The 117,146-nt window shown below is 42.7% G+C and overlaps 1 protein-coding gene across 7 annotated transcripts; it reads right to left on the bottom strand.

The window, feature by feature from the left end:
• Nucleotides 1–8,959: 8,959 nt before the first annotated feature.
• On the bottom strand, nt 8,960–95,474 carry AGPAT3 (1-acylglycerol-3-phosphate O-acyltransferase 3). 7 transcript variants are annotated; one of them, XM_085046320.1, is made up of 11 exons: nt 95,204–95,474; nt 67,582–67,653; nt 57,768–57,888; nt 27,896–28,122; nt 23,383–23,552; nt 23,020–23,181; nt 21,406–21,559; nt 20,831–20,933; nt 18,228–18,303; nt 15,904–16,102; nt 8,960–15,263 (listed from the first exon to the last, which is right to left on the bottom strand). In XM_085046320.1, exons 4-11 carry the CDS (start codon nt 28,071–28,073, stop codon nt 15,175–15,177), a joined length of 1,131 nt encoding a protein of 376 aa, XP_084902446.1. In that variant the 5' UTR covers nt 28,074–28,122; nt 57,768–57,888; nt 67,582–67,653; nt 95,204–95,474; the 3' UTR covers nt 8,960–15,174. The 7 variants fall into 7 exon arrangements, with proteins under 7 accessions (XP_084902446.1, XP_084902705.1, XP_084902540.1 ...); XM_085046579.1 differs by having other exon boundaries at nt 57,771–57,888; XM_085046414.1 differs by lacking the exon at nt 95,204–95,474 and adding an exon at nt 78,035–78,446.
• Nucleotides 95,475–117,146: the final 21,672 nt, after the last annotated feature.

Here is a 117,146-nt window from a genome sequence, read left to right as displayed (position 1 = left end):
TCCACCACACAGACCAGCTGGTCTCCAAAGAGAAGCCACCTTGGAAGCCAGAAATCTCCCTTTCTCTACCCTAATTTTTACTGGTAATCATGACCTTATGGCATTGTATTGTAGGATAAGGAAAAGCCCTTTGGCCACTTGGGGTCAGTTGGGCCAGCAAAGTCCTCTCACAATCTCTTGCCAACCCAACCTACTTGCTGGAGAAGTGTATCTAATTCCACTTGTTTTTACAATAATCTCATTTAACAGATTGGGTTGGTTTCCCTGAGAACACAGTGTAGGATTATGCCAGAGATAGTAATGAAATAATATCCAGATTTTGACATATTGTCACCACTACTTAAAACAGAGCCTGTAGGCAGATGGATAGTCCTGGGTGAAATGGTAGGACAGAATTTATGCATCTGGTTTTTTACCAAAAGTTTAAATTCTCTCTGACCTGAAAATGATTACAGAAGTGAAACTTCATGGGAAAAATGAATATCTGAATGTTCAACTTTATCTGGACAGTAGCAATATTTGGAAGGAAAAATGAAAATAATTTTTTCCAGTAACACTAAAATATATATTTTTGCTTGTAGGGATTGCTTACCTTTCTCTTTTATACTTTTGGTAAATTATATTTGGGGGAGAAATGGATCTTGAAGTCCATGGGTTTCCACTGAGTTGTCCTTCGCTCTATACACTGTTTGGGATTAAAAGAAATCTACTTATTAACTGTAATTAAGTTTTATAGAAGTACTGAAGGAAACTTCACCCTAGAGTTTCAAGGAGTCAGGAGAGAAGCAAATGTATAGTTTTATGTTTTCATTTGACCTGTGGCAGCGTCAGAAAACTGGCACCAAACACCATAGAAAGTTTAACAGAGGGAATTCTGGTTTTCATTAACTAAGTTCCTGAATTCACAGCCACCTGCAGAAACAGAAAAAAAATTGTCAAGATTTTTACATTTGGGAAAATAATTTCATAATATGGTAGAGTAAATTATTTTTTTAAATGAGTACTTTAAAAGCCACCTTGTCTTTTTAAAATGGTATGTCAGCCACAAATGATTAGTGGTAAATAATAATCAGAATTTTGGCTTTTTATTTCATATTGCTGGGAATGAATCATTGACTGAAATGTATTTAATACAACAAAACCAGCATGGGGAACCTATTTCCACAGCAGCTCTATTCAAGAGCATTTTTATTCCACACATAGATTTCTGTCTGTGTTTCTGCAGCAGAATCTGCTGTGTTTTGTGAACTGTTCTCCACCACCAGAGTTAGGAAAATATGGGAATACAGAGAAGGTGACAGTAACTGTGGAAGGGCTGTGTGTGTCCCTATTCTGAAACCCCTAAATAACCACCAGGACAAGCCAGGGGGACCAAGTTGGAATGTGGGACCAAAGACCCTCAAGAAGGGCTGGGAAAAGAGAACAGCCTGTAGAAGGGGAGAGGAAAACAAAGAGAAATCATAGAAATGCTGGTTTTGAATCCTCATTATATCACAGAAAACATTTATTAAAAGAGTCTACAGAAAAACTGGCCAGCAAGGCAGGACAGAGCAGCTGGAGCAAGGAGGGGAAGAGGCTACCTGGCCTGGAAGGGAGAATCAGTACCTTGCTATTTGTTCAGCATAGTCTTTACAATCTTTTCAACATCAGTCTTTGTTTTCTGGGACTCCAAGAAACCTCCTTTCCTGGCAGTGCCTCTCTTCCAGCACTCCTTGAGACAGACTTTCCTCCTCCCCCAAACAGTTTGCTTTGAATAGTTCTCTAAAATCCTACTCATCCACGGAGGATGCCACAAAAAGGCAGCGTGTTTGAGTTATCAGAGGCAGCTATACCTTGCAGACATGAGAAAGGCATTTGGACTCAGATCAAGTGCTGAGTTGTGTTACAAGCACGCCAACCCACCTCAGTAGAGAGGAACAAGTTCAAAGTGGGGAATTTTGAGTAGGAAAGTATAAACATCATTACCAGGATGTTAATGTTACATGTCTAGAGGTGCCAGCAACTGCTCTTGCTCCCCCTGTACCACATGAACAACATAAAAGAAAGAGGAAAAAGCAGATGTGACAGACCTTACTCCAAGCTTATTCTGAAGAGCAGAGGAATTCAATCTGCAGCTGAGCTGCCACTGTACTTCCCTCCTTTTCTTCTCCCCCGGCACGTCATTTAGATCCATTTCCAGAGTTACTCAAACTTACTGAGTAGCTAACGAGCAGTAGTGCAGTGATCTTGGAGCTTTCCACAGCTCCCTGCAATCCAAACAACTTTTCAACCAGTATGGGCAGAAAATAAGGTCGGGTGCCAGCAGGCAGAGAAGGCCCTCAAACCCCAGGAGTTCCTGTAGCTCTGGACTATTTTCAGGATGGAACTGAGCTGCAAAACAGAAACACTTCAGCTGCCAGCAGGGAGGCATGTGGGCTAATTAGCAGTCTTGAACAGCAAGATCCAGACTGAGAGCATCCAGCACTCCCCTCTCCAGTTATAATGGATGCTACTTCTCTGTATCACGTCCTCTGAAACTGCTCCCTGAGCATCCACCTTTTCCTTGCTATCCAGCCCTGCCGAGAATGGAGCTGTAATAGCTGTTGTGAGATAATCAGCTCTAACTGAGTGAAAATGGAAATCAATTCTCACTCAAGACAGAGGTTTATGTCAGGAGTTTCATTCTTATTTATGCCACAAACATGAGTGACAGACAGTCCAAGGCAGAGTCCCAGGACAGTCACACCCCAACATAATTCTGAAATTCCTTTTGAGACTGGAGACCTTCAAAGAGTTGTCTCAAATGTTATCCTATGCTGAGAAAGGGAGTTAGAAGCACAGAAAGACACACATTTGAACACTGGCTGTTCTTTGGAAAAGGGGGAGGTAAGACATCACCATGGGATGTTTCCAGGCACAACTTGAGTGCTGGGGCTTTGGTACAACCACCAGCAAGGTGATTTCATCACCAGAACAGGAAACCTGCTAGGGCCTACCATGGGAACTTGGAGAACACCATATTTATGATCTGTGCACAGCCAGCGTTCCCTGCTCCCAGCTCGTGAGGTGATTCACTCTTATCAGCTGTACTCTGCAGTCTGCACCTGGACTCTCTCAGCTGGGGACTGACAACCTTCTCCTCCAGCATATATTAATTTCAATTCATTTTCACTTAATACACTATTAGAAATACAGATGTCACATACAAATGTCAAATACAGTGGTCACTTTAAAATGCACATTACAAGAAACATTGATAAAATAAACCTTTACCAAGTAATTATGTTTTTGCACAAACATATCGTAGTAGTGCTGGGTTGTCACTTTATTTATCATCCTTCTTAGGAGTAGCTTCTGAAGAGTACTGAAGTTGGTAAGAACAAGAACATAAAATTTCTAATTCAATTTTCTAGACAATAAGGATCTATTCTAAGGGTCATCTAAGGATGATTGTTTTATCTCTGTCCATCACATCAGCCTGGGGAAGAGCTCACATGTGTCCAAAGAATAATATAAAACTGATGGGAATAAGGAAGGAGGGAATCTTATAGTGACTTATACCATTATTTAAATACTCTTCTCTAGTCATCAAGGGAAAGCTCAATTCCAAATTAGCATGTAAAATTATTAGTTGTTAAATTAAAATGCATTATTAATTAGAAATTAGATTCCCTTGCAAGCTTATCTTATGCAGGTCCTCCCTAGGTGGCAAAATTGAAGTACTACAAGAATAATGAAGTCTGAAGAAGAGGCCCAGAAAGCCATTCATAATAAATGTAGAAGTAAATATTCTGATGATAATCCTCCACTGCCATGACAGCAGGATGTTCACAGAGGGTTAAACTGACAGGGTTTGTGTGACTTCATGGAGAAGGACGAGGACTAAGCACCCAGAGACTCAACAGCACCATAAGTTTTGAGCTCACAAAGACATCCAGGCCACACAGGCTATTTCCACTACAGGTTTCTATTCCAGGCTTTGATCCTATTAGACCCTGGTGCTCTTAGTAATAAAGCTACTGAGAAAGCTGTAAAACAAAATATATCATTGGTGGGAGAGAAAGGACAATGAAATCTCTCATCAGTTCTTGCTCTGACCACCACTGCCCCCCAAATAATACAGCAGCAAGTATCTCTAACAGATGATGCTGCTTAGATCCAGAGTCCTGAAGCAGCACTGCAAACAACCCCTCACTTCTTTTAATACCCTGTCAGTGTTTCTCAGCTGTGCCTGAAGACACAAAGGCACTGAGAGCCTTGCCCTAAGCACCAAACAGAAGCTGAGTAAAACTAAGCTTGAGCCCTCCTCAGTGAGCTGTTGAGAAATGAGGTTTCCTCTTGCAAGTGGAATAGCAAAATTCTGATATTTCATTTTTGTAAAGGTGCTGTATGGCTGTGATGTTTTGTTTTGTATCATGAGTGGGAGCAAGTAGTGTTCTGTTACAGGTTGCACACCAAGTACAAGGCTATTTACTCCTTCTGATGGGTGGATTAGCAAATCTCCTTGTCTGGGGAACAGCCACAGAAGAAAATCTGGGTGTACTGATGGTTTGGGTGACACTTCTGAACCTGTGCTGAAATCTCTGAGAAGCCCAAGGGAATCAAACACTGACTCCCATCAGACTGAAAAGGAAGTCATGTGCCTAATCCTATTAGTGCCTGTAAAATTCCCAGACCTAACATTAGCTCCAGAGGTTACTCCACCAAGAGATCCCTCTGAGAGTAAGCAAAAACCCCATATTGCTCCCGTGCAATTTGTTCTCCCTAACCACGTTATTGCTTTGGAGTTAACAGCAATAATTTATGTTCCATTATGTGTGGTACTTAATTTAGATAGGCCAGCTGCCTTCTTGTATGGCTGCCAGCAAAGGAGTGCTCACTCTCAGGAAATAACAAGTTTGCAGGTTTCCCTTGCCTGCCTTTCTAATGTTAGTGGACTTCTGGGCTGTGGTACTGTGGATTTGTGGTTTCTTTGTTCCCATCTGACGGGGAACTGATCCTGGTGTGAGCAAGTTTCTCTCCCCAAAACTACAGAGTTCCAGTCTGCAGCTCAGGGTTGTGTCTTGTCCACACCTCACAGCTGCAGAATATTCAAAAGCCTTTTCATGAAAGCATTTCTTAGCAGTTTGAGAAGGTCTACTCCATCCTTTAGGGACCATTAGCATTAAATTATTCAGAAAATAAATATGGGACTCACTGGGTAAACCCTTTTATTGTGTTCAGTTAGAGAGTCTTGCTCTCCATCTGTCTGCTGGCGGAGAGAGAAAATAACCCCAGTAAATTCTCTGTACTGAAAACACTCAAATAATAGAAAAAAAATTAAAAATCTGACTTTTGGAAGAAGCAGCCTGTAAACACAGTGAAGTGGATTTGCATGGTGGAGGTCTACAATTAAAAGATGCAGCTTCCAGCTCTAATCTTGACTAGGCAACTTTGCTACAGCTGAATTAAAAAATGGAACAAAAGGGGAATCATAGCATTCTCCTACATTTGACAAGGAGCTCTGAGCTTGTAGGAAGCAAACAAGAAATAGCATTTTCCTGAAAATACTTGTAGAATTTGTATTTAATTGCAGCAAACATGGGAGGAGATTTGTATGTGTTCCTAAACTGACTATTTTCCTTATAAATGGAGCGACCACTAGCACTTAACTACTTGTAACTTCATTGGAGAAGTGAAGAGATGTCACAACTAGGCCAGCACTGAATTTGGCTTTTGCAAATGCTGCCTGACATCAGCAAGATGAAAAACAAAAGCAGTTCACACCACAAGTCAGAGCAAAGTAAAACAACCTGTCCTCAGCTGTGCCCTGCACTGCTCTGTGTATCCTGTCAGTCACACAGGCACTGACCACAGATGGCTCCTGCTTTTGGCACTCTGCTTTCTACCAAATACCTTGGGAAGCAATGTGCTTTGCCTTTCCAGCAGGGAGCAAAAATTCCTGCTCCAGCCCTGCTGCCTCAGGCAGCACAACTCCAGCCCCAGCAGCCTCATCATGGCAGTCCTGTCCCTTTGGCACAAACCTTTACCATGGCAGAATGTAATGATGTTGGCATTATAGGGGACTTCTATATGTGCATATATCTCATATAATATTGATATCATGTATGTTATTTTTGTGTGTGACCCAAAAGCCCCTAGCAGGGAAGAAGGCTCAGTGGAGATCAGTGAGGGTGGTGAGTGTGGGAAGCTCAGGGAATGAATAACAGAATCACAGAATTTTAGGATGTTGGAATAGTCCTTAAAGATGATCTAGTCCCAGCTTCCCCTCCCATGGGCAGGGACACCTCCCACCCAACCAGGTTGCTCAAGGCCTTATCCACCCTGCCAGGGATGGGGCAACCACAACCTTCCTGTTTGTGTCTCACCACCCTCACAGGGAAAAATTTCCTCCTACTGTCTAACCTAAATTTTCCCTGTTTCAATTTGTAACCATTCCCCCTTGTCCTGTCGCTTCAGATTCTGGAAGGTGCTGTGAGGTCTCCACACAACCTTCTCTTCTCCAGGCTGAACAGCCACATCTTTCCCAGCCTGTCTCCACAGGGGAAGTGCTCCAGTCCTCTTATCAACATTGTGGCCTCCTCTGCACTTGTTCCAACAATTCCCCATCCTTCCTGTGTTGGGGACACCAGAACTGGACACAGCACTGCAGGTTGGGTCTCACCAGAGCAAAGTAGAGGGGGAGAATCTCCTCCTTGGACCTGCTGCAATGGAGGCCAGGACAGGGTTGGTTTCTGGGCTGAGTGCTCACTGCTGGCTCACGTTGAGTTTTTCATCAGCCATCACCCCAAGTCTCTCTCAGCAGGGCTGCTCTCAATTCCTTCTCCTCCTAACCCATAGGTGTGTCTGGGATTGCCCCAGTGCAGCTGCAGGACTTTGTACTTAGTTTGGTTGAACTTCATGAGGTTCCCTTTGGCTCCTCTTCTCAGGCCTGCCAGGGCCCCTTGATGTGAGGTGTGACAGAGGCACAGCAAGTTGACTTCAGCACTGCACAGCAGGGAGCAGAGGGTGGCCTTGGCTCAGATCAACAGCCAAGTGGATCAGCTGGTGGTGTAAATACCTCACTGAGTTTGACAAGGAGAGGGGGAATTAAACATTATCCCCTCCATATGTGGGATGGATAACAGAACCTGTTCAGAGTGCACTGGACTCTGACATGTAATATAGGATGTGATGAAATCCAGAGAGCATTTCATTAACCCATAGCACAGCTATTAACCTTTTATCTACCTGCAAAATCTTGTTATACAAAGTTTGGTTTCACAGAGGCACTCTGTCAACCCTCTCAGGAACAGATTCCAGTTTTAGAAGCATGTATGAAGTGTTCAGCCTGTTCCTCACCCCAAAGCCCTCTGCCCAACATAGCAGCACTCAGGAGGGTGGCACATCTGAACCATGAACTCTCTCCCAGTGCAGCAGCTGATTGTATCTGGAGTTGAGAACACAGCATTGCTTTTATGGAATTCCAGGCTGTTTCCCCAAATATATTAATGCAGTATTGGAAGAGAAAGAGTGGAATTAGTGAGATGAAAGTACATGCAGAGAACGTCACCACCACAAGCAGCCTCCAACCTGTGTGCAATTTAAAGAGAGGGTGTGTAAGAAGCTCCCACAGCCTAAAGATCACTGTGATGTGGACTGCTTAGTACAGAAATAAACCACCTAACAACATTCCCTGTGCCTTCATCCAAGCAGCAAACGTGTTCTTCCATTTGCACAGCTCCCTGACCCAGTGCTGGCTGTCAAACACTGCAGTGACACAGTGCCCAACTGCCCTCCCCTTGTCCATAAACCCCACTGCCAGCTGCCCTGCCCCTCTGATGGGTGGAGTTGTGATGCCTGACACTGGTTGGTTCCAGATCAAAATCATCATCCTTTAAAACTGAATTATGGATCCCAGGAGATCCAGTGGAGGCACAGAGGTAAGAATGGCTGTGTTTGTGAGAATTCAAAAGTAAGACAAAAAAGTTTCTGCTTGCATACTCTTAGAATGGAAGCCCATCCTCTCCACAAAAAATAGGTCCTCCCACACAGTGACACAGTGACACATGACACCACTCATCTGTCATTTAAAGGCAGCTCAGCCCAACCTAGACTATTCAAAGGGGAACAGATCAGGAAAGGGAAAACCTACAGGAGAAACCAAGAGCCCAGTGCTTGCAGTGTAGCAAAAAGATGACCCAGGAATGTGATATTATCACACAAATGTCATTTGTTACAGGCTCACACAGGCTAAAGAAAAGCTGATGGCTCAGGGGTACAGAAGTACAGTGTATGATGATGATGGTGGACAGATGAGGAAGTGCCTTATCTTCTAGTGAAAAATAAAAACTTAAAAGATGTCAGATTTGACAAACTGGTTTAATCTATAGCATCTCTCCATACAGCCACCCTACCATGCTGCAGTCTCAAGTTCTTAGATCATACAGCTTTCAAGTTAGGTTGGAGGATTCTTCAGGAAAGGAAGATACCTCTCTCCCCATTCTGATCTTTTGGAGGAGCCATGCAAAACTTTCTATATTGCTGCTATAAAAGCCTTGGTCATGAGCCATCCCTCCGCAGCTCTCAAGGACTGGCTTGGTGCAGGGAATGCCCATAGAGTTAATCTTGTTTTTGCCTTCCAGCCCCCCAAAACAATCCACCCAGGTTATTGCTGCAGACATGCAGCCCTCACATGGATCACTTTGCAGGACTGAGACCAAAAAGCATAAATGGAAATAAAACCAACCAAAGCAAAAGAAAATAGCCCTTAGCGCATGTTGAGTTACAAAAACCAGAGTGGCAAGTAGGAAAAGGATGCAGATCTCCCAGTTACATTGCTGGCTGCTCAGTAAACACTGGGAAAAAAACCAAATGCTGGGCAGTCACCCTTTTTCATTCAAGCACAATTAAACCCCCTCTATTCCATCATTTTATGTACAAAATCACATACAGTTCAATAAGCAACTGAAAGCGGGAATGAGATTCTAATATACAGTACTTTCACACAGCCAAAGCTATTTTATTTTACAAGATGAGGCTTTTGCGTTCATCTTTTTTTCTGAAAGCCCAGTAAAAACAGCGTCAACTACTTAAGCAAAATTTAAGAGACAACTTACAAAGTAATATTTGCATAGCACTGTAAATCTGCGTATTTGTTTGGGCACAGTTCTCAGTAAAAACTACAGTAGGTGACAGAGTCAGGTTTTCTTAATAGCCTCTTGTTTTTCACCAGATTCAGACCCACCTCTTCTGAACGTCGTAAAATCAAGTGTAGGAAATAGCCGTAAAAATGTACAAAAATATATACACATGGACAGTAAATGCATACCCTGTATACAGTTTTATTACTCGTTAGATTTGGCTAATAATGATCATCTGGTGACTTAATCTTCCCTCCGAATGACAAGTTTGAAACGAATCAATCAGCTTAAGGATGGTGGATTTCCTCGGAGAGAAGGTTTTGATTAAAGCTACAGTACTTGCTGGTGATCTGAGGAGTGAGCGAGACGCCGGCTGGCAAATTCAGCATTCAGATGTCACAAGGGACAGCTGGGACACAGCTGAAGCAAAGGGACACGAAGGGACACAGCTTGGCTCTCTGCACAGCTGCACATGCAGGAATAAAGGAGGTACACAGAACCCACTCGTGCTGTGGGGAGTAAAGTTTAATTCCTGATTAGGCTCTGCTACCTACTCTCCTTCCTTTGCAAATTGTATTTTAGGAATTAGTAAATCGGCGTGTTTTCCTTAAGAATGCACGCTGGCCAAAATAAAAAAAGAGAAGTTGTGTGAGACTGAAAATTGGTAGTGGTAGCCCCCACACTAAAGAATACTTCTTATTTAAGTTTTAAAAGTACTATTATATTCTGGTTTCTTCTGAAGTGTCTAATTTTAAAATACATGTTTCTCCTAAAAAGATAAAATGCTGCTTCTGCTAGTGGTTTTTTAGAAATAGACAGTCATCTGCATTCAAGTGCAGTGAAAGTGCACAAATAATCTTTCTTTACAGTTTCAAAAACTGAGGAGTGGCTGGTAACTGCAGGTGCAACATTTTAAGAAATCCAGGCAGCTTTCTAAAAGCCTAGAGAGGCAAAGGATCAGAGAAATACAATATGTTTGCCTTAGATGTCAATCCCGTGTCTTCCCAATTCTGAAATATGAAATATTTTCATGACATTTTCTGGTGGCTAACACATGTGGCTAACACAGGTCCTGTAACACTGACTTGCAGAATGTCCTCACTCCAGACCACAGCAGGTAAATAACACAACACCAAGAGCCTGCAGGGATCTTGCTGCAGAGACAAAGAGATAAACTAGCCTTAAAGATAACAGGGGGAGGTGTGGCAGAATGAGAGTTCCCATCTGTAACAAGCCCTTCGGATGAATTCTGACCCAAATCACATGAACATGGCAAAGGTTATTCTGTAAGTTGTCACAGGGAGGTCTCACACCCACATTAGTCAGAGTTTGCCTCTCCCAAACTTATCTCTGCTTTGCAAATCTCCTGGTGATCACTCAGTTTTCTCAGAGCAAGAATCTGGCTGGACCTCTCGGTGTTCCTGTTCCTCTCAGTGATGCACCTTGCGCTGTTCCTTCTCCCTCACAGCTCCCAGCACAGCTGTCACCTGCTTCCAATCCCAGCTCCACTCAGCACCAGCAGCCCTGGAGCTGCCAGGGTTATGATCAGAAGGTTCACGAATACAGGAACAAGCAGCTGTGACACACTGGGTGGGAGGACAAATTCAGCATTCCCATCACAGGGATGAGCTGCGCAAAGCACAACGTGTAGCAATCGTCTGCTGGCAATCAGAACCTTCACACCAGGGGACAGAAGCACATGGCATGCAGGAGGTGCTGTGAGCTATCCTGCTGCATCCCATCTTCAAAGGAGATCAAGGAAAGGATCCTTCACTTTGATCTGTGTTGGCCTCCAGCATCTGCATGAAACACTTCGGCAAGGTCTGCCCAAGCATGGCTTTAGACTTCTTAGCACATACTTCTCCAAGATGCCAAAATACATCAGATTTTCTTTCTTCAATCCAAAACACTCTGTGTAGCATAAAGTCAGCATTATTAAAAGCCTCCAACACCACATTTCTTCAAAATGTATGAGAAGCAAAACCAGGTTTAGGGGCAGTCCCAAGACAGAAACAGTACTTTTAGCAAATATCCGATGTACAGTGACTCCCTTGCTTTCTCATTATTCCAACTCTTAGTAAAAACCTTATCCCAGCTCCCTTTCACCAGTGTCAGAGGGACTTGTTGCCAGGTAGGGATGGCCTTTATGAACAGGCCTGGGAAGGGCTTCTCTTCCCAGATAAAAGTTTTGCTTTGGAGCGGCGAAGTTGCATCATCACATAACACAAACACAACCATGTCACTTCAGACCTACAGAGCTGTCAACCAGCGCCAAAATTCAGGAAGACAAAATCCCAGCCATGTGAGACAATTGCTGTATGAGTGGCTGAACTGGAGAGCTCCAAGTTGCAGCTATGAGGTTGTAACCAAACCATCTGCAGAAGATACAGGTGAGCAAATATACAGACAACAGTGATGGAGACAAGCAGTACCAAGTGGAAGTGAGCAGACACACTCACTTTTCCTGTGAATTAGGAATTTCCAGGCAATTAGGACACAGGCAGCAGTCAGATTCATTGGTCAGCAATTAAGTGTAGAGCCCTTTGAGATAAGTTAAAGCAGAACAAAGGAACGTTGCCCATGCTCTTTGTGCCGGAGACAGAGATTTTGCTCAGTGACAAAAAGTCAACTGCAAGAGCACATTCAGCCCACAATGAGCAGAGAGAACTGTAATCCTATCGAGCCAAGGCCTCTGGATACCACATCCTTCTTCAGCATCAGCTCTTGGTGCCTTCCTAACGCAGAGATGCCACATGGCCAGCAGTCCCCGAGCTCTCTCACCAGATTCTCTGATGTAGCTCAGCATGATGCTACTTTGGAACTGCAAGTCCCACTTGGAGAGCAGCATCACTGCTGGTGGTGACAATGACAAGTGCTGCCAAGGCCAAGAGCACACATCTATCATCTGTCCATGCCATTCTGAGAACCATTCCTCCTCGGAGTCAGTGCTGAACTCCATGGCAGTCAGCTTGCAAGTCCATACTGGAAAGCTCTATTTACTCCAAACAATTAAGCAAGAAATGAAAATTCTGAAAGGTGGAGAGAAAAAACACTCCCACAGCTGTAAGTTTATTAAACCTAGCACGGTTGAAAAGCAAAAGACGAAAAACATGATATATTTTTGTTTATTATTGCTCTTAAAGGGCTTGGTAGTCAAATATACAAGCTATGTTCTATTAAACCAGAAGAAAATAAGATATAAAATCTATGCTCACTTTTCCAATCCAATTCACCTGCTAAATCTTCATTAGTGAGATTAACTTCAGCTATTTCCAGTCATTTCAATTTATACATACTTTGTGTACGTGTGCGCGCGCGTGTATAAAAACCCCTAGTTGAGGAGATAAAATCCAAAATGAAGAGATTCGTGTTGGTTTTGTATTGTTTTGTGCACTGCTGTAGGTTTCAGTTTTTCAAGTGGTTACTGATATGTCTGTTCAGAAGAGCAAAATTTAAGTATCTGATGATGTATTTATTATATTTTCAAAAAGAAAGCATGACCAATAAGTTATGATAAGAAAATATGAAATGTTGATTATTCTCCCCTTGATGTACATGCACTAATCCCATGATCCTGAATAGGGAGTTACATGCACTAAGAGGAGAAAAGGATCCTGTAAAGAGAAAGGCTATTAATTCCTTTCTCCTCTAAGCAACTCCCCTCTTCTCAGCATTAAGAAGGGATTTATTTTGTGAAATTCTTGTCATGCCCATTAATATACTGCTCAAAATGTAAGTATAAAACATAGTCAGTGGTCAGCCTGCTTTGCAAGCCTCTTCTGCTAAGCCAGTACAATTTATATATACTCAATATCATCTTCAGGAAGCAAGTATACAGCATTTGTAACATCTTTCTAGGAAGCAAGAATTATACCCATTACTGAATTACTTAAGAAAAAATAATAAAGAAAAAGAAAGAAACCCCCACTGTTCTCAGTTCTCCGGTTAAAAACAGGGAAAAGCCAGAGTTGACTTTATCAGCATTTGGATGTCTGACTGTATTTGAAGACAAAGTACAAAAACATCCAGCAAGGAGAACAGAGTTACGGCTAGGCTCTGCTCTCCTCAGTTCCCAAAGCATATTCCAAATTCCACTAACATTAGCAACAGTTTTGCACCCCCTCTCTTAGGGAAGGTTTATTGAGGGGACAGAGGTGACACACTAACGTTGGGGGTCTGGATACAAGGATTCAGTGAGGTGGAGTCTAACAGGAGACAGACAGAACGCAGGTCATCCTTCAAATGCTCTTGTTGAAAACGACCACAAATAAAAATCAAGTGCATGACAGAACAAGTGATTAATGACCCCAAGTAAAATATTTTTCTAAGTTACAAAATTGCTCTTCCAGTGTTTGAAAACAGAAAAACCTGTGGGAGAAGAGGTTACATTCCAACAGTTAAGAGTAAATACGGAAAGAAGGTAAATTATTACTCTCTTATCTTGGTTACTGGAGCAAAGATGAAAATAACAACCAGTGCTTTGATAAAATCTGCTCTTTACAAAAGTGAGATAAATATTCTAGTGGCAGCTGGGTTAAAGATACAGACCCTGAGGGTCAGCTTCTGCCCTCAGCTATAGAGCTGCAACTCATTTCACCCACTTCCGAGAGCAGCCAAATGCAGATTGTGACCTTCAGACTTGAACATACAGGTATAGGTACCATCTGTTTGCAAATAATTCTCCACCTATGCACACAGCAGCAACCTACAGAAATCTCTGAATGTGCGTTTGTAACAAAAGAAAAAGGAAAGAAAGAAAAAGGGGAAAAAAAAAAAAAGGAGAGACAGGTACAGACATGATTCTGAACTCTAATTTTCAGTGAAAAAGACCAAAATGTCAACAAGCAAAACTAAAGATACTTAAAATCCCTGAAGAGACCTTATACTCTTTCTAATGCTTAACAGCACAGCTCACCTTGCAAAAAACTTCACATGAACATCTAAAGCATGACCGAGTCAAAAGAGCAGCACACCCTATCCTGACACACCCAGGGTAAGGTCCTGGCCCCATCTGAATCGATGTTGAAACTCTCATTAGAAGTTCAAGAGATGCCAGCATTCAAAACCTGACTGCTACAGACCTCTCCTCTTCACATTTTTTGCAAAAGAAGACATTTTGAAAACTATTGTGCTGATTTCTAGTGTTGCCTCTCAGTTTACTGAGAGAGGTTGGCTGAACTGGACTTTGGTAATGAGAGATGCAAACAGAAATAAAAGGAAAATTGAAAAAGTTTCGTTCTTTGCACAACTCTAAGTCCCATGGTCAACCTCCACTAATTAAAAAAGAAAAAACCCAAACCAGCCCAAACAGATTCATATGAAACAGGGCAAACAGCACTCAAGACTGAAGTAGTATTTTGAAATTAAACAGCCTTGAGCAGTTAGCAGGAGATAGGATGAGAATTTTATGTTCTATGGGATGTGCTGATGGATAACACGCTGCTTCCAAACTCCACTATCCATTCTCCTGCATTACAGAAGTCTTAAGATGTTGCCTGAAAATAAAAAGTGTCAGTGTAACATACAAACAGGATTTCGTCTGCAGCCATGACAACACAGCCAAAAAGACTCTAACCCAATAAACACCTGTCAATTAATTTAAGAAGGGTGGTTTTTCCTGGCTCATTTGTAAGAGAAGGTGGGAATCAATAAATGTTACGTTGGCTTTAGCAAGAGGAAACATTCAATGGCTCCTGTTGTAAAAGTGAGTGTAGTGCTCTTGACAGAAACCAGTGTTTTCAGTCATCTGAAGATACACGTGGCCATGGCCAATGCTCTCTTTTCTCCCCCACCCCAAGTCCCCCAACAAAGCAAGAAAAATTAGTTTTTTCTTCCACCCCACCCCAGATTTTCTCCCACAGCTTGACTACAGTAATCCTTGAACAGGCAGAAGGTTGGTGCGTTCTCTTCAGCCGGTGCCTCCAACGTCTTCATTCTTGGCTCAAGTTTTATTCATTAATATTAGTCATCAGTTATTAAGAAAAAGATAGTTTCTAAGTGTTTGTTGCTGTTTTTTAACTGAAGTTAATCGGATACCACAGTCTGGTTATATGTGCTGAACTGCAGCCGTCAGTTATTCCTTTTTCTTGAATTCCTGGTTGCCATAGCTGGAGCCTTTTTCTATTTCAGTTACTCCTATCAGTCTACGAACTCCAAAGGAAGCTTTAAAATATAACAGAGAAATGAGAGGCATATTAAAATCAGTTCAAGCAGCTAGGAAGTTATATGTTAACACAGAAGCACAACCCATGTGAGTTCACCCAATCCCCAAGTCAGTAGAGACCAGCAGTGCACTGCACGAGGATCACAGGTCAAGTGACACTCAAAGAGGGGGACAATCCAGATTTAAAAATAGAATTACTGCTTCTGTTGGTCAACAGAACACGTAGCATGAACACTGAAGCATATCCCTTCCCCTACTTCCTTCCTTTTTATTGTTAGTGGTTTTTTGTTGGTGGGTACATAGTATTTATGTATTTTTTTGTTTGTTTGTGGTATTGTTTTGAGTTTTTTTTAAAGTCAGACAAGCTGTCCAGTAAAAGTATTTTTCCCTTCAGGCACCAGAATAATGGGCTACAAGACTCACCTGTAAAACTACAGTTTTTGCCCAAAATATGAAGGCAAGTTTGCCTGGATTAAAGCTTTTGAAACAACAAAAATGCTGTACAATAGACTACTGTGCAAGGTCCAAATATTTTCCTGCAAGCCCCATCCTTATTAATTAATACACAGAACTTATTGGAGGTAAAGGATCTTGTGAAATGTGTCACACTGGGCTTAGCATCTTCTCTGCTTTTATTACCTGCTCCAACAAGTCCCAGGAATGCAAGGATAAGGAGAGGTGATCCACTTGCAAAAACTCCAAAGCCAAATGTGAAGAGAGGAGAGAGGAGAACTGTGGCCCAAAAAAGAAAGTTTAGGAGGGTCCATGGTCTCCTAGGAGGTTTAAACTGCTTGCCAGGAAATATACCTTCTTGATTATACATCTCTTGCAAAGCATCCTGGGGGAAAGAGAAAAGAAAACAGGTTCATAATGTTTGCACCAAGCAGCCCAAGATTAGTCAGCTCCAGGACAACATCAAGGACAGTAGCTGTGGTACAAACTCATTGAGTGTGCACAGCATCCAAATCCATCTGCTGTCATTTATTTGGGCATTTCTGTTGACCACTCAAGTGACCTTTAAGCCCTTTGAAGGCAATTTTGGCACCATCAAGAACTGAAACGGTATAATCCTCTCCACTACCAAGTACCTTCATCTTATCTGTTAATTACTTAGGAATTTAGGGCAGCTTCAGGCCAGAGACCAGTTCAAGTACTCCCTTAACTGAGTGCTTTTCCTTCCCATTTTTACTTCCAGAGAGGTCAGCATGATTCAGCAAAGCACAGCAGAAAAATGCTGTATAAAGAGCCAGGAGAGGAGGGCAAAGCAAGAGCTGAAGAGCAGAAACAGCACCACAGCAGCCCTAATCCCAGCACTCCAACTGAGCTGAGCCTGCAGAGATGCCATCCTGGAACACATCACTCAAAGGAACAAGGTGCCCACAGTCCTCCCTCAGTCTGTAAGATTGTTCTTTAAGGTTTCCAAGCCATTACCAAAGATGGCTCAAGTTGGGCTATTTCTTATTTTACCTTATTTCTTATTTTTCAATTATTTCCCTTACAAAGGGCTGAGATGTGCAAGGGATTCCTTGCCAATAACAGCCTTTTGAGGACACATCGTCTGTGCAGGAAGAGGATTCCAGTGACAAAGGCATGGGAATAACTGGAATAAGAGGTTCCAGTTACAAAGTATTGCTAACACTGTAAGATCAATATGTATAATACCCGTGTATATAAGCAATACCTCCCTGGCAACATCTCACACCAAAGTTACACAGTGGTACAGCCAACATCAGGAAGGATGAGAGGAAATGATGTCACATTGCACCAGGGGAGGTTTAGATTGGATGTTAGGAAAAAATCTGTCATGACAAGGGTTGTACAGCAGTAAAAAAGGCTGTCCAGGGAACTGGTGGAGCCATCATCCCTAGAAGTGTTTGAAAAAAACATAGATTTGGCACTTGAGGACATGGTTTAGTGGTGAACACGGTGGTGGTGCTGGGTTGACAGTTGGACTCAGTGTTCTTATAAGTCTTTTTCAACCTCAAAGACTCTGTGGTTCCACAGACCTGCTAAGGGGAGCTGGGGGGAGATGATGAGCTACTGCTCTTGGGGAGATGACTTCTCTCTCCTTAACTGAATCAGAGTTCAGGTATCCAAACAAATTAGGTTGAAATAAATATAGTGAAACTCAGAACAATTTGCTGCCTACCTAGAGACTGAAAATAAGCCTGGAAATGCTGCAGCACAGGTCATCATAGCTGAGGAATGCCCAAGATACTTAAACTTTCTGTGCTCTTCTGTCTTCCCACAAAGGTAACACAGAAATCAAGATACACTTTTCAAGTTCAATAATCCACCAATTAGAGCTGGACAACATTAATTACAGTTCTCTCCTACTCCCCAGAGAACTGTTATATCTGTGGTCAAGAAAACAACCATCTAAGGTTAGAAAAAGAAATGGCACAAGGAAAAGCTCTGAGCCATTTGAAGGCACACTGGGCATGTGCTCTGTCAGTCTCTGGCAGCAGATCCCAGGAACTATCTGTCCCATGTCACACACCACTGCAGAAGAATTACCAGGAGGCAGAAGGGAAGTGACAGTGGAAGAAAAATGAAAGCAAAGAACAATTGCAGCTGGAAGCTGGGACTGGCTGTCCCTGACAGACAGTTATCACTCTTCTCGAGTGCCTAAAAACACCCACAGGGAAAATGGAGCTTTTACAAATGCATGACAGAGATCCAAGCACTGAAAAATGTAAAAAGACAGTGCATTGCTATTAGTCCTCCACAGCTCAGGCATATCTCTGAATTCCATTGTGCTTCCTGGCAATTTGAAACCTCACTCCCCAGCCCTCTGCTGCCAAGGGGCTCCTCTGTCCTGCTCCTTCCAGCACTTTGAGGGATGGCTGCCTAATTCATGTATAATATCCTCTCCATCCAGTGGAAGAGTATGTATTACTCACTGCCTTAACACACTCCCCTGTGCAAGTCCCAAAGACAGGAAAGAAAGCAAAGCTATTTACCTTTTCCTGGTAAAGCTTATGAAGCCAGTTTGCAGCTTCCTTTTCATCTTGAGGGATATCTTCCAGAGGAAATCTCCTAGTTTAGTAGAGAGATTAAAAAATTGAGAGAAGAAAAACAAAAGAGAGTTAAGGGAAAATCCAGGTATTTGGCTTCATCCCTCTGTCAGAGAAGATCTTCCATTCACTAAAGGGCATAAATCACAGGCAATACTGTCACTGATGGCAGAGGTCTTAAACACAGAGAACTGGGACTTAAGAATCTGAGCTTTTAGGCTGAGAACTGGATGCTTTTAAGACAAAAGAAACTGTACAAGCTCCGATCAGTTTCAGAGCACATCACTAAAAAAGCATTCAAACACTGTTCCTCCTTCACCACATCCACCACTGGTTTATTCCCAGTGAGCTCAGACTGAGGCACTCAGAGCTGGGAAAAGACAAGCAAGTGGAAAACCCAGGAATAACTGTTCATTACATTTTGGTAGTGAAAACCCCATTTTGGAAGTAATGGGAGAGGTGACCAAAAATTCACACCAGCTTTAAGGAAAACATCTTCTGCAGTGACTGCTCTTGTCCCTCTTTGCCTCTCCAGCCCCACAGACAGAGGGACACAGTTCTGGGGTGTGTGACAATGATGCCCAGTGCCAGCCCTTCTTCTTTTATCTTCTGAGACCCTTCCACCCCAAACCACTCTATAATTCTGTGAATATGTTCCAATACATTTCTAATGATTTTTGCATCCCATAAACAAACTGAACACCAGATCTGGCAGATTTGCTTACATGAGCTCTAACAAGAGAAACTGCTCAATTCATATAAATAACACTCAACAAAAGGTCAGTGAAAAGTCATTTGCTGAAAGCTCTCCAGTGAGGTTGCTGTGGTGTTGCTGTCACCACTAGAGGGGACTCATAGCAATAACATTTGGTAATTTCCTGATTATTTCCTCTGGAGGCAGTCAGGATAAAGACTGGATCCACTGCAGAGCTAAGCTGCTTACCTCTGCACAGGTAACTACGTCTGCATATACCAAGAACAAGAGCTTATGAGCTTCCCTTCTTTGAGCTACGATAAGTCTGTTGGCACAATAAGGACATGCTCCATTTTCAGAAAAAAATAATCTGTAAAAATAATCTCCTTACTCTCATAGCTTCTTCTCCAAAACAGAGAAAAAGCCTCAAGTGTAGAAAAGCACTTTGAGAATATTGATTCAGTCCACAAACACATTTTAAATCAAAATTATCTAAGCACATTTGTTTCTTTTTGTAGGGTACCATTAGCAATTTTACCTGGCAACATCATCCTCAACCGAATTTTACAAACCCAAACCTCTTCTAACATTATTGAAAACTACATTTCTCTTCTTTCTTCCCATTACCTCTCCAAGAACTAAAATAAAATTGCACCTCCATTAGCAAACCATAGGATATGTAACTGAAGGCTGCCACAGTTGGGTGTATAATTGCACAGATGTGCATCCATGCATGTGCAGCCCAGATCCAGCCAGACATCCTACATGAATCTGCCATGTGGAATTACAGGTGGAACTGCCTGACCAGCTGTTCTGCTGGCTGGCAAATTGTCTGCTCACTTTTCTCATCAGGAATGTGCTTAGCAAGTGCAAAAACAGTGAAAATGAAACCCCTTGCAAATGAACAAGTCCACCTCTCAGTGGTCACCCCACAGTTGTCTTTTCAGCTGAGAGACTGAAATATTGTAGACATTTCAGTTCTGTTCTCAGCACCTGAGAACAGAACTGGAACAACTGCCCTCCCCATGCACATTGAGGCTGCATTCTTCCTCCCCTTGGATAACATTTCCTCCTCAAAACTGTTGCTGCTGCCCCTCAACACACTGGATAATTACTGTGATTACCTACAAAGATTTTCACTGTTGGAGGCTCTGCCAAGACACACCTATTTCAATTATTAGATGGACAATGTGCAGAGCCTGTGCCATTCACTTGCAACACACAGACCCAAGGCAAGAGGGGAAAGGAGTGGAAGGATGTAGAAAGGCTTTTTTTAACTTTTAAAAACCAAGCATCAACCTCATCACGAGAATACAGCAATGTTTTCCAAAGTGTGGCTAAAGCCCCCAGAGAAGCAGAAGCAAACTGTCCAAAGAACTGTGGAAAGAACAACCAGGTCATTTGTCAGGTCCAAACATAAAAGGGAAGAGAATAAATTCGACAGGACTGGAAGTTTTTATGATCACAAAGAAGCCTTTGAAGCAGAAGGCAGCAAGGAGAAAGCAAGAAAGAGAAGGTGTGTGTGTGTGCATGCATATGTATAAGTGCTGCATGGGGTTAGGTGTTACTCTTTTAGGCAAGAGAACAGTGAGGAATGTGAGCAATATCCCACCTCATTCATAAGATGTCTGAATTTCAGCATTTTAAAATTTTTAATCTGCTGATTAAACCATCTGAGTGAGGGAGAGAAACTGGCATGTAAAGGAGCTTTACATTATTTCCTACAAGGGACCACTGAAGCTCAAAGACAAGGAAAAGTGGACTACAGGAAAGGAAATTACCCTGTAAAATCTGAATACACTTCAGCATGCCAAAGTATGCATCTTAGGGCTCACCTCCATCAGTATATGCTCACCTTACACACATATCTGCTTCATATTTCTTTCCATAAAGAATTCCTAATAAAGACGGGTTCTTGTTTCCTCTGAAATTTAGTGTTACATCATACACTGCTGAAACTGTTGAGAAAAAAAAAATTAAAAAAAACCAGGGCTGTTACAGCAGCAATTCCAGCAAGCACCTTCTGGCATCCTTGCCTGAGACAGAAACAGAGCCTTGTGCAAGCCTTGCATTAATGATCCAACAGAGTCCCTCACTATTTGTGTTTACACATCACATTTATCTGCACCAACCCCCTGGCATTCCCAGCGCTATAAAACACCAGATGACTTGATGAACTAAGCAACATGAAAGGTTTTTAGTGTTTTTTAAGAATGGTAGCTGACAGTCCTGTGGCAATATACAAATTAGCAACTGACACGCTGGATCCTCATTACTGCCAGCTCACTAATTGTAATGAACAACAGAGCAGACTACGGTGGGCTGCACGGAGTGTGCTAAATAACTACCAAAAAAAAATAAATATAAAATATAAAAAATAATAATAATAAATAAATACATAAATACAAGTGGTGCAAAGGTTGGCAGTACCTGTTCCCCTGAGACACTGGACAGCAGTGGTGAAACCTTTGGTTCTGGGCAACAGGTGGTATTTCAGTTTAGGCAACCCCTTGGATTCAGCTACTTCCATGCTGATGCGATGCTTGGTCTCAGTGAAACGAGTTCCTTCACAGTACAGGAGAAACTGTGCAAGACAAAAGCAACAGAACCCAAGGATATCTTGAGATACCAGAAGAAATCCAGCAGAATACTGAGAATTTGTGTAAGATAAGCATCCATGAGCACACACTTTAATTGTCTCATCTCTCACCAAGTATCAGGCATAAGCACCAACTCACAAGTCAAACTTACAATTACCTTTACATTTAACAACAGTTGCACCAAATCTGAGGTGACAAGAAGACAGCCCTAATTGTGGCATTTGGAATGCACAGAAATTAAGAAACTGATTCACTCAAGTCAATTTTAATCATGATTTCAATTACCAAGCAGGAAGTCTTGATTTAAATAATCAATGCTAACTGTATTTTGCACTTATATTTTCTAGTTGTTTTCCCTAGAGACCAGTCCTTGGTTTTCAGTTGTAGAATCATTAAAATGTATAGATTTGAAGCTTAAGGTCGGTTTTGAGATTTTCTAATTGGAAGGGTTTTTTCTGTTTTTTCTTTTTTGCCCCCACACTAATCAGGAAGATACATTCAATAAAATGCATATCCATATATCCATATATTCAAGCAATTAAGTAGCTTAAAATACATTCTCCAGATTCTCACCTTTTTCTATCTTTGTAATGGTAGAAAATTACAATGCATTCACAATGTTCTAGTTAAGGCCTAATGTTTCACTATTCCTTTTAACAAGCTGTACTGGGTAATACTGAAATCTCACTTAAAATGCATAAAAAGCCTTCTAATGTTTTACAAACCAAATAATTGTACATTACATGTGTGGTTATAAAAGCAAAACTGAGAATTTATCAAAACCTTTGCATAGAAAGCTCTAAGAAGGTTAATGAGTTGATTACACCATGGTGCTGCTGCAGTGAAGTCTAACAGCATTGCACACACTGAAACAGAGATGTTTTACCCTTGATTTTAAATAATGTCAAAATAAAAAGGAAAAATGTAACTGCAGAAGCAGATATAAGCTTGCCATATGTTCTCATAGAGACTTTCTGGGAAACTTGTAATTTCACGGATCAATGAACACACTAACAGGAACTTTCCATCAAAATCCATGGTCTGTGCAGTCGAACTCATTCACTTCTCCAAAAAAGATTCTTTGTGTGTCTTTTCAGCCTACCTCAGAAGATGTAGCTTAAGGTTACACAGATGTAATAATCAAATGTAGGTGCTTTTTTTTTTAAATAGGTAAAAATAAGTTTGGGCAAAATCATTAATTATCATACAAGCCTGATTTATAAATTATTCTCAAGCTTCTGAACTGTTTCCCAAACGTCTTCCCTTACCAACAGGCAAACAGCAGATTTTATCAGCATATCCCAAAAGACCTCCTGAAACAGAGCATGGCTTTTCCTTGACAACACTTGGAAAGGAGCAAACACCTTCTCCCGACACATAAGGCCACAGTCTGTCACCATTTCACTTCTGGCAGCCAACATGGGAGGAGGGACTCAACACTTACCCACATATACTCAGGATAATCAGACAAACGTTTCAATCCCTCAATAACTGTATCTCTGTCCTCTTCCCATTTCCTTTTGCAGAAAACGATCTCAAGGAAGTACCACGTCCAGCCAATTAGGGGCACATATAGCAGCTCTCTCTTAGCAAGAACTTTGGAACTCTTGGAGGAAAAAAAAAACCAAAAGTGACAATCCAAAAATGTCATTTGCTGATTTGTGCAACGAGGTCAAAAACATTAAAGGTAAGATGATGGAAAGTATGTGGAAGTGTCTGGAAACTTGAATGCAAAGAAATTGTTTATTCATGGGTTTTAAAGAGACCTGTCACCCTGCAGAGGAAGGAAAGCTCACGGCTCACGTACCCCCAGCACTCCAAAGCGCTCTGTCATCGTCCAGCCGCACAGGAAGTCGATCTCAAAGTTGTGGTTCAGGATGATGATGACATGTTCCTTCCCAAAGGTTTTCACCGTGGCCTCGTCTGAGAACAGGGTGCACTCTGTGCCTGACCACCATTCCAGCAGCATTACCAACTCTAGCAAACGTGATGGAGGTGGAGACAGGAGTTAGGGGTCCCCCTTGCAGAAAGCATTTAGTTTCATCCTCAGCCCCTTTCACTGCCCAGTCTCTCCTGACTGCCAGCACCATCACCTTCCCAAACCCACCCAGCAGAGATGAAACAAAAGCTTGGAAGGGTACAGACCAAACCACATTACCATCCCTAAGCAGTATTTAAGGCACCAGACATATGCATTATGGATAATTTAGCAGGTTTTTAACAGCGCCAAGTTTGGGCATTACATTACAAATGCAAAATTTCACCATCACTGGAAAAAAAAGCCCAAACACTTTTGTGCCTGAAGACAGACAGTGGAGCTGTTGATTGCTCCACTAAATGAGTACAGTTCCTCCCAGGTGGAATACAAATTATGCATAGATGCAGCCTAATGCTTTTACTCCACATGAAACAAGCCTTATGGAGGTAAACAGGCCAATAAAGGTCTTTTAAAGGGATGCAGTGACATAGATCTTCTGTGATAGATTTTAATATTACAACACAGGGCTCTAATTGCTCTGCATTATGATCATCAGCACAGAGCTAAAAACAGCAGAGAATTGAGCTAATTTATCAAAATACCTGGGCAAAGACAGGAATGGTAAATTGTGTCTTTCTTTCACTGCAAAAGAATTAGTGCTTTTCCCTCCATTTACTCCAACTTTAAAATATCAGAGCAACTCATTCCACCCTGAACATTTGTTACCCATTCCTATTTTCCACCTCCCCTTTTTTCATCATAAAACCTCCTTCCACTTAAATTAAGCATGCACTGACTGTAGTTGCTATGGTTAGCTTATTTCCCTCATTTCAGTACATCGAGGCAGATGGGAAGGCATTGCTTGCATCATGGGACAACTATAAAAAGTATGAGAATAGTTCATCCTCCCAGTAGGAAGATTTGCTTCCCTGCAAACTGTAGTCGTTGGTATTTTCTCATTTCAGTGAGATATGGATGAAATAAAAATTTGGTTGCACAAATGTGGCAGCTGAAAGGAGTCCAACTCTTCCTGCACTACTACACCTGCAGGGCTCCCCCTCTGCTCCCTCTGTCAGGCTCTGCCAGGAGATATTTCCACTTCCCATTGGGAGATCCTGGTTTTGCCAAACAGGGCAGCACCTTCCTGCACAAGGGCTTCTGATCAGTGGGATCAAACTTTTGGTCACCTTTTCTTGCTGCTAAACAGGAGTTTAGGATCCAGTTTTGCACCACACCAGAGAGAAGGCAAACACATTATTTAGGTGAAAAAGGGGAAAACCAGTCCTGGTCTGCTGAAGGTACAGAGCTAACCTAGCACTATTTTTTCACTCATTACCACTTACTCACCCACCAGGTCATTCCCCTGTATCACTTTCAGCACTTGCTCATTTGGAGGCATGATGAAATTATGCAGCTTGCTGAGTAAGAGAGCTTAACCCTGGTCAACTTGGAAATATGGCAGAGGAAAGACAGAATTGCCTTGCTTCTTTGCATCAAGTACAGGTTTCTATCATTGATTCCCTGCTTTGCATGCTTTGTGATCACTTACCTTCCTTTCTCTGGTTGTCCTGGCTCAGTAAAAGGGGAAAGAGGACAGCAAGAGTGTCCTCAGAGCACCTTCCAAGCAGGCGGCCAGGAGAATGGAGCAGTGGTACCAAACACAGCGTGGCACTCTGAGCAATTTTCCCTTTCCATCGCTGACTGTGTACCAAGGAGGAACATCTCCAGTACCTGCTACAGCTGCTGCATTTGCTTATAAAAATGATAATCAACTGGCTGTGTTCCTTCTTCAAAATCAGAAAAAAAAATCTGCAGAGGCCAGTGTGGATGGCTTTCTGCAGATCATTTCTTTCACCTTTCTCCCTAAAATAGTGGAGGATTTGCCAGAGTTCATACTGAGACAGGAGGGTTGATGAGCCAAAGAATCACCACAAGGAAACAGATTGTCCTTTACAAGTGTGCTGACAAATGATGTAATTATAACCAGGAGTGGGCTCATTTCCTTTTTTTGGTGTGTGGGTTACAGCTACTTTGCGTGGCACTGATCCTGCAAATGTACAGCAAGAACATCTCCTGAACAAAGGAATGGGAACGCTGGCACTGCCCAGGATGTTTCCTACAGGGAATAAGCAACACCTGGATTCAACCAACCCCTCTGGCTGGGTTTCCCACACACACCAAAGCAGGTGCATTTACAGCCTCACAAGCCAGCCAGTAACAAAGCAAACAAGGGGCACAGCACATCCCTGAGCTGAAAGTACCAACGTTTGAAAGATATTTTTGCAGCCAGACTAACCCAAACACGCTGCACTCTCCAAAGGTGTGACTCATGTGAAAGCAGCTGACGTGGGAGAGATGGAAGCACAGACTACCTGTCACGAATTTATTGGTTTATGTTGGGGCCAGAGCTCAACAGACCTTCTTCCCCAAATGTCTGTCAGGAACATTGGGTAGAGTCTCTCTCCCTCCCCTTGGGAAGCTGTGCTTTTTGTATTTGAAAGGAGATAGAATAAGAAGAGAGCCTAGTTTTCAGTACAGAGCCAGACACTGAATCACCTGTGTATCCATCCCTGCACACTGATCCTCTGCCAGGTGGGCAGAGCAGCTTCTCTCTTACAGACCCTCAGCCTAAAACCATGAACACCTTAGATTAAGTGAGAAAAATGTAGAATCCAGAGCAGAACACCAACCTACAGGTTCCTTGCCAAAAGGCTTCCCCATACTGAAATATATTTCATTATGAATGGCAACACTGGAACTGCTACATTTACACAGCTCTCCTAAATTGCTATAAATCCCAATTGAAGTGCATATTCTGTCAGCTCTTCCATTACAGGCCATCAGCTCTCTGCAATCCCACATAACATTTACATTAATTTTCACAGTTTAATTTCCCAGTGTGTTAATTTATAACAGGCTATACACTAGGGTTTATCCTAGGTACAACCCAATTATCTACTCAGCTTCTCCAACCCTCTTTGAACAATGGTGTGGATTATTTCTAGTGTTTAGAAGATAGCAGCATTTAAAATGTGACTTTGCTAACTAGAGGCTGAGCCTAGAGCCTTACAAGAGCAAGCAGTTCTCAATATTCTCAGAAAAGCCAAACTACTAATACAACAATAGTTTTCAGCGTGAGGTCAGATTCTAGATTATTAAAAGCACAAGGAAATTCTTACAAGCAAATAAAAAATAAAAACTCCTGTATATCCCCACTCTCATCCAACCTAACTAATTTTGAAGTTTCTACCAAGCTTTTCTATTACAATACCTTTTTTTCCTGACAATTTGCCTGCCACTCTATTTAATTGCCTTTCTCCTGTGCTTCTCAAGACAGGGACAACAAGCTTAAAAAGAGAGACCGAATCAAACACCTCAGAGAGTTTTTGTTGGTGGCACTTCACATGGATGATTTATGAAATGTGGGTGCCTGTCAGTGGACTGCTGAACTGTAATTTCAGTGCTCATTCTGGTGACTCATTTACCCCAAGTGGGAGTTGGATGCTGAGCTGAGCACTAAGGTAAGTGGCCGTGCAAACTGGGAGGGGATGGAGAATGGAAACCGATTAGATGATTCACTGCTGAAACAGGAGGTGACATTTGGGCTAAGGAGCTTTCTGAACACTCTAAACATTTTCAGAAATCTAGCTTACTGTTAAGTTTTGTGAGGAGAAAAAGAAGGCATCCACAGGGAGGAAGTTTTGCAAAGGCTTGAGAGAGGAGACCAAAAAAAGTTGCACTCATTGCAGAGCTGAACAACAGCAGAAGAAGAAAAGACTGACAAATTGCTCACAAGAGGAGATCCTGGTCTCAGAAATGGACACTGCAGGGTGTAAGAGGACTTTGAATTTGTCACAGGCTTCAGCTACAGACACATCTACATGAGCTACTTTAAGACAGAGCTCTCCATCTGCAGCCACACAACCAACTTAGGCTCCACATGGTCAATATTGCTCATATGTTCAGTACCTGAGCCAGCCCCAGAATTGTCCCTTAGCACAGCTGCTGGTGCTGGAGGAAGATGGCATTGAGACACAATTAACATCTCTCATCGGTCCAGATAAGGCTGGAGGTGCAGAGGAGCTTTACTTCCCACTTTTTTTAATGCCAGAGTGCAACACACATCAGACCCTTGACTTCTGCATGATTTCCCATTATTTCAGAAAAAAAGGACTGTTTTGACCTGCTCTGAAAGAATCTATGTCTCACTCATAATTTCTCTTGTCTCTGTGTGTATACAGACACATGTGCATATATATTTTTTTTTGCTAACAAAGGCAAAACCAAGAAAAACTCCTCCCCTCCCAGCCCCATCCCTCCCATCCCCTCCCAGCATACTCACGGCTCCAGAGGGAATAGGCAAGGCGACAGTTTACTCGGCGATAAAACTGCTTGTTTATGGGCCAGAGGACCAGCGTGCATAGTTGAATGAAGTTAATGATCAGTCCACTCACAACAAAGACGAACCCAATGAGGAGGTGAACTATGAACTGGGTCTTCAGGAAGGCAATGAAGCCCATGATAACCACTCAGAAGCGTTTGCAAGGGCCGTCACTCAGAATAACTGTCCTGGAAGAGGAGAGAAAACAACACAGTCAAAGGGAGAGTGGATTTACAAGCCTTGAAACAGTCCAGGCTCATTCATCAAGAGGAACCCAACCCAATAAACACTCTGCTCTCTGAGCCTGCCTCATGCACGTCTTCACAGTAAACTGGTGATGGTGTGAATCCCTTCCCAAAATAGGAAGGAATCATTATTTATAATTTACAGCCCACCAGGAAGATTATTGTTTGCTGAAGAGACTAATCTCACACCTCTCTTCAAACAAATACCACATAATTGGTAGTTAATGCTGGGAGGAACACAGAGCCCTGCACTCACAGTGAGCAGTGGAGCCCCAGTGAGCAAACAGGAGCTGGGCTGTACATTCAGGGTTGCTGTCCTGAACCCCAAGATGAGCCTCAGCCCTGCAAAGAGCAGGGCAGGTCACACACAGCATCAGACCAGCAAACACTAAGCCATGGAAATGGAAATCAGGTATTCCCACAACCAAAACCCAGGCTGGAGCAGATTTAATAACTTCTCACTTTGTCAAGCCACAGTTCCATGATCAAATATACCAGTTAGCGTGGGCAGAAAATATAAAATAATAAAAAAGCCTTAGGCTATGTAGCAGTACAAACTTGATCTGGAAAGGGCATTGGCTTTGAATCTTCTGAATTAGCCAGAGCACTTAACTCTCAGCATGTGCCATATTTGTACCAAGTGCAGAAACACTGGCAACGTCTGAACCAGCAGAATTCCACAGGAGTTCAGACAGACAAACCCGATCCACTACAAACCCTGTCAGCACAAAGTTAACCCAGCAAACTGTATTTACCAAGCCACCAAACTGAGCTTATTGCAAACCCCACATTATCCAGCATGGCCTGTTTCACCTGTTGGGTGCTCAAAGCCCTACAAGGCCAGCCAGGCTGTCAAACCACAGAGAGCCTCAATGTCTCTCCCAAAAAAAAAAAATTGAACCTGATTTTCTGCCACAGCCACAGCCTGCTGATGGTTTTCTTGCTCAGCTTTTACAAGTGTGGCAAATGACCAGATCAAGCAGTGGATGGTAACAAATACTTTTGACAAGTCAGGCATCCCAACGTGATGTGGACCTGCTGTCCGAAAATAAAGCCCCTGCCAGCTGTGAGGAATCAAACCATTTTCACTCACCACCTGCTTGCAGTGTGCTGCTATTTATAAACCTCTACAGCAATTTTATTGTGAAAGCTTGTTTTCTATTGTCTCTTCTACCAATCAGGTACTGCTTTTCAAGGCACGAAGTGTCTAGTTTTTGCACAATTGACACCCATTTGCATCATTAGTAAGCTTCCCACTTCAGAAGTACATTACAGAGGCAAAAAAAAAAAAAAAAATCCTGGTTCAACACAGCCAGTATTGTGCCTACCACAGAAAGCAAGACAAAGCAAGATGAATAATGTTCAAGCTTATGATAAATAATCTAAATTCTCCCATTGTTTTCCTGTAAGGATGAAAGAAACATTTCTTCCACGAAAAAATTACTGTAAGAACAGCTGTTGGGAAGCAGAGACTTCTGTTTAAAAAGCAACAAGTGGAGCCCTCCTTCCTCTTCCCTCCCCAAAAGGCTACAGCTGTCTTACCCAGCCAACACACCACCCCAGTGTTCACTCACTGCCATGTGGGAGGCAGCAGTGGCATCCAGTGACTCCCTAACACAGCACTGGGCTCCTCTGTCTTTTCCACTGGCATGCTCCAATAAATACTGCCAAACATTCAACACCAAGTTCTTCACTTCCAAGACCAGAGTAATTCTCTTCATCTGGTTTATCTCAACAGCCAGTTCAAACAAACAAACAAGAAAAGAACAATTCCCTAGCTATTTCTTGAGTTCTTGCCTGCCCTCTGGACAGCCATGTACAAGCAGCTTTGCTGATGACTGTGTCTAGTGTCAAACCATTCAGAGGCTGGACTTGAGGATCTTGGAAGCTTTTACAAGGTGCTTCTGTCTATCACAGTCATTAGATCAGCACTTAATTTCCTTTCTATGCACAGCTTGGCCCCTTTCAGCCAAGGGCACAAAGCACACACAAATGGCACAAGGAGAAATAGCAATGTCACGTATTATCCTCAAATGAAATGGTTTGGCTTCACTTCCACAGTCTCTGGGCTTTGAGCAGAGCCTGGAGCACTCTGGTATTTGCCCCTTACATTAAGGACATTGCTGTTTTACAGACCCCAAAGGACACATCCCTCCTTACATTGCAGCATGTTTTTTCTCCAGCTTTGTTACACATGGAAAACAGGATTGATCACTCCTGCCCCACATGCTGGGCACCAGAGAATCATTAAAGTTGGAAAAGACCTCCACGATCATCAAGTCCAACCTCTGACTTACCACCACCACCTTGTCAACCAGACCATGGCACTGAGTGCCACATCCAGCTGTTTCTTTCATCCAGCCACCCCATGTGTCTGCACAGCTGGTTCCTCTCCAGCTCTTTCCTAGCACAGCATTTCCCAACTGCCCCATAAAGCACAGCTGGTTTTGCACCTCCTTTCAAAACAGACAGTGATCAACTAAAAGATGGGTTAATCTCGTTGTCTGATCCTTCCAGTTTCACTGCTGGACACAGAACCTGCCAGTCTCTGTTTTGACAATTCCTCACTTAATTGTATTTGACTTTTAAGGTAATTAGAAGTTAACCTTAATCCAGGAATTCTTTAGTTTTCTGCATTCTTGCCCATGTAGGACATCCAGGCAATTCAGGGACAGGGCAACAGGCAAAAGGTGGTCAGCAGTTGTTCTGTTGTATCCCATTCTGTTGGTCAGGGTGGGGGGAGGAAGGGCAAATTTCAGCAAAAATCAGTATTTGCTGAAACGAGGAAAAACACCACTTCTGCATTTAGCATATGTATTAAGATCAGCTTAGTCAAGTATCTAGGAAGTAAACATCTGCCCTAGTCTAAGACAGCAAGTCTCAGCACTATTAATTTTTTTCTTTTTTTTTTTAAGTCTACCCATATAATCTGCATTTTTAAAGACCTGCTGGTAAAATCTTATTTCCGCCCTTGTTTTCCTAAAACACTTTGCAACTTCACAGCACTGGCCTTTCACCACAAAACCTTCATTTCCTCCTATACAGCCACAGTGAGAACTGTGGGGAATTTCAGTACTCTCCCTGCTTTCACATCATTGCCAAGGGCCTGCTTTTCACAGCCACGCTGCCAGACAGCACCAGGGGAAAACTCAGCTCAAACCAAAGAGGATTTCCAGTTCCTTTTAATGCCTCACATCATAGGGCTGTTAGACTTCCAGAGTCAGAGATGTCTCCTCAAAGTATTGATCACAGGATCATAGAATGGTTTGGGTAGGAAGAAACCTTAAATATCACCTAATTCCAAACCCACACCATGGGCAGCACCTCCCACTAGACCAGGCTGCTCAGAGCCCCATCCAGCCTGCTCTTGATCTTTTATGTGCTCTGATGAAACAGTTCTTCAATGATTTGCATCCTTCAGGGCTCTCTGCCCTATTTCTGTGCCTCTTAAGTAAAGGACAAGGAGATAAATGTCTTGGTGTGGTGGGCTGAGCCTGGCTGGAGGACTGGTGCCCACCAAGGCTGCTCTTTCACTCCCCTCCTCACCTGGACAGGGAAGAGACAATAATAAAAAGCTTGTGGGTAAAGATAAGGACACAGAGAGATCACTCACCAATTACCATCATGGGCAGAGCAGACTCAGCATGGTGAAATCAGCCCAGTTTATTAGCAATCAAAGCAGAGTAGAATAATGAGAAATAAAACCACATCTTAAAACACTTTCCCCCAACCCCTCCCTTTTTTCTTGGGCTCAACTTCCTGACTTTCTCCATTTCCTCTCAACCAGCAGTGCAGCGGGACAGGGAACAGGGCTGTGGTCAGTCCATCACTCATCTCTGCTCCTTAGAACTTCTCCCACCATTACCCCGTGCCAGTGTGGAGTCTCCCACAGAAGACAATCCTCCATGAACTTCTCCAGTGTGAGTCCTTCCCACAGAAAGCAGCTCTTCACCAGCTCCTCCTTACCCAGTTACCTTCCACAGGCTGCTGCAGTCCTTCAGGAACAGGCTGCTCCAGAGTGGGACCCTCACAGGCTCACAAGTCCTGACAGCAAACCTGCTCCAGCCTGGGCTTCCCACAAGTCACAGCCTTCTTCAGGCTCTCAGGTCAGCTCCTGCAGAGGCTGCAGATGGATCTCTGCATCCCCACAGAGCTCCATGGGCTGCATGGCACAGCTGCTTCCCACCAGGGTCTGTAGGGAACCACCCCAGTGCCAGGAGCACCTCCTCACCCTCCTGCACTGACCTTGGTGTCTCCAGGGCTTCTCCCTTATGTTCTCAACTCCTTCCTCTGGCTACAGCTGCTGCTGTGCAGTTCTTTCCCACCTTCCTTCTTAAGCACATCATCCCAGGGGTGGTGCCACCATCACTGATGGGCTCAGCCTTGGCCAGTGGGTCTGTCCTGGATTTGGGGACACAGCTGTGTCTCGAGGCTCCACGCTCTCATGGATTCTCTGGCACCCAAAAGATATTTTGTGCCTCTCAGTGGAAGTCAGAATACAACCCTTCTCCCTTACCCAGCTTTCTACATTCATGGAAGTCCTAATGATTAAACTTGCTGACAATTCCTACCTCTGCCAAATGTCACTGGAATGTGCCACCAAGTCCAAAAGCCATTAGAAGGGAGAATGACAGAGAGGTGTGACTGCATCAGCCCCATTTCATTAAGAAATCAGGTTAAAAAAAATCCAAATGTACAACAAGTACATTACAGCATTTCATTAAAAGCTATTTATGAACTCAAAATTAAAAATTAAGCCATTAATCATTCTGTGAGACAGTATATTCAGTTTGACCTCCAGATTTTAATTAATTTCTTGCTGTCATGTGTGTGCAATCCCTCCGAAGTTCATGATGTTTGCATGAATATGAAATTAGAAACTGGTCTGCTGATCCTAATGTTCCAACCCAGTGAAAATTAATGTGCTTGACAACAAAAATTCTGACAGGCAGTACTTACACCTCTAGACCTTTGCCTTCAGTTTTTCTGAGCATGCTTTTGCCATCCCTACTGTGCCATATTGACCTGCATTGATGAAATTACTACAGACATCTTTTGCCCTGAATGAAAACCTCATAACACTTTTGCTAGCTGAGGAATGAGTGAAGCTCTTAAAACACAGAATTCTACCTTTCACCATTATGTTCTAAAATACTGTATTTTTCAGATGCAGCTTTCTAAACCTCCTTGATGTCTGTATAAACTTGGCAAACCCTGTCTGTGAAGAAGCGTTAATGATGTTGCAAGTCAAAAGCAGTATACAAAAGGCATTTTGTTGCCCATCAAGAGTTTTCTAAAAAATTTTCAGAATTTTACAAACAATATTCATTGAAAACACACAAGGAAAATCAACACCTATTTTTTTATTCAAAGTGAGATCTACCTGTTCTGTGAGCTGCTTCATGAGCACAGGGACAGATAAAAGCAGCAGAAACCAGAAGCTCAAGAAAATGGCTCTTTTCTCAGGATACTTTCTACCCTCCAAACCTCTCCAATGACTCAACTCAGGCTACTTCTCTTTCAGAAGCAGGAAAATCATCAGCTTAAGTGTCTATTCCCTCACCTCTCCTGATGAAATCAGAAAACCCAAGAATACTAAGTAACTACCCAACAGTCAGAGAGAAAAAGAACAGAGATATGAAAGAAAGCTTCCAATGGCTCTGCCTATACCTCTCTGGCAGATAAATAAAAGCACAGCTCCCAGTCTGGTTATTCTGGCATCCCTCAGAGGTATCACATTGGCACAGGGATAGCAGGGTATTTTCCTGGACATTTCTGGGACATACCACACAAAAATATGTTGATCATCTTATGATCAATGCTTACCTCAGTTACCACTAAGAAATAATATTTCCTTGCAGAATGCACAATACTCTTCTAGCTGAAAGACAAAAGTGCAGTGGCTATCCAGCTTTTAAAAGCTAAATTTTATATCCATAGGAAACAACTCTGATAACAGGAAAATATTCAGGAAGGTGAATTGATGGAAGGAGTCCATTGATGGACTCCCATTTCCTGCACTGTACCACATCTCCTTCTGGGATGAGGAATTCGGGAGCCTGACCCCTGTGATGCAAAAACCACACAAAACCAGTGGAGAGAGTATTTACCTAGGGTTTTGCCCCAGACTGTAAAAAAGCATCCCAAGACTGCTGCCTGCTCTGCCATGGCACCACTGAAAGCACTCTCCCCTCAGGCCTCATTTATTTTAGAGCCACCACTGGCAACCACAGGTGTCTAAGTAGGCTGGAAAACAGAGCTTAGATCAACAGCAGTGAGTCAGTAGAGAGAATAAGCAAATAAGCAAATAAGGTATAACAACAGTTTTGGTATCCATTTGAACAGTCTGTACCAGGGATTCTCCAGATAAACTGTAAAAATAGACAGCTACTCAATTGCATCCCACACAGCATTACAAACTGTCTACTACAGACCCAGCCTTTTAAACCTAAGCATGACAGAAGGATTATCTTATTTTCTCACACAACACAGGTCTAATTTCCCTGAGCATGCCTCAGTGAGATGCAAGACTGATTCAGAGCTCATTAAAAATCTTGCTTGTCATGAATGTTTAAAATTGAAAGGTGTGGAAAAGAACCTTAAGCTAAACAGAGGTCACTGAGATGTAAATTAGTTTCTGAGTTGTAAGAACTAGGAATAAGATCTCCATAAAAAAAAGTTACCTGGTTACCATCATGAAATTAGACAAAAACTTACTCCTTAAAATTTTGTCCATCTTGGCCTCAAAACAGTACCACAGCCAGTTTCCAGAAAAGGTCAAGAGATAAAAGATTATCACCACTATCTGTCTGAAATACATTCCTTACTTTAGGCCTGATCTAAAGGCATTCAAACCACAGAAAGTTCCACTCATGTCAATAGGGTTGGCTCAATATCTGTAGAGATTTTTTCTAAGATTATTTCCATCAAATAAAAAGCCTTTGGTTTGACTCATCAACCTAATGAGATGCCAAAACTTTGAGATTAAAGAGAAAAAGAAAGAAAAAAAGCTGTGCACATTGCTCTGACATTCATGACCATTTCACAGGCATACAGAATGAGAGGTACTGAGAAGTTTTTACATTTTCTACTTATCATCAAGATCCAGATTACTTTAAGAAAAATTACCAAGATAACCTGTTTAACTTGTATTTTGTAGAGAAGACCACAGAATATAATAACAAAGCAAAGCAAAGCATTGAAACAACTCAGTGCAAGCAGAGGGGAAAAAACAGCTCTCAATACTACACATAGCTGCACTTAAAGGGTCGTTTTACCTCTTCCCTGCCCAAAATTCAGTGTTACTGGCATGACTGAGCCTCCTCCACAGCTGCAAAGAGCACTGTTCTTATGCCACCAGTAGGGATGAAATTATATTTTCTCTAAGTTGTTGCTACAATATTACAGCTGAAAACAGCAGCAATATTAAAATGGCTGTTTTCCAAATTTAATTTCAACCATTTCCTTGTATCCCACTTGGCACAAAAAAATAAGACAGAGCAAGTGTTCACAAATTCAATTTCTCCTCAGTGTACACCCTCAGTTAACTCTGCCTCTATTTGAACAAATGGATTGGATAACAAAAATGAATCCTGACTTGCTTAAAAATCTGCTGGCTGCAACACAACCCCCACAAGGAAGCAGAACCACTTGCAGAATTTCTCTCGCTGCGAGTACCTCTTTATTGACAAAGAAAATTATGATATTTTCATAAGGATTTTCTGTTCACAACAGGGAAACTAGAGAGATTCTGTCACCAGTTCACTGGGTAAAACCAGCCCAGACAACTGCAACATCTTGGCTGAGCATCACCAAACTGGGCTGACATCACTTTTCCCACAAAAGAAATACTTGCAAGACATCTCAGGGTTCTGCATTGAGCTTTCCAGGGAAGGCACCCCACAACTTCAGCACTTGGCTGTGCAACCAACTTGTTTTTATTTTGGGGAAGACAAACACTGTCTTATGTTTTAATAACCTTACAATAGCTTCTATCAATGTGTGTCACTGACAATTGCTGGTAGGTGTTTGTGTGCTGCTTCTCCCCTGGATACACACATTTGTCATCCCTCAGTCTGCAGTCTCATGTTTTTCTTGCAGTATGAGCGACACAAAATTAATCTTTCTTGAAACCATAATTACAAGACCTTAATTGCGTGTTAAATTTAGATTAGATAGTAATTGCAAATTTGGCAAGTTTGCCTCATTTCTCACAGGTTCCGATGGGTTTTGTGGGTGTATGTGTTTTTACAGATACTTGTGAGAGCTCTTGTAGAACTCAGCCTTAACAAGCCTTGTTCCAAACTTGAGTATTACTGATCACCAAGGTTTACCCAACTGCAAGCACTTGAGCTCAAGTTTTCTTTTACCTGCTTGCTATCAAGAGGAAAAATGAACATCCTGTAACTTATCTTGTTCTAGAAAGCATGCAATCATATAATTAGCCTAATTTTGAAAACCAAAATCAGGCAGACACACATTACTCCTGGTTTCATCTTTAGTGGAAGGTATAGAGACATGAACCATTGACCCAGGGCAAGGGGGATCCATCCTCCTGCAAGACAAAGCAGGATGGAGCAGCAGAAGATAAGCAAGACTGCAATTTCAAAGGAAAAAGGATTAAAACCAGGGGAAAATACCAGCCCACTGCAAGACATTTACGCTGAAATGCACGAGCTGGAACACTGTCATATTCTGTATATTTTAAGAAATAAATAGGAACAATTATTCAGCTTTGCAAATTCCTCCTGGCTCCAGACAGACAGCTAAGCGTGACTCACTGAGAAATGGTTGTCAAACACCTTCTGCCAGTCTTGTTCCTTCTCTTGGGAACTTTTAAACTTCTCCCTGGCCTTTTCTGTTTGCTTGGTGTCAGCTATTCTCCCCACTTTGCCCCTTAGGATCAAAACTCCTTTAAGCAAAAAGCAGGATGCTAATCCTTGCGAGCTCTCCAGTTCCCTATTCTTTCCCTCATGTCATACTCTCCTCTTTCTTTTATACACACCAACAGCTTCCCAGGCTCTGCAAGAGCCCTGCTTTGTGCCACAGAGGGTTTAATGCCATTCCATCACTGAGCACAGCACTGCAGGCACTGCCTGCCCAGCTGGTGTTCAGTTTGTGTGTCAACCCCAAGTTCTGAAAAACACTGTCAAGTTTCCAGCTTGCTCTGAGAGCAAAAGCAGTCTGGGAGAAGCTCTTGGAGAACTCAGCACACTCCAGCAGGTCTAGCAAATTCAATCTCAGTCCTTAAAGGACAGGCAAACATTGCCCTGCTAACTGCTCTCTGGAATCTCACTCTGAGTGCAGTGGCAGGGTGTCCTGCCTGAGTCTGACTCAGGAAGATTCTGGGCAATCCTGGGATGCAATCTCTGCCAAGCAGCACTGGGATGCTCCTGCTGTTCAACTCTCCCTTTTCCCACACAGGTTCACTCATCAGTGATGTCTAAGGACTTCACAGAATCACAGAATGGTTTGGGTTGGAAAAGACCTTAAAGATCATCCCATTGCACCCCTTGCCATGGGACACCTTCCACTATCCCAGGCTGCTCCAAGCCCCATCCAACCTGGCCTTGGACACTTCCAGGGATAGGCAGTCCACAGCCTCTCTGGGCAGCCTGTGCCAGGGCCTCCCCACCCTCACAGGGAAGAATTTCTTCTGTGTATCAAACCTAAATTTCCTCTCTTTCAGGCTGAAGCCATTCCCCTTGTCCTGTCCCTTCAGTTCCTCTCTGGCTTTCTTGCAGGCCTCTTCAGATTCTGGAATGGTCTGTGAGGTTTCCATAAAACTTTTTCTTCTCCAGGCTGAACAGCCCCAACTCTCTCATCCTGTCTCCACAGGAGAGCTGCTCCATTCCTCTTCTGAACTTCATGGCCTCCTCTGGATTCGCTACAACAGTTCCACATCCTCCTTATGCTGGGGGCACAAGAACTGTACACAGTATTGCAGGTGAAAATCTTGGCTGGAGCACCAGGCAGAGCACCCTTGGGACACAGGACACCCCTGTACACAAGGGGAGGGATCCTTAGGAGAGCCAGGAGCCAGCAGAGCCCAGCAGCAGCTCACACATCATTTACTGCTGCACTTGCAGTGAACAAAATCATCACCAGCACCACAAGGCGTTTAAGCAGTCTTGAATGCTCATCGTGGAAAACAAGCCAACAAATCTCCAAAAACCACAGTTCTGCATGCTTCTTACTCCCAAAGTTATCTTCTAGATATGGGAAATCCTTTCCTTAATGACAACACTTTAGGGTGTTGCAGATCTCAAACACATCCCCAGAGGGATCTGTTGATTGTCCACTTGCTTGTGCTCTCTGATGTGGCTCTAAGGTTTAAAAAACGAGGGAGCAGGAAGCAATGTTTCTCCCTGGATGAAGTAGGATGGAGGGAATGACCAATTTTAGCCAGATTTAGTGCTCACAATGTGGGTGCTCTGGGGGTTTTACAGATCCAGTAGGCAGCACTGACACACCAAAGAATTCCTCTCAGCCAAAAGCAGATCTCACTATTAGGACAGAACTCCCTGGATTTGAAAATCACTTTGCTTATATATAAATATACACACAGATACAAAAACATGCAGAGGTCCAGCAATTTCAATTTCCAGGATCGTAGTTGTGGGCCTGGAGGAACTTCATTTTAACCAAGTAACTATGCTGGTATTTGGTAAGAAATGGTCTGTAGAAAATCAGCATTGTAATCAGAGAAAGGGTGGGAAGTGGAAACCAGGAGAGCATGGATCTCATGACTGAAAATGCCACAAGGCTAGGATGGCATAATCAATGCCCTTCTCAAATCAGCTCATTATTTATTCCATCCCACTGCAGTTCAAATACCTATGCAAGTGATACATTGCATCAGCAATCTCACAAATCTGTGATAAAATCTGCATTTGTTCAGAAGCAAAATGTTTCTTTTTTTACAAGCAACGTGGAAAGGATATCGAATTTCTTCCCTCCCCAGAGAAGTGACTGCTGCCAGTTGAATTTTTGGTGTTAACACACAGATTAACCAATACAGAGCAATAAGAAAGTTAAGATGAACATTTGATACACATGCTTTTCAAAAAGGACAGACAAAAGAAAGCAATTCTTCCCAGTTCTTAACTGGCTTCAAACTGTTATTTCTGCACAAACACCTTGAATATTGTGAAACCCTGACCAGGCTGGGAGCTGACAAAATTCCCAGGTCTGAGACAGGCCAGGAAGAGCTATAACCTTCCCCCTCCACTTGGAGGTGGACAAAACCAGCAATATAAGTACATATTGTGAATCAAAAACACAACCCAGGATTTTAGTTTGATTAAAAAACAAAACAACAATACACACCAGACATTAAAAAAGTGAAGCAAACTCTAGCAGCTTAAAATTACGAAAGAGGACTGAGACCAAAACTTGCAAACATGTTATTTCACAGAAATAGTTGGAGCTGTAAGTTCCCTCTGCAAGTTTTTCTCACATGGCAGAAAAAAGGGCACTTCTATTATTTTGAAGAGCTCAGGACTTTTGCACCACCTGACTGGAAATCACATCAAGATTTAACCACCAGGAAATCACATTCTGCATCTAGCAGCTCTATTATTTTCAGCCTTTCCCATGGAGCAAATGCTGATATTGGCATTTTTCCCCTCAAATGTAAGCATTTTCCATTTTTCTCTTGCAAAGAAAGACTTTTTGCCTTAATTACTTCTGCTTTTGATAGAGCTAGCAGGTGTGGTGAGTATTTTCTTCATTTCAAGTAGTTCATTCAAAGTTGAAAACCCAACTGGGAGTTGGAAAAGGAAAGAGCCTCTTGCAACCTCTGAATAAAAACCAGGTGGGAGAAAATAAAGTCCCTGAATTTTAAAGGAGCCAGATTTTCCTTGGCATAAAGGTTCTGTTTTTTCCCCTTACATTCTGTCTGTGGCTACTCTTTAGTGAGAAGAATACTATCCAGAGTGGATTTTCACAGCAATTTAATATCTTTCCAAAGGCGTTCACTCTTTTTGAAATTAAGACACATAGTTTGACTGCACAGGTGAAAATGCATTTTTATGAGTACAAAAACCTGAAGTTACCACAATTACAACTGGCACCATAAAACAGGATTTGGTCAAATTTATGCCTAGACTCTGATATTGTCACTTTTTAAGCATTAAATGAACGCTGTGGGGAAATTACTAACAAATATTTAAAGAGTAATATGCTTAATATATCATCCCCTTGACTCCTCTTTTTCAACTTGAGATTAACATCTGCTTTGTAGCTGATAATTGAGTCTCTCATTATGTCCCAAATTCTGAAGTTTAATCAGGTTTAAAAAGTTTCCTTTGCTACAAGAAAACGAAGCAAGCCAACTAACCAAAAAACCAAACAAACCAGGTAGAAATACAACTATTTCAGGGAGAAACCAGCATTTCTAACTTTAGCATTTCTGTATTTCTACGCACAAATTTACAATTTGACAGTAGATTTGCTGAAGTGCCCTTTCCTGAGTCACCTGCTCTGTTTACAAAAAATTTCAGAGTTCCTCCACCCTCACTGAAGAGAAAGTTTCACTGATAGCAAGTGGCCGGAGCAGAGCCTGGAAAGTAACAAATTAATTAAGACACACTAAATTATATGGTCTTCCTTTACCTGAGTGCCCAAATAAACTTTGTAACACCACAAACCCATAATAATGGCTTTAAAGAAGTACAAGTTAAATATTGTATAGAAAGGCGTATTTTAGAAAATGTTGCCTGTTTCCAGATGAGTGTATGGCTTTACAAAGACCACAGTGCCCAGCTCCAGGGGTGCCCTGGAGTAGCTCCCCTGAATGGAGGAATAATTTCCAAACTGAGCCTCATGACTGTGAAACAGAAAAACAGATCCATGGGGCTAACACAACTAACATCAAGAGTGAGTTAAATCCAAGGAGTGCACAGGGAGAGCCAAAACTCCTGCAAAACAGCATTTCCCCACATCCCTGGGGAACAAGGGTCCCAAACCCGATTTACAATTGCTCAGGTAGATGCAAAAGGGGAAGATAAATGAACATAGCTTAAGAGCTGAGAAACTGAGGAGGAGTACAGACCATGCTCCGCCCTGAATCCATGACGTGAAAAAGTCTTCCATCCATCACTCTCCACCTCCATGCCAGAATATTTAGCATGTTATTTCCCTCCCCTCACTACATGCAACTACAGGAGTTATTTATATGCCAGAAGAAACCCTCATCATTTTATTTCCCCCCCTACTTGCTGAATCCATGGAGTAAAGTGACAATCTGGTGTCCTGACATCAATCTGATGCTAGGTACTCCCATGCCACAGAGACATGGTATTACATTAATAACCATAACCACTACAATACTTGGATTTAGCCAGGCAGGAGGAGCTTGCTAATTGCCAGAAAAAAACCCTCTGAACTGGGCTATTTGTTTCCTATCTCACTGGGCACAGAAGGAAGCTGCATCCAGCCACACACACATCACCCTGGTGCAGCTCTGCCCTGTATATCAGCTTCCTTCCACCAAATCTGCTCCCACTGGACTAGCAAAGCAAACACTGGCTAATCAAAAAATTTCTGAGACGTATCAAGAGGGTAGTAAACCTAAAATATCCTTGTTTCATCTCCTTCTCCACGTAAACATCTATTTTCAGAAGTGTAGCTTCTATTATTGATCTCTCGAGAACAAATGATTTGTTTTTAATTCTCCTCTCACCATGGCAATACGTGCACCAAGTAGAAAGACAGTCTATTTAGTAAAGTGCATTTGGTGCTATTTCTGAACTCAAGATACAAAACAGTATCCCTAATGGCTTGCAAGTTTTATTTTTACAGTAATTTCACAAGAACTCAAGTACCCATTAATTTTTCTGACATTACAAGCCACTTCCCCAGTTGTGTTTTCTGCTAAAGAAGTTTTGAACAAGGCTCTTATTTTTAAGAAAAACATTTTTTCCTTGACATTTCATTTCCTACCAAAATTTCTAGTTAGTTTTCTCTGCAAAGCTTCTCCCTTTCCTCTGGGTTAATTCATTCTTGATATCTACACCCTGATGGCATTTTTGTCATCCTACCTGCTTCCTTGTTCACAGCCAGTTAGTCTCCTCAATCCTTCCCTTCCAGGCAAAAAGGCCACCAAAGAAAGAAACCCCACAGGCTGCTTCTACATGTGAAATCAGTTTCAAAGTGTACCAAACTTCAGATGTTTGCTGTGCATTGTCACCCAGCCTCTCCCAAGCAGCCACCTCTGCAAAAAGGGACCCATAGCTCACTTCTGGGCACAGACCAGTAAGCATCTCATTAAAAAGATGACACCAATTTTTATTACTGCCAGCTGTGTTAGCAACACAGGAACCGTGATTCAACACTGCCACAAGTTGTCCAAAGAGGACAAGGAAACTCCATCCTTGGACAATTTCAAAATCCAAGTGGACAAAGCCCTGAGCAAACCAACATATTTCTGAACTAAGACTGGCTGAAAGCTGCCTCAAACTCAGATTACACCCACCCAACTATATTCTTTGTATTTTTTAATAATAAGCCCACAATGACATCCATAGAAATGTCAAAGCCCACAATCTCCATAGAAAAGAAGATGCTGAGATCTCTTATTTGACCATATGAAACCATTCTGAGACCCCTCTCCTTGAAATGCCATCAATGGGCTCTACAGGAAGGCAGACATTGCACATGGAGCAATAATATTTAAGTCCAAACTGCCTGAGTTTTCATTCCACTTCCCAGGTGGTTTTTTTGCAGCCTGCAGTGAGCTTTATGTTGTCATGACTACTCTTACAAGCATTTCACCCTCCTTTAAAACTAATCACATCACAGCTGCAGTACAGACACACCCTACCAGGTAACTCAGCCACAGATTCACTTTTTCCTCTACCTGTGCAAATCTAAGGTGTGACATGAAACACGTTCATCCCTAAGACAGATCCAAGTTTTAGTATTACTGACAACATGTGTTTCATCCTCTTAATCTCTTTGCTAGCATTGAAATGATGGGTCTCTCTCATGGTGTCTCCCGAATTTCAGAGTGCTAAGTCACATCTCTCCCACATCACAGTCTGACATCATTTGTTTGCAAAGGGCAACCAAATCAGCCACGGGGGATCAAATGCCTGGAGAACTGAGCTGCTGCACATCCTCAGTGGAATAGGAACTGCTCCTCTCCCACCAGAGCTCTGTGGCAGAGCAACCACTGCTCAGAGCACCATCAGCCAAGTCCCTGAGGTCAGCTTGGTTTGTGTGCAAGAGTGAAAAACAGCCTGTGCAGTGTCAACAGCTGCTCTTCCAGTCTTTCCCCCAGCCTGTAATATCTCATGTTTTATCTAAGCTCCAACTCAGACCCATATATAGGAATGTCTGTTTAGTTAATAACAATTGTTCTGGTGGCAGAGGAGAGCTTAAGTAGCTTAGAGAGCTGCCTGCCAAAGAAAGGAATTTAGCATGTAGTTCCAAAAGCCCGGCTCCTTATGAACTTGGATTTTAGTGTTGACAGTGCTCACATCCATGTAAAGACATGGATAACAGAGATCATCCAACTTTGTCAAAACAGGCTCTTAGCATGCCCTTTCTCCTCTCCCTGGCTACTTCCATGATACTTGGAGTATTCCCGTTATTTTGAAGACATCCTCATTGACACCTGCCAGCCAAGTGCATCTGGAAATTCCTCAATGGGTTCAAAACACATCACTGAGGAGAGACAGACAGATAAATGTATTTGAACAGGACAACACTACGTTTTATTTCCATAGCAAAGCAGGCTGAACAATCTGCCAAGCTCAACCTCTTCCTCTCATCCCATTTAAAGACACAGCAATTTCTATTTTAGCCCAGATAAACTCATGGTTTAGCCACATGGGCACAGTCACAAAATTCTTTGGGTAACGAGTTTTTAGACACTCAAGGTTTCCATATTTTCCACAAGCAGCAGCCACAGCACAGAAACAACCCCCCTGAAATCCACATTGCTCAAAGCTCCAACTTCTCAGCAAACCCCTGATTTAGAGGAATACTCTACGCTCCTCAAACTGCGTGGTTTGGTGCTACGGCTGTGCTAGGGAGACACAGGCTGTTCTAATCTCCAGGCACTTAGCTCAGAGACAACTCCTCAGTCAATGTAGGACACCTATCATCTCAGTGCTTCGCTCTAAGCTGCCTAAATAAAGCTGCAGAGCACACAGTGGCTTTTCCACAAACATGGTGATATTTCAAGCATAGCCCGCTAGATTATGGGCACGTTATCCACAGATAACACAAACCAAGTCCTGATGTGACAGGAACAGAGCTCAAAGCTCACGTTTCACCAGTTTAGTGTTTACACTGCACTTCCCAACCATTCCCAGGGTTTCCCACAGGAACAACCTGTCCCCATTGTCTGTGAATCACACTCCCAGCACGTGCAAATTAGGAACCTCCAGGTTATTGTGCTTGAAACAATAGATAATAGATTCAGTCCAAAAACACAATTATGGGAATTGCTAATAAAATCCAAGTGAAGATGGACATCCTTAGAGACCATGTGCTAAACTACTGCTTCAAACATTTGAAACAAAGAGAGCAAAGCATAATTTGAGTCAATAAGCAGATAAAATACATGGGCAGTGAAATCATGTAGTTCATTAAAACTGCAAGTCTGTCATAGGTCTCCCCTCTCAAAAAATGTTAAACTATTGCAGCACAAAGAACAAGAGTAGCCAAAACGCTGTGACCTGAATTATTTTGCTCTTAAGGTGCATTAATGAAATCAAAGCATTCACGGCAAGTTCAGGAATTTGGGCACATCACTCAAGCTGCAAGGCAGCTCTAGGAACATGGTAAAATCACTGTCAAATTACCTTCATTTCTAATACAAAGTACACCAATTAATCACACTAAATACTTGTTCATATTCCAGGCTCCTTTGGTGGCCAGAAGCTAAAACATAAGGCAGATTTGGCAGTAGGGGAAGAAGAAAGGAAAAGGTATTTGTTTCAAACATTCTGTAGCTTGGAAATGTCAATTAAAACCCACAAAAAATAATGCAGAGGATTCTTGTGAGTTTATCCTATATATTAAGTGACGATAAGCCTACACAGAGTGATCAATCCATTATTTCTGTGCTAAGTGATTTATTGATTGGTGAAAAAGGACAATTATTTTAGGGCCTCATGTTGTGGGGGAATTTCACCAAACTGTCTGGTATCAGAAGGAGCCTACAGGAGGAGATGTGGCTGGGTAATGGGGGAACCCTCTGGATTATTCCCTATACAGCTGCCCTACCTTTGGCACTCTGGGGGTTCCTCATCCCTTCTCTGCTATCTGAGCACCAGCCTTCACATATCTAAGAAATGCACATTTTATCTTTCTCTTTCTCTTTCTGGGGCTTTTTTGGGGGGGAAGTGGAAGGGACATGCTGATTTCTAAGGCTTGGGGTGACATTGCATCAGAAACGCAGCAAGAGAGCCCCAGGCCTGGAGGGTCCCAAAAATCCCAGAGGAACAAAGAATCTTCACTTCCTTAGATGAATTCCTTAGAGAGTACAAACTACATTTTGCCCACAGAGTGACCGAAATATGTCTGGTCCAGCAAGCTAATAAGGGTGCTCCAAGCCAGGAGAAGCAAAAGATCAGATGGAATTACAGAAAAAACCCCCCAGCCCCGAGTTAATCTCTCAATATGCAAAGTTGATTCCCTGCTGAACTGGTGATCTCTGATCTTAATCACCCCAGCTCTGTCTGAGGATATTCTAAGGGAATTGCAGCAGCCAAACTAACACATTTAAGAAGAAAAAGGAAATAATTAGTCTTTCTAGTTATTTCCTACAGGGCAGGCTTATGCTAAAAAATTAATAAACTAAAATATTTATCAAAGTCACCTTTCTTCAAGCAAAAACAAACTAAAGAGTTAAAAATATCCAAAGCAACAAAGCCAAAAAAGCACTCTGAGGCACTTGCATTAAGTATCCTCTACATCTAATCAAAGAGGTTTGAATGAGCTCTCTTTTCACAAACAAGTAGGTGATGTAATTAATTTTCTTCTGAACCTTGAGGTTGTCGAAGAAGAGGATCTGACCTAATACCAGCTAATTCCTGCTGTGTGCAGAATTGTAATCTCTCCTGCAAACCAGATTTGACCTGGATCCAAGTCAAGAATTTTAAGAGTGAACAAAATAAGGGGAAAAAGAGAATTATAAGACACGTGAACAAAAAAAGGGGGAAAAATAATTATAACAGACGTGTGCATGTTGTGCTCTGTGCATAATGCACAGAAATTTATGTTTGCATCAGTACAAAATCTAAATGATACCAGATGCACACACCACACCCCAATATTGAGTTAAGACATGAAGAATTAATTAAAAACAACACCATGTTCATGTATGTACTTACCACATAAACTTTCTTTTGTTACAAATATTTAGCAGGACAGCTGTAGATGTCCTTAAGCTCTAAATTTCCCGATTTTTAACATTAAAACTGCAAAGTCACTTAGACATGCCTGTTTTTTTGACTATTTTGAGCACTACAGAGACTAGTAATCACACACATTTTAATTTGAAATGTATAGCTGAGAGTTTACATGTCTGTAGAGATTCACTGTAAAGCTTAAATGTAAATAAACTCATTAATATTACAAGTGTATGCACACACAGACACAGAGGACTGTAGGCTTGTAAATAGTACAGGCATAACTGCTTGGAGGAAATACTTGGCAACAACAACAACAAAAAAGCCAAGATCATCCTACACAGATTTTAATTTCTTTTGTTTTTTAAACACTTTATAAAACAAACAAACAAACAAACAAACAAACTGATGTGCCATGCTGGAATCTTGTTCACAGCAATTCACACCCCTTGGAAAGTTTTCCAGTCATAGCCATATTAATTCCAACTCCAGCAAGCTTTTCCTTTCATACCTGAAGTGACATGTATTTTTTCACTAAAAAGCCAGTCAACAGATCACACTTGGGTTTCTAAAAGTTGCTGTTTGCTCCAGACATGGCTCTAAGAAGTTTTAAGATTTCTCCTGGCTGAAAATCTTGGATATATGTGGAGACACAGAGAAACAAGGCCAGCCCAGAAATGTAGGGCAGCCCTGCCCAGCTCCTATCCTTCCCAAACGCAGTCAAAACACCCAGCCATGTGTGACTCCTGGCTCTGGTGCTCCCAGTCACCTCCCTCCCAGGCCCAGCTCACCCCCAAGGGGTAAAACCTTAATTTTCATCCACCTGAAACATCCCTTTTCCATGCTGAAGACATGTGTGCTCCACAAAAACCCAAATACCTGGTGAGCCTGTCCTAATTTCCATGTTATGTGCTGAGAGACAGCTGTGAGAACACTAAGCAAGAGCACCAAATAGAAGTGAAAGAAGTCTGTAAAGGCTTGCAGAAAAAAATGGAAATACACAATCACCATCTTGCCCAAGCAGTATCCTTAGCCACTGTGCTCTCAGCTGAATAAAAACATACAAAAACTCAAACAGCAACAAAACCGAGTCCCGTAACAAAGAACAAGAGCACCAGAGCAAATCAGGGGAGGTATCTACCCCAGACACACATCAGTAAGGACACATCAGCCTTCCAGAGCACTTCAAAAGGACCCCAACTCTCCAGCTCACCCCAAGGAAGCACTTTAAAGGACAAGTCACCACCACCAGAGTCGCAGTACAAAAATCCAACTTACCAATACAAGTAATAGGCTAAAGCCAGGACGATGAGCGTTGTGCAGACTCCAGCTAATAAGCATATACTTGACTGGTTTACCAACATCTTCCCAATTTGTTATTGATTAATAAAACAAACAAACAAAAAAAAAACAAAAAAAAAAAAGGAGGAGAAATGGAACAGCAAAAACGCACGATGCGAGTCTTGGCCAGGAAAGCAAATCAGTCTTGACATGGAGGAGGGATTATGGTGACAAAAGCACATCGAGGTAAATCTGGAAGTGCTTCAGCTACTAAAACTGCCTGCTCAGTGGCAGGAAAAAGAGAGCTGGGTGTCCTCTCCATTACATGGCTTTGTAAACCACTGGACTAAAAAAGCCCTCTTACCTCAAGAATGAAGGCATGAATGGGGCAGGAGTGGACTAATATTTCAAACAGGTAATAATTCTCAATAAATATCACAGTCAGGTGGTGTTGCTGACAAACCAGGCTTTTGCTGTAATCCAGTAAGCTCCTTACAGGAAATTACCAGGCTACAATCGACCGGATTCGCTCGCGTGGTTGTACGTGTGCTCAGCACGGCCACTTGACACTTTTTGTTTCTACAGGACCCAATACAGGATTTTAACAAAATCTAGATTTTAGCACACAGGAAGCCACCCAACTGCAGGACCCAACAGATGACAAAGGTATTTCCTCTGTCTTCTCCCTGCTCCAAAATCAGGGCTCTGGGAAGGCACTGAGCAGGCACAGTGCAGGAGTTTGGTTAACAAAAAGGAGATATCGGAGCCTGGAGAGGAAAAAATGAGATGGCAGTGGCTGCACCAGAGTTAGGCCTCTAAATAAACAAAATCCAAACAAAACCTAGCTTAAATACAAAAAATTTATTTTTTTTTTTTTAAATTAAAGTGGTAGTCACAGCCCCCTGACACTCCCATTTTCTGACCAAACTTGAGCAGCAGCACTACAGAGAGCAAAGGCATGGTGTTAGCCCCTCTTAAAGAGGCAGTGTAAAACTACTTAAAATGCAACCAATTGGAAGTTTTTATAACCAAGGAAACAGACAATACTTGGAAGTATTTGGCCAAAAAGGAAAAACAAAGGAGGCCGTGAATTTAAAAGTTACAGACAAATAGGAACTTTTATCCAGTTAAGCAGAGCTGCGTGGAAAAAGAATGTAGAAGCTGCCTCTGAGTTTAACACATACACAAATTAAATACAGCATACTCCAGAAAGTGTGGTGAATAATGGTCCAGTGGAAAACCAGGACAGAAGCACTGCAGCATTCATGAAGTAAAGGAAAGTTTCAGGTGCTCTCCATGCACCAAGCCAATAGGTCCCCCTTCCCTCCTATCTCCTGCACAAAGTCCAGGGTCTGTTGTAAAATCTTTTTCAACCTCACCTATAGCCCAACCACATTTCTCAAGCAACTACACAGATAAAAGTCTTACTACTATCTACATCTTTGTCAGTGAAGGACATAGCTTGCAGCTAAATTCCTGGCTTAGAAATAATCAGTTTCTGTGGGCTTCAAAGGAATTTTTACTGATTGTGCTCCCCAATCTCACTTTGAGACTGCTCACACTGCTTCTGTTCCCAATTGCAGAAATAAGGTTATATTAAATTATATCAAAATAAACCCCAAAGCCCCAGAGACAAACACACACAGAGTTCAAAGATGACAGGAGGGTTTACAGACATGCAGAGTCAGTAATCTGGCACTTGCAATGTTTTCATAGGTGAAGCTCAATCACCAGTTTCCAGGACTGCTGATCAATACTTTTCCAATGCACAACATTCATTACAGAAAATGCACATAATGGATTATGACTGGCCACAGGACAGCATCGTGATTTTTCAAATGAAAACAAAACCCAAAGTAGCAATTATCAAGAGGCCTCATTCGGAAAAAAAATAATTACGATATTGGAATAATTGCCTATATTTGGAACAAGGCTTACTTGTGGTATTTCTATTATAAAAGCTACACTAAAATTATAGTGCTGGTATTCAAACAGCAATTCTATAATACCAGCCCTTACATAACAAACAGAAAAGGAGTTATCTAACAGAAGCCCTATTAGTACAAAATTATTTGAGTAATAGGCCTCTTGCAATGTATAAAATAGATCAATGTTATGTAATTACAAAATGCTGCCAATCTTAGTCTCTGATGATTAAGAAAAAAACTCAGTAGTGTCTACTCTTCTCTAAGACTACATAAAATGCTCCTCTTCACTCCAAGTGGTTGAATTTTCAAGACAAATGGGAATTCATCCTTTGTATTCAGATAAAATTAAACTACAAAAGAAACTTCAGGAGTGTTAAATGCATTTACACAGCAAGCTGTGAAACCTAGGGAGCCACCTCCTAGACAGACTGGGTGAATCTGGAAAATGCTTTGTGGCACAGGCCCATCACTTGTTAAAACAGGGATGCAAAATTAGGGATAAATGAAAGAGTCTCACCTGAGAGATACATGTTACAAGGAGAATGATATACTTTGCTTTCTGGATGGAAAATTATGCAGGGGGAGGGGAAAAAAAAATCAATCCTCAAACATAAGACAGAGAAAGAGCCAGGCAGGAGACATCTGTCTGCATGCAAATGTGCTGTGGCTGAACAAGGAGAAAGAAGCCTCTGACTGCTGCTACCTGGAGCCTCAGCAAGCACCATGTTCATGCCTACGAGCCTCTGCCCAGGTTCAAAGCTTGCCTTTGAAGTGCTGAGCACTAATTGGGAAGAAATGGGAAGTCTGTCTTTTAAGAAGTGCTGAGCTGCTTTAAATTTCAGGTATAAAACGCTACTTTCTGCAGAAGAGGAGCAGTGTGATTTGCTCTCTGATCCACAGTAATGCAGGATCTCTGATGTGAGTGAGCAGGCAGGGGCAGAAAGCTCCTGGGGCTGTCTGGTGGCAAAGCCACCACCTCCTCGATCAGTGTGTCCAAAGGCAAAGCCACCACCTCCTGGATCAGTGTCCAGAGGCAAAGCCACCACCTCCTGGATCAGTGTCCAGAGGCAAAGCCACCACACCAGCATGGAGACAGATGCAGGGCTCAGCACATCCCCTTTGTTCATTTATGCCTCGTGCCTCTGCTCCAGAGTTTGCTGCCACAAGCTGTACTGCCAGGGTGGAAAATATTAAATACAATTATTTATGATTTTTATGATTATTAAATAAATAAGATGAACAGGGTAGAACAAAAGCCTAAAGTGACACCAGAGCTATCCACGCAAGACCAAAGAGAGGCAAAAGGAAAGTTTGCTCCCCTGTCACTACCCTGCTACACTAAACCTGAAAAATCCCTAGAAGAGCATTTGAATGCTCTCACCTACAAATGCACCTCCAAACCAGGAACTGCTCACAGCTTATCAGCAATGGAGAAAGGCAGCTCTAAAACATGGCTGAGAAGCAGAATATATGCCATGCAATTTTGACTTTACAGTCCCTGGTCTTCCTGACAGATCTGTGACAAGTGAGAAAGACCAACCAGCCTCCTGTCACCAGGCTGACATTTGTCACATGGACAAATATACCTCATCAATACATTTCTGTACAGGAAGACAACGCTTTAACCATCAAATTTTCCATGGTTTGACCCTGGAAGGAGACAGAGGCCATGTGGAGATGGAAGAAAGACAAAAGACATCATTCCTCCAAACCCAGATGTTTCAGATCATCCCAGGGAAGACGGAGAAGGAAAAATACTAACACCAAAAGTAGGTGTTCTGCTGAGTTACTGTCACTGAGACAGCTTTGGATAAAACCCACTGGTTTGCAGTCAAGAACACATAACAGGTGAAAAATATGACCTGAAAATGCATCAGGTACATAACCAAACAGTTCCTCAGCAAGTTCAGTGAGCTGAATTGGCAGCCTGAATGACAGTGGGTGGGGAGCTGGATCCTGCTCAGTGCAGTCACACTGCTCACACAGGGCTGTGCATCTTTCTTCCATGACCCAAAGGGGAAGAAAGCAGGAAAGGAAGAGCTGCACAGCAGGACAAGGACCCACATCACCCCCTTCCTCCTTGTATGGGATCCAATTTTACTCTCTTTGATGCCACCTTGACTGCCATCAGCAGCACGTTCATTCCTAAATAAGACATCTATTCTTCTTTTGGATTATTTCACTGACAAATATTTCACAGGGCTGTTATCAGCCTGAATCCATAATTACCTCTGTGGTCAGATGTCTTTTTGCATATACACAAAACCAGGCATCTTCCTAAAAAGATAGACCAGGCTTATCAAGCAGACTGATAGCAAAAACAAATACATGCTGGACAAAGTTGTATTGTTCTGTGTTTTCTGACTAGATCACAGCCCCTTCTGGGTCTGAATACCAATACTGGCAGCAGCCACACACCACACAACCTCTACAGTGACCTCCACACCCCAAACAGCAATTAAAAAAACCCTCAAACCCCCAAAACAAGCCACCATAAGAAGAAAAAAACCCATCCTTTCTCCTGTGTTAATTTGAAGATCATATTTTGAACACAAGGCCAAACTGCATGCATGTCAATGTGCACTTTTGCACATGGTGAAATCTTTATAAATTACAACCAGAATTCTCTACACTGTCCCACAATTTAAAAAAATTAACTTATAAGTGGGAAGGCTGTACATTGTTAAAGTTCAGGCTTTTGTTGGCCATTCAGCTGGGAAACTAAACAGCAGCCACTCTGTAAACATCCCATCCCTCTTTAAAATCCACGTCAGACAAAGACCTGAAAAGAAATATCTACAGCTCTCACCTTTTCTTTAGGTCTCCCATCTCCTGGTGGCTTTGGCATCCTAGTGCTAAATAGGCCTCTAGCAACACATATAGTTAATTTAAGCCATTCTGGATTCTGCAGAGCAGAGGACCCTTCTGTGGTCACACAGTCTTTGAAAGATGCTGCCAACAAAGATCACAAATCAGGACTGGTCAGCATCGCCATGATTCAGTTTCCCTTGTTCAGCCTCTGCTGAACAGTGGCTTTTTAATGCAATGTTTGAGACAGACATGACCTAAATATCCTTTTACTGAGGGCTGCAGGAATCCCAGGAATGATTGGCCCACTAGAAATCCACGCTTGCTTTCCACCAGCCACAACTGAGTCAAACTACGGGAGTTTTCACAGATGCTCACTGCTCTCTTTAGTATTGTCTTGTGCAAACTGGCTCTGACAGATCCAGACAAAAGGACATTAAAAAGTTCTGCCACTGTGAGTACTTTTTCAGTCCTACAAGTTCCACAAATACTGGTACTAATGCGACCACAGGAAATCTCTGAGTGATAACAACCCAAGTCAGGTGGGCAGCTGCCAGTGTGGAAATTTCTGTATCTCTTCCACTTCTGTCAGACACACAAAATCACAGGAGCAGAGGTTGTTTTCTGCTACCTGGCACAGTTATAAAGCACTGGAAGAAATGCAAAATGTGAAATTACTAGTATAAAAGTGAGCACCCATTTCTTCTGGAGCTTGTAGCATTTCAGAACACTTTGACTGCCAAGTCAAAAATCGCTCCTCATCACTTGAAAAATTAGGAGGTAATTAGTAAAAAGAGGTGTTCACTGTACCCAAGCTTCATATTCAAAGGAGCCTATGTGCCAAACTAGAATTATGGATGTCACCACTGCTAGCTTGGCACTGCTCTTCAAAAGCTCCTCAGTCAGGCTGAGTAGTGGTTTGAGAAGCATTAATGCTCTTATAATTCATTTTTATCTGCCAGAATAACACTCAGCTCATCTGCAATTATATGCCAAAAAAATCAGATATTCAAGGGTATTACAAACTGCCTGCAGTTCAGTGCAATGTGTTAATATAGGACACATTTATAGACAATGAGTCGAGCAAACCAGGCTAGCTTCATTTAAAACAAACAAACAAGCAGCCTGGTCTAATTACCAGAACTGATCTAAAAGAATCAATATTTCTCCAATCAAGATGTGTAACAAGAACCTTCATGCTATTTACTCAGCAATGTATAATTGCTTCTTGAGTTGGCAGCTTTTGTTCACTTTTAAGCCCATTAAATATGAACTACTTTTTATTAATTCTATTTAAATTCTTTTTACCTTTACTATAATAAACCTGATTTCGGAATAACTGGAATAATTGTAACTTTAATGCATTAATCAGAAGTATTCTTCTGTAAGTTCATTACTTCCAGGCAACTGGGAGCTTATTCTACGCCTGGTTTGACTGACTGCTCACCAATCTCTAAGGCACTACTACAGGCTCACTCTTAACTCATGCTTAAGGTTAGCATATCCTCAAGGTTTGCTTGTATAACTGCTTTTAGAGTTATTACTCATCCCACATCTGTACCAACGAGATATATCTGAAGCTAAACTGTGGGGTTTGGGGTTTTTAGCTGGGGATTTTGTTTAGGTTTAGGTTGGGGTTTGAGATTTATTTTTTTTTTCAATTTTGGTTTAGAACCCTTTATCAAATAGATAATTTCAGCAGACATTGGGGAACAGTTAACCCAGGGCACATCCTGTGCCTGTAACAGGTGGCATTGTTATACCTTCAGCACAGAAAAAAGAACTGCACAAAGGAGATGCTTGGGCCTTTTGCTCCCTCTTGTTCTGCTTTTAGAGGAGTGTCCTTTATCAGCCATTTTCAATCACAAATGTATTTGGTAGTGCAGTCTCTAATTCCTCAGTCTCAGGCTGATCCACTCTTGTGCATCACTCATCCCAATAAACTTGAACACCACAACCAAGGAGCAAAGGGAGGCTCTCTCCAGAGGTGCAGAGATTGGCCAAACGAAGCCTTGAATCAAAAGTGGCCTTGCTGCTGAGGCAAAATAATATTGTCCTGAAACATCCTGCAACACTATTTGTATTTAAATCTGTATTTGCTGCTGCTTTGGAAAGTACTGCCAAAGGTCCTGAATGCGTGGCCTTCACAGCTTACACATGTGAAAACAATTGCTCCCACAGCCATGCTGGCATTTCCAAAACAATTATGAAAGAGTAAATGCCATGATGGCTTCTTAGAAAGCAGTTTCTGTTTGGATTATTTTTTTCTTCTCAAAATATGCATCCCCAGGAGATCAAGTTTGGTCCTTGAGCTCCACCAGCAGATACCCCCAGCTGGAAGTGGATCCTGTGCTGGCCCAGAACAGCGACCACTCTGGCAATATTATTGGCATTATTGCCAATCTCTGGCATTATTTCCAGGCATAAATGTATCCAGCATTGTTCAGCAAGGCTGCTCTTTCCCTAGGAAAGAGGCACAAAGCTTAATGGGGTTTTTGAAGACAGTTTTTGAAGAGCAGGAGAACTGAGTGTTACAGAAAAAAAAACCCACTGTCATGCTCCCTTCCTCCAAATAAAAGGTACAACGACTCAGTGCCCTATCTATTAAAAACAGATAGGAGAGAACATTACTTCTGCAAGTTGTGCAAAACTGACTCTTAGCCTAAAACCCAGACCACGCCAGACTAACAGCAGGGAAATATCTCTGGGAGCAGCTTTTCAGAACATCACTCTGCCAGTGGAGAGGCCTCAGTCTTACAGGCTTTGAAATCTAACCACAGCCTCCACACTGGTAAATTAAATATGAAAACAGGGACTGTAACTGGTTTTCCAATACACTTTACATTTCTCCTTGCTTGAACTGTAGAAACTCGTGAAACTGTGACTGCCATGACTGCTTTTGTGAGCTGCTTTTAGGTCTAGCTTGATGGATTCTTATACCCACAAGTGCTTCACAAAGATCATTTTGTTTTCCTCTTTGCGGTCCCCAGCTACATTTATATGAAAATTGACTTTTCCAGCAATTTCTACAAATTATAACATTGAGAAGACTGAGAAAGAGAAATGTCCCCATCAAGAACCACAATAAGGACAACAGCAGTAGATGACACAGATGGTTTGTGCTGGAAGTGACCTTAAAGATCATCCAGTTCCAACACCCCTGCCATGGGCAGGGACACCTTCCTCTACACCAGGTTTCTCCAAGCCCCATCCAACCTGGCCTTAGACACTTCAAGGGATGGAACATTTACAGCTTCTCTGGGCAACCTCTGGTGAGCCAGGGCCTCACCACCCTCACAGGGAAGAATTTCTTCCCAACATCTGATCTAAACCTACTCTCTTTCACTTTGAAGCCATTCCCCCTTAACCTGTCCCTAGATGCCCTTGTAAATAGTCTCTCTCCATCTTTCTTACAGGCTCCCATTAGGCACTGAAAGGCCACAATTAGATCACCTTCTCCTTCCCAGACTGAACAATCCCAGTTCTCTCAGCCTTTCCCCGCAGGGGAGGTGCTCAATCCCTTTGATGCTCTTGGTGGCCTCCCCTGAGCAATCAAGAAGGTGAAGGCTGAAGGAATTATTAATGGGATTATTCAACCCATGTAGCTTCCAGCATGGCCATTCACTTCACTCAGAACATTTAATTTCCAGATTATTCTTCCTTGCAGGTTCTGGTGACCCAAGATGCACCACATCTTGCACCACAAGTGACCCAGGCAGCACCACAAAAGGGCACAGGTAACAGGGCTGGGTATGAGAAACTCATATTTTCTCTTCTCTGAACAGAAGCAGAGCTTGAGAATTTGAGAGCTGTCACAATTTAAAATCCTACCCCCCAAGCATATTTTAGCTTCTCAGTAACTCATCAATGGCCTTTTCAAGCCCTACACGCAAAGAAGAAAAGCAAAAATTGCAGTCATGTAAGTTGAAAAGTACTCTACAAAACAGCAAATGCATAAAAAAGGGTTTTCTTGTATTTCTGGGGCATTGCTCCTACACCAGTGTCAGTGAGCCCTGGCTAAAACATTTTACACAACCAGTTTTGAAAGCTGCTGGTCACCATGACACTGGGACAAGGCTACTTTAATGAATCAACCTACTGGGTCTCCCTCCACCCACCAAAGCTGCAGGCAGTCTGCCAGATTCAGCTGCAATAGCTAATTTTTGGGGGTTAAACTTTTGACCCAGGAATATTTTGGGCTCGCAGGAAGTGTCTGTTTGCCCACGTAATGAGCAGGGATCAATGCTTTAACTTCCTCTCTAGCAGGAAAATGCACATCTTAAAGGGATGTAACTTTGCACAGGGTCAATACATGCCCTGAACACAGATTGTGGCTGATCCATTATGTGCTGCTTTATGAATCAGAGCTTTGAGAAATAGTTCACAGAAATCAACATTGTTAGGGAGACTACATGCCCCACAACAGACCTTGAAGGGTGATGATAGAATACTAAAACAATAATTCATGTCTTTGCAAAATCACTAAGATTAAATTATTTTCTTTCAAAAAAAAACCAACCAACCAAACCAACAAACAAAAAAAAAATCTACCAATAGCCCATGAAGGGGCAAGGTATCAGAGATCATCATTAAAATGTCAACATCTGACACTAACCACAGGTTTTAAGATCCTGTCCTGAAAAAACTGTTCTGCTGCTGTGTCAGTGGGGTCTCAGCAGCTTTCCACTTTCCCTGTCTCTGTTTCTAGGACAGACTACAAAAAAAAAAAAAAGGCAAAAAGCAGGAAGTTTGCTGATATACTTAACATTTTCATACCCAGCTAGTGGATAAAATTTAAAGATGTTCAGATTAAAGGCAGCCTAAGATGACCCCACTCATAATATTTCAATGAACCCCATAAAGGAGGTCCTTCAAGCACTGTAAAGGTATAGCTTCCCTTCTTCCACATTTAAGGAAGAAGGAGACAGATGAGTATTTCCAGAGTTCCATGGAGGTTTATTTGTGGTTAAATCTCTGCTGAAATGATCCCCAACAGATACAACATACACGAGACAGCAGAAGCAACAAGCTCAAGCACTGATTTCATTCCTAAACTAAAATTCTCAGAGTGGGAGACTTCTGACGCCTCTCTCATGCAGCTCTATGAAAAGAACAGGGTTTGCACGCCCGTTTTTTTTTTTCCTAAAAGCATATTGCTACAGACAAAACGCAAATACAAAAATGTGGGGGAAGATTTCTTTCTTACCACCACCACTGGGGACCACTTCTGGCACCTGGCAACACTCAGAGCAACAGGAGAATCCCCATCTCCTCCCTCCAGGGAAGTACCACTGCTTATGTCTCAAGAGATTTGCTTTCTCATTTGCCTATAAGCAAAAAAGACATTCTTCAATGAATGAAGGTAGAAATATTTTGTTTAGAAGCAAAATGCAATGCAAACAAGCAGCTGACAACCCAGGTAATGAATAACTCAGACACTTCTTACTAAAATTATGAGTACTTTTCCTTTCTCTGAGGAAAAAAAAAACCTACTTGATCTTTCTTCACACTTACTACTACACTCAGCTCCACAGGTACCAACTACTATTGCTTTCAGAGGGTCTAACTGGCACATATCTACGAAATTAAAAGCAAGTGTTCTAAATTTACCATTTGTCGTGAAATTGCAGCTTCTATCCAGAAAGGAGCAAGGGCTTGCATGCACAAGAACTAGCCTACTTTTCCTAGCTTTACTAATCAGCATAACAAAAGGTTATTTTATTCCTCTTACCTCCAAACCCTGTCTTGAGAGAAGTTACTGAAAATGAAGCAGAAGCAATTATCTACTCTCAGAACACACACTTAATCCCTATATTTTATTAAGAGTGTTTTTTATGATCCTGAAGCAATTAAGCTAATCATTATTTAATTTTAGATTACTGAACTGGAGATTTACTTCAGACACAAGCTCACTTTCCACATAATTTAGTCTCAGTAATTAGAGATGTACTTTACCCAGAGGTGGCTTGTTTAAAGCATGTTATCTAATTTCACAAGCCTCACACCATGAAAGTTTCATGCAGAAATCTACAACCCAAACTTCAAAAATGAGAAAACCCCCAAAGATACTCAGATTTACCAGACTGCAAACCTGTTTTTCCTTAAAAAACAGAAGATGAAAAAATATTTTTCAAACACCTGCCCAGCAAGTTAATGCATCACAAAAGCTAACACAAAGCATTTCTATAACCCACCACTCCTTTACCAAGTTCTAGAACAAAGAGTGTTCCTCTCACACAAATATATCATTTATATACTTATAATTTATCATTTATACTTATAATTATATTAATAATTTATAACTTATTTTAACCAGAAAGTCTGCAGACAAATACAAATGTTTTATTAGGACGCCCAGCAGGTACCTGCCACGGGATGTCACCAGTGATGGAACTTTCAGACACTTAAAGACTTCTGTGACAGTGTTAGCAGAGGAGCAGAAATAAGGACCAGGCAGGTAGGTCCATACTGTTCATACTGACCCTGGACATGATGCCATTGGAAAACTGCTCAGTTCCATCCTACTTCAGGAAAAATTGTGTTGTAGAAACTAAACTGTACTAGGAAATACCAGTTAGCCCTGGCAGCTCCTACCCACCCAGCTCAGCTCTAGGTCTGCAGACAGTTCATGGCACCACTGGCTGCCAGTCCATCTGGGCTGGGACATTGTCCAAGGCCAGTTTTATGTCAAAACACATTTCCTGGCTGTTGGAACAAAGAGTGTCATCTTCCACCGCTGCCACTAAAGAGAAGGAAAACATGACCAGGCAAACATTTGAAAAACATACCCTGCTTTTTGCAACTTTTTGTCTTCTAAATCATCCAACAAAACCAACACGTGCAACTGCTCAACACTCAATTAAAAGTCAACTATACTCAAACCTCTAAAAATGCAGAGGATGCAGATTCATTTCATGACTTAAGGGACAGTGCTTTTATGAATCAGTTTGACTGGCCACAGATAAAACAGGCTACAGAACTCATCAACAACACGAGATTTCAGCAAAGACTGACAAAGAAGAATCAGAACATGAATCTACAAAGGGATCATAACAAAACAGGTTGGTTATAGGGAGTTTGCTCAAAATGACAAGTAAGTGTCAGCTATCTGGATAATCAAGAAACATACTTTTCCATGTGGTATCACATTAAAAGTGTAAACTTGGAGACAGAGGAATTGTGACAGCAGTAGAGATTCTGCCCAAAAGAGATGATGCCTGACAGCACAGCAAGAAAAAGCTGCAGTCTCCTTGAAAGTTACTAATGAAAACATAAATCCCAACAATCATTCTTCTGGTTCATTTTTAACTGATTAATGGCTTGCATTAAAAAAAAAAAAGAGTAAATATGGCAGCTGATGACAGAGCTGGGAAGTAGATTGAATATGAAGGTGCATTGATCTGTTAATACCACAGGCACCATGGTCATAAAGATTGGAGCCACGGGATTGGGATGCAATTGCTCCTTGTAGGACAGTAAAGATAACCACTTGGAAGGGAAATAAACCACTTCAGGCAAAAAAGGCTGCTGAAACCAGAGCAAACAGGTATCAAATGGTCAAGAGTAAGTTCAGGCTTGAACCCTTCAGTACAGCAAAGCTCTGGGAGAAGATTTTGGTGACAATAAACCTACATCCTTAAGGAGGCCCTATTACGACACATTACCCACTTTCTTTAGCTCCAACCAGTTTTGTAGCTATCCATCTAAATATTCATCAAAGGGTCTATGAAAGTATCCCCAAAAGCAGCTGGTTCAGTTCTCAGTGCTGGAGGGGAAGGTGGTACTGTGAGTTACAGAGCTGGGGGGAAGTTGGTTTATAGGCTAAAGTATAACAAATTACCGTGAGGTTCCTGCATATCCACATGACAAACAAATATTGTTAAATTTAAAATAATAACATTAACCACTTTGTTTTCATTGAAATCCTCACATGCAACTATGGCAATAAAAAGTGTTCAATAAAAAAGCTCAGCAAGTCACGAACAGTATCTCATCCTGCTTCCCATTATCTCACAACAAAGGGATCCTTCAAACCAATGCAACACACGTCAAGCTGCTCCTCAGAACAAGCATTCTCTGGTCTTGAAGCAATTCTTGAACACTCCCTCCATGGGCTATCAAAGGGGTCTTTGCCTTTCCCCTGCCTGTGTACAGCAACTCTCATGCAGACATTTTACTAAAACTGATAAAACCGAGGTCAAAGTTCCCAGAACGAGAGAGTGCAGCTGGTAAGAGAATAATTTCTGGTTCAAGATTGAAGCACAGCAGTGTTATGCAAGAGAACAGGATGTGAAAGCAAGCTTTGGTGTGGTACTGCTTATTGTACTGGTGCCTGCTAAGAGGTACTTGAGCCCTAAAGAATGAGAGAGAAGCTCTTTCCATTTAGGATCCTCATCTTTCTCACTTAAAAAAAAAAAGTAGTGCTATATTACTATATAAAACACCATGTACTGGACACTGCAAGATGTATCAAATTGCTTTTCTGATGTCTTCTAAAATGGAACAAACAGATTTAGGCAGTACATTGAGGATAAGAGTCTCATTTAAGCAGATACATATTTTTCCATTTCAAAACAGTCCCACAATGAAATATAAATGTGCACGCACTTAAACACTTACAGTTTCTCTCTCGCACAGTACCTTGTTCTGAATTCAATATAACTTCCAAACCCATGTTTCCATTAGCTACTTTGTGATACCACAGCCTTGAAAATATTCTCAGTGCCCCAACACTCAAGACATACAAGACTCAAAAGTGGACACACACAATTCTATATTCAGCATCATCTCACAAGGAGAATGTTTCATTCCTTTTTATTTCCTCTACCCTTTCTCTCCTTTTACTTAAATAATTTATTAAAACTACTGAAAGTATTTTCTGGTCAGCTTTCTTCCTCACTATAGGAAGTATCAATAACTTTGAATCCCTGGTTCCACAGCTTGGTTCCCTCTCTGAAGGCCATCTTCTATATAATAACCTGATATTGACAGAGTAATGTCAGGGAAAAAAGGGGGGGAAAATGATAATGTATTTTTAATCACAAGTTGAATTTGTCCCTAGATAGCAAAGCTGATTTCATTGCATGCCCTTCTCTCAATGTCTTATGGAATAATCCATCACTGACAGAATGGCTTCAAGAGGTTCCTTCCTGCAACCATCCTACAACTGTGACCATCACCTCTCAGAAAGAAAGCCTCTAAAAACTAAACACTTCCCTAATGATAATTGGGAATCATTGACTTGAAAGTGCTTTCAGACAAAGAAATCTTCACTCACAGCAGGAAAAACAGAGAAGCTGTCAGTAAATTATGATGGGTGACAACAATCAATCAGAAGTGGTTTTCCCCCCTCGTAATCCATACCTGACCTGTGAACCTTTTTTCCACAGCTGTCAGAGGTGGTTTAAGTGGAGTGAAAAGAGAGCTGGAATCATAAATGACACGGAAAGGACAGAGCAAATACCAGTCACTGTGTTGACTGTAAAGCCTTTAGTAAGGAAATCCATTTTAAGCCAGACTACTGACCTAGAAAGACCAATGACAGGCAAATTCTTTCCTTTCCAAGATGAAAATTGGACTTTAGCAAACGAAGCAATTCATTTTCCATTGCAACTTGCAACCAAACCCTTCAGTTTTGAGCCTCCCTCTAAGACAAGATAAGCAAGAATGAAATGGGTGAATGTATCTGTGGCCTCACAGTTCCACAAAGTTCTCTGTTCACTCATCAGGAGAACCTGAGGACCAGAAGCCCATCAGTTTCATCTAACCCTGTCCCTATCCATGTAGATCCAGGGTTCTGATGGACAACCATCCTGAGGCAGGTTCAGCTGTGGCAGCCTAAACCATTACTGCCCTCTCTTGTCCATCCCAGCCTTCTGTCAGGGATCACTGCTCCACAGCCTGCACCTCAGCTGCTCCAATCCACAGCCCAGTGTGCTACTTAAGCCCCCTGCTGAAGGTGGGTTCTTACCATGAACCATTTATTACTTATTTCTTACAGGCAAACTGTGCCAGAATTTTCCAGCTGTGAACTGCTGGGGCTGCAGCAGCTGCACATGGTCCTTCCTGCAGTGCCAATGGCTGGCAACAGCTGGAGGAGGAGGTGATATCTGAGGTCATTGCAGCAGGGCTGCTACACAGCCCTGGTCCAAGTTGAAGAGGTTGAATTATAATTTTGTAATAATTATAATTTTGTAATAACATTGTAATTATAATTTTGTAAATAATTGTAATTCTTCTCCTGCTAGAGACCAGAAACAGGGTAAGTCCTCAGCAAGTTAACTCAGTACAGCACTACTGTGCTGGCAAACTTTCATCTCACTCTCAGCTTCAAATGAGACAGAATTTCAAATACAGGACAGGAAACCATGGCCATGTGAAAATGAAGCTGGGAAAGACACAGGTGCCCTAAGCATGCAGGGCAGAACCTCTTTGAACCAAGGGAAGTGTGCCCTATCCTGGGAAATGTAATCCCAGTTACAGTCCAGACAGGTTCACTCCCAAGAGTAAATTCTTACAGCCTTGCAATTTCTTACAGCCTGGTTACTTCTGAGGTTTTCCCATGACTTACCCCTGATTAAAAGCCTGTATGAAAAACAGTGTAAGACAGTAAGTGTAAGAGGGGAGTTTGAACAGGCTTAGGCAAGGTTTTTGTATTTCCTTGAGTTTGGGAATGCTTGGTTTAGCTGTGTTTATTAATGAAATTTAAATTGTGAAAAAATCTTTAATATTGATGCAAGCTCATCCACACTTTACACAAGAGTTGCCTAAACTCACTTCTGGGAAGAAGTAGGCTCTGAAAGATAATCTATTTTTTTTTTTTAATGACCATTAACTGCACACATTTTTTTTTTTTCTTATTGCAATATATCATGTAAGTCTGTCATGTTCAGAGTAATTCCAATTACTTTTTTTTTTTCTTTTAAATACTGGAATACTCTTTTGCTTAGAATAAGCCCATTATAGAAAATGTTTATGCTAACAGCAGAACATAGAGCTATGTAAAGCACAGTATTCCACAGAAACAAGGAGAGGTGCTGTAGTCAGCACTTAAATACTACAGAGGGAGACCTGAGTGGAGTGAGTGTGGAACAGGAGAGATCTGCAGGGTAAGGGATAAGCCTAACTTCCTAATTTCTCTTCTTCTTTCACTTTTCAAGTCTTAAAAAACAAGAAAAAAAATCAGTTGCAAACTGTGACCTGTGATTTACAGGTAGCTTTTTGAGATGTAGGTCTTTAAATGGACTTCAGTCAGGAAAAAAAAATCCTGAACACAATTCTTCATGATTACCCAGTAACGAGAAGCAATTGATCATTAACTTTCATGCTCTGATCTTCCACAAGCAGGCTTTCCAGTTACTCCAAATTAATCATTTCCTTAGGAACTCTCAGGCAAAGGTAACAGGAAGGAGCTACCTCGTGGGATTTGAGAATTGCAGCGAGTCTTTGGCAGAAATACCTTTCCTTTTCCAGCCTTGAATCCGTAAGATCCCAAAATGAAAATATGTAGGCCAAGTGTCAGTGGCACCAGGATTAAAACTCTCAGCCACCTGCACGTCCCAGCACGCCAGACTTGTGTCACCTTGAGCTCACCCACACCCCTTCCCAGTCTACTTTAAGCCCCCTTTAGCAAGAGACTACTGTCCCCAGGGTCACAAGTCAAGCAGGCTTGGCTAAAAATATTCTCTGACACTGTCCCTCGCCAGGCTCACTGTCTTCCACCTCACCCTGGACATCATCCAGGAGACAGTGACATCCCAGCACTGGACACAAACCTGTCTGTAGTTATTTTACTCCCCCTGGTTAGATTAAACTAACTACCAGTATTTCTGTTTATTCATAATTCAAATACAAGTGAAATTAAAAGGCTCTAGAATGGCAGTCTAGTTAACAACTTTAATGAAGAGCACCTTAGAAATAAAATCTATTAAAAAGCCCTTGAACTAATGAAGTTTGCTCCCTGTCCAAAATCCTTAGCATTCTGCATAAAGAAAGTAAAAGTCTTTTAAAGAAACCTTTTAAATTCTTAACTGCTGCAGGTGAGATCGGAAGAGGCAATAGTGGAACAAGCTGGATTTGCTATCATATCTCATTCCAGGACAAAACAAGGAAAGAACAGTTTAATACACCTCTATCCTGAGAAAAATAAAATTATTCTTTGTTATGGGTAAAGCCATTTCATAGTGAATGAGATGATAATTTTGAATGCATCACCTCTTCAGGCTCTCAAAAAAATTATAGATATGCATATTCATCCTATCGGTATTCATATTAATACTATAAATAATAACACTCCTCTCCAGGGAACAGTGCCCAACAAGAAAAAGAAACACAGTCTTCAGAAGAGCTAACAGTCAAGGCAGAGAAGGCCTAGCTCATCTTCTCTAGGAGAGCCTGTGCACTGGACTTTTAAACTGTCTTTTTTTCCTTGTTTACACAAGGAAAGTTTTTAATACCATCTTAATAGCATTTTTAATTAATCAGAAATTTACATAAATAATAGATTTCCAGAAGCCTGATGAAGCTTGCAATCTGAAATAACAATGTAATTAATTCCTAAGAGGAAGCATTATCTTTACACTGTCCTGCCTTGGTCAAACACAGCGAGAGAATAAATTTGGTTAAAAGCAGAGGGGAGGGAAAAAGAAACCAAGTCAAACAGAAGAGCATGCAGCTGAGGAGGAAAAAATACTTGTGATCAAAGGGTGACACAGCATGGGTGTTTTATTAATCTTGCAGGAGCCCAGGGAGCAGCCCAGCCAAGGGTCTGTCCATGCTCCTCCCCATGGCTGGGGCTGCTCCACCTGTGACAGGAGGAGAAAACCTCACCAGACCATTCTCCCTGGCAGCCTGGGCTGGCACAGGGCCCCAGCTCACCCCAGCCCAGCGTGACTGGAGCAGGTGCCAGCTATTTTTATGTCCAAACTGCAGTTTACATCTGACCTGCTCTCAAGTTCAAAGGGAGAAGCAGCCACAGCAATCCCACAGGGAAGGCAGAGGGATGTGCTGCCGGCTCAGCGGTGGAGAAAGGGAGGCTATGGATGAGTGGGTTGTGGCCCTGGAATGGTCTGCAGGAATGGGCTGCTCCAACCATCATAAACCAGCATCTGTCTGCTGCTGCACAACCTGTGAGATGCCAAAAAGGCCTGACCCCTTTGCCCCCATGCACCACACCACCCATCCTGGCAGCACCAGGCAAGGGGGATGAGCTTGGGCTGAGCTCAGTGTTTCTGGATACTAAAACGTGTGCACAGCTTGTAAATAAAGGAGTGTGGCACTGAATTCATGCATTTTGAAGGGCACTGAAGTAATAATCTAATCTTAAAACTGATTTAAAAGTGTTAACTGATTCACCAGCTCACTCTCACACGACAGATCTCAAAGGACTGTTTGGAACGGAATCAAGCAGCCAAGTATGTGCAAGGAATCGTGTCCACAGCAGATCATCTGCAAATTGAGAATTACTTCAAAATCCACTTCAAGAAAATCATTCTCCTGCTATGAAAATCTCAGCTTCTAGGATTAGAGACCTTTTGGAAGATTATTCATTCCCTCATCTCACAGTTAAATGGATGACAGAACTACTGTATCCTGGACTGTAACTGAAACCATTCAGAGAAAGCAGCTTTCCTATCAAGGGACCATCTTTTCAGTGAGATCCATTATGTATCTCAGGGTTTGACTGAAGTATTTAGTATCCTTTTTTTCCCCCCATAAACACAAGAGCTAAGCAGTCTTCTAATCTTCGAGATAGTAAATGCCCAGCTTCTACAGCTGCAGTAATTAAACCAACTTCTCATTCCATTACCCACATCAAGTCTCTTCCTCGGCATCTGCTCTATTCCCACACTGCACTCTTCAATCAAACCAAGATAAGCTATTTTCTAAGATCAGCTGACTTTTCTGTCCCTCCAGACATCACTGCAGCCAAAAGGGTTCTGAGCAGATATGATGCATCTTGCTAAATATCCAAAAGGTCTCTTTTAAAGGAAGGAAGAAAAAAAATGTAGACGTCAATGCAAGTGGTTATTTTTAGCACCTGAGTTGCTCTATATTTATTCCTTTATGTCTTTCCAAAAAAAGCACAATCTCTGATGAAGCATTACCATAAAATACACTCCACTGGGAAGTCTGCTTTATGACTGTTGGCTGCTGAGCACTGCAACAAGTACATCACACCACCCATTCTACCACACAGGGTGTACACAGAACAACAATGCTTCGTCAGTTCCAAAGAAGTGCTTAAAACGACCCAAACCAAACAAATAACCCAACCCATCCACACAGAAAGCAAACTCCTCGGTGTAGTCTGTCATTCTGCTCAGATGCCACTCTTCAGACTCAAGCTTAAAAAGTAAAACTGCCACTTTTAAGTACTTCTAAATTGCCTCACCTCACAACAAACCCTCAAGATACCTTGTCAGTTACCTGTTAAAAACAAAACAAACCACAACCCCGAACTCCAGAACACATCATACTGCAACAAACTTTTAAGTCAGCAGGAACAGCAGCAGCTCAGCTCATATAAATACTCAGCTTATAAAAGACTACTTATCTCTTGCTTATTTTCTTTCCTTATAGCTTTTACCTTCTTGTCCTGAAGACTCCTGCCTGTCTACCTCCAGTATATTTACCCCAATAACCTTGGGCCTCGATCTTACGCAAATTATCTGAAGATTTATTTTCAAGGACAAGAGTCAATTAATCAACGTTGTGGCTTATTTGTGTGGGAAGAGGTATGTCAAATGAACAGCAAAAGCAGAACTGTGTCAAAGAAGCTTTTGCTAGTCGCAGTAAACTTTCATTAAATAAAACAATAAAGTAGTTTAAGACAGGGTCTTACACTGACAAAATTGGGAAGAAAACTTGTATTTTTAAGCTAACAGTATTTTAATTTCCTGCTCTAAAAAGATACCCACAGTTATTTTAATTTTTGCATTATGCTACATCTCTCAACAAAAAGCAAAAGCAAAAGTTGGAAAAGCAAAAGTTAGGATGGGGTGGGGAAACACAATACATACCTCTGTGTATTAACTTGAAACCTCTCTCCTCTGGACTTGAAGGACTCTGTCTTCCTTCCAGGTATTCCCTACCTAGAAGACAGACATATCCCATCACTCAGCCATGCCCTCCAAGTATTTTACAAACTGGCATTACCTACACACTGACAGCTCTCTGATCCCAGGGTAAACAACAGATGGTTGAGGGACTCCAGAGTTTGAAATCACACTCAGCACACACAGATATCAGATGAATAGGTTTGGTCAGTGGCAGGTTATTACTACCACTATACAGTGCAAATCACACAAGTCTGAGATTTTCCATGAAGTAAAAGAATGGATCTTCAAAAAATGACAGACTTCCAAAGTTTAAAAACATACATGCCCCAGTTACCTCTGTCTCAGACTGACCTTTGTATATTTGTCTTCAAAGACCTTGCACTACATTGCTGTTGCACTACAGAGGCCAGAATGACTCCAGGTTAATTTTAAAACAAGCTGCTCTGAAAGCTTTTAACTGAGCAAACCCACCTAACTCTCCTATCTTGTTGTGAAATATTTTTCCCTACTGATTAAAATGTTTCCCAAGCAGCTGTGATTTCATTTTAGCCTTCTGTAAAAAACTGAAGGCAAGAAAATATCTAGTTTGAATTCAAGGATCCTCTTCTCACAGCCACATAAAATTCACCACAAAAGGCAATTCTCTCACTGTTGCTCTTCCTCTGTTACCAAAAAAATACTTTACCACTGTAAAGTACCCCAAAGCAAGACAACAGAAGCATGCAAAACCTTAGTGAGAAACCAGATGCTTTTTATCCTCTCTGATTTTTAAAAACAACAAAACACATAAATCAAATTAAAGTTAGTTTGCTTAAGAGAAGTTCATGTGTGGCAGAAGGAGCATATCCAATTTATTCTTATTTCTTAGATTAAAAGCTACTTAGTTCACATGAAAATTCTTTTTGAGGCAGTTTGTCTACCTTTTGTGAATTGGATAATCCCTTTTACAAAATGGATTAAATTCCAGAATAAGCATGTCAAGAGAAATTTGTTTGAAAACCTGCGCTGAGAAAGAAACGGCGTTTGCCTTTTGGCAATCTTCCCTTTCGCTCTATTACTTAGTGCCCAAATTTAGCTGTTTTATGGATTTTGTTGGTGCTTGGGTGTCAAACTGACCACATACAACCTGTGCACCAAAAGGCCAACACACAGCCAGGTATTTAATTTGTAATTTGTCATTACAGCTGCTCACATGCCCTTCTCAGCTCCCTGGCATGCTCCTCTGAGCACACACCTGAGCTGGGTCCCCAACACAGCCACAAACACAAACTCCCAAGGACACAAACATCCCAGGGGGTCACTCCCTGGAAAGCCATGCTGGAATCAAGAGCACACGAGGGACAAAAATAGCTTCTTTCAGAGGAATTCAGACTGCAACATGACCTCCAGCACCTGCCGCTGCTATGAGAAGGTGGAAAAAGCAACAAGGAAAGTCCAGCAGAACACATCCAAGTCCCAGCCATAGCCAGCATCAAAGGTGGTAGCTAAACAGAGGGCTCAGGAGCTCCCTTTGCACTTTTATATTTCATGTTCACCACCATTTCTGCAGCTCTCAATCCTTTGCAATCTGCTTTGCCTTCCACTAAGGCCTCTCCAGCCTCTTGCGCCATTTTTCTCTCCTCAATATTTGCCCTGCCTTCTGTCATCCTCCTCATCGCTGCTGAACACCACCACTGTTTCCAGCTTTATTTTGTATCATTCCACTTCAAAATGTCCTTTCCCAAGACAAAGATAATCCCCTTTATGAGCACAGTAGCACAGGTCTGTTGGTTTATATTGCCATCCAAATAAGCCTGGCCTAAATCCCCCACAGGCCCGCTTGGGATTGTGGTTTGTTAGTCACTCTCTACCCTCACCCTAAAAACTCTAGGCACCATTGCCTTCCCTCAGCAATTTCTTCCCTTGAAATGGCAACAGGTTTTGCAGAGGTTTTGCTAAATTTGCCTTCCCTTCCCCAGCCCAGAAAAGTAAAGAGAAACTACTGCGAGTGCAGCATCCCAATGCCCTCAAGCCCACTCTCCCTGAGGTCTCCTCAAGGAAGGTGACAGCATTCAGACACAAACCTGGACATGAGGAAGATCCCAAGGGTTGGAGGCCTGGCAAAAATGCTGTCCAGGGTAATCCAATGGGACAAAAGGGTGGTTTGAGTGCCACCAGGAACAGAGTGCACACACACGTGCATGCACAGGCATGAAAACACGGGGAGGGCAGGTTGAGAACACTTGGAGTCCATCAGGAATCTCTTTTTATTCAGCAGTATTCACACACTAATAAGTCACAGCACGAAGTTTTGCTCCCCTGTTCCACTGTGTCCATTCCAAGACACTGATCACAGCGGTTTTCCTCGGATGAGATGAGACCCATGCTGGGTGCTCCAACTTTTTGAAGGAGATGTGGGAGGCTGAAATTCCATCCTAAGTCCACAGCAGCCACCTGTGACTCACAGGGCACTGCAGATATTTGCATCCAGCCCTTTGTGCAGGCAGAAGCAGGCAGTAATTGCCACCCCAGGCAATATATGAGGTCCTGGCCTGGAAATAGCTTGCCTTGGTCTGCAATCAGCAGGACTAGCAAAGAACTGCCTTCACTGTTTATTTAACAATGGTCCTGGTCAAGGCACCAGGCTGGAATCAATACTGCTCACACTGCCTGGGGATCCACAGAGGGCAAAGGGACTTAACAGGTTACCTTGTTGATAACTCCCACTACTTGGAAGCAGAAGGCTTGAAAGACAGCTTTGGAAACCTTGACCATACATACACCCCAAGCTCACCCCACAACAGCTCACCACTTGTAGGGACTGAGGGTCACAAGACTTTACAGGTGACAGTCGCTCTTTTGAGCAAGGTCTGAGCTGCTAAAATTCCATTCAGGGACAGCAGAGATGCTGTACCACAGGGTGGAAGAAGGCTTTGACTGTGCCTCTTCTCACAGCAAAACTCCGTGCCTGCTCCTTATCATTTCACATATTGAGAAGAATGGCATCCAACTGGACCAAGCTTCTTCATTGGGATGGAGAAAAAGCAGCTGCAAAACAAGAGGAAGCTCCTTTTTCTGTCTTCCCCAAACAACAGGATGTGCAGAGAGGTGAGACCCTGGTCTTTTGGGTGTACTCCTGGAGAGCTGATGGTGAAAAGTGCCCACCACCCCTGTCACCAGCCCAATTTCAGGAATCAAGCAGGGATTCAGGCAGCAGGTTGTATAGGTCACTCAAGAGAGCAGGAACAGAAATAAAGTTTGTTCCCATAAGAGGCTTACACAGACACCACTGACGGGGAAATGACACTCTAGCATCGTCCCTGTGAAATATGGAAGATGATAATTTGATTCTTCCTGGAGCAGCAGTCCAAGGAGAAGAGAACCAGGGCAGAGGTCTCCTCCAGACAGCTCTGCAGCACATGCACAGGGAAGATGGTCAGCTGAGGGAGTAGGATACCTTAAATGTAAGGAACATGAAGTGGACAAAGCAAGTAAAACTGAGATCTGCTCTCCTGGCCTGCTCCCAACTGCACTGCACATGGGGTTAAAGCAGATACAGCCACTCAGCTCCCCTGGCAAAGGGATTCTCTCCTGTGTGGAGAACAATCCACAGAGAACAGCTCCAAAATCCCAGCCAAAGCCGAGCAGTGGCACTGAGGGGAAGAGAAGAGTTCTGCTGAAAAGTATTATGAGAATTACATGCCATACTGCAGTATAGTTCGGTTGCTTGGGGGTTTGTTTGTCTTAATAAACTTTTGCTTCAGATATCTGGTGGACAGATAAAATTTCAATCTTCCCTACAATATGTACCTTTCTCACTGTGGTTATAATCACCACAGCTACTAGAAAAAACAGGGATTAGCATGTCTATTTGAACTGCTGATAAGGACACAAAAGCACACCATGCAGTACTTTGATTTCCAGCTTGAGCAATATCCTGAGTCTGAACATTTCACATGATTGTTTTTTCCCCCTTCCTCCTCCAAACACGACAATCAAACACCCAGAGGTTATCAAACAGAGCTAGTATTAACCAGCCTCTCAGGATCTGAATGCCATGGGCTCAGGGCAAATTGCTGTAGGATCCTGTTTCTTCTTCAGTGGACTCTGTGCTGATTCACAAGCCACATGAAGAGCTCAAGGCAAAGGCAGGACTCCGCTTTGGCACGCACCCTGCCAGGCAGTGCAGCCACTGCTTCTCAAAGCACTACTCTTAAGCTTGACCAGTGCTGCTAAAAGAAAGGCCAGAAGGCCAAGTTTGGTCCAAAAAAAGTCAGGGAGTAAGCTAACAGGGTGTAAGCGGGGTGGATGACAAGGGCCCAGTCCTTACAATCATTTTTTTGAAATTTTTTTTTTAACAGAATTGTCCTCTTGGGTCCTACAGCAGTCAGAGCACTGCAGCGAGTAACACTACAGAGTGCTTTGCTGACCCACTGCTTTTCCAAACATTTCCCTTTTCCAGCTTGCCATGGAGCATCACCAACTCCCACACAAGGGCTCTGCTATAGACATGCACTGAAAGATATCTACTGCCCTGACCCTTCCTGTCCTTCATTACTCTGGATGAGCACCCAGATCCTACATAAAGGAGATAGCAAAGGAGAGAGGGAAGATTTCCTCACAACCAGGCTCACTCTGACATGAGGAACATGAAGAGCAATATTTTGGCTGAAGTGTAGGACAGAAATCCCAAATATTTATGATTGTATTAGAGACTGAAATAATTTTTCAGTTATTTCTCATTCTGTTTCTTTGCTTTCTCTGCTCCTGCTCTATATATATACATGCTGGGCTGTTCTCCAGCCATGAGCATTGAGCCACTGAAATCTGAGAGAAAGCAGATCTCACATGCACGCACATTATCACCACCTAGATGTAAATCCTCAGTGCTGGCTTCCCAGCAGAGAAGAACCAGCTGCAGAACAAAAGCAATAACTTCATCTGGCAGTTCTCCTCTCTTACAGGGGTTGAGAGTAGATGACAACAGGGAACAGCGATGAAAGGAATCAAAAAAGGTCAGTGTAGGGAACAGACCAAGCAGATCTGGCAGCTGCCTGCAAAAGGGAACAGAAATGGTTCTACTTCCAAATGGAATAACAGGACCCTCAGAAACACCCAGGATAAATCCTGACCAGAGCTGTATGCTAATACTAACTACCATCCATTCCTGTTCATGTCTGGACAATACTCTGAAGCCTGGGGAAAGGACTAATTTGAGCACAGCTCTTCACTAGGCTGATGAATCAGCTCTCCAGTGTGCATTCTCTCCTTAGGGAGAAGAGGGAGAATTGGCAGAGGACAGTGCTGCAGAAGACAGCAATATGAGGAAACAGCTGCTGAATTTGATGCAGGAGCAGCCCATCATGTGGGTAACATTTTGGTGCAGTGTTCTTGGCCAAAATCCTCATCCCCAGCCAAGCACATCCTCCAGCATGAGAGGAACAAGCACATTCCCTTAGGAAATTCACAGTCATTCCAACTCCAAAATGCTGGCACAGCAAAACCCAAGGCTCTTGGTACTGCTCATGCAAGTAACAGCAAGACACAGAAAATATTCCGTAACACATGGCAAATATCAAGGGAAACATATCCATGATACTATCCTTGGGAGAACTGCAGTCACGTGCACCCAAAAGTGATGAGCTTGTCACACGCCCACATCTGTATTTCAAAAAGCCTGTACAAGTTTGAGGATAGCTTTTACAGCACCTTGAGGTCCACTGGCCTTAGGTCTGTACAGTTCACTCACTTAATTTTCATGAGAATAAATGCAAAATGAACTTAAAGTTTTTTCTATAAAATTATTTTATAAAACCCTTAAAAAGTTCTCAGAATAAAACAAGAATACAAAGAACCACTATACCCTATACATGCTCATTTCCATAGGCAAAAACATCTCCAGGAGAGGCTGCTGCAGGTAAGGAATATAGAATCAGCAGTTCAATTTCTTCATCTCCATGCAAAGGCAAAGAACCATCCCTGGAAGTGTTCAAGGCCAGGAGCAATCTGGTCTAGCTGAAGGTGTCCCTGCCCTTGGCATGGAGTTGGAACAAGATGATCTTCAAGGTCCCCTCCCAACCCAAACCATTCTGTGATTCTATGATGACTCTGTGAACCATGCAAGGAAAAATTACAACTGCAAATGTATATGTGCTCCAAGGGCTCTTCACACAACACAATCTATCCCACCAAGCAATTTTTATACTTTGATGAACAGAAGTGGGTTTATATTCCTATGCCAGACTGACTGGGCCTCTCCTTTTTCTTGGAAGTAAATAAAACCTTCTCAATTCTGTCAGCACAGAGATAAGGATCTAACTTCAGAGAACTGCAAGTAACCCGACCTTTTAATTTTTCCTAATGCTTCACATGTGTCCCCATCAGTAGCAGACTAACGTTTTACTTATTTGTTCTTTTCTTGCACAGCAGAAAAGAGCTTTCAGTCTGTGTGAAAGACGATGCCTTGGGCACTCCCCATGGGCCTCTTATTGTTCACTGTAACTTATTTCTCCTACTGGCAACTGGAGACTCATTCACCAGATTTCTCTGGTGACAGGTATAATAAGAGACAAGCAGATAACTTTTATTTCATCTCTGGACACCTGCTTTGAAAGGGTTTTCTGTTCCTGCACGCTGTTATTTGAACACATGAATGACCTTTTCAGGGCAAGTGCCAGTTTTCCACAGAAAAGGCTTGGTCTGATTGTCAAACTGAAGTGTGGTAAAAAAGCACTTGTTCTTCTCAAGTATCTTCTATTTCCAGTCCTGCAAAATACAAGGCTTAAAGCAAACTTGGCCTTACTGTCATAGTACAAATAAAACTATTACACTCTGCCGACAAGATTTTTAAAATACAGACTCCCCTCTATGAGTCCTGTTGCTTTTTCACTGGCTTTCTTCAAGGTGACCAAAAGGACTACTCTCCCCATAAAAGCCTTGATGGGAACCTGGAAAAGCAAAGCAGCAGATTTTTTAAATTCTAAGTGGTGAGCCACTGAAAACAAAGGGAGGGCTCTACATACACAGGCTGGTGAGACTCATGGCTTGGGATTATTGCTCCCTCCAAAGCAGAACCACACTAACAAAATTCTAGTATTTGCTCAGTGGCTTTCAAACTGGTCAGTCCCCACTCAAAACACATAAAAATTAGGTTCCAGGGAAATGGTGAAGAAGAAAATAAGCACATCATCAGATGCTGGGACAGTTCTTGAGCAAGGCAAAGCAGAGCAGGTAAAGAAAACTCCATATGAGAGGCAGGAGAAGCAACATGAGTGATGAAATTGCCGGACGAAACTAAAAAACAAAGAGGTCATAAGCCACATACTTTAGCAAAGACCAGCATCCCCTAGAACAACTTACTAAGGGCCAGGATAGTCTTTGTAACTAACCATTTTTTAAAATCAAGTTTGGAGGTTTTCCTTGGAGGGAAATGAAAGTTTGCATCCAGATTTCTGAGACATAGAGTTAACTCTGGCATAATTCCTACATCCTCTATTTTTGGCTTGTGACTTGAGAAAAGATGGCTGTGCAAAGGGACTGGAGAATGAAAAAGGAAAGGAAAAGAAAAAAAGAAGGAAAAGAAAGTAAGAACAAGAACAGAAAGAGATACAGAGGGGAACAAAGAAATCATACTGATAATGAAGTAGAATGAGTATGGTTTCTTTGTTTCCCTCTGTATCTTTTTTTGCAGCCTAAAAAGAGAAAGTAGAAGTGTGTACATGGTAAGTAGATCCTTTTTAGAAGATGCATGGAAGAAAATAAATAGAGTAAGAGGAAACAGTTCTGGGGCTGGAGAGGGGCAAGCAGAGGCTACGAGGGAAAAGATGACAACTTTGCTTGTTCTCCCAGATCACTGAGTATTTCAAGGATGACTTTTCCAAGCACAAAATTTCCTGTATCAGAGAGCCTGGGTCCAGCTGGCCATGCAACACTGCTGTGCTGTGCAGTCAGTACACAATGCCACACGACAACAAGCCAGAAAAATGCTGCTCATCCACCCTCAGTCAGACTCTTCCAGGTGACAAATCCTCAGTGATCCCCTGCTTCAAGTGAAATATAGGAGCAGATGCTTCTCTAAACTCTCTGCATTCCTTTACATGCGGCCCTGATCAATACAGCTGTTGTTCATTTACTTGTTTTGAGCTCCAGGACAAGGGACAGCAGCGAAACTTTACCTGGACACCAGTTCTGTGGGGGATCAGATGTGTGCAGGCGTTGTGATCTATGCAGAAGGAAAGGGGACACCAGGAACAGGGACACAAAAGCAAGGGACTGCCCAGCCAGGCTCATTCTGCTGGCTTCTTTAAGCAACAACTACAGGATCAAGTGACAACAACCAAAGTAAAAGGGTTTGCCACATAATGGTGTAAGTTCAGATCTTTATAGTCAAGAGTAGCTGAGGTGGAAAACTGCACAGGACAGATCAAAACATCCTGGCTGATTCATTAGGCACAGAGGCTTTAGAGCAGGCTGGTCTGTCTCGTTTACAGCCCTATCAATGAAACCAATCAGCCTCTCTGAACACAGCAAGAAAGTTTATTTAGGGCAGCACAGCAGGCTTCTCTCAGCTCTGCTAGGCACAGGATGGCAACTTCCAAGGGGTGCTGGACAGAGGGATCAATTCCCTCACCAGATCCAAGTTTACTCCTATATTTGCTCTAAAAATCACACCCAGCAAAACACACAAACAGAAACTTCCAAGTGGATAAGCAGTGCATAAAAGCTTGCACTTACTTCAGCTGAGCACTATCCTGGCAAAAAGAGGCAGAAAATGCACATAGCATCATCTATGTACACAAAAACCCATAGGCGAAAACTAATTTAGGGAGAATAAGTCTGCTAAAAGTCTTAGGGAAGTAAAAACAAGTGCCTTTAGTACATCCTCTTTTGCTTCCACCTATATGTTTCATCCACACAACTTCTACTTGAGATTAAGAAAAACAAAACACCAAAAACCACCCCCAAAAGACAAAAAAACCCCACAATATGCACAGATGTTAAAAAATATGTTCCCCCTCCCATCAATCCTACAGTCTTTTCACAATTCATGCAATACTACTCTGGATCAGCTCAGTGATCCTCACACTGCACGAGGTGGTGCCAAGCAATGTTCACTCTGGAGGTATCAGAGCAGACAGGAAAAGCCCTGCTCATGTACAGATAGACTTGAATGACTCCAAAATGACTCAAGGAGAAGGGAGTAATTATTCCTGAACACTAAAGACAGCTGGCAATTTACTCACACCACATGTAGAAAGACTTCTGAGCATTCAGCAGCACAGTCAGAGATTTATTCCTTCTTGTGTGTGTCTCTCCCTGTGCCTCCAGTCTCTCTGCTCCTGGGAGCTCCATTATTTGTGTTAAAGTGTATTTCTTTTTAATCTACCTACTGCTTTCCAGATTCATTTCACAGCATGCTTTTTAAAATTTTAAAATCAAAGCAGAGAAAAAAAAAAGAAATCACAACATTTGACCATAGGAAACTAACGCTGCCTAAATAAGCAAGTTGGGCGTTTTTTTCTTTCTCTGTATAAAATTTCTAAACACAAAGAAAGGCAATGGAAAGAAAGATAAATGAACAGTCAAATCCTGAGAAACCAGATTTCTCCTTTTCATTTAAATTTGACAGATCTGGGTCCTGCAGTAAGACTGACTGCCTTCAAGCTCCACCAGAAAGACTCAATTGCATCAACATGTCAGAAGTCTGTTTTCACACCTCCTTGTCAGCCTGAGCACAGGGTGAGGCTTTCCATGATTTTTATTTTCCAGGTGCCACAAGAGGCTAAAATGGAACAGTAGAGCCACTTCCTACCCAAAGAAATTAAAAAGAAGTGAGATGCCTCTCTACATCCATCGCATTCATTTATTTCCATATATCATGGGAAGCAAAAGCTGTCTCCTTCCACATTCAGTGATAAATAGATTAAGACCTCATACACACTTCAGAGGTGACATGTAGTGGCACTGTAGTGACAGGACAAGTAGTAACAAGCACAAACTGAAAGAGGAGAAATTTAGGTTAGATATTAGGAAGAAATTCTTTACTGTGAGGGTGCTCAGACACTGGAACACATTACCCACGGAGGTTGTGGATGTCCCAACTCTGGCAGTGTTCAAAGCCAGGTGGGATGGAGCTTGCAGCAACATGGGCAAGTGGAAGGTGTCCCTGCCCATGGCAGGAGGGGTTGGGATGAGATGATATTGAAGGTCCCTTCCAAACCCCTGACATTCCATAATTCTGTGATTACCACGTTTCTTCACTGAGTTCCCAGCTTCACCTCACCCCCCAGCACAACCATCGGTTTGAAATATCAAATCCCAAACCACTTTTAGCAATCTGACAAATGAGATTGCACCTCTCTTCCTACACAGCAGGTAACCCCAAAGCACCAAAGCCCTGCCTGGCAGAGATCCACAAGAAGCACTCCTGGCTTACCCACTGCAGGAAAGCTGCTCCAGGAGCAGAGGAACCACACGCTGTCCACACAAGGAATTCAGGCACAGCCAGAGGAGCAGCTCCCCTGACTTCACCAGCGCCTTCTCCTCACACAGCTCACCAGAATTCACCTCAGCTTCAGTGCCCCAAAGGGACAGCCAGCTCCACGTTCATGCCCTCTCCTTAATCCAGGGATCTTTCACTGGCAAAGTGTCCCACAGTATCCCCAGCACAAGGCACAGCTGGCCAGATGCTGCGTGTTTCCACACCCTGCTGCCTCCAGATGTGTCCAGCTGCACAGCAAAAGGTTAGGAAGGCACTGCTGGAAAGTCTCGTGCTGCTGCAGAGCAGGCTTGGAGAGGAACAGCCAGTTCTGAGCCACACGTGCAAACCACCCCTCACCTCCTTCACGGGTCCAGCTGCAATCTCATGTTGCTTAAAATATAAATACCCCCCGGAAAAGTCACACAACCAGGGTAAAGTGCACAGGTAAAGCAAACACACAGCTGCCCTCTGGACCTCTGACCGTTTTTTTTACAGTCACAAGGAAGGGTTATGGCTCCTCACGAGCACATTTTGCCAAGAGCCAGAATTGGCTTTTCAACCCCAAGTGCTGCCCCACTGCCCAGCCCTGACTGCAGCACTGCAGGCTCTGCTGTCACCTCCTTCCCAGGCTAAATACCAGCCCTGTGGCCAGTGGTTTGTCACACCACAAAGCAGCATTTCATTACAACCTTCAAGCATAATTTGAAATATTTAGAAAGCACAACCTAGTATTACTTATCCATTACAATTCTGTAACACACTGTGGTGAGGCTCTTTGCTTTTCAATGTACATACTAGTGAACAGAATATATTTGGATCCATATTCAAAGTAGTGGCTGAATTTTAGACAAAGAAAAACAGATAAAAATAAGCAGAATACCTTCTGAAATCCGACACATTAACCACCACTGCAACTAGCATTTGATGCACTTCAAAGGAAAGAATATTTGCTTTCAGCAGTGGAATAACCTGGATGAAACATAATTTTAAATGCTGGTCACCACAGAGAAGGGCACGAGTTACTGATCTGGAGGGAAGGTTTCTAGTTACTTATTTCTGGGTTTAAGCTCTGCTTATTGCTTGATTCTTAAAAACAGCCAACTGTGCTCCCGACTTTCTCTTGGACATGTTAAAAAAGGAAAAGAGAAGGAATATATATGCAAAAACCCCCCATCTTCTCCCCTTTCATTCTATGCCTTCCATCCCCAAAAGATATTTAAAAATAGGAAATATTTACTCAAAATACTAAACAACTGAATCTATATAGACCTATATAGAAGGAGTCTTAATGAAAAGGGTGTCTTAGTGACCAAATAACCTGCACCACCTTAATATCTGAGAGACATTCAGACATGAAGAATATCAACATTCAGAGCTTCCTTGAACCTTACCCCAGTTTCCATCACTGATGTGGCTGCCTTTCAGAGGCTGGACTTTCTCCTACTGTCTGCACTAATCTTTCTTTCCACAGCCTAGGATGGTTGTCATATTTTTCGTTCTAAGGCAGTTTGCAACAACAGCCCCTTTTGTAAGCCCAAATCACTCTATGAATGATGATAAAATTAAAAATAAAAAAGCAGCTTCATTCAGGACACATGGGAATCTTGAAAACAAAAAGACTTAAACAGATATCTGAGAGTTCTAGTGGATTGGAAAGCATAGCAGTGCAAGTAACTTTTGCTAGGGAATGACTTCACTCTTCACATAACAAATATTTTACCAAAGCTGGTTACCTCTGTAGACATTTTCTTTCTTTAGACCATCAGTGCTACCACAAAGCTATCACATGGAGTATAGTTTGGAAGTACTGGGTTAAAAGACAATAGGAAATAGAGGGGCAAAAAAAAAAATTCACCATACCAATCACGACCTTACTCACTCTGTCTTGATCATAGCAGAGGAATTGTATTTCACTGAAATGGGTCTAACACTGGGGGCCAGAAATAGGGGAGAGAGCAAGCAACCAGACACTACATTGTTCAGTTACCTATAAACTATTTAATGTGCAATAAAAAACTTGATCTCACCAATAAAAAAATATTAAGGCTTGCAGCACTTGCAGCTCCATAAGTATATATCTTTGAAGGCAGAGTATTCCTATTCCTATGCACTTGCATTTTTGCAATGTTCCTTTATTATAGATTACTCAGAGACCATAATTTCAGAGTGATTTTAGAGCCTTATAGCCATGAAATGACATCTGCAAGGGAGCCAAATAATCTCAAACTGAATTCATACGCTGACCTATGTGTGTATTTATATATTGGCACTTAAAGGTTTTGGCTTTAAACACAGAGACAGTGAAGCAGGGAGATGAAAAGATGGCTGAGGTTTGAGGAAAAGGCTTCCAGGTTAACAGCCAGAGAAAAGTTGCTCTTTGAAACTCTTACCAACACTTAGGAAAGAGATTTGGGTTTCCAAACATAGTGCCAAGAGCTGTTTTTAGATGTTTCCAAGACACATCCACAACATCCACATGTGACTGGCAGATGCCACTACACCACTGGGAAACCAATGCCCTTTGAGAGTGGTGGCTCCAGGCCAGGAGAAATGCCTTAAATTACCTAAAGATACATTAGATGTTCAGCTACACAAGTTGTCCCACAAGTCTCTACATAATTTAATTAAAGCAGAGATAATTATAACCAAGTTTAGAACCAGCCTGGTCCCTCCATCCTGTCCCATTCCAGCCAGTTCATTTGGTGGACAGCCACATGATTTCAAAAAGCTGCTGTCTTAGTGTAAATATTTTGAATACTTTGCATGGTATCAGTCCACCTGAAGAAACTTCTGAGAATAGTGACCACAAGAAGGAAGAGCACATAAAAAACCTGAGCTACACATAGGACAAACAGAAGATAGGAAAAGGAAAGGTCTAGGCTTTCACAACACATCAAGGGATTTGTAACACTATTTCCCTCTTTTTGTGAGAGATGATGATAGTTTCTCTCTCTCTAAAAAAGAAAAAAAAAATCAAGCTCCAATATGAAAAAGCATACATTATGAACTCAAAAACCCTTAAGGTCTTAGATATCAGACATTAACTACCGATATTAACTACCTGATATGCACACTTCACACTTTTGGAAAGTGTTAGATAACTTCACATCCCATCCTGTTCTCCAAGGCCACTGTGATTGTTAATGGGAACCACCATGATAAGGTGAACAAAGGTGACAATTGTCTTTTAGAATCCAAATACTCTGCCTTAATTTACACGAGTGATTTATAAATTTACTCTGCACAGTGGCAAGAACTTTAAATTTCAAGCTCATACTAGCAATGAAACAGCTCAGAACAAAATACGTCCATGGCTGATCTATAGAAAAAACACAGTGCCAAGAGGAAGTGGTTTTGTTCCCCTTTGGGCTTTATTATTTTCCCCAACGCATTTCTGTTAGTCAGAAGTACACTCAATACAAAACAGAAATTAGTGTTCAGGAGTCTGAAACGAAACCATGTCAGGAAAGCCAATCATTGCCAATGGGAAAGACCTAGTAAAAATTAGTTAGAGCACTTCAATTCTTCCAACTTCTATTGTGAGCAATGCCCAGCAACCAAAACATGCCCATACAAAATGAATCAGCCCTGACTGAAATTTGATTTTTGACCCGATTACATTCTTCCTCCCAAAATAACCTCTCATCCAACAACTAAAAACGGTGCAGTCAAGAACTGGCCAACATAACCAGAATCTTTAGTGAGTTAGCACAGCCCCCTCCACACGCAGAAACTATCACTTCCATCACAGGAACTGCAAAGCTGTCTGTGCTAAGTTAACAACTGAACAAGTTTCAAGACAGGATTTCTACATAAATTAGGACTGCGTCCAGACCTGAGGCAGAAAACTAGGACTCTGGAGAAAAGGAAGAGATAATGCATCCCAAGAAAATGGGCAGCAGCTCTTAAATGGCTGTAAAAGCCCTCCAGAGCAGTCTGAACCTCTTGGCCTCTGACAAAGCAGCACAAAGTGCCTCAGTGAGGCACAGGAGGGAAGAAGCAGCAGAAACAACTCCACGAGTTCCTAGTGGAAAAAACAAAGGAATTTGACAAACAGCACATCCAAGATGTGACAGATCCCAAGAAGGCCAGCAGAGATGTGCCACAGGAATTTAGAACAAGACAGACAACGGGAGTCCCAGAAAGCAACAGGCTGAATGGATGAAGCTGCAGGAGCCCCACAGCATCTCCCTGACACACTCCTCTCTTCCAACCCAGACCACCCCCTAGACCTGCTGGCTTAGTTCACAGATGAAATAACGGCAGTATCTGCCCAAATGTGGACCTGTTACATTCAGGTCTGCTGGCTGCCTGCAGATGGACTTGGCAGAGAACAGCAGCACCCACCCCACAGCAACATAAATGTAAAATCCAAGAAAATGCAGGAATAAAGGCCATTTCCACTCCCTTCATGCTCCTCCTCATGTACCAAAAGACGGTCAGAGTTACAGGAAAGAAAACCTGATTTGAGTACACTAGAAGCACAAAAATGAAAACCACAAAGACAAAACATTGTCAGTACAATTACTGCATCTATCACACTGTGCAGCATTAAACTTACCCACTCGTTACTGTAATTTGGCAACTGATTCTGAATGCTTAAAAAAGGGCCCTGATAAAACCCACAATAAGTGGGATGAAACAAAGAAGAGGAGGAGGAGGTAAACGAGAAAATTGTATCAAGGTAAGTTGGAGATGCACAGTTTTACCTGTCTGAGAAGATCTACCCTCTTCAAGAGAAGACATGCAAGTTGAAATTTCAAGCAAAAAAAACCAAACCAAACCAAACCCTCAGTGCAGGGAAAAAAAGTCCCCACTTTGTAACCAGGTTGTATGTGCTTAATGTTGCTGAACTTGTTAAACACTATTGCTGTCAGGCAGACACCCCTGCAGAGAGGACCAGTATCAGTGCAGTGGGATTTTAATTTGTGTAACAACTATTTGCAGGATTAAAAGCACACAGCTAATGAGGACTCACTGGCTATCCCGAGCAAATATACGAAATGCAGGTAACTGATTTTTTGCTGCTCATATCGTCTCTCATACATGTAATTCCAACAGATTTGTGAACTCCAAGCATCATGTTATCTGCAAAAGACAGTCTTCCAAGACAGAGGGTCCATTTACCTCACAGTAACATACAAAATGCTTCCAGTGGACAGAATCCCATTTTAATGTTGTCCTGGAATTAAGGCAGAAACACAGCAGGGCTCCCATCTCAGAGGAGCATCTGGTATTTTGAAAACCAACAAATGACAAATTCCCCCAACAGCTATTGAGTTATTCAGTGGAGGCTCAGCTGATCTTAGCTCTGTCTCCCCTACGAGGCACAGGCTCTCTAGCGAGCGACAGGAAAACCGAACTTCCTTGTGGTCAGGAGGCAAGTTCTGCCTCATTAACATTAGAGATGCATCAAAAATGTGTGTATTTCTCAGACACAGCTGATGAGAGCTCAGCACTGCCAAGGTCACACGCTGGCCATTGCTGGGAGGAAAACTCCAAGAACAAGGTGCTCCACACTTCCTTCCGTGGAGCATCTCAGATTGCCTGTGTTTTACCAACACACAAAGACCACATGTCCTGCCAAATAATTTCAGGCACACCACACAGAAAAGAAATCAATTCAGGAAGTTGGATGGTATTTCTTTTCTGCTCACACAGAGTGACAGACCATCACAGTCCATAAATTTTCTGGTACTCTGTCTCAGAGACTTGCTAGCAAAGTGTTCGACGGTACAGGGAGCCAGGAACTTGACTCAGATTTTAATTCAGTGCTTATGGTTCTGCAAAACTACTTCAGCACCCACCAGCTTCATGCAGTGGCTGCAATACCAAAAAGGCAAGCAGGACTGTGCTGTAGAGAGTACCAGCACCTGCATTTAAATTCTGCAGGCACTTACCCGGCCTTTCAGCTTTTGTTTAGTGCCCTCCATGCATTCCTGGTAGTTACAACTCTACTTTGGCTGGTCATCAGGAATTAATTGTGCCACAGAAACTCACTGAGAGCCCACTGGCTGAGAAAAACAGCAAAGTGAAGGCACCATGGTCTTTCTGGTAGCTGGGTTTAAGCACCAGTTTTGAGGCTGATCTCTAAGGTCACCACCTTCAAGGCTTGTCTCCACCTTCTCCATGGAATATATATGGATTGCAAGTGAATTGCTTCACATTCTCAAAGTGGAAGTTAAGAAGCAGCCATTAGCTACAAGGACCCCTTGACAGAGAAGCAAAAAGACCAATATCCTTCCCAGGGTCATTCAATCTGACACTCAGATCAGTGTTGCTCTGTGCTGGAATTCATAGCACGTGAGGCTCCAAGAGTGGAGCAGGGTTGGAACACGAGGCTGTCCCAATATAAAATTGCAGTGTGTGCAGCTAAAGATTTCCACAAGTCACCTAACCCAGCTGCCCCAACCTTTGACAGCAAAGCTTCTCCATCACCTTTTACTTCTCTTCATCATGATCACTGATTTCTTGTCCCCCACCCCACTCCTACTTTTTTTATTTTGCACAGCAGCATAAGGGATGAGCAGTGAAGGCCAGAACTCACATTTTTTGGATCTCCCCTGCCCCTTGCCCACATCTCATAAGGGTTCATTTTCCACCAGGGACCAGGCACTCCAGTGCTCAGTGCAGAAGCACCAAACCCCAACTCTTCTCCAGCATCTGCCAGGATCTTTTCTTTTTCAGTTCCTTCCAGCAACATCAATTTTACAACTCCTGCTTGGCAACAGAAAGCTTTTTCCAAAGTTTTGCAGCTCTCCATTCTGAATCTTAAATCTCTTAACTTTTCCTCTCTCCAGCAGGCACAGACAACAGTTCATTCCCTTCTCCTCTTGCAGCAGGTTTTCAGGTGTGTTCTCTACATAGAACCATCTTGATTCTTTCAAACTTCCCTTTATTAATGTTTTCTAGACACCCCTGTTAAATTTTTCCTCCCAACTTTTCTTATAGCTTGGTCCACAGGAAAAGGTATGTGTGCATCCTCATCTAGGGTGCTTGATTGTTTTCTTTTGGAGTCAGAAGGAAAGGAAGTGTTTGGGGTTCTTGGTTTTTTTTTTGCAGTCACCTAAGACTGACTCACATTCAGTTTTCAAACTGTTAAGTGGCAGCACTCAATTTTTTGTTATTATCAACACAGGTATTTGGTAGGAATACAAGCAAGCCTAGAGCTTTTTTTCCCTTTAGATGTTTTGCCAACCTGGCTGTGTTAATGAATAGCATTAAAGAAAAGCCTCCAGAGTAAATACAGAGGCATGAATGAATGCAGGCAATGGTACCACCAAAAATTGAGGCTGTTGTGATTGATCTTATCCAAAGGGAAGGTTCAGGAGTACCAACAAACAGACTCCTCCATTCCACACTAAACTGCAATCCCAGTATAAATGATGGTGTCAACCTCTTTCTTCCAGTGTTGGTATTCCTACTGTACTGGGGAACAGCAAGGAGCCAACTAGATAGGAGCTAAGCAGAGAGTTTTATCTGCTCTGTGACAAAATGCTCCTACCCAGGAATACTTCAGCATTCCCCACACTGGAACAGGCAGAAACCTAAAGAGAGAACACAGCTCTGTCTCTCTTTAGGGATCCAGGACAGCTAATGCTGGCCAACAAGGAAGGACAGTCCTGTGAGAAGAATGGGAAAATGGTTGGGGGAAAAAAAGGGAGAAAAACTGTAAGTTGGTTATTTTAGGTCACCCAGTAAAACCAAGGCATCTGTGCAATGCTGCAAGGTTCATATTTAGAACTAAATTCATGAGGTTCAGAAAGGCAGCTTACAAACGCCACAGTATGCTTCAGACCATTCTTATTGCTTTTTGGCCTGAACCCATCACTTTAAAAGCCAGCAATTTTTTTTTTTACCAAGCCCACCCCTCCCACATACCTCCCTGCCACAGGGCAGTGATACAACAGACATTTCGCTCCAAATTAAATCCACTTCTTCTTGAAGGAAGAGGGTCAGGGCACTACACTTTAAAAAAGGGCATTAAAAAATAATTATGCTTAACCACGTATCAGCACAAATTAAACAGAGAGAGTAAAATGCCTGCTTGCAGCTTGCTTAAATATTCAATTAAAAAAGCCATCTAGGCGAAATTTTATTAAAATAAATCAACTGAGGAAATGCCTGTTAAACCAAGCTGAAACCACATTCTTTTGGATGTTCCTTCAGTGAGAAGGAAGTCTTCACTGTGCCATTATAAACCCAATCATGTTCTCAAAGCATGTGCCTTCCTTCACAGCAGCAGTGGTGTGAAGAGCAACCAGTGCTGATTTCAAATGCAAAGCCAAGCGCAGCAAAGCTTCTGCTGATTTCCCTCACACAAAAAACACATCCTCCTCCTCTCTCAGGCCCAGCAAGCCAAGTTACCCACAGATAACCCCTCACAGAAGTTCATAGCTTCCCTTGGGATCCAGCAAGACAGGTTTAGAATTGGTGTTGGAAGAGTTAGTGCAGATGGATGTAAATTACAGCCTTGAAGGAAAACCAAAGTTTGAACCTCCAGATCAGACCTACCACTTGGTGTTTGACAAATGCTGCAATCACTGCACTTGTATAAAATGTTTAAGGTTTGTGACATTAAAAAATGGATGAAATACAAACAGGGCAAGGAAAAAAAAAGAAAAGAAAGGATGATACCTGTGGCTAGCACAGCTTTTCCCATGGGAAGCTTTCTTGTGTTTTTGTAAATAAAGATAAAGTTTGGATGTTTCGGAACAGTGTCCCAGAACTTGGACAGTGCAGGCCTGGCCAATCAGGCCTGGGGGAAGGCTTCTGACTGACCAATCTGGGTGACTTTTGAGAACTCTATAAATGTGATGAAAGCAAAACAATAAAGGTCATTCCTTCTTGCCGCTGAGAACCGATGCATTCATTACTCTGCTAGCTGCTCAACAGCGACATCTACCATTTTCTTTTGCTGTAGAGAAAGGCATAGGCTCATTACCTAAATGAGATAAGGCTCATAGTGGGTTGCATACAGCAGGTAGGTCCTGTTATTTTAAAGATGAACACTGTCTACATGTTTTTTACTGTAAAGCATAACAGAGGTGATGCTGTGAACACAAGACTCATCACCACTGCTTGGGTCAGCTCTTGTTCTCCAGCATGATATTGACTTCTGAAAAGCCAATACATCCCTCCAGCAGTGCACTGGAATACACCAAAAAAACCCTACAGTACAAAAACTAAACTTTTCCTTATTGGAAAATTGTTGGCAAAAGTTTCAAAGTGAAGAAAAACAGAGAAGTGCCCTTAAGAGGACTTTGGTACAGGCACAGCTGCACCCAGGAGAGCTCGCCAGCAATACACATCTACACCATAAACATCCATATTTAATGGACATGCCTTCATTCTTACACTCTGTGCTCCAAAAACCTCTACCATAAGTTAAGTTATGGCCCTCAGTTCACAGCCACAGCTCCAGCTGCAACAACCAAGCTGCCATTTTTAAGCCAAGTTTTCAAAGGCAAGGCTGAATGCCTTTTCTAGGGGCTGAGCAGGACCCAGGCAGCAAACAAGCACGTCTGTAGCAGCTCAGAGCCAAGGTCCAGCCCATCTCACAACACGTCCCTGGCAGCAGACAGCAAATGATGGCCAGGGAAGAGCAGAGGACCAGGGCAAACACATTGTGACCCTGCTGCTGCTGCCTAGCATGCCAGTGATCTGCAGCCAAGGCACTTCTCTACTGCAGCCTTCTAAGTTCAGCTTAAGGCACCACTGCTGTTAGGCAGTGAATGCAAACTCAGTCCTTTCAGAGCAGGCAGAGGGAGAAGGCACACTGAGTGTTTTCTAATGAATATTTGGGCAGCAAAGCTTGAAAGGAATCCAGCAGTGTTTGGCAGCAATAGGTCTTGTACCATCACAGAAAGAGTCTGGGGAAAAATGCAGCTGGAGTGTTCAGCCAGCCAGTTCAGCTTCCATCAACAGAAACAACTCAACTTGAGACAATAAAAAGAAAACCAAAGTACATCCTATTTCAGATTAAGCCATCTCAATTCCTAAAAGATCATACAAGCAACATCCCTGCCACAGTGCTAGCTATATATGAAATGTGTCTGCTTTCAAGCAGTTGTCCTCTCCACAAATAAGAGCAATACCACAGGCACATTCAATGTGAAAACCATTTACACATTTCAGAGGAGTTAATTATGAGCAGAGACTACAAAAAGGCATGGCCTTGTCCCCCTGCCAGGGGGTGGCCAGGAAAGCAAAAGACAAGCTAAAAACCTCAAAACACAAAAGTCCAAAAGCTACCTCAGTCCCATGATCCCAGTGATGGTATTTCACTGGAAACTGAGATCAATAACAACCTGCAATCTGGCTCAAATTCCCATTGCTACTTATACTTTTAGCCAAATGTACTTTACAAGCAAAGCAAACTTAGGGGGGAAAAAAATTCCTTCAAATAGAGAGGAGATTCTTGTGCTCCCTAGAAAGTGAGGGGCTCCAACCCTCTGTGCCATGAGAAACCTCAGGAAGCTGTCTGAGGAACCAGAGGCGTCACCTCTGGTTCACCAGAAGGAAAAAACACTGCTCAGGGGGTGGTTTGGGTCACAGCCTCCTCACTGACCTCAGGAAATGAAAACCTTTCTTTCCCTTTGACCCCAGCCTTCTTATAATTCAAACCTGGCTGGCAACATGGTTAACAACCCAAGGGCCATCAGCATCAGAGAGATGCAAGAGGAGAAAATTCAGCTCAGACACACTGGTAAGGAGATCAAGACTTCAGAGAGGTATTTGGAGCAAGTGGCTCACAGAAAAGAAGACACTGTGCAGCATAACCTTGGGTCAGTCAATCTCAGCTGCAACTGGGAGAGGAGCTCTTGCCTTAGGCACTAAAGATGTGTCAAACCTGGAGCTGCACATCTCTGCTCAGATGGGAGAACAACATTCACACTGAAACCTGCTAACCTGGAAGGTTACCAGCCAGCTTAATGGGTTTTAAAACCTACCTTGCTAAAATAAACTGATTATAGTTGTGTTATTTAACAGCTGCTATCAATATCTGGGTCCATAAGCAGTCTAGCCTATATCACTCCCAAGAACCTGAAAGCTGACCTAGCAAGAAAAGACTGAAAACTGGTAACACTAGAGCATGATATGAATTATGTCAAGAGGAAAGACAGGCTGCTTTTGAACCAGCATGTAAATCACACATTTCCTCCATCGTGTTCCCCTGAAAAGACCAAATCTGCATTTGAAGTACCAACAACTTTGAATCTCCAGGGGGGAGAAAAAAGCGTTCTTTGTGCAGAGTCAAGCTTCGGCAAATCTTGCAGCAGTAATTACAGACACTGCCTCCCCAAGCCATCTGCTGTGGCATTTATAACTCCTGGAAGGGCAGCAGGCAGAGCTGGTGGAGGAGAAGAGGAGACACAAGTATCTCAGCAGCCAAAGCCAGGCTGCACAGAAAAGCTGTGACACCACTCTGACCCAAACAGGAATTCACATCCTGGTTATCCAGACTTCCTTCAGCTGGCAGATACGGCTGGTGGTCATGGAGCAGAGAGAACAGTGAGATCTGCACCCTTTTTGGATCAAAGGGAGTTAGGAGACCACCCTCAAGGCAAACCAAGCAAGCCCAGGCTGGCAAGGCCCCAGTGAGAAGCTTCTGACCAGAATCTCATCCCATAAATAAGCAAACTTGTGACCTGGAGTCACTTTGAATAACCCAGCTTCCACATTCAGATGAACATTACAGTGCAGCCAACAGCTCCACACACATCTCTCTCCTCCAAGAAGTGATGCCAATGAGAATAATAACTCAGAATATTCAGAACGAGCCAAATCCATCCTTTATCATCACACATCGGTTCCAGCATGACCTACACTCCTTCAGGCTGGTGACCACAGCATCTGCAAATGGTTTTCATCAGCACAGACCCAGACAGAAGAAGCAGCAGGGGAGGCTCACCCACCCCTTGCTCACACAAGCAGAGTTAAAACAGCAGGGCAAGCCCAGGGCACGCTGCAAATCCAACTTTCTCAGTACAGCTGGAGACAATGCCGATTAATTGTTTTGCCATCCATACAAAATTACTACAATACGCACTTCATAGGGTTGTCACAAGGATTATTTAACATCTCTGAAGAGCTTTGAAGAAGAAATAGTGGCTATTGTTCTCAGTACCACAGAACTGGGAGCTATCTCACATGAATTTTGCATGACTGTGCATGTGTGACAGTTGCAGCACCAACAGATTATTTTTCTTCACAAAAAAAAAAAAAAGGCTCACAGTAGCTCATTTACTCTGGGCAACATTTTAGTCAGAAATGTATTTTGTTTGGCTTGTTAATATATCCTAAATAGAAATCAACATTGACTATTTAATTAATAGATTCAGGTGCTGTTTCTAGTCTCTTAATTAAGGGAAACACCGCATTTTTTACAAAGAACTCAGTTTAGGCTGTCAGGGCTTCTAGTGAGCACACTGTAATTACCTAAGTAATGCTAACACACAAGAACAACAAGAGGAGAAAAAAAGGAACTAAAAATGTCACTGAAATCTCATTTCATTTATAGCAAAAGAGAAAGTCTGCATGGGGAAGAGCTGCTGCACACAGAAAGAGTCCAATGTCTTACTGCTTACGCCTGACCATTAAAAAGCTCTTAGCATTGATGCAGAACATTGTAACAGTTTAAATAGTTTTGGTTTTTTCCCTGAATACACAGAAGCTGCTGGATTCTAAATGTTCTGCAATACACTTGGATCCACCTCATCGGTATGGAAAACTTCTACCATTTCTGCATAAAGAATCCAGATGCCTTTTCATTCTCATAAAATACAGGGAAATCAACACATATTTCAAAGATAAGCATTTCTTCTTTTTTTTTTTTCTCAGAGCAGCCTCAAACTCCAGCAGTAATCACACACTTAGGCAACAAGGTTGCAACCTAGGGGGAAGCTGATTTGGCAGAGAAATCTCCCACTTCCACTCCGCCAAGCTTCAAACGATCTTTAAACTCTTTGGGACATAAACCACATCTTTTGTTTGGAAAGCAAACACCACATTATTGATACGACTGCAAGATAAATGACAGTATTAAGACTAGTCAGCACACCAGCTTTCATGCCCCATCCAAGAGGGAACAGGAAGAGGCTCATTCTTTTCTTTATTTCATCCTGGCTCTCTATGAACTGGCACCCATGGGGGCACAAAAAATGCAGCACTGCAGTAGGAAGCCTCACAGAGCATAGGTCCCAAGTTCCCCAATTCCCAGGGGAGGCATGAGCCCAAAATTACATGCTTGGTCTGCCTAAAGTTGTCAGACTTAGAATAGCCACAAGGGCCAGAGGGAAAGGGAAAGGGAAAGGAGAGAACATGAGCAACTGGGTTGATTTACCAATAGCATACAGCAAGGAGATCTACCATCAATCCCTGCTTTGCCCAGGGTTTTCTCATAGAGATCAACAACTTTGGAAAGTTTAAGGTGCCAAGACAACACTGACCCCCTCACAAAACAGGCATGAAACAGAAGTCACTTGGATCACCTCCTCTGCCCATCCATCCAGTGGGAAGTATCCTCATGTAGTCTGAAGTTCCAGGGAAAAGGCAAGGAAAGTTGTCTCATAATCACCACCCAGCACTTCCTTTGGTCACTGCACTGTCCTCCTGAAACTGTTTGGGTTTTACCTGGCTTTACAAGCAAAAAAAGAGCTCCTCAGGCTCTCAGGTCTTTCTTGGAACACTGAATACTCATTTGGACAAGGACAAGAACCTAAATCTCCTGCTTCCCAAGACAAAATGTCCCATCCAGCAGTTATGCTGTTCAGACAGCTACAGGTACATGCTCAGCAGAAGGACTGGATCCAAAGGCAGCACTTGTAGATCGGTCTTTACAAAAAAAAGACAAATATTTCTTTCATCTTTGCTGTGACTTGTGTGTAACACCTCTAAGTGTTCACCTTCTCATCATTTTCATGTCTTGCATAATCCTAAATGTGCTCACAGGCACAAGGAAATGTTACAGGTAAATCATAAGTATATACTGATTTTGGAAGCATCAGAAATACGTAAGCAAGAGTTTGCTTCCTTTTTAACCACTTGAAATTTGGACCCCTGCAATTAATAAACCTAGTTTGGTACACCAGCAAATTAAACACTTCCTAGATTATCTTGATTTTTACCTACAAGTGCCTGTGTCCTAGTGATAATCAGTCCCTAACTTGGGTGCTGACTCACGGCTGGAATCTTACCAGGATCATGCATCAGATGGCAAACTGATTTTCATGCAACACATTTAAGGGTATCTTCATCAAGCACGCAGCAGAGGCCTGGGGATTAGTGTTCCTTTTTCTTATTTTATCTTGGTTAATATCATGGGTAAAGAAGAAATTTGGGTAACGCTTTCAAATATCTCTCTATGCCCTATCTTTTAGTTTTGGTTAAAAAAAAAAAAAGTTATCAATTACTTTTTAAGAGCTACCCACAAGCAAAAGCTCCCAGGCCCTACCATGAAATGCAAGTGTAGACAGGGAATATTCATTACTGATGGCTCTGCAACAGAAGGTAGTAGAACACCCTGAGAAACAATGAAATCTTAGGTTCTCTTTGGGTTTTGTCATTTCTTCTGTTCTTTATCTCCCAGCACTCAAGGGAGTTATTGCCAAGTCACCTGGTCTTTGTTCAGGCACTGACTATGACCAGGCTATGCATGAACCAAGTCAGTATGAACACTGAGAAAACCCACTGAAAGAACAGGACATTTTTAGCCACTGCAGATGATAATTAAGTTTCTTCATCAATACCTTGGCCATTCCTATCAAGAATTATGCTCTCACAAGCCAAAGAAGCAAGACTGAATGCAACCTTTCTTGGGTTTGCATAGAGTGTAGAACCAGCCTCCAAAATTTATGGCTGTCATAAATTTAGAATAGGTGAACTCGTTAAAGTTAACAGCAATACTTTATTCACACTGGTTCCCCACAAAATGTAAGCCTCAAATCCAATTATTCTGTAATAGTTTTGTAAATAAACAAAACACCATTTAGGATTTGAAAACAATGCATCTTTCTGCTAACAGAGGGAGAAAGGAAAAAAAAATGAAGCTAGCACAGGACTATGCAATAATTTCATTTTGTAAGAAGATTAACACAGAGCAGAAAGCTTTAGCTCTGGCTGGGAAAAGAACATATACTTTGTGCTACTGGAGTTCCCTGTAATTGTAAGTGGAATTTTGTCCAGTTTGTTCATGCACCTCTTCAGAGATAAAAGAAACCACAAGGGGAAGAGGAAATAACATTCTTTCTTTCTATCCAACATTACCTCAACTAAAGCCCATTCTGATTTCAGCCCTTGTCAGGCACAACTTGAGCACTCTCAGCAGAGCTATCTGCAGTGCATTGTTAAACTGCACTACAAAGTTTTGATAAGTGGTCCTGCCATTTTAATCATGCTCAGCAGGGACAATCTGGTCAGGTGTTTTTCCTGTGCTTGTCGAATTCCAGCTATATTTGGAGACCAACTGTTCTCTGTCCTGCTTTCTCCAATTAACTGTGTGTATAAGGGTGGAGAGGTGAAGGTGGGAATTAGGAGAGAAAGAGATAATGAGACTTTCTTAAGAGTACCTAAAACTGCTCTTAAAGAAGGCTGGGAAACATACTGAAAGTAATGAGCATAATTTTAGTCATGAAGGTTCACTAACAATAGATGTGAAAGGGAAGAAGACTAGAATACACAAAAGGAAACCAAAAGCCAAGGCTCCTGTGAAAGTTACAGGAAAGATTAGAACATTTATGTTTAAAATCCAAGGGTCAGGACTGTCTGCAGGGCAAGGAGCACTGCAACAGCCCAATGCTCAACTAGAACTCCATTTAACTTCATCATCTCCTACACAGCTGCAGTCTTGCAAGAAAATGAATGGAAACTGGATGAGTTCTACTGCTTGTAGAATCAAATTTAAAAAAAAAAAAACAAAACCAAAACCATACACCTGAGATGACGTTGAACTTCACCCAAAGGACCTGTGGTTCAAGCAGAGTCTCAAGGGAAGAGTGTCACCAGGAAAGAAACAGTGCCAAGACAAGCAGAGAGCTTTAACACACTGCTCCCAAACATGCTTGTCACATCAGCAGTTCACTGACAGCAAACATGCCATCTTGGACTCCAGCCTATTTCCCTCAGAGCAGGAGAGGGGGAAAGGCCATGAAGTTTATTTTGGACTTGAAATTAATGAGTAAGATAACGTGATGAGCTAATGAGATTATTACTGCTTTGAAGAATGAGCAGCAAGATTACTGGAAACTCTGACACTTTCCTTTCTCATAGCACACCTGCTCTCTGCCTAATCAATGAGGAAATATGAAGATTCAAAGAGGAAAAATATTGGAGGGGAAGAACATACAAGTGTGGCATCAAAGAGGTAACAATCTCAACAAAAAAATTTCCATCAGAACACAGTGCATTAAAAGCTGTAAGACAATAAACAACCTGCCTATTGATTTAGATGCCTACACATTAGGTTAGCACCTTAATAAATCCATCAGCATCCTCTGAACAGAATCCAGGCACAACAGCATCCCATTTGGTTGCCTCTCCTCAGATCAATAGGGTTTGCTCTTCTCCATTTTGCACTCGCAAGCCATGCACCCAGGTACAGCCCGGCTCTTCCGAAACGGGCTTTCTTTCTTTCTGTCCTTTTGTTTTAAACAGCACTCCCACTTTTCGTCCGTCCGTCCGTCCGTCCGTCCGTCCATCCATCCATCCATCCCCGGCACTCGGCGGGGAGCCCAGCCGCCCTCCTCCCGGCAGCGAGCTGCCAGCCTGCGCCTCCCGGGACGGCGTCCATCTCCGCCGGGATGGGCAGGATGCGCTCCAGCCGGGACCACCGCGCCCTTGCCCGCACCGCCCCCCGCCCGGGTTCCGCCCGCCGCCGCACAAAGCGCTGCCCCCGCCGGCAGCACCGGCACCGCCGGACCGAGCCGGGCTGGGCCCTGTGCCGCTCCTCCCGAGCCGCCGCAGCGGGGGCGGCGCGCCGGGGCCTTTCCGAAGGGGCTCCCGGCCGATCCCCCGGCGAGCGGCAGCGCCGGGCCGGGCGGGGATGCTGCCCCGGCCGCCGAGAGTCCGCCGCCCGCCTCCCCCCGCATCCCGCTACCCGCGCCTCGCCGGCCGAGCGGCACCGACCTGCAGTCCCCGCCGCCGCCTCCTCCTCCTCCTCTTCCTCGGGAAGAGCCGGAGCTGCCTCTGCCCGTTCAGCCTGCAGCCCCCGGCGGCGGCGGGCTGGCTCGGCGCCGCTGCCCTCGGGAGGCGGGGAAGGGGCGAGCGGGGCGGGCGGCTGCGGGAGCGTCGCTCATTGAGTGCGGCAGCCCCAGCTGTCGCCGCCGCCGCCGCCGCTCCCCGCAGCCGCTACTTCCTGTGCGGCGATGGTTCAGTTCCTCCCGGGCCGCTGGGGGCAGGAGAGCCGGGGGGCGGAGGAGGAGGAGAGGGGGAAGGTCGGGTCAGATAGCGGGGGCGGCAGCGGCCGCCGCCGCCGCTCCTCCCGCCCGGCGCGGCTCCGCCCCGCAGCGCCCGGCCGGAGCTCCGCGCTGCCCGCGCCGCAGCGGGACGCGATGCGATGCTATGCGATGCGGCGGAGCCTCCCCCCTGCGCCCATCACCCCGCGCTCCGCCGTGCCCGGGGGTGGCCGTGAGGAGATCGCCCAGCCCGGGCACGGCAGCGCGGCTCCCCCGCATCCCCAGCGCCCGCCCGGGCCGCTCACCGGAGACATGGCTCTGGCTGCCGCCGCTGCCCCCGGCGAGCGCGCTCGGTGTGCGGCAGCGCATCCCGCGGCACGCAGGGAGGGATGCGGGAGGGAGGTGCCCCGGGCCCGCCGGGCTGGGCGAAGCTGCCGGGCTCGGGGGAGCTGTGCGGGGAAAAGGCGGAGATGGAGCCGTGGGGGATCGATGACGGAAATTCTCAGCGAGGCAGGAAACGAGCACGGAACGGTGTTAATGAACGGCACAGTCCCGGGGCGGGATGGAGGAGAAGCGATGCAGGGGGACAGGGCTCGGTTGCAGACTCTCCATGCCCTGCCAAGAACGGGACGTGGTGGAAGCGCTCCGTGAAAGGAGCAGGATCTCACCTGGGTTATTTGATTGGTTTTTGATTGTTACTTTGTTGGTACAAATGTGACATCACCAGACTGGCAGTGTCCTTTTGTTCCTACATATAAAGGAGGAGGTCCAAACTCATCGAAGGCAGTACAAATTGGGTCCGTTTTTCAGAGTAACTTCTATGAGATGATGGTTTTGTTTAGAATCTTACTCGTTCTGACAGGACTGCATGCGGGGTCTGTCCTTGCCAGAGAAATTCAACATGGTGAGGCTTTTATGGGGAATAATGAGCTGGGATGTGGACGTCTCCCTCTCTTTTCTTGGATACAGCATGCGAAGTGTAAAAGCTTGGAAGACAAAATCTTTTCTTCAAAAAAAATTAAATCCGAACAACATTTTTAAATTCCAGTGTCTAGCATTATCCTCCAAACACCTTACTGATGCCACTAAATAATAAGGTATCATTTCCATTTGCAAGCCACCTTGCAGCTCTGAAAGCTTTTTGTTCAAGATCACACATGTTCATTACCTCTGAAAGATCATTCCAGAATACAGATTTTGAGGACACTAGGATAAGCCAGTAACATGGAAAGGCAGGGTCATAGTGCTCTCTGAATCTTCACAGTAAAGCAAATATTACCCTCAGGAGTTATGGTGAACCTATATAAAAAGAAGTGGATTTAACTGTGGTTTAGGTTCCAAATGTCCCCCACTCTTTTGCCAGTGATAGATGACATTCAAAACATCGTAACTTGACCTGCTTTAGAAAAGTACACACTAGGAATATCTAGATACGTATGTTCTGCATTTACTTTAAGTGCCATTAAATCCCTTTATTGCCGCGCTTTTACTGCTGTCGCAGAACTCTCAACCGGTTTCCAGTTGTAGCTGAGTTCCAGTGGGAGGCAGAGATTCTGCCCTTCGGTCAGGCGGGTGTGTTGCTTTTCCTTCCCTCTCTCTCCTCCAGCACAGCCTCTTCCTGGCAGTTCTGATCAGCCTCATCCACTGCTGCTCAGCCCACACCGCCTCGGCCAACCACAAAATCTTTGGCTGATCTCCTGTGCTGGTGTAGCTTTACAGGAGGCTGCCATAAATTCCAGCAGCCTCCGTGACTTCCTGGAGAACATCACAGGTGTATTTCAGTCCTTCAGTGGAATGGAGACATAACAAAGGCAGTTCAGCCTTCTTCTGAGGTTCCTCTGAGGTGCTGAGCCTCCTGTTTGCCTTCGTTTTCCACACTGGTAGCACACAGGTAATTGCAGCTCATTTTTTGGTGTAACTTCTGGGTTTGGATGAGGATGCTCATAGAGTAGTGCTTCAATTTTTTTTTTTTCAGTGTGAACTTTAGCATACCTCACGAGTCCTTTTCCAGGTAAGAAATAGCTCATTCAGCAAAATGATCTAATAGAAGTAGCTCGTGGCAGTTTGACTGCAAAACCAGAGCATGATGTAATTCTTCAGTCAGAAAAATACTCCGATTGCATCACCAACAGGAGGACAGTTAAGCTTGCCTGACCTGTTTCTGGTCTACCCAGATTTTAACTAAAGCAAAGTATAAATTTAATAAAATATAATATACTGCCAGCTCTACTTTGCACCGCTGATAGTGTCCAGTGAGAGTGTTGTGCATGTAACAATCAAATGATCTAAACCAAAATCTGAAAGGATGGTGCATTCACAGGGTATTGTAGCATGAGACAGATGAAGGAAAAAAAAGGAAAAGGCAGTACATTTAAAGTTTGGAAATAAAAATGGTGACTACAGAAACAGCATGAAAAAAAAATCCCAAAGGTAATACTTATAAAGTTTGCCAAAAAATGAATTTCCACTTTCCTGCTCAGCAGTGTTCTGACATCTTCTGGCAAATGGTATCTTCTCTTTCCCAGCACTTAAGAGAGCTCTGTGAAGTTCTGGCCATCACCTCTGGGGTGAAACTGAGAGCAGCTGTCCTGATATTTATCCATTATCATCCCCAGGCTTAAAATCAGCTCTTCAACAGAAGAGTTTGCTATGCGCACGGAGCAAGATTTCAAATGAAGCACTACTAACCTTTTCAGTTGAGCAAAATCCAGTTAACACATCAAAGCAGTTGAAATCAACTTAAGAGGATCAGTGAAATATTTCAGAGAACCCCAACAGGTCTGCAGGATACCCTGGAAGCAAAATCTCCTGCATGGATCTTCACTTGTCAATTTTCTGAAAGTGTGAATATAACTACAAGCAGGTTTTTTTCCCCACCTGAAGATTCTCTTAGTTTTTGAAATGTACCTGTTTGTACCCATCACACCTGCTTTTGGACCCTCCTTCCCAAAATCTCATTCTGGCTTCTCAAACCATTGGTTAGAAATCACTGGAAAACCTTTCCATAGTAGATTTCAACACTGAGCTCTAAGTCATGTTCAACACCCAGGTGCAAAGGCAGCTCCTCGTTGATTCCAGTCAACTGCAGAGAAGCCTCAATTCCCTTCTGGAGAGAGCAGAATCCAAGCAACCACTTGCATGTTGGTACAGCAGGTCCTGCAGGAGCTGCTGAAAGGACAGAGAGACTTGAAGCCGACACTGAACTGGGTCTCATCTATTCCTAAAAATTCAGGGGTGCTCTGGCAAGAGCAGATGCACAGCTTTGGTCACACATGGGAAAGCACGACAGCGACAACACTGTCATTTTCTAGTGTTGACATATCCTGTCCTAAATTTAAGCTCTAATTAATTTGAGGTCTTAACAAAAAAACATGCTGCCACAATGAATTAATGTGCACGTGATACAAAAGATAGAGAAAGGCAGAATTCATCTCCCGAAGTGGTTAATACTTTAAATCCAACCTAACTGAATATCCGCTTAGCTTACCAAATGTTCAGCATTGCCTTATACTCATTGCTGCAATATTCCCTGCTTTGCTGTGTTCTTGGCAGTGGTGGTAATGACAAATGAACAGAAACCTGTACTATGATCACAGTTTCTATCAGTTACCTGAAAACTAATTGCTGTTAGAGCTGAAATCTCTTAATTTCATAGAAATTAAGAAATAAGAACTTTTTTTCCCCTTTGGGAAAGTATAGTCAGCTTTCATTTGGCCATTTTTGAGTTACACAAGCATTATAAAAGTCTTATTGCCATAATTACAAAGACTTCCAGTATGCTAGAAGAAATGACTAGAAATAAAGGAGCTGCAAGCTAAAAATACATATATAAAGGGCATTTCAGAAGGGACTGCTGATTTGGAGTGCCTGTGTACACTTCAAGGGCCCAGCATTTCAAAAGCTGTTGAGTTTGTATAAACAGTTCCCTTCCAGATGTCTCTGTTATATATATGCTTGTTATTTTTCTCTCTCTCTCTCCTCTCAGATTTAGTGTTGGCTCCATTAGGAATGAACCTCAGAAAGTCCAATAGACAGGGTTGTTTATGAGACTGAGATGCAGGAATTCCTGTTTTAGGAATGCCAGATGATTTTAGCCAGAGGTGACATCCCTTGATTTTCATCTCCATGTGCATAGCTGAAAAAACTCCAGGCAACTAAGCAGAATTTAAGCAGAAAACTTAGGCACCACTGTGAGCTGGGAAGTGTGGAAGGCATCTTAAATTCCTTTTGTGCACTTTAGAGCCTAAGTGCTTAGCTGCTGTTGTGGTTGGAAATGGACTTTAAATCATATTAAATCCAAGTGTAGTCTAATTTGGATTTTCCTGATGCCTTGTACATTTCTTTGAATGAAATCCTAATGAAACTACATATTGCCAGCAACAGATAAGTATGTGCATATGTTTTACTCATCTGTGTCTTTTTAAAGGGTTATGAAGTTCAAAAAATAAATAAAAAGAAACTCAGTGTTATACTGTTTCATTGGGCAGAATTAAGGAAAATCAGTATTGTTTCTTTCCACTGGAAAATTAATTCTACTTCTTTACAGAAGAGTCTTCCAATACAAAAATCACATGATGCTGGGAAATAGGTCATGCTGCTCAGCGAAGAACAAAACCTTGCAAAATACAAACACACGATACACATTTTGCAGTAACTACAATCCCAACACTTTCTCTCGAAATTTCATTTGTTGTCTTTGGATGCCCTGAGGTGAATTTTAGTTCTGTTCTTCTCACACAGCACTTGGAGCTGAACCAAACACTCTTGACTTATACTGAAATTGCGTATTTCCTCTGTAGTCTAGGGCTGTGTTTTGTACATTTTTCAAGGAGAAAAAGTACCCATTAATGTTAATGGGCGTTTTTTCTGTACCAAAAAGCAAAATCACAATCCTAAACATAATTGAATCTGAGGAAGTGCTGGATGAACACTATTTTGGTTTAACCCCTCCAGGCAGTATATATTCACCCCCCTCTCTTTGCAGTTTATTTTCAGCCTCAGGAGCCTGAGCAAGGCTTGCTGTCCCAGGCAGGCCTGTTTCCCACTGATAACACAGTGAGTGTAAACATCTGTGCTTTAGATGCTGAGTGGGAAATGAGTCCAGCACATGCTATGGTGTGTGGCTGCAGAAGTGTGGATCTGGAAGGGACCCTGGAGATCACTTAGCCCAGTGCTCATTTATCTGCTCCAAGTGTTGCATAACCACTTCAGATAAAATTAAGGGGTCTTGAAATGCACCCATGCAGGTTTTCATCTTCCAGTGGAAAACCTTGGGTTCAGCTTTGAGTGTCTCTTGGTTTCCTTTCATGAACTGATTTTCTTTCTTGCATGCATGTAGGTTTGATCCTGAGTTTTAGTGTCCTGTTCCATCAACCACCTTCTGACAGATTATGAGTTGTGCACAGCCCCCAGATCACAGAGTGAAAAAGAGAAAACATCTCCAGAAAACATCTATACAGAGAAAAAAATGGGGTAATGAAAACCCTGCTAAATACATATGGTCAAGGAAACAAAGCTGAGTTCACTGGGGATTCTTAATTCTGAATTTCCTGGTGTTTGCCACAGACATAGGAAATTGATTTGACACTGTTTGAGTCTCTAAAGTAGTTCTGGAAGCTCAGTCAATTGATTTCCCTCTGCTTTGCCAGAATGGTGGATGTGGGCCAAAATTAGGATGCAAATGAGGTCCCTCAGCTTTGGGAATGCATCAGGAGAGGTTCTCTGCCAAGCACAGGACCTTGCTCTCTAGAGGCACTCGCACACTGCTTGGTTTTGCTGTTTACAGTGGTGGTCAGCACTGCAGGCAGTGGCCACAGATTTACAGCTGAGCGGTGACAAACCAACACACCTATTTCATGCACTGCTCCAGCAAAAGCCTCCCCACTCAAAGCTAAGCTGTCTCTTCTCGTGTTGGCCAGAGCTGCTGGCAGGCTGCCCTGTTATGTATGAACATGTAAACCACAAAAAGATAAAAGACTGCAGTGTGCCAGATCTCTAATTTAGATGAAAACTTGATTTCTTACCTCTGTGAGGAAGAATTTGCTTTTTCCTGGCTTTGGAAGCACTTACAGCTCAGTAAGCTGCTGTTACATGGAAGGAGATGTGCTTTCCCACTATGGTTTTGATTTACTTCAAAATGCTTTTCTGGAGTAATCGATAGCTTTGCCAGCCTGAAACTCAATAAACATGGTTTTAAAAGGGCAAAGATTTAGTGGTGCTGCAGTCTGCTCCATAAATCTCCGTTGATTTATTAATGAATGAATGAGGCCAGAGATGATCATCCAATATTACCTGTCATCATTGTTTACAATCCCTGATTTATGGACCTGACTCTTTGTTTTCTCAGGTGTGGTTTAGTGATGCTTGTGGAGTCACATTGGCATTACAACATACCCAAGAGGAAAGCCAGACCCTATCTGTGGCATCAATTAATGCTGTAGATAAAGGTGTTAGATAAAGCCCCAAGCTCAGGTGGGAACTGCTGTGCAGGTGGTGGCATACTAAAGTTTCTGTTAGTCAGGTTTATTTGTATGGTTTTCTGTATGTGTTAATCTCCTACACATGAGTAATTTTCCCCAGACAATGGAATGAAAATTGAATGTCACACTATCTGCTTGGTCTGTACATCTGTTACTGCTGCTCTGGTTTGCATAATGGTGGTGAATTTTCGAGCAGTTTAGAGTACATACATATTTTATTGCAGATTTCAGTGTCATTGTCACATTTCTGAGACTAAGTGGCAAAGCGAAAGGAGCCAGTGGACATCCCTCCTTTCAAGAGCATGAAAGGCATTTATAATTCACACAGCCTTTGAAATCCCATGGCTGATGTATCACTGCTTCCAAAAATCTACATTCACAAAACACAAGTTCGGAGAAATGCCAGTTCCACAGTCATGTTACAGCCTGGACTTGCCAGAGCTGGAAATGATAGTAGAGTATGGCAGATTTGGTGTCCTCAGCAGGGCTGCAGCATATCTACAGCTGGGAAGAAATGTTTGGATGTATTTGTGTCAGAAGAGAAAAGCAGCAATTACTGACAGGGAGTCTCTGAGGAAGATCTGAGTGCATCATCACGTGAAGCAAACTGCTCCTCTCAGATTCAAAAAAAACCCCAAAAAAACCAAACCCAAAACAAAAACCCCAAAGCAACCATATTTGAAAGAATCACAAAGTGCTGGTAAGTGTAATGCAAGGAAACCAAATGCCCAAGTAAAGGAATCTGCTGGAAAGGAAATGGACAACAGGTGCTTCCCAAGTTTCCATAGGGAGGTTGGGTCTGTAAAAACCTCTTATCATTGTACTTGCTCCCATGGATACACTGAGAATGGAGAGATCATTATAAAAAATTAAGAGTGGGACTCTTAGTCTGGAGTCTAGATTAGAAAGTGCCTCTCAATGCAAACATTTTCTGGTTGGACATAGGATATTCATTTTTCCAAGTGCAAGACTGTGCCTGACTCTGACTGACTTCACAACATGACTTATACCTCTGTGAAATCATATATATATCAGTATTTAGAGGATTCATGGAAGAAACACTTCCCATTGTAAATGAGAATGAATTTGAGGAACTACAAAACACTCTCGTCAAGACAGAAAAAAAAGTTACTTTCAGGTAATTTTGCTATGGATAATCTGTTGGTAAAGACATTTCAGAGCTCAAGCCAAGCACATCCAAAGCAACTCAGCAGCAATAGATTTTGAGCAGAGCAGCATCATGGCAAAGAGCTGACTTCTCTAGTAACACCATGTGAATCACTGTGAGGGGAAGGACAGGCAGGAGAGAACAGCAGGCCAGCTGAAACCATCCCAGGAAATCGCTGTGCAGTGCAAACTGAATCAAATCAAAAGGATGAGTGGATATGTACAGACCTTCCAAAAATGGATTAGCACTCCAGAAGGGAAGTGGTAGATTTGACATGGCATTTGATATTTGCCAGAAGATCCTGATAAAGGCACTGCAAGAAGCAAAGGAAATTCCTCCTCTCTAACACAAGACACATGGTCTAAGAACACAGACCTTTTTTTTAAATGGCCCTATTTACAAGCCAGAATTCATCAGATTGTCACTGGAGAATGGAGAAGATTCTAGTGAGAAGCTGCATGGCAAAGTTCACTGACCCAGGCATGGAACCTCAATCAGCCTCACCAAAAACCACTGAGAGGAAACTGAGCTTCTGAAATCACCCCAGGAGATAACACTGATGTGCTGCTTCACACTTTCTCCAGGATGAGGGACCAAACCAACACTCACTAAAGGCACAGAAGCATTGGATTCAGCCATGCTGTGCTGCACTGGAGTACTGAAATACTGCTACTGTTTTCTTCTTGTTTTTGTGAAACATAATCTTGGGCAAGACTCACTGACAATAAAAACAACAACAACAATAACAATAACACATATTCCCTGATGAGTGGCTTTTGGGATGAGACACAGCTTGCTCATGTTTCTGCAGCCAGCAGAGCCTCGGGAGCCCTGCTACTCCCAGACTTCTTGCAGGCTGGGATATCAGGGGACTTCCCACCAGGAGCTGTGGCATTCCCATGTCACAGTGCCAAGTGCAGTGGCTGGAGCCTCTGGACACTGTGGGACACTTGCTTGTGCCAGATGTGGGTGCAGGTAGAGCCAGGAGACAAGAATTAACTGCAGACACTTATTACCACACAACAGGCACCAGTGTGCCTGAAATGGGGGCTTGGAAGTGAGAAATGAGACAGCTGCATGGTGTGTGCACTGTTTGTTTTCAGTTAAGGTTGGGAGGAGAAGAGAAATGACAATATTGCTTGAATTATGCATCTTGTATCATAGTAGTGCCTAGCAGTATACATTATGGGCATTCATCAAGAAAGAGTAATATTCCATTTGTTTGTGGTGCATTTAAGCAATGAATATTGGTACTTGTATTGCAAATTTCTATTCTAACTGTAACTATGTGAAGTTCAAGCATTTTTGCACCAAATACATTTGTGACTAATGGGAGGAGGTTGCCATAAATACATTAATTACTGACTGATAGACTGCTACAAAGAGAAGGTGGTTATATCTAAAACAAGCCTAAAAATATAGATGTCTCCAACAAAGCATCTTTCGAATTTGCTGCCTTCAGTGAGAAATTTCCAAATTTCCAAGAGCTGAAATTTCCAAACTTGTCTCCCTGGCTGTATGATCCTTAAAGGGTGGTGAACTGTAGGTTTTCCCCAAAATCCACTTCAGCAGCTGCTCCCTACTAGAACAAATGTAGCTGAAAGATTTTCTTATCCAGTGACTGAATAAAGTCTTGGCAAACTCTAAAAATATGAAGAAGTCCAATTATTTGAGCAATCAGAATATCTGAAAAATACTTTCTGAAGTTTTGAAGTCAGAGGAAAGGGGTGAGTAATCATTTGTTTGTCTAATAATTTAAATGCAGACAGGTACCAGAGAAGGTTCTAGGCAAATAAATCACAGATGTGAAATATTGACTTCCCACATATTTTTCAGTTTCATTCTTTATCAAAAGAGCTTGGCACGGATTCATATCGAAGTAAATTTCTGTTTTTAGTGTCATTATATCCCTCAGCACATTAGGAATGCAAAAATTAAGCATTTGGATAAGAGTATGTTAGAGCAGGTAATTAATTTAGTAAGTATATACACAGGTGTTGTTTGCAAGAAAAGCGTCTGACAGTGTAAAATTATGTATGATTGCAAAGCAACCTGTTTTAATGGCTTTAATGCACTAATAACCAACTTCTCCAAATGAAAATAGCAAAAAGATGAAGGGCCAAACAAAAAAGCTCCAGATTGATTATATAAATCAGTGAATATCCAACTATGCCTTAAATCATGATTGAAGCAACTATGGATTCAAAATCAGAATTCTTGGGCACTACAAGTTCCAGTCCATGAAAGGATGAAAAGAAAGGGCTTTTTTTCTTTGTAAAGAATTTGACATGGGAATATTCCTCACAGCAAAGCTTTTAAAACTAGCTGTTGAAATGTAAAGATAGGATACAGAGCCCTGAAAATATGTAGGTACATTTTGCCTTGCTCACAGCTGCCCAGTTACTATTCAAGAGAGAAAAAGTATGTATTTAAGCAGCAACAAAACACAAAGGAGAAGCAAATCCTTCTGGCTTGGAACCTGGGAAAAAAAAAAGAGTTCTAATGTCACATATCAGCCTGCTTTTGTTGCTTGAGTGTACAGACCAGCTTTCCAGTCATAGGACTAAAGTATGAGAAAGGAAGAGAGCAGAGATTAATATCTTGCTTTTCTTTTTCTCCAATCAACAAGATACTACCTCCTTACAATATATTCCATCCACCACCCAGCTTACAGAACAAGCACTGATGATTAGAGTGTTTCATAAGACAGTCTGAACATGGGTTTTTGGGAAAAACTATAAAAGTTGCCATTTCCAACTGGGAGACAGCTCATTAGAAGGCATGAGATCAGCTCAAATTATGCCAAGAGGGAGGAACAAGAAGGCAAAAAGATCCCAAGGTAGGCTGTTATAAGTGTGGATTATTTGCCTAGCTTTAAATTTAAGACATATTTAACAAAGGGGATGTTTTCTGTTACTCCTTGGAGGCTTTAAAAATAAATCGACTCTGCTTTCTGTAATTTTTCCTTGGTTTTAATTGCTCAGGACTCCTGGGTTCTGCTGTGGTAGCAGTCATTAAATCAGACTGATGCACACCAACATCTCACTGTTTATTTACCTACCCCCCAAACTTGGTTAGAGGTAGGTAAACAGTCTTTCTAGGTTTTAGTGGGTGTTAATTATTTGATTGTAAAGCACAGTGCGGCATCTGTGCCTGAAGAAATGCCTCCTGTGTCTTTGGAGTGGATTCTAAGTAAATCCTCCCACATCCCCCCAGCAGGGCAGCCTCACCAGTTAAATGGGAAGGCAATCCTAAATCCACTCCAGGATGTTCAGTGTGCTGAACCCACCCTGCCTTTCATTTCCAGCTGCTGCCAGCTGGTTTGTCTCACCAGGCAATGCCCCACAGCCCTGGCTCTGCCTCCAGCCATACAGACTATTTTTTATTGGGAAGGGGGATACAGACACTCTAACTTTGGATGGAGGGGGTTTTTTTACCTTCCTTTACCTGGTTTTTACTCAAACTTGCTCCTTGGCATTGGCTGTAATTAGGAGGTGCAGCAGGCTTGGGTTTGGGTTTTTAATAGGTTTTCAAAGCTTCACCAGCTATGTTAGACTACCAAGTGCTGTACCTGAGTAGGGAGTTTCTGGCCATCACCATCAGATGACACAGAAGAGAGGAGTTTTCCTTCAGTTATGTTTTTAAATGTCACCAAGATAGGAGGAAATAGCTGCAATCTTGAATTAAAGGTTTTTTACACTCCCTGTTTCAAGACCATAAGCATTTATGATCATAATAGATAGACACACTGAACTATTGTCTTTGCAGCATTAAATTTTACAGCTGCTGTTTGCAAAATCTGCTGTTCAAAGTAGTCTGAATTTATTAAGTCAAGGGTTTAAGGGCAGCTTCTCTCCAGAAAAAAAAAAAAAAAAAAAAAAGCCAGCAACAAACAAAAGAGTGAACAGCCAGAAAGCCAGAAACAATTAAGACAGGTCTTAAGAAAGCTTAGTTCAGTGTAATTGCCTTGTCAGAGAGAGGAAGGGAATGTCATGTTCATGTTGCTTCCTCTTCCCCTAAATCAAGAAACAGAATTAAGTGCAACTGATGCAATCAGGGCTGTGATTTGGCTGTGGCTGTGCAGCTGTGTCAGAGTGGCAGCTCTAATCTCTGCCTTGCCATGACACAGCACAGGCTGTGCAGAGGCAGCTCCAAGGAGCTCTCTGGTACACATCTCTCCTAAGAAAATTTTCCCCCTTCTCCCTTTCTTTTTTCTCTATTTTGCCTACACTAAGTGCTTTTCATGGTAGTGTTATATTCTATAATATGTCAGAAAAATATGCAAAATTTATTTACAGTAAATCCACTCAGTATATGGCAGTTTTGTTGCCATTTCCCTGAATTCACCCACAAGTTAAAATCAAGATAAAATCCACATTAAATGCAAGGGCAAAGGATGCTTTCCAAGCACCAATGTCCTCCCAAATTCAAAGTGGAGAGGAATGAATCACAAAGAGAGGAGGGCAGGGAGGTGGCATTGGCAGCCAAGAGGACAAGGTGGTGTTTTGTATTGTATTGTGGGGGTGACCTGTCCCCAAAGGGAGTAAATCTGACTGAATTGTTCAGAAGGGCAAGGTGGTAGCAACTAATGGCAAAGAAGAACCACCAAATAAACATTGGTCTAGCAAAAATTCATGTCTGAAGAGAAATTTAATCAAGGCACCAAGGACATGACAGGAAGAATGGCTTGTTTTCTGTAAATCAGCACTTGATGACTGGGTAATAAATGAGATTTGGGATTTCTAAAGTAGCCCAGCCTGTTTAGCTTAATAAGGAGAGAGTGATAATTATATGATAGGTTGTAAATATCTTTCTACAAGGGAGCAGAAATCTGATTAGTCAGGGCTCTTCCACCTCTACCAAACAAAAAAGTCCAATTGTCTAGTGAAGTTATAAACTCAAACTAAAAATGACATGCAAATTCTGAAATGTGAGGATAGGTAACCATCACTGTTACTATCTGCTGTACTAATGCTGAATTTCCTATTTCTTGCAATCCATTAGAAAGCTGTAGCAATGACAATGGTGGATTTCCAAGTTCTGATTATTTTAAAACTGAAAAACTGAAAGTTATTTTGGTTTTCATGTGTTTTTACGTGGGTTTCCCCCCAAAATACATGGTTTTAACAATACTTCTGGGAAGGTGGGTTGTGATGCTGAGATGCTCACCCTACATAATCAAAACTTCATGCCTGATTTATAATCTGCAAATCCATCTTTTGGGCAGACTTATCTTTTCAAGATGCTTAGCAGGGTGTATCACAGGTTAAAGGAGTAAATTTTGGTGGGAATGGCTTGTCAAAATATTGGTAGCCACTTAGCATGGCATCTTCGTTGAATCCTCTCTTTGAAATCCCAAATGTGTATGAAAAAGACCCAGAATTATGCAGAGCACCACCAGTAAAATGACAATATTCTGGAGAGATTTTTCTCAAGTATATCTAAACAGAAAGAAACTTAAATGCTTCAAAAGACAAAGGGAAATATCTGCAGTTGAAATTAACTGTCACATCCATCAAATATTGGATTTAAGCCTGGTACTTTACACTAAGCAAGAATTGCTTCCAGATTTCCACCAGTCACAAATTGACAGTCTGGATTAAACAGACCATAATGTGAGTGCTAAGAGAATTTTGATGAAATTGGACAAAGGGTGAAGAAAATTCTAAAAGCTCCACATCTGGTGGCTTAGAAAAAGAAAATTTCAGCAGAGAGTAGCTTGTTCCAGTCCTGGTACAAGTCTGGCCATCTCTGTCCTCCTGAGGAGGATGCAGTCACACAGTGAGATGGACCAACAGCACTGCCCAGCCAAAGTGTGAACCTCTCTGGGATCTGCCTTAACGTTTAAAAAATCAGGGCAGTCATCCAATAAAATCATATTTCTGCCCCTATTCTCCCTCTCCATCCAAGGCACATAGAAGGACTTAGCTACAGAGTCTGGAGCCCAAGGGTTTGGGCAAACATGAATGATGAACACTGGGATATTAATTAAATGTCCACCTATAAAAATAGACAACCAAGACATGGAGAGCACTCCTTGGGTTATTGCTGCACCTTATTTTTGCAGCTGTTCAGAACAGCAGCAGAGTTTGGCCACTTCTAACTAACATAAACAGTCTTCTTCTTAACATGGTTTAGGTCAAAAGCAAACTGCTTTTGTTTCGGGATTTTTTTTTGGGAAAAGGATTTCTCATCTGAATTTTAGGGATACTGATCTGAAATCTCAGATTGAAGTCACTCTCCATGAGATTTGCTTCCAGAGCTGAGGCATTATTGATTGTGTAGCAAGGTTTAAAATCAAATTAAATATAGCAATTTGCCCCCAGGAAAATTGTGTACGAAAGACGAAGATGTTTCTCCAAGCAAACCTACCAAAGTAAAAAAAAAAAAAGGAAACAAAACAAATATCTCCACTGCTTAATTAAATCCCTTCCTATGTGACAACCTCTTTTTCTCTTTAGAGAGAATTATTTTTAACTTTGATTGTGAAGAACACTGGTGGAACAGCTCTCATGTGAGCCACAGCAAGCAGCAGCACTGGCAAAAGCATAGTTAGGATCTTGCTAGGATGCTGGGACAGTAGTGACACTGCTGTTGTGTCACCTAGGAAGATAAAAATTACACACTTTTTACAAATTCAGACAAAAATGTGATAGCAGTCAGATTTTGAGAAGGAGCATTTCCATCCATTGTATCAAACTGAAGCTCATTTTCTACCCTAGTACATTCTGATGTATTTCAGGATATTTTCTAACATATCTTTTTTCTCATCTCCCAGGATCGCATCAAACCAGTCAGCTTACAGCATTATACATCAACAGCCAAGGAGAGAAGAGGGAATAAGACATTTCTACCATGAGCTCCATTTGCAAAGCTCACATGAATCAAAATCAAGCACTGTGGTACTTCTAAGCAGCCATGACTGCTGAACCCTGGAGCTTTAACTTGTCATTTAAACCGTGGGGTTACTGCTTGTGTAAGCAATCATGTCTGAGCTCTCTGTAATTTGAGAGGGGGTAAGAAGTGAAGTCAAACTCCCCTTTTTGTCTCAACTAAAAATGCTGTGATTCCCAGGGAGAGAGCCTGTTGACCAATACCTTCATGGTGTTTGCTTTTCATTCAGCACAATTAATAGATGACTTGCAGCAATCCATGCTGATGAGGGCAAATTCCTCCCCACTCACTGCCCCAAATCTTGCCCCAAGCACCAACCCAGACTCTTGGAGCAGAGCATGGATCCCAAGTCCCTGGAGCATGCTGCTGTCAGAGTATGAGCCACACTTCCCAAGGTATATGGGAACCCCTGCCCCAGCTGCCAGGAATTCCTGCTGGAAGGAGCTCTGGTGGGAAAGGGTCAGCTGGAGAGGATTCCCACTGTGGGAAAGGCACAGAGCCCTGGTTGGAGGAGGCCTTGGTAGGAGAGCTTGCATTTGGAGCTGATGGATAAGGAGAAGGCAACCCATGAACACACAAGGGGCAGCTGTAGGATCACAGAACAGTTTGGCTTGGGAGAAACCTTTAAAGGTCAAGCAGCCCAAACCCCCAGAAGGGAGGTTAAAAAAGGATACAGAACGGGATGGGTGGGTGATCTGGGATAACAGAGCTGTGACACATGAAAAAGGATGGGGAAGTGCACATGGCTTGTGCACAGAACCAGCCCCAGCCCTTGGCATTTCTCCCTGTTCTGTCCCAGCCCTTTGGGCTGTACCCTCAGCAGGGACAAGGCAGCACACCCGAGCAGAAGGCAATTAAACTCCCTTCTGTACAGCAGCAGGAACTCTCTTTTTAGCTTCAGAAATCTGCTCTCCAGGGCCTAAATTGAACTTCAATCTACAATTGAGCAGCACTATGGGGGCTCAGCTCTCTACTGGAGTACCTGAGAATTACTGCAAGGTAAATAATAATTTCATAATATTCATGTAAGCCTATTGTTGGATTGCAGAGTCACACATTAGAGTTTGACATGCCTGGAGTAAGGTTACTCATAGATAATCTTGCAATTAAACCAATCTTGGTTTAATTGGGAGGGGTAAGTAACTGTGAAGGGGTTACTCTGACATTTCTTCCGGGGGTAATATGAGTTTCACTGCCTACAACCCTGTAGATCCATATGGAGGATTCTGCTTTAAAACTGGCTTTTATTCAAGGCTCTTCAGAGAATTTCCCTGCTTTGCTTTTCAAATGCAGTCACAAGAGGAAAGGAAAAATGTATGTGAAAATTTTCACTGTTGTGGGATTTTTTTTTCTTTCATTTTGCTATAGCTGCACTACATTTTCCTGCTTTGCAAAGTAGTTTTGAAATACACAGGCTAAAAAGGGCAGAGAACATTTATTTTTATTTAGTATTACTATTTACTGCAGAGAGCTTATGATTTGGATAAATTTTCCAGGTGCAACCATAGCCTTAGAGAAATCAATAATAATAATAACTCTCCACTGCCTTTGTGGGGCTGAGTGAAGGGAAAACAATCCAATAGGGAGATATTGTTGGTGTCTTTTCTCTTCCAGAGATACTATGCAACCCAAATCTAAACAAACCTCAGCTTGGCTTTTGGTTTTATGCTTGAAGGTCACAAGTCTCAGTTTTGTTTAGGCTGCACATGGACCAACTTCTAAAAACAGTGGGCTCTTCCCACAAGTACATCTGGTGTCTTATCTCTGATGTCCAGGAAACGAGCCTCCCCCCTACTATCACACTGCTGTGCTTAGAAAGAGGTTTTGTAATATATTGAGAGTAAAAACCATACATGGCTTTGTTAATTCAAAAAGATCTTGCAGTGAGAGTATAAATAAAATATCCCAACAGGGTACAGCTCATCCTCATGCCAAGAGATCCTGAAGGACTTTTGAAATCAGAGGGCTCCAGAGGGCACCAAAGTGATCAAACTGCAAAACTGATGGATGTCAGGATGATACATGTTGGTCTTTTGCTTACCTGTGAAAATGACTTGCTGATGACAGATATTCCCAAATCTGAGTAACAAAACAGAAAACCATGCTGAACTGCCAGGACTACAGCAGTAATTAGTAAGATTATATTTCTACACCTGGCCTGTTTTCCATCAAAATCATTTTGCATTAAAGTAATTTCTCTGACTGGTTAACTTTTTTTTTCTTTCTCTAATGAGTCAGTTTAACAAGTTTGGCAAAATACACGTGCACATTCAAAATTCTGCTTATTTACAGCACTGATTGTATAACTCCATAAATGTCCAACTCAATTTTGTGGTGAGTTATGTGTGGTGGAGGCCACCACAAGAATTTCATTAGCCTCAGCTCTAAAGCAGCGACAGTAATTGCTGTAAGGCTATAAAGATTGAGCAGGATGTCATAAAAACACAACAGTGGTGATAAGAAATGTAAATATTTTTGATACCTGGAGACCAGATAGTCTGTGCAGGCAATGTATCGTGTTCTATATGTTTGTAAGATTTCTCTCCGTACATTCTGTTGGCTGCAAGAAATTTAAGACTGCAGAAAACTTGACTCCAACCCTCAGCAGGTCACTGATCTCCAAAACTGCAGAGTTAATTTGTACTGCTAATAGGGAATAAATAACTCATTGAAGAAAACAACTATCAGCAGTGGAAATGCTGGAGTGGAGGCTGGGTAACAACCCCAGTGACACTCACAGTGTTTGCAGAAATGACCTGTCCACAACCTCTCTGGGCAACCTGTGCCAGGGCCTCACCACCCTCACAGAAGAGAATTTCTTCCCAATAGCTGATCTAAACTTCCCTTGTTCAGCCTAAGGTCATTCCCACTTGTCCTATCACTCCATGCCCTTGTGAAAAATCCCTCTCCAGCTTTCTTGGAAGGCCCTTGGAAGGCTTTTCTAAGGCTGCTCTCCTTAATGTAATTTCTGCTCTTCAACAGATGCCAGAATCTCATCACTCCCTTCTTACAAAGGTGTGTCAGTGGTAGTTCTCTACTGTCCTGCACAAGCCCTGACAAGTCAATCCCCTTTTCCTAATTTAGCAAATTGTCCTAAGAAAGATGAGAATGCAGGAGGTTTTTTCTGGCTCCAAACCTGCCAGCAGGACAAGTCCTACTCTGCAAGAGCTAGAATGGTGCCTCCACACATGCAGACAAAGCCTGGCAATGTTAGAGACCAAACACCTCCATTTTAAGATGCCTCTGAGTCACCATCCTTGATGAGCCACAGGCTGTGTGGCTGCAGTTCTCTGAGCTGAAATTAAGGAAAATAAACACTGCTCTGAGAGGAGCAGAGCCGAGGAAGCACAGTTTTCTGTGGTCTTGCATCCTCTGTGCTATTCACACAATATCCCTTTCTACCTTCCTTTGTCCCCCACAATTCCCCCTTTTTATCTAATTTCTCCATCACTGTTGCACCCCATGGATGTGCACATCCTACCTCCAACCTCTTCCCAGGTACCAAGCCAGGGCAGTTTCTGCTGTGGCCATTTCCAAATCACAGCTGTGCTGACTGTTTGGCCATCTGACCACTGACTGACCCTCCCAAAGGTCAAAAAACCCAGAGACTGCCAGCACAGGCTGCAGTCTTTTCCAGAGAAGGACACACATGAGAACTTCACTATCTCTGTGGGTCCAACTCTTCTCTCAAATTTGGGTGAAATTGGTCTGTTTTGAGGGGGAAATGGGCAGACAAGTGTGATCTCATGGTCTTTGGGAGGCTTGTGGAGAAAGCACTGGGGTTTTGCAGTTAGGTGGTACAATTTGGCAACACCAAGGCCCAAACCCGTGGGATCTCATGTAGCCAATCTCTCTTGCTTTCTTTTGCCTCTCTTGCTCTCATCTTTTCTATAAAAGTGCAGTGTCCATACCAAAACTGCCAGAGCTCTGAGGCCATGGTTGCACAAGCTGCCCTCAATCCTCTCTTGTGATGTCTGTGCTTTTGTCACAGCCCCTCAGGCAAGGCTGACTCAAGAGTCCTCACAGCCTTGTGAGAGACAGAAACTGGGAGCTGATCTGACTGCAGGAGAAAAAAAGCTAAAAAAAGGGCAAAATGGGGATAGGCATGGGAGCAATGGAGTGCATTGCAGTAATGCTTAAACCAGCACTGCTGCTAAGGAGTGATTTGCCAGATATGCCCTGAATTTAGGGTAGGTGCCCAATCCTCAGAGCTCACAGAGGTAAACACCAGGCTAATGCTGGCACAGGCCAATTCCTCCAAAAAAAAAATGGGAAAATGAAGGTGTCTCTGAGCTGAAAGCATCCCTGCACTGCTGCAGCCCCTAATTTGTGAGGGGCAGGGGGCAAAGGAGCCCTGAGCAGAAGCAGAGCCCATCTGCCCCCTCCATGTACAACCACAGCAAAGCCCTCTCAGACAGACACAAACACACATCTCAGACACTGAAAAGATACAAAAATCCCTCACTACAGCTGTCTTACTGCAAACCCTGCACCATGCCTTATTCCTGCCTGTTTTCAAAGGCTTTTTCCACCAAGGGTTTTGTGCACAAAGGCAAACAAACTGCAGAGCCTTCATTGGCATTGTGCTGTGTCCGAGCTAATAATCCTAACTGAGAGACTGAGCTTGACCTCAGGCTCAGCACAGCAGCTCAGAGCACGAGCAAACTCACCTCACAGAGTCTGCAGAAAGGCTGTGACAGCTTGGCTGACAGAGCCACTGAAATCACTGCTTGAAACTGAGATGATCACCCTCAACCAGGGGAAAAAAATCAACCAATGAACCAACAAACCAAACCAAACCAAACAACCAACCAGGAAAAAAAAAACTGAAACCAAAACTCCCACACAAAAAGAAGCTCAGGGACTTAGAACAGCTGATGGGAAATGGTAGGGAAACCAAATGTATACAGCATGTCTGCCACCAAGGAGAAGTTAGTCCTCTATGGGGATTTGTAACAGAAATAAGTCTGGTTGGAATGAAGCAAGAATGGAAATGAGGTTTTGGAATCACCAGGAAGAAAACCTGCAAAACAAAGGATAAAAGTGCAGCTTCTGCCAGCACCCAAGTTCAAACAGACAGCTATGATACCCTAATAAAGGTGTTTAGCCAAGACCAGAAGGTCTGGTTTTGGATAAAAGCACAGCTGGGATGGTTCCTCAATAGCAGATCCCACAGGAGGAGGGCAACAAGATTACAGGTGACTCTAAGGATCCCCAAATGTGGAAGCACAAAGCAGAGCAGGTTTTGCTAACATCCATGGAGGATGAAGTGAGCAAAATTCTAAGTCAAATGGGTTATACCATAACTGGTGGCTTCTAAAAGGTATTAAAGGCCCATCCAAACCCACCTGGCCATCCCCAGTGAAGAGGAGCTGCCTGTGTCTCTTATTCTCCACGTTACACACAAGTGGTCCTTTGTCAAACTGCTTGAGCTCACACATCTTCTTCCCTGGGAATGAAGTGTAGAGGAAGAAATCTGCAGTGCAAAAATCCCTTAAATCTCCCTCAGACATCACTTTGAGTTCTGCTGCTCTGGTTTCCTGCACCTGAAAGCGTAGAGACAAACAAAAGGTTCATAGCTCTGAGACACAATCTATTCACAGCTCAGCCCCCTCACTCAGAGTTTTATGTGCTCCTGAAAGGATTGCACTTACCAGCTGGTTTTTTAAAATTTTTTTTTATCATTAGCACTTATCTTTATCTGAAGTAGCTGAACAGGTGGAAAGGGTTTAACAGCTGGCAGGTTTCCAAGTCCATCTCTTTCATCTTCCAGGTCTTCTCTTCCTCCTGCTGCTGCTGGTGAGGAATCCTGGAATGGGTGAGCTGTGTCCCTTATTCCTGCTTCTCCTCCCTCATCCCACCTATACACCACTGTGTTTGGGAAGTGTCATACCAATGAGGGTAAGTGATCCTTTTCTCCTGAGCATTTCCCATTCCTGCCTTCATCTGCCAACAGCCGCAAAAAAAGCAGAAGCAAGAAGCCAGAATTCCATCAAGATGACAGAACATCAGGCTATGACCTGTCAAATGCCTCTGAAACCTTCTTTTAATTGCCTTTCAAAACAAACACTTCTGCAGAGTCCCTTCTTATATTCAGTGCCTACTCTGTTTTGACATGATTCTGATTAATGCTCAATGTCATCTCCAATATCTCATGATAGTGATATATAAGACACCATTTATTTTTCTCCACTTGATAGGTACAAAGCAATCCTGCATTGAGTGGCTCTTCTCTGTTCTTCAGGAAGCTGGGATTCAGAGCCATTAGAGACACAGCTGCCATCTTGCTGGGCATCTTTCCATGTTTTAAAGCAAGGCATGAAAGGGCTTTTACCATGAAGCAGCTAAAGCAGAGACATGGCACAGCTGGAGCAGGGCAAAGGCATTTAGCAGAGCTCAGAACTGACCAAGTGTGAGATCTCCTCACCTTGAATCCACTGTGCTGTGCCCATCTGCTCAACCACAGTGACCCACAGCTCCATGGGCTCTTCTCTCTCACCTCCTGCACTTTCATGACCCAGAATTAACCCACTTTCTCCTCTTTTTGTGAGAACTGTGCCATCTCCCCGTCCCTCCTGTCCACTTGAAGACCTCCGTGACTGGTTTGGGACCTTCCTGCCCTACCTGTAAACCTAAGCTAAGGGCTCCTCTTGCTGCCCAGAGGAGCTGTGCCAAAGTCCAGGCAGAAAATCACCTGTGCAAATCCTTATTTGTGTGCCTGCTGGGGAACATTAAGCTTTATATCTGTGCTGCAGCATCATTAAAATTAAAATACTAGGAGTAGGGAAAAAGCCTTCTGATCTGATCTCACCTTCTCCCCAGATTTGCTTTGTGACTTGTAGAATAAAACCCATCTGCACCCCCTTGGAAAGAAGTGACAAGTAATTCAGCTGCTATTTGTTCTGCAACCAGCATGAGCTTGCAGAAATGTGAGCAGCCTGGTTAAGGGAAAGGTTGTGTAAGTGCAAATTTATGGTTCACAGTAGTCAGCAAGAAATGGTTCATGGCTTTACTTGCTAGGGGCTTTGTGGAAACAAGTTCTGGCCTTGAAAATTTTTGTTTCTGCTCAGAAGAGGAAGAGTATTTTCTATCACAATGATGATAGGCCTTCCTGAAAAGAATGGTAACTTTCA

This window comes from Lichenostomus cassidix, chromosome 1 (genome assembly GCF_008360975.1).
Source record: "Lichenostomus cassidix isolate B80296 chromosome 1, HeHo_3.0, whole genome shotgun sequence".
Lineage (NCBI taxonomy): Eukaryota > Metazoa > Chordata > Aves > Passeriformes > Meliphagidae > Lichenostomus > Lichenostomus cassidix.
The sequence above is the reverse complement of the archived record's forward strand: the minus strand, read 5'-3'. Positions and strand labels throughout refer to the sequence as shown.

Coding starts and splice junctions, on each gene's coding strand:
- AGPAT3 (XM_085046320.1), bottom strand. CDS start 28,073: ATGGGCTTCATTGCCTTCCTGAAGACCCAGTTCATAGTTCACCTCCTC. Junction 21,560..23,019: donor ATTATCCTGAGTATATGTGG/GTAAGTGTTGAG, acceptor TGTCTTGCACAG/TTTCTCCTGTACTGTGAAGG. Junction 16,103..18,227: donor ATAAGCTTTACCAGGAAAAG/GTAAATAGCTTT, acceptor TCTTTCCCCCAG/GATGCTTTGCAAGAGATGTA.